Below are 144,179 nucleotides of genomic sequence, written 5' to 3'. Positions count from 1 at the left end.
AATCTATATAAAAAATTTACTTGGTATATTTGTTCTTGGTTCTTCCTTCTGTTCTTCATTTCTTCATCTTCATAGTCCTATAACTGAAAAGCTATTACATTGATAAAACTTAGACTAATTAAATCTATATAACAAATTTACTTGGTATATTTGTCCTTGGTTCTTCCTTCTGTTCTTCATTTCTTCATATGCATAGTCATATAACTGAAAAGCTAAAGTATTAATAAAACTAATCCTAATTAAATATATATAAAAAAAATTTACTTGGTATATTTGTCCCTGGTTCTTCCTTCTGTTCTTCATTTCTTCATCTTCATAGTCATATAACTGAAAAGCTAAAATATTAATAAAACTAATCCTAATTAAATCTATATAAAAATAATTACTTGGTATATTTGTCCTTGGTCTTATTTCCGTTCTTCATTTCTTCATCTTCATAGTCCTATAACTGAAAAGCTATAACATTAATCAAACTTAGCCTAATTAAATCTATATAAAAAAGTTACTTGGTATATTTGTTCTTGGTTCTTCCTTCTGTTCTTCATTTCTTCATATTCATAATCCTATAACTGAAAAGCTATAAAATTAATAAAACTTAGCCTAATTAAATCTATATAAAAAATTTACTTGGTATACTTGTCCTTGGTTCTTCCTTCTGTTCTTCATTTCTTCATCTTCATAGTCATATAACTGAAAAGCTAAAATATTAATAAAACTAATCCTAATTAAATCTATATAAAAAATTAACTTGGTATATTTGTTCTTGGTTCTTCCTTCTGTTCTTCATTTCTTCATCTTCATAGTCATATAACTGAAAAGCTAAAATATTAATAAAACTAATCCTAATTAAATATATATAAAAAAAATTACTTGGTATATTTGTCCTTGGTCTTACTTCCGTTCTTCATTTCTTCATCTTCATAGTCCTATAACTGAAAAGCTATAACATTAATAAAACTTAGACTAATTAAATCTATATAAAAAATTTACTTGGTATATTTGTTCTTGGTTCTTCCTTCTGTTCTTCATTTCTTCATATTCATAATCCTATAACTGAAAAGCTATAAAATTAATAAAACTTAGCCTAATTAAATCTATATAAAAAATTTACTTGGTATACAAGTCCTTGGTTCTTCTTTCTGTTCTTCATTTCTTCATCTTCATAGTCATATAACTGAAAAGCTAAAATATTAATAAAACTAATCCTAATTAAATATATATAAAAAAATTACTTGTTATATTTGTCCTTGGTTCTTCCTTCTGTTCTTCATCTTCATAGTCATATAACTGAAAAGCTAAAATATTAATAAAACTAATCCTAATTAAATATATATAAAAATAATTACTTGGTATATTTGTCCTTGGTCTTACTTCCGTTCTTCATTTCTTCATCTTCATAGTCCTATAACTGAAAAGCTATAACATTAATCAAACTTAGCCTAATTAAATCTATATAAAAAATTTACTTGGTATATTTGTTCTTGGTTCTTCCTTCTGTTCTTCATTTTTTCATATTCATAATCCTATAACTGAAAAGCTATAAAATTAATAAAACTTAGCCTAATTAAATCTATATAAAAAATTTACTTGGTATACTTGTCCTTGGTTCTTCCTTCTGTTCTTCATTTCTTCATCTTCATAGTCATATAACTGAAAAGCTAAAATATTAATAAAACTAATCCTAATTAAATCTATATAAAAAATTTACTTGGTATATTTGTTCTTGTTTCTTCCTTCTGTTCTTCATTTCTTCATCTTCATAGTCCTATAACTGAAAAGCTATTACATTGATGAAACTTAGCCTAATTAAATCTATATGAAAAATTTACTTGGTATATTTGTCCTTGGTTCTTCCTTCTGTTCTTCATTTCTTCATATGCATAGTCATATAACTGAAAAGCTAAAGTATTAATAAAACTAATCCTAATTAAATATATATAAAAAAAATTTACTTGGTATATTTGTCCCTGGTTCTTCCTTCTGTTCTTCATTTCTTCATCTTCATAGTCATATAACTGAAAAGCTAAAGTATTAATAAACTAATCCTAATTAAATATATATATAAAAAATTTACTTGGTATATTTGTCCTTGGTTCTTCCTTCTGTTCTTCATTTCTTCATCTTCATAGTCATATAACTGAAAAGCTAAAATATTAATAAAACTAATCCTAATTAAATATATATAAAAAAAATTTACTTGGTATATTTGTCCTTGGTTCTTCCTTCTGTTCTTCATTTCTTAATCTTCATAGTCATATAACTGAAAAGCTAAAATATTAATAAAACTAATCCTAATTAAATATATATAAAAAAAATTACTTGATATATTTGTCCTTGGTTCTTCCTTCTGTTCTTCATTTCTTCATCTTCATAGCCCTATAACTGAAAAGCTATAACATTAATAAAACTTAGCCTAATTAAATCTATATAAAAAATTTACTTGGTATATTTGTTCTTGGTTCTTCCTTCTGTTCTTCATTTCTTCATATTCATAATCCTATAACTGAAAAGCTATAACATTAATAAAACTAATCCTAGTTAAATATATATAAAAAAAATTTACTTGGTATATTTGTCCTTAGTTCTTCCTTCTGTTCTTCATTTCTTCATCTTCATAGTCTTATAACTGAAAAGCTAAAATATTAATAAAACTAATCCTAATTAAATATATATAAAAAAAATTACTTGGTATATTTGTACTCGGTCTTCCTTCCGTTCTTCATTTCTTCATCTTCATAGTCTTATAACTGAAAAGCTATAACATTAATAAAACTTAGCCTAATTAAATCTATATAAAAAATTTACTTGGTATATTTGTCCTTGGTTCTTCCTTCTGTTCTTCATTTCTTCATATTCATAATCCTATAACTGAAAAGCTATAACATTAATAAAACTAATCCTAGTTAAATATATATAAAAAAAATTTACTTGGTATATTTGTCCTTGGTTCTTCCTTCTGTTCTTCATTTCTTCATCTTCATAGCCCTATAACTGAAAAGCTATACCATTAATAAAACTTAGCCTAATTAAATCTATATAAAAAATTTACTTGGTATACATGTCCTTGGTTCTTCCTTCTGTTCTTCATTTCTTCATCTTCATAGTCATATAACTGAAAAGCTAAAATATTAATAAAACTAATCCTAATTAAATATATATAAAAAAATTACTTGGTATACTTGTCCTTGGTTCTTCCTTCTGTTCTTCATTTCTTCATCTTCATAGTCATATAACTGAAAAGCTAAAATATTAATAAAACTAATCCTTATTAAATATATATAAAAAAAATTACTTGGTATATTTGTCCTTGGTCTTACTTCCGTTCTTCATTTCTTCATCTTCATAGTCCCATAACTGAAAAGCTATAACATTAATCAAACTTAGCCTAATTAAATCTATATAAAAAATTTACTTGGTATATTTGTTCTTGGTTCTTCCTTCTGTTCTTCATTTCTTCATATTCATAATCCTATAACTGAAAAGCTATAAAATTAAAAAAACTTAGCCTAATTAAATCTATATAAAAAATTTACTTGGTATACATGTCCTTGGTTCTTCCTTCTGTTCTTCATTTCTTCATCTTCATAGTCCTATAACTGAAAAGCTATTACATTAATAAAACTAATCCTAATTAAATCTATATAAAAAAATTTACTCGGTATATTTGTCCTTGGTTCTTCCTTCTGTTCTTCATTTCTTCATCTTCATAGTCATATAACTGAAAAGCTAAAATATTAATAAAACTAATCCTAATTAAATCTATATAAAAAATTTACTTGGTATATTTGTTCTTGGTTCTTCCTTCTGTTCTTCATTTCTTCATCTTCATAGTCCTATAACTGAAAAGCTATTACATTGATAAAACTTAGACTAATTAAATCTATATAACAAATTTACTTGGTATATTTGTCCTTGGTTCTTCCTTCTGTTCTTCATTTCTTCATATGCATAGTCATATAACTGAAAAGCTAAAGTATTAATAAAACTAATCCTAATTAAATATATATAAAAAAAATTTACTTGGTATATTTGTCCCTGGTTCTTCCTTCTGTTCTTCATTTCTTCATCTTCATAGTCATATAACTGAAAAGCTAAAGTATTAATAAACTAATCCTAATTAAATATATATAAAAAAAATTTACTTGGTATATTTGTCCTTGGTTCTTCCTTCTGTTCTTCATTTCTTCATCTTCATAGTCATATAACTGAAAAGCTAAAATATTAATAAAACTAATCCTAATTAAATATATATAAAAAAATTACTTGGTATACTTGTCCTTGGTTCCTCCTTCTGTTCTTCATTTCTTCATCTTCATAGTCATATAACTGAAAAGCTAAAATACTAATAAAACTAATCCTAATTAAATATATATAAAAAAAATTACTTGGTATATTTGTCCTTGGTCTTACTTCCGTTCTTCATTTCTTCATCTTCATAGTCCTATAACTGAAAAGCTATAACATTAATCAAACTTAGCCTAATTAAATCTATATAAAATTTTAATTGGTATATTTGTTCTTGGTTCTTCCTTCTGTTCTTCATTTCTTCATATTCATAATCCTATTACTGAAAAGCTATAAAATTAAAAAAAACTTAGCCTAATTAAATCTATATAAAAAATTTACTTGGTATACATGTCCTTGGTTCTTCCTTCTGTTCTTCATTTCTTCATCTTCATAGTCCTATAACTGAAAAGCTATTACATTAATAAAACTAATCCTAATTAAATCTATATAAAAAAATTTACTTGGTATATTTGTCCTTGGTTCTTCCTTCTGTTCTTCATTTCTTCATCTTCATAGTCATATAACTGAAAAGCTAAAATATTAATAAAACTAATCCTAATTAAATCTATATAAAAAATTTACTTGGTATATTTGTTCTTGGTTCTTCCTTCTGTTCTTCATTTCTTCATCTTCATAGTCCTATAACTGAAAAGCTATTACATTAGTAAAACTTAGCCTAATTAAATCTATATAAAAAATTTACTTGGTATATTTGTCCTTGGTTCTTCTTCCTTCTGTTCTTCATTTCTTCATATGCATAGTCATATAACTGAAAAGCTAAAGTATTAATAAAACTAATCCTAATTAAATATATATAAAAAAAATTTACTTGGTATATTTGTCCCTGGTTCTTCCTTCTGTTCTTCATTTCTTCATCTTCATAGTCATATAACTGAAAAGCTAAAGTATTAATAAACTAATCCTAATTAAATATATATAAAAAAAATTTACTTGGTATATTTGTCCTTGGTTCTTCCTTCTGTTCTTCATTTCTTCATCTTCATAGTCATATAACTGAAAAGCTAAAATATTAATAAAACTAATCCTAATTAAATATATATAAAACAAATTTACTTGGTATATTTGTCCTTGGTTCTTCCTTCTGTTCTTCATTTCTTAATCTTCATAGTCATATAACTGAAAAGCTAAAATATTAATAAAACTAATCCTAATTAAATATATATAAAAAAAATTACTTGGTATATTTGTCCTTGGTTCTTCCTTCTGTTCTTCATTTCTTCATCTTCATAGCCCTATAACTGAAAAGCTATAACATTAATAAAACTTAGCCTAATTAAATCTATATAAAAAATTTACTTGGTATATTTGTTCTTGGTTCTTCCTTCTGTTCTTCATTTCTTCATATTCATAATCCTATAACTGAAAAGCTATAACATTAATAAAACTAATCCTAGTTAAATATATATAAAAAAAATTTACTTGGTATATTTGTCCTTGGTTCTTCCTTCTGTTCTTCATTTCTTCATCTTCATAGCCCTATAACTGAAAAGCTATAAAATTAATAAAACTTAGCCTAATTAAATCTATATAAAAAATTTACTTGGTATATTTGTCCTTGGTTCTTCCTTCTGTTCTTCATTTCTTCATATTCATAATCCTATAACTGAAAAGCTATAACATTAATAAAACTAATCCTAGTTAAATATATATAAAAAAAATTTACTTGGTATATTTGTCCTTAGTTCTTCCTTCTGTTCTTCATTTCTTCATCTTCATAGTCATATGACTGAAAAGCTAAAATATTAATAAAACTTAGACTAATAAAATCTATATAAAAAATTTACTTGGTATATTTGTCTTTGGTTCTACCTTCTGTTCTTCATTTCTTCATGTTCATAATCCTATAACTGAAAAGCTATAACATTAATAAAACTAATCCTAATTAAATATATATAAAAAAATTTACTTGGTATATTTGTCCTTGGTTCTTCCATCTGTTCTTCATAGTCATATAACTGAAAAGCTAAAATATTAATAAAACTAATCCTAATTAAATATATATAAAAAAAATTACTTGGTATATTTGTCCTTGGTCTTACTTCCGTTCTTCATTTCTTCATCTTCATAGTCCTATAACTGAAAAGCTATAACATTAATAAAACTTAGACTAATTAAATCTATATAAAAAATTTACTTGGTATATTTGTTCTTGGTTCTTCCTTCTGTTCTTCATTTCTTCATATTCATAATCCTATAACTGAAAAGCTATAAAATTAATAAAACTTAGCCTAATTAAATCTATATAAAAAATTTACTTAGTATACAAGTCCTTGGTTCTTCCTTCTGTTCTTCATTTCTTCATCTTCATAGTCATATAACTGAAAAGCTAAAATATTAATAAAACTAATCCTAATTAAATATATATAAAAAAATTACTTGTTATATTTGTCCTTGGTTCTTCCTTCTGTTCTTCATCTTCATAGTCATATAACTGAAAAGCTATAACATTAATAAAACTTAGCCTAATTAAATCTATATAAAAAATTTACTTGGTATATTTGTTCTTGGTTCTTCCTTCTGTTCTTCATTTCTTCATATTCATAATCCTATAACTGAAAAGCTATAACATTAATAAAACTAATCCTAGTTAAATATATATAAAAAAAATTTACTTGGTATATTTGTCCTTGGTTCTTCCTTCTGTTCTTCATTTCTTCATCTTCATAGCCCTATAACTGAAAAGCTATAAAATTAATAAAACTTAGCCTAATTAAATCTATATAAAAAATTTACTTGGTATATTTGTCCTTGGTTCTTCCTTCTGTTCTTCATTTCTTCATATTCATAATCCTATAACTGAAAAGCTATAACATTAATAAAACTAATCCTAGTTAAATATATATAAAAAAAATTTACTTGGTATATTTGTCCTTAGTTCTTCCTTCTGTTCTTCATTTCTTCATCTTCATAGTCATATGACTGAAAAGCTAAAATATTAATAAAACTTAGACTAATTAAATCTATATAAAAAATTTACTTGGTATATTTGTCTTTGGTTCTACCTTCTGTTCTTCATTTCTTCATGTTCATAATCCTATAACTGAAAAGCTATAACATTAATAAAACTAATCCTAATTAAATATATATAAAAAAATTTACTTGGTATATTTGTCCTTGGTTCTTCCATCTGTTCTTCATTTCTTCATCTTCATAGTCATATAACTGAAAAGCTAAAATATTAATAAAACTAATCCTAATTAAATATATATAAAAAAAATTACTTGGTATATTTGTCCTTGGTCTTACTTCCGTTCTTCATTTCTTCATCTTCATAGTCCTATAACTGAAAAGCTATAACATTAATAAAACTTAGACTAATTAAATCTATATAAAAAATTTACTTGATATATTTGTTCTTGGTTCTTCCTTCTGTTCTTCATTTCTTCATATTCATAATCCTATAACTGAAAAGCTATAAAATTAATAAAACTTAGCCTAATTAAATCTATATAAAAAATTTACTTGGTATACATGTCCTTGGTTCTTCCTTCTGTTCTTCATTTCTTCATCTTCATAGTCATATAACTGAAAAGCTAAAATATTAATAAAACTAATCCTAATTAAATATATATAAAAAAATTACTTGTTATATTTGTCCTTGGTTCTTCCTTCTGTTCTTCATCTTCATAGTCATATAACTGAAAAGCTAAAATATTAATAAAACTAATCCTAATTAAATATATATAAAAATAATTACTTGGTATATTTGTCCTTGGTCTTATTTCCGTTCTTCATTTCTTCATCTTCATAGTCCTATAACTGAAAAGCTATAACATTAATCAAACTTAGCCTAATTAAATCTATATAAAAAATTTACTTGGTATATTTGTTCTTGGTTCTTCCTTCTGTTCTTCATTTCTTCATATTCATAATCCTATAACTGAAAAGCTATAAAATTAATAAAACTTAGCCTAATTAAATCTATATAAAAAATTTACTTGGTATACTTGTCCTTGGTTCTTCCTTCTGTTCTTCATTTCTTCATCTTCATAGTCATATAACTGAAAAGCTAAAATATTAATAAAACTAATCCTAATTAAATCTATATAAAAAATTAACTTGGTATATTTGTTCTTGGTTCTTCCTTCTGTTCTTCATTTCTTCATCTTCATAGTCCTATAACTGAAAAGCTATTACATTGATAAAACTTAGCCTAATTAAATCTATATGAAAAATTTACTTGGTATATTTGTCCTTGGTTCTTCCTTCTGTTCTTCATTTCTTCATATGCATAGTCATATAACTGAAAAGCTAAAGTATTAATAAAACTAATCCTAATTAAATATATATAAAAAAAATTTACTTGGTATATTTGTCCCTGGTTCTTCCTTCTGTTCTTCATTTCTTCATCTTCATAGTCATATAACTGAAAAGCTAAAGTATTAATAAACTAATCCTAATTAAATATATATATAAAAAATTTACTTGGTATATTTGTCCTTGGTTCTTCCTTCTGTTCTTCATTTCTTCATCTTCATAGTCATATAACTGAAAAGCTAAAATATTAATAAAACTAATCCTAATTAAATATATATAAAAAAAATTTACTTGGTATATTTGTCCTTGGTTCTTCCTTCTGTTCTTCATTTCTTAATCTTCATAGTCATATAACTGAAAAGCTAAAATATTAATAAAACTAATCCTAATTAAATATATATAAAAAAAAATTACTTGATATATTTGTCCTTGGTTCTTCCTTCTGTTCTTCATTTCTTCATCTTCATAGCCCTATAACTGAAAAGCTATAACATTAATAAAACTTAGCCTAATTAAATCTATATAAAAAATTTACTTGGTATATTTGTTCTTGGTTCTTCCTTCTGTTCTTCATTTCTTCATATTCATAATCCTATAACTGAAAAGCTATAACATTAATAAAACTAATCCTAGTTAAATATATATAAAAAAAATTTACTTGGTATATTTGTCCTTAGTTCTTCCTTCTGTTCTTCATTTCTTCATCTTCATAGTCTTATAACTGAAAAGCTAAAATATTAATAAAACTAATCCTAATTAAATATATATAAAAAAAATTACTTGGTATATTTGTCCTCGGTCTTCCTTCCGTTCTTCATTTCTTCATCTTCATAGTCTTATAACTGAAAAGCTATAACATTAATAAAACTTAGCCTAATTAAATCTATATAAAAAATTTACTTGGTATATTTGTCCTTGGTTCTTCCTTCTGTTCTTCATTTCTTCATATTCATAATCCTATAACTGAAAAGCTATAACATTAATAAAACTAATCCTAGTTAAATATATATAAAAAAAATTTACTTGGTATATTTGTCCTTGGTTCTTCCTTCTGTTCTTCATTTCTTCATCTTCATAGCCCTATAACTGAAAATCTATACCATTAATAAAACTTAGCCTAATTAAATCTATATAAAAAATTTACTTGGTATATTTGTTCTTGGTTCTTCCTTCTGTTCTTCATTTCTTCATATTCATAATCCTATAACTGAAAAGCTATAACATTAATAAAACTAATCCTAGTTAAATATATATAAAAAAAATTTACTTGGTATATTTGTCCTTAGTTCTTCCTTCTGTTCTTCATTTCTTCATCTTCATAGTCTTATAACTGAAAAGCTAAAATATTAATAAAACTAATCCTAATTAAATATATATAAAAAAAATTACTTGGTATATTTGTCCTCGGTCTTCCTTCCGTTCTTCATTTCTTCATCTTCATAGTCTTATAACTGAAAAGCTATAACATTAATAAAACTTAGCCTAATTAAATCTATATAAAAAATTTACTTGGTATATTTGTCCTTGGTTCTTCCTTCTGTTCTTCATTTCTTCATATTCATAATCCTATAACTGAAAAGCTATAACATTAATAAAGCTAATCCTAGTTAAATATATATAAAAAAAATTTACTTGGTATATTTGTCCTTGGTTCTTCCTTCTGTTCTTCATTTCTTCATCTTCATAGCCCTATAACTGAAAAGCTATACCATTATTAAAACTTAGCCTAATTAAATCTATATAAAAAATTTACTTGGTATATTTGTTCTTGGTTCTTCCTTCTGTTCTTCATTTCTTCATATTCATAATCCTATAACTGAAAAGCTATAACATTAATAAAACTAATCCTAGTTAAATATATATAAAAAAAATTTACTTGGTATATTTGTCCTTAGTTCTTCCTTCTGTTCTTCATTTCTTCATCTTCATAGTCTTATAACTGAAAAGCTAAAATATTAATAAAACTAATTCTAATTAAATATATATAAAAAAAATTACTTGGTATATTTGTCCTCGGTCTTCCTTCCGTTCTTCATTTCTTCATCTTCATAGTCTTATAACTGAAAAGCTATAAAATTAATAAAACTTAGCCTAATTAAATCTATATAAAAAATTTACTTGGTATACTTGTCCTTGGTTCTTCCTTCTGTTTTTCATTTCTTCATCTTCATAGTCTTATAACTGAAAAGCTAAAATATTAATAAAACTAATCCTAATTAAATATATATAAAAAAAATTACTTGGTATATTTGTCCTCGGTCTTCCTTCCGTTCTTCATTTCTTCATCTTCATAGTCTTATAACTGAAAAGCTATAACATTAATAAAACTTAGCCTAATTAAATCTATATAAAAAATTTACTTGGTATATTTGTCCTTGGTTCTTCCTTCTGTTCTTCATTTCTTCATATTCATAATCCTATAACTGAAAAGCTATAACATTAATAAAACTAATCCTAGTTAAATATATATAAAAAAAATTTACTTGGTATATTTGTCCTTAGTTCTTCCTTCTGTTCTTCATTTCTTCATCTTCATAGTCATATAACTGAAAAGCTAAAATATTAATAAAACTTAGACTAATTAAATCTATATAAAAAATTTACTTGGTATATTTGTCTTTGGTTCTACCTTCTGTTCTTCATTTCTTCATGTTCATAATCCTATAATTGAAAAGCTATAACATTAATAAAACTAATCCTAATTAAATATATATAAAAAAATTTACTTGGTATATTTGTCCTTGGTTCTTCCATCTGTTCTTCATTTCTTCATCTTCATAGTCATATAACTGAAAAGCTAAAATATTAATAAAACTAATCCTAATTAAATATATATAAAAATAATTACTTGGTATATTTGTCCTTGGTCTTACTTCCGTTCTTCATTTCTTCATCTTCATAGTCCTATAACTGAAAAGCTATAACATTAATCAAACTTAGCCTAATTAAATCTATATAAAAAATTTACTTGGTATATTTGTTCTTGGTTCTTACTTCTGTTCTTCATTTCTTCATATTCATAGTCATATAACTGAAAAGCTAAAATATTAATAAAACTAATCCTAATTAAATATATATAAAAATAATTACTTGGTATATTTGTCCTTGGTCTTACTTCCGTTCTTCATTTCTTCATCTTCATAGTCCTATAACTGAAAAGCTATAACATTAATCAAACTTAGCCTAATTAAATCTATATAAAAAATTTACTTGGTATATTTGTCCTTGGTTCTTCCTTCTGTTCTTCATTTCTTCATCTTCATAGTCATATAACTGAAAAGCTAAAATATTAATAAAACTAATCCCAATTAAATCTATATAAAAAATTTACTTGGTATATTTGTTCTTGGTTCTTTCTTCTGTTCTTCATTTCTTCATCTTCATAGTCCTATAACTGAAAAGCTATTACATTGATAAAACTTAGCCTAATTAAATCTATATAAAAAATTTACTTGGTATATTTGTCCTTGGTTCTTCCTTCTGTTCTTCATTTCTTCATATGCATAGTCATATAACTGAAAAGCTAAAGTATTAATAAAACTAATCCTAATTAAATATATATAAAAAAAATTTACTTGGTATATTTGTCCCTGGTTCTTCCTTCTGTTCTTCATTTCTTCATCTTCATAGTCATATAACTGAAAAGCTAAAATATTAATAAAACTAATCCTAATTAAATATATATAAAAAAATTACTTGTTATATTTGTCCTTGGTTCTTCCTTCTGTTCTTCATCTTCATAGTCATATAACTGAAAAGCTAAAATATTAATAAAACTAATCCTAATTAAATATATATAAAAATAATTACTTGGTATATTTGTCCTTGGTCTTATTTCCGTTCTTCATTTCTTCATCTTCATAGTCCTATAACTGAAAAGCTATAACATTAATCAAACTTAGCCTAATTAAATCTATATAAAAAATTTACTTGGTATATTTGTTCTTGGTTCTTCCTTCTGTTCTTCATTTCTTCATATTCATAATCCTATAACTGAAAAGCTATAAAATTAATAAAACTTAGCCTAATTAAATCTATATAAAAAATTTACTTGGTATACTTGTCCTTGGTTCTTCCTTCTGTTCTTCATTTCTTCATCTTCATAGTCATATAACTGAAAAGCTAAAATATTAATAAAACTAATCCTAATTAAATCTATATAAAAAATTAACTTGGTATATTTGTTCTTGGTTCTTCCTTCTGTTCTTCATTTCTTCATCTTCATAGTCCTATAACTGAAAAGCTATTACATTGATAAAACTTAGCCTAATTAAATCTATATGAAAAATTTACTTGGTATATTTGTCCTTGGTTCTTCCTTCTGTTCTTCATTTCTTCATATGCATAGTCATATAACTGAAAAGCTAAAGTATTAATAAAACTAATCCTAATTAAATATATATAAAAAAAATTTACTTGGTATATTTGTCCCTGGTTCTTCCTTCTGTTCTTCATTTCTTCATCTTCATAGTCATATAACTGAAAAGCTAAAGTATTAATAAACTAATCCTAATTAAATATATATATAAAAAATTTACTTGGTATATTTGTCCTTGGTTCTTCCTTCTGTTCTTCATTTCTTCATCTTCATAGTCATATAACTGAAAAGCTAAAATATTAATAAAACTAATCCTAATTAAATATATATAAAAAAAATTTACTTGGTATATTTGTCCTTGGTTCTTCCTTCTGTTCTTCATTTCTTAATCTTCATAGTCATATAACTGAAAAGCTAAAATATTAATAAAACTAATCCTAATTAAATATATATAAAAAAAAATTACTTGATATATTTGTCCTTGGTTCTTCCTTCTGTTCTTCATTTCTTCATCTTCATAGCCCTATAACTGAAAAGCTATAACATTAATAAAACTTAGCCTAATTAAATCTATATAAAAAATTTACTTGGTATATTTGTTCTTGGTTCTTCCTTCTGTTCTTCATTTCTTCATATTCATAATCCTATAACTGAAAAGCTATAACATTAATAAAACTAATCCTAGTTAAATATATATAAAAAAAATTTACTTGGTATATTTGTCCTTAGTTCTTCCTTCTGTTCTTCATTTCTTCATCTTCATAGTCTTATAACTGAAAAGCTAAAATATTAATAAAACTAATCCTAATTAAATATATATAAAAAAAATTACTTGGTATATTTGTCCTCGGTCTTCCTTCCGTTCTTCATTTCTTCATCTTCATAGTCTTATAACTGAAAAGCTATAACATTAATAAAACTTAGCCTAATTAAATCTATATAAAAAATTTACTTGGTATATTTGTCCTTGGTTCTTCCTTCTGTTCTTCATTTCTTCATATTCATAATCCTATAACTGAAAAGCTATAACATTAATAAAACTAATCCTAGTTAAATATATATAAAAAAAATTTACTTGGTATATTTGTCCTTGGTTCTTCCTTCTGTTCTTCATTTCTTCATCTTCATAGCCCTATAACTGAAAATCTATACCATTAATAAAACTTAGCCTAATTAAATCTATATAAAAAATTTACTTGGTATATTTGTTCTTGGTTCTTCCTTCTGTTCTTCATTTCTTCATATTCATAATCCTATAACTGAAAAGCTATAACATTAATAAAACTAATCCTAGTTAAATATATATAAAAAAAATTTACTTGGTATATTTGTCCTTAGTTCTTCCTTCTGTTCTTCATTTCTTCATCTTCATAGTCTTATAACTGAAAAGCTAAAATATTAATAAAACTAATCCTAATTAAATATATATAAAAAAAATTACTTGGTATATTTGTCCTCGGTCTTCCTTCCGTTCTTCATTTCTTCATCTTCATAGTCTTATAACTGAAAAGCTATAACATTAATAAAACTTAGCCTAATTAAATCTATATAAAAAATTTACTTGGTATATTTGTCCTTGGTTCTTCCTTCTGTTCTTCATTTCTTCATATTCATAATCCTATAACTGAAAAGCTATAACATTAATAAAACTAATCCTAGTTAAATATATATAAAAAAAATTTACTTGGTATATTTGTCCTTGGTTCTTCCTTCTGTTCTTCATTTCTTCATCTTCATAGCCCTATAACTGAAAAGCTATACCATTATTAAAACTTAGCCTAATTAAATCTATATAAAAAATTTACTTGGTATATTTGTTCTTGGTTCTTCCTTCTGTTCTTCATTTCTTCATATTCATAATCCTATAACTGAAAAGCTATAACATTAATAAAACTAATCCTAGTTAAATATATATAAAAAAAATTTACTTGGTATATTTGTCCTTAGTTCTTCCTTCTGTTCTTCATTTCTTCATCTTCATAGTCTTATAACTGAAAAGCTAAAATATTAATAAAACTAATTCTAATTAAATATATATAAAAAAAATTACTTGGTATATTTGTCCTCGGTCTTCCTTCCGTTCTTCATTTCTTCATCTTCATAGTCTTATAACTGAAAAGCTATAAAATTAATAAAACTTAGCCTAATTAAATCTATATAAAAAATTTACTTGGTATACTTGTCCTTGGTTCTTCCTTCTGTTTTTCATTTCTTCATCTTCATAGTCTTATAACTGAAAAGCTAAAATATTAATAAAACTAATCCTAATTAAATATATATAAAAAAAATTACTTGGTATATTTGTCCTCGGTCTTCCTTCCGTTCTTCATTTCTTCATCTTCATAGTCTTATAACTGAAAAGCTATAACATTAATAAAACTTAGCCTAATTAAATCTATATAAAAAATTTACTTGGTATATTTGTCCTTGGTTCTTCCTTCTGTTCTTCATTTCTTCATATTCATAATCCTATAACTGAAAAGCTATAACATTAATAAAACTAATCCTAGTTAAATATATATAAAAAAAATTTACTTGGTATATTTGTCCTTAGTTCTTCCTTCTGTTCTTCATTTCTTCATCTTCATAGTCATATAACTGAAAAGCTAAAATATTAATAAAACTTAGACTAATTAAATCTATATAAAAAATTTACTTGGTATATTTGTCTTTGGTTCTACCTTCTGTTCTTCATTTCTTCATGTTCATAATCCTATAATTGAAAAGCTATAACATTAATAAAACTAATCCTAATTAAATATATATAAAAAAATTTACTTGGTATATTTGTCCTTGGTTCTTCCATCTGTTCTTCATTTCTTCATCTTCATAGTCATATAACTGAAAAGCTAAAATATTAATAAAACTAATCCTAATTAAATATATATAAAAATAATTACTTGGTATATTTGTCCTTGGTCTTACTTCCGTTCTTCATTTCTTCATCTTCATAGTCCTATAACTGAAAAGCTATAACATTAATCAAACTTAGCCTAATTAAATCTATATAAAAAATTTACTTGGTATATTTGTTCTTGGTTCTTACTTCTGTTCTTCATTTCTTCATATTCATAGTCATATAACTGAAAAGCTAAAATATTAATAAAACTAATCCTAATTAAATATATATAAAAATAATTACTTGGTATATTTGTCCTTGGTCTTACTTCCGTTCTTCATTTCTTCATCTTCATAGTCCTATAACTGAAAAGCTATAACATTAATCAAACTTAGCCTAATTAAATCTATATAAAAAATTTACTTGGTATATTTGTCCTTGGTTCTTCCTTCTGTTCTTCATTTCTTCATCTTCATAGTCATATAACTGAAAAGCTAAAATATTAATAAAACTAATCCTAATTAAATCTATATAAAAAATTTACTTGGTATATTTGTTCTTGGTTCTTTCTTCTGTTCTTCATTTCTTCATCTTCATAGTCCTATAACTGAAAAGCTATTACATTGATAAAACTTAGCCTAATTAAATCTATATAAAAAATTTACTTGGTATATTTGTCCTTGGTTCTTCCTTCTGTTCTTCATTTCTTCATATGCATAGTCATATAACTGAAAAGCTAAAGTATTAATAAAACTAATCCTAATTAAATATATATAAAAAAAATTTACTTGGTATATTTGTCCCTGGTTCTTCCTTCTGTTCTTCATTTCTTCATCTTCATAGTCATATAACTGAAAAGCTAAAGTATTAATAAAACTAATCCTAATTAAATATATATAAAAAAATTTACTTGGTATATTTGTCCTTGGTTCTTCCTTCTGTTCTTCATTTCTTCATCTTCATAGTCATATAACTGAAAAGCTAAAATATTAATAAAACTAATCCTAATTAAATATATATAAAAAAAATTTACTTGGTATATTTGTCCTTGGTTCTTCCTTCTGTTCTTCATTTCTTAATCTTCATAGTCATATAACTGAAAAGCTAAAATATTAATAAAACTAATCCTAATTAAATATATATAAAAAAAATTACTTGGTATATTTGTCCTTGGTTCTTCCTTCTGTTCTTCATTTCTTCATCTTCATAGCCCTATAACTGAAAAGCTATAACATTAATAAAACTTAGCCTAATTAAGTCTATATAAAAAATTTACTTGGTATATTTGTTCTTGGTTCTTCCTTCTGTTCTTCATTTCTTCATATTCATAATCCTATAACTGAAAAGCTATAACATTAATAAAACTAATCCTAGTTAATTATATATAAAAAAAATTTACTTGGTATATTTGTCCTTAGTTCTTCCTTCTGTTCTTCATTTCTTCATCTTCATAGTCTTATAACTGAAAAGCTAAAATATTAATAAAACTAATCCTAATTAAATATATATAAAAAAAATTACTTGGTATATTTGTCCTCGGTCTTCCTTCCGTTCTTCATTTCTTCATCTTCATAGTCTTATAACTGAAAAGCTATAAAATTAATAAAACTTAGCCTAATTAAATCTATATAAAAAATTTACTTAGTATACTTGTCCTTGGTTCTTCCTTCTGTTTTTCATTTCTTCATCTTCATAGTCTTATAACTGAAAAGCTAAAATATTAATAAAACTAATCCTAATTAAATATATATAAAAAAAATTACTTGGTATATTTGTCCTCGGTCTTCCTTCCGTTCTTCATTTCTTCATCTTCATAGTCTTATAACTGAAAAGCTATAACATTAATAAAACTTAGCCTAATTAAATCTATATAAAAAATTTACTTGGTATATTTGTCCTTGGTTCTTCCTTCTGTTCTTCATTTCTTCATATTCATAATCCTATAACTGAAAAGCTATAACATTAATAAAACTAATCCTAGTTAAATATATATAAAAAAAATTTACTTGGTATATTTGTCCTTAGTTCTTCCTTCTGTTCTTCATTTCTTCATCTTCATAGTCATATAACTGAAAAGCTAAAATATTAATAAAACTTAGACTAATTAAATCTATATAAAAAATTTACTTGGTATATTTGTCTTTGGTTCTACCTTCTGTTCTTCATTTCTTCATGTTCATAATCCTATAACTGAAAAGCTATAACATTAATAAAACTAATCCTAATTAAATATATATAAAAAAATTTACTTGGTATATTTGTCCTTGGTTCTTCCATCTGTTCTTCATTTCTTCATCTTCATAGTCATATAACTGAAAAGCTAAAATATTAATAAAACTAATCCTAATTAAATATATATAAAAAAAATTACTTGGTATATTTGTCCTTGTTCTTACTTCCGTTCTTCATTTCTTCATCTTCATAGTCCTATAACTGAAAAGCTATAACATTAATAAAACTTAAGACTAATTAAATCTATATAAAAAATTTACTTGGTATATTTGTTCTTGGTTCTTCCTTCTGTTCTTCATTTCTTCATATTCATAATCCTATAACTGAAAAGCTATAACATTAATAAAACTTAGACTAATTAAATCTATATAAAAAATTTACTTGGTATACATGTCCTTGGTTCTTCCTTCTGTTCTTCATTTCTTCATCTTCATAGTCATATAACTGAAAAGCTAAAATATTAATAAAACTAATCCTAATTAAATATATATAAAAAAATTACTTGTTATATTTGTCCTTGGTTCTTCCTTCTGTTCTTCATCTTCATAGTCATATAACTGAAAAGCTAAAATATTAATAAAACTAATCCTAATTAAATATATATAAAAATAATTACTTGGTATATTTGTCCTTGGTCTTACTTCCGTTCTTCATTTCTTCATCTTCATAGTCCTATAACTGAAAAGCTATAACATTAATCAAACTTAGCCTAATTAAATCTATATAAAAAATTTACTTGGTATATTTGTTCTTGGTTCTTCCTTCTGTTCTTCATTTCTTCATATTCATAATCCTATGACTGAAAAGCTATAAAATTAATAAAACTTAGCCTAATTAAATCTATATAAAAAATTTACTTGGTATACTTGTCCTTGGTTCTTCCTTCTGTTTTTCATTTCTTCATCTTCATAGTCTTATAACTGAAAAGCTCAAATATTAATAAAACTAATCCTAATTAAATATATATAAAAAAAATTTCCTTCCGTTCTTCATTTCTTCATCTTCATAGTCCTATAACTGAAAAGCTATAACATTAATCAAACTTAGCCTAATTAAATCTATATAAAAAATTTACTTGGTATATTTGTCCTTGGTTCTTCCTTCTGTTCTTCATTTCTTCATATTCATAATCCTATAACTGAAAAGCTATAACATTAATAAAACTAATCCTAGTTAGATATATATAAAAAAAATTTACTTGGTATATTTGTCCTTAGTTCTTCCTTCTGTTCTTCATTTCTTCATCTTCATAGTCATATAATTGAAAAGCTAAAATATTAATAAAACTAATCCTAAATAAATATATATAAAAAAATTACTTGGTATATTTGTCCTTGGTTCTTCCTTCTGTTCTTCATTTCTTCATCTTCATAGTCATATAACTGAAAAGCTAAAGTATTAATAAAACTAATCCTAATTAAATATATATAAAAAAAATTTACTTGGTATATTTGTCCTTGGTTCTTCCTTCTGTTCTTCATCTTCATAGTCATATAAATGAAAAGCTAAAATATTAATAAAACTAATCCTAATTAAATATATATAAAAAAAATTTACTTGGTATATTTGTCCTTGGTTCTTCCTTCTGTTCTTCATTTCTTAATCTTCATAATCCTATAACTGAAAAGCTATAACATTAATAAAACTAATCCTAGTTAATTATATATAAAAAAAATTTACTTGGTATATTTGTCCTTAGTTCTTCCTTCTGTTCTTCATTTCTTCATCTTCATAGTCTTATAACTGAAAAGCTAAAATATTAATAAAACTAATCCTAATTAAATATATATAAAAAAAATTACTTGGTATATTTGTCCTCGGTCTTCCTTCCGTTCTTCATTTCTTCATCTTCATAGTCTTATAACTGAAAAGCTATAAAATTAATAAAACTTAGCCTAATTAAATCTATATAAAAAATTCACTTGGTATACTTGTCCTCGGTTCTTCCTTCTGTTTTTCATTTCTTCATCTTCATAGTCTTATAACTGAAAAGCTAAAATATTAATAAAACTAATCCTAATTAAATATATATAAAAAAAATTACTTGGTATATTTGTCCTCGGTCTTCCTTCCGTTCTTCATTTCTTCATCTTCATAGTCTTATAACTGAAAAGCTATAACATTAATAAAACTTAGCCTAATTAAATCTATATAAAAAATTTACTTGGTATATTTGTCCTTGGTTCTTCCTTCTGTTCTTCATTTCTTCATATTCATAATCCTATAACTGAAAAGCTATAACATTAATAAAACTAATCCTAGTTAAATATATATAAAAAAAATTTACTTGGTATATTTGTCCTTAGTTCTTCCTTCTGTTCTTCATTTCTTCATCTTCATAGTCATATTACTGAAAAGCTAAAATATTAATAAAACTTAGACTAATTAAATCTATATAAAAAATTTACTTGGTATATTTGTCTTTGGTTCTACCTTCTGTTCTTCATTTCTTCATGTTCATAATCCTATAACTGAAAAGCTATAACATTAATAAAACTAATCCTAATTAAATATATATAAAAAAATTTACTTGGTATATTTGTCCTTGGTTCTTCCATCTGTTCTTCATTTCTTCATCTTCATAGTCATATAACTGAAAAGCTAAAATATTAATAAAACTAATCCTAATTAAATATATATAAAAAAAATTACTTGGTATATTTGTCCTTGGTCTTACTTCCGTTCTTCATTTCTTCATCTTCATAGTCCTATAACTGAAAAGCTATAACATTAATAAAACTTAAGACTAATTAAATCTATATAAAAAATTTACTTGGTATATTTGTTCTTGGTTCTTCCTTCTGTTCTTCATTTCTTCATATTCATAATCCTATAACTGAAAAGCTATAACATTAATAAAACTTAGACTAATTAAATCTATATAAAAAATTTACTTGGTATACATGTCCTTGGTTCTTCCTTCTGTTCTTCATTTCTTCATCTTCATAGTCATATAACTGAAAAGCTAAAATATTAATAAAACTAATCCTAATTAAATATATATAAAAAAATTACTTGTTATATTTGTCCTTGGTTCTTCCTTCTGTTCTTCATCTTCATAGTCATATAACTGAAAAGCTAAAATATTAATAAAACTAATCCTAATTAAATATATATAAAAATAATTACTTGGTATATTTGTCCTTGGTCTTACTTCCGTTCTTCATTTCTTCATCTTCATAGTCCTATAACTGAAAAGCTATAACATTAATCAAACTTAGCCTAATTAAATCTATATAAAAAATTTACTTGGTATATTTGTTCTTGGTTCTTCCTTCTGTTCTTCATTTCTTCATATTCATAATCCTATGACTGAAAAGCTATAAAATTAATAAAACTTAGCCTAATTAAATCTATATAAAAAATTTACTTGGTATACTTGTCCTTGGTTCTTCCTTCTGTTTTTCATTTCTTCATCTTCATAGTCTTATAAGTGAAAAGCTAAAATATTAATAAAACTAATCCTAATTAAATATATATAAAAAAAATTACTTGGTATATTTGTCCTCGGTCTTCCTTCCGTTCTTCATTTCTTCATCTTCATAGTCTTATAACTGAAAAGCTATAACATTAATAAAACTTAGCCTAATTAAATCTATATAAAAAATTTACTTGGTATATTTGTCCTTGGTTCTTCCTTCTGTTCTTCATTTCTTCATATTCATAATCCTATAACTGAAAAGCTATAACATTAATAAAACTAATCCTGGTTAAATATATATAAAAAAAATTTACTTGGTATATTTGTCCTTAGTTCTTCCTTCTGTTCTTCATTTCTTCATCTTCATAGTCATATAACTGAAAAGCTAAAATATTAATAAAACTTAGACTAATTAAATCTATATAAAAAATTTACTTGGTATATTTGTCTTTGGTTCTACCTTCTGTTCTTCATTTCTTCATGTTCATAATCCTATAACTGAAAAGCTATAACATTAATAAAACTAATCCTAATTAAATATATATAAAAAAATTTACTTGGTATATTTGTCCTTGGTTCTTCCATCTGTTCTTCATTTCTTCATCTTCATAGTCATATAACTGAAAAGCTAAAATATTAATAAAACTAATCCTAATTAAATATATATAAAAAAAATTACTTAGTATATTTGTCCTTGGTCTTACTTCCGTTCTTCATTTCTTCATCTTCATAGTCCTATAACTGAAAAGCTATAACATTAATAAAACTTAAGACTAATTAAATCTATATAAAAAATTTACTTGGTATATTTGTTCTTGGTTCTTCCTTCTGTTCTTCATTTCTTCATATTCATAATCCTATAACTGAAAAGCTATAACATTAATAAAACTTAGACTAATTAAATCTATATAAAAAATTTACTTGGTATACATGTCCTTGGTTCTTCCTTCTGTTCTTCATTTCTTCATCTTCATAGTCATATAACTGAAAAGCTAAAATATTAATAAAACTAATCCTAATTAAATATATATAAAAAAATTACTTGTTATATTTGTCCTTGGTTCTTCCTTCTGTTCTTCATCTTCATAGTCATATAACTGAAAAGCTAATATATTAATAAAACTAATCCTAATTAAATATATATAAAAATAATTACTTGGTATATTTGTCCTTGGTCTTACTTCCGTTCTTCATTTCTTCATCTTCATAGTCCTATAACTGAAAAGCTATAACATTAATCAAACTTAGCCTAATTAAATCTATATAAAAAATTTACTTGGTATATTTGTTCTTGGTTCTTCCTTCTGTTCTTCATTTCTTCATATTCATAATCCTATGACTGAAAAGCTATAAAATTAATAAAACTTAGCCTAATTAAATCTATATAAAAAATTTACTTGGTATACTTGTCCTTGGTTCTTCCTTCTGTTTCTCATTTCTTCATCTTCATAGTCTTATAACTGAAAAGCTCAAATAATAATAAAACTAATCCTAATTAAATATATATAAAAAAAATTACTTGGTATATTTGTCCTCTGTCTTCCTTCCGTTCTTCATTTCTTCATCTTCATAGTCCTATAACTGAAAAGCTATAACATTAATCAAACTTAGCCTAATTAAATCTATATAAAAAATTTACTTGGTATATTTGTCCTTGGTTCTTCCTTCTGTTCTTCATTTTTTCATATTCATAATCCTATAACTGAAAAGCTATAACATTAATAAAACTAATCCTAGTTAGATATATATAAAAAAAATTTACTTGGTATATTTGTCCTTAGTTCTTCCTTCTGTTCTTCATTTCTTCATCTTCATAGTCATATAATTGAAAAGCTAAAATATTAATAAAACTAATCCTAAATAAATATATATAAAAAAATTACTTGGTATATTTGTCCTTGGTTCTTCCTTCTGTTCTTCATTTCTTCATCTTCATAGTCATATAACTGAAAAGCTAAAGTATTAATAAAACTAATCCTAATTAAATATATATAAAAAAAATTTACTTGGTATATTTGTCCTTGGTTCTTCCTTCTGTTCTTCATCTTCATAGTCATATAAATGAAAAGCTAAAATATTAATAAAACTAATCCTAATTAAATATATATAAAAAAAAATTTACTTGGTATATTTGTCCTTGTTTCTTCCTTCTGTTCTTCATTTCTTCATCTTCATAGTCATATAACTGAAAAGCTATAACATTAATAAAACTTAGACTAATTAAATCTATATAAAAAATTTACTTGGTATATTTGTCTTTGGTTCTACCTTCTGTTCTTCATTTCTTCATGTTCATAATCCTATAACTGAAAAGCTATAACATTAATAAAACTAATCCTAATTAAATATATATAAAAAAATTTACTTGGTATATTTGTCCTTGGTTCTTCCATCTGTTCTTCATTTCTTCATCTTCAAAGTCATATAACTGAAAAGCTAAAATATTAATAAAACTAATCCTAATTAAATATATATAAAAAAAATTACTTGGTATATTTGTCCTTGGTCTTACTTCCGTTCTTCATTTCTTCATCTTCATAGTCCTATAACTGAAAAGCTATAACATTAATAAAACTTAGACTAATTAAATCTATATAAAAAATTTACTTGGTGTATTTGTTCTTGGTTCTTCCTTCTGTTCTTCATTTCTTCATATTCAAAATCCTATAACTGAAAAGCTATAAAATTAATAAAACTTAGCCTAATTAAATCTATATAAAAAATTTACTTGGTATACATGTCCTTGGTTCTTCCTTCTGTTCTTCATTTCTTCATCTTCATAGTCCTATAACTGAAAAGCTATTACATTAATAAAACTAATCCTAATTAAATCTATATAAAAAAAATTTACTTGGTATATTTGTTCTTGGTTCTTCCTTCTGTTCTTAATTTCTTCATCTTCATAGTCATATAACTGAAAAGCTAAAATATTAATAAAACTAATCCTAATTAAATCTATATAAAAAATTTACTTGGTATATTTGTCCTTGGTTCTTCCTTCTGTTCTTCATTTCTTCATCTTCATAATCCTATAACTGAAAAGCTAAGATAACATTAATAAAACTAAGCTACATAATATCTATATAAAAAATTTACTTGGTATATTTGTCCTTGGTTCTTCCTTCTGTTCTTCATTTCTTCATCTTCATAGTCCTATAACTGAAAAACTATAACATTAATAATACTAAGTCTAATTTAACTTGGTATTTTTGTCATTGGTCTTCCTTCTGTTTTTCATCTTCATAGTCGTATATCTGAAAAGCTAAGATAACATTAATAAAACTAAGCCTAATAAAATCTATATGAAAAATTTACTTTGTATATTTGTCCTTGGTTTTGTCTTCCTTCTGTTCTTTATTTTTTCATCTTCATAGTCCTATAACTGTAAAGCTATAACATTAATAAAACTAAGCCTAATCAAATCTATGGAAAAAATGTACTTGGTATATTTGTCCTTGGTTCTTCCTTCTGTTCTTCATTTCTTCATCTTCATAGTCATATAACTGAAAAGCTATAACATTAATAAAACTAATCCTAATTAAATCTATATAAAAAAATTTACTTGGTATATTTGTCTTTGGTTCTACCTTCTGTTCTTCATTTCTTCATGTTCATAATCCTATAACTGAAAAGCTATAACATTAATAAAACTAATCCTAATTAAATATATATAAAAAAATTTACTTGGTATATTTGTCCTTGGTTCTTCCATCTGTTCTTCATTTCTTCATATTCATAATCCTATAACTGAAAAGCTATAACATTAATAAAACTAATCCTAGTTAAATATATATAAAAAAAATTTACTTGGTATATTTGTCCTTAGTTCTTCCTTCTGTTCTTCATTTCTTCATCTTCATAGTCATATAACTGAAAAGCTAAAATATTAATAAAACTCAGACTAATTAAATCTATATAAAAAATTTACTTGGTATATTTGTCTTTGGTTCTACCTTCTGTTCTTCATTTCTTCATGTTCATAATCCTATAACTGAAAAGCTATAACATTAATAAAACTAATCCTAATTAAATATATATAAAAAAATTTACTTGGTATATTTGTCCTTGGTTCTTCCATCTGTTCTTCATTTCTTCATCTTCATAGTCATATAACTGAAAAGCTAAAATATTAATAAAACTAATCCTAATTAAATATATATAAAAAAAATTACTTGGTATATTTGTCCTTGGTCTTACTTCCGTTCTTCATTTCTTCATCTTCATAGTCCTATAACTGAAAAGCTATAACATTAATAAAACTTAAGACTAATTAAATCTATATAAAAAATTTACTTGGTATATTTGTTCTTGGTTCTTCCTTCTGTTCTTCATTTCTTCATATTCATAATCCTATAACTGAAAAGCTATAACATTAATAAAACTTAGACTAATTAAATCTATATAAAAAATTTACTTGGTATACATGTCCTTGGTTCTTCCTTCTGTTCTTCATTTCTTCATCTTCATAGTCATATAACTGAAAAGCTAAAATATTAATAAAACTAATCCTAATTAAATATATATAAAAAAATTACTTGTTATATTTGTCCTTGGTTCTTCCTTCTGTTCTTCATCTTCATAGTCATATAACTGAAAAGCTAAAATATTAATAAAACTAATCCTAATTAAATATATATAAAAATAATTACTTGGTATATTTGTCCTTGGTCTTACTTCCGTTCTTCATTTCTTCATCTTCATAGTCCTATAACTGAAAAGCTATAACATTAATCAAACTTAGCCTAATTAAATCTATATAAAAAATTTACTTGGTATATTTGTTCTTGGTTCTTCCTTCTGTTCTTCATTTCTTCATATTCATAATCCTATGACTGAAAAGCTATAAAATTAATAAAACTTAGCCTAATTAAATCTATATAAAAAATTTACTTGGTATACTTGTCCTTGGTTCTTCCTTCTGTTTTTCATTTCTTCATCTTCATAGTCTTATAACTGAAAAGCTCAAATATTAATAAAACTAATCCTAATTAAATATATATAAAAAAAATTACTTGGTATATTTGTCCTCTGTCTTCCTTCCGTTCTTCATTTCTTCATCTTCATAGTCCTATAACTGAAAAGCTATAACATTAATCAAACTTAGCCTAATTAAATCTATATAAAAAATTTACTTGGTATATTTGTCCTTGGTTCTTCCTTCTGTTCTTCATTTCTTCATATTCATAATCCTATAACTGAAAAGCTATAACATTAATAAAACTAATCCTAGTTAGATATATATAAAAAAAATTTACTTGGTATATTTGTCCTTAGTTCTTCCTTCTGTTCTTCATTTCTTCATCTTCATAGTCATATAATTGAAAAGCTAAAATATTAATAAAACTAATCCTAAATAAATATATATAAAAAAATTACTTGGTATATTTGTCCTTGGTTCTTCCTTCTGTTCTTCATTTCTTCATCTTCATAGTCATATAACTGAAAAGCTAAAGTATTAATAAAACTAATCCTAATTAAATATATATAAAAAAAATTTACTTGGTATATTTGTCCTTGGTTCTTCCTTCTGTTCTTCATCTTCATAGTCATATAAATGAAAAGTTAAATATTAATAAAACTAATCCTAATTAAATATATATAAAAAAAAATTTACTTGGTATATTTGTCCTTGTTTCTTCCTTCTGTTCTTCATTTCTTCATCTTCATAGTCATATAACTGAAAAGCTATAACATTAATAAAACTTAGACTAATTAAATCTATATAAAAAATTTACTTGGTATATTTGTCTTTGGTTCTACCTTCTGTTCTTCATTTCTTCATGTTCATAATCCTATAACTGAAAAGCTATAACATTAATAAAACTAATCCTAATTAAATATATATAAAAAAATTTACTTGGTATATTTGTCCTTGGTTCTTCCATCTGTTCTTCATTTCTTCATCTTCATAGTCATATAACTGAAAAGCTAAAATATTAATAAAACTAATCCTAATTAAATATATATAAAAAAAATTACTTGGTATATTTGTCCTTGGTCTTACTTCCGTTCTTCATTTCTTCATCTTCATAGTCCTATAACTGAAAAGCTATAACATTAATAAAACTTAGACTAATTAAATCTATATAAAAAATTTACTTGGTGTATTTGTTCTTGGTTCTTCCTTCTGTTCTTCATTTCTTCATATTCATAATCCTATAACTGAAAAGCTATAAAATTAATAAAACTTAGCCTAATTAAATCTATATAAAAAATTTACTTGGTATACATGTCCTTGGTTCTTCCTTCTGTTCTTCATTTCTTCATCTTCATAGTCCTATAACTGAAAAGCTATTACATTAATAAAACTAATCCTAATTAAATCTATATAAAAAAAATTTACTTGGTATATTTGTTCTTGGTTCTTCCTTCTGTTCTTAATTTCTTCATCTTCATAGTCATATAACTGAAAAGCTAAAATATTAATAAAACTAATCCTAATTAAATCTATATAAAAAATTTACTTGGTATATTTGTCCTTGGTTCTTCCTTCTGTTCTTCATTTCTTCATCTTCATAATCCTATAACTGAAAAGCTAAGATAACATTAATAAAACTAAGCTACATAATATCTATATAAAAAATTTACTTGGTATATTTGTCCTTGGTTCTTCCTTCTGTTCTTCATTTCTTCATCTTCATAGTCCTATAACTGAAAAACTATAACATTAATAATACTAAGTCTAATTTAACTTGGTATTTTTGTCATTGGTCTTCCTTCTGTTTTTCATCTTCATAGTCGTATATCTGAAAAGCTAAGATAACATTAATAAAACTAAGCCTAATAAAATCTATATGAAAAATTTACTTTGTATATTTGTCCTTGGTTTTGTCTTCCTTCTGTTCTTTATTTTTTCATCTTCATAGTCCTATAACTGTAAAGCTATAACATTAATAAAACTAAGCCTAATCAAATCTATGGAAAAAATGTACTTGGTATATTTGTCCTTGGTTCTTCCTTCTGTTCTTCATTTCTTCATCTTCATAGTCATATAACTGAAAAGCTATAACATTAATAAAACTAATCCTAATTAAATCTATATAAAAAAATTTACTTGGTATATTTGTCTTTGGTTCTACCTTCTGTTCTTCATTTCTTCATGTTCATAATCCTATAACTGAAAAGCTATAACATTAATAAAACTAATCCTAATTAAATATATATAAAAAAATTTACTTGGTATATTTGTCCTTGGTTCTTCCATCTGTTCTTCATTTCTTCATCTTCATAGTCATATAACTGAAAAGCTAAAATAATAATAAAACTAATCCTAATTAAATATATATAAAAAAAATTACTTGGTATATTTGTCCTTGGTCTTACTTCCGTTCTTCATTTCTTCATCTTCATAGTCCTATAACTGAAAAGCTATAACATTAATAAAACTTAGACTAATTAAATCTATATAAAAAATTTACTTGGTATATTTGTTCTTGGTTCTTCCTTCTGTTCTTCATTTCTTCATATTCATAATCCTATAACTGAAAAGCTATAAAATTAATAAAACTTAGCCTAATTAAATCTATATAAAAAATTTACTTGGTATACATGTCCTTGGTTCTTCCTTCTGTTCTTCATTTCTTCATCTTCATAGTCATATAACTGAAAAGCTAAAATATTAATAAAACTAATCCTAAATAAATATATATAAAAAAATTACTTGGTATACTTGTCCTTGGTTCTTCCTTCTGTTCTTCATCTTCATAGTCATATAACTGAAAAGCTAAAATATTAATAAAACTAATCCTAATTAAATATATATAAAAAAAATTACTTGGTATATTTGTCCTTGGTCTTACTTCCGTTCTTCATCTTCATAGTCCTATAACTGAAAAGCTATAACATTAATCAAACTTAGCCTAATTAAATCTATATAAAAAATTTACTTGGTATATTTGTTCTTGGTTCTTCCTTCTGTTCTTCATTTCTTCATATTCATAATCCTATAACTGAAAAGCTATAAAATTATTAAAACTTAGCCTAATTAAATCTATATAAAAAATTTACTTGGTATACATGTCCTTGGTTCTTCCTTCTGTTCTTCATTTCTTCATCTTCATAGTCCTATAACTGAAAAGCTATTACATTAATAAAACTAATCCTAATTAAATCTATATAAAAAAAATTTACTTGGTATATTTGTCCTTGGTTTTTCCTTCTGTTCTTCATTTCTTCATCTTCATAGTCATATAACTGAAAAGCTAAAATATTAATAAAACTAATCCTAATTAAATCTATATAAAAAATTTACTTGGTACATGTGTTCTTGGTTCTTCCTTCTGTTCTTCATTTCTTCATCTTCATAGTCCTATAACTGAAAAGCTAAGATAACATTAATAAAACTAAGCTACATAAAATCTATATAAAAAATTTACTTGGTATATTTGTCCTTGGTTCTTCTTTCTGTTCTTCATTTCTTCATCTTCATAGTCCTATAACTGAAAAACTATAACATTAATAATACTAAGTCTAATTTTACTTGGTATTTTTGTCATTGGTCTTCCTTCTGTTTTTCATCTTCATAGTCGTATATCGGTAAAGCTAAGATAACATTAATAAAACTAAGCCTAATAAAATCTATATGAAAAATTTACTTTGTATATTTGTCCTTGGTTTTGTCTTCCTTCTGTTCTTTATTTTTTCATCTTCATAGTCCTATAACTGTAAAGCTATAACATTAATAAAACTAAGCCTAATCAAATCTATGAAAAAATGTACTTGGTATATTTGTTCTCGGTTCCTTCTGTTTTTCATTTCGTAATCTTTATAATTGTGCACCTGAAAAACTGGGATACAATAATAATAACTAGGCCTGGTGAAATCATTCTCATCCCTAATGATGGAAATGTCCTAATGGGTAAATCTCTCAAAAATAAAAAATGAATGAAAAAAATGTTTAAAAACAAAGAAACAAAAATGCCATGGCATGCCCTGTAACTTTTTGTTCTTTTGTTGCTCTCTTGATACTTGTTTCCTGTTGAAAATATCTCAAGAAAAATAGAATAGAAAATAATAAATATGACAAATGATAGCAATATATAGAGGCTATTACAGAAAAGGGATTCACTTTCAAATACGCAATATCAAAAGTATACATAAAACAGTATTAGTATGATTGTACTTTAAAAATTAGCATATTCTACAAAAAATGAATAGAAAAAATAACTGTTTTTAAATTAAAATGTCCATAATGATAAAACTATTTACGGTCTTGGTTGTTATGAAGCCATTACAAAATTGCATGATTCTTTAGTGTTAATTGAATATAAATATCTCAGTCAAATTTTAGCTAACAGGTTGGTAACACACAAAAACTATTATCAGATATAAATAGCACTATTCTCAGAGAAATCCCAATATTCCTAACAAAATACCATAAGTGATAAACATTAATCAACAAAAATTAAAACATTGTTGATATATTTATTGAAAATCAAAATAAATATTGGATATGGGAAAAACAAAGAGTAATTTTGGTATATCTGAATTTGTCCTATTTTCTTGAACTATAAGAAATTATGGTTAGTAAGAATGACGCCACCAAAAAGAGGCTTGTCAAACACTCTACATACTCGGATTCGTGAAATGCTTTGATTGTCATTTAAGTTCTGATTTGAAAAGAAGGTACTGACATTCAACTGTATTGCCATGTTTACTGTCATAAATATTAAAATAAAAACAGATAATTTTGACCACCAATTGCCAGATTCTATGGTCATTTATATTTTAGTATTGGCCGAACAAATATTGCTACTATGATTGCCATGCTGTGTATTCCCTCCCTTCATGGGCCCACCAATCACCAGAACCCCATCCCCCCTCCCAACCCCTGTGTATGTGAGTGTAGTATATTTGTTTTTTGTTTTGTTTTGTTTTTTGATGGAGATTCATCGACAGAAGAGACAAACCATGCCGGCCTGGTTTGTTTTCCGAAGACGATTCCAAACAAAGAACAAACAGTGTTGATAAAGTACCGGTAATAGATTAGATTTGTGTGTTAGGTAGCATTGACAACCATGAATAGACTTTATTTAGTTCGTACTGATTACAAATGTTATCAAAATGAGTAAATAAGACAATAATGAGATATCATAGCATTATATTTTGAATGCTCATTTCTTATTAATAAGAAAAGTAATTGTATAATTAAGTTATATGACAAATATGTTGAATGACGCCGCCTCCTTCATGCCAAATTATTCAAGTAATCACAGGAATGTATGTTTAGAATGGAATGTAGTGATGAAATGGAAGATTTAAAATACAAATTTAAACGATGTTTTGGTATAATAAATATATCCACTATTTAATTTTACATAAGACATGAACTATAAATTTTTAATTTTTCATAAATATGGAATCGAATATAGAAATTGTATTGTAGCGTAATGAGGAATACAAAAATTGATGTGGTTTCTAAACAATGGTTCGATCAAGAATCTGCTTCCGTTTAATAAAATCACAAGATTTACATGATTGGTCAATTCATTTGTTCTTGCATATAAGATTAAAGTACGTATGCCATTGGGAATAGTCTAAACTAGTCTCATGTCATTGGGTATAGTATAAAATAGTCTTATGACATTGGGTTTGGTCTTAAATGGTCTCATGTCATTGGGTATAGTATAAAATAATCTTATGACATTGGGTATAGTATAAAATAGTCCTATGGCATTGGGTATAGTATAAAATAGTCTCATGCCATTGGATATAGTCTGAAATAGTCTCATGTCATTGGGTATAGTATAAAATAGTCTTATGACATTGGGTTTGGTCTTAAATGGTCTCATGTCATTGGGTATAGTATAAAATAGTCTTATGACATTGGGTATAGTATAAAATAGTCTTATGACATTGGATATAGTCTGAAATAGTCTTATGCCATTGGGTATAGTATAAAAAAAGTCTCATGCCATTGGATATAGTCTGAAATAGTCTTATGACATTGGGTATAGTATAAAATAGTCTTATGACATTGGGTATAGTCTAAAATAGTCTCATGGCATTGGATATAGTCTGAAATAGTCTTATGCCATTGGGTATAGTATAAAAAAAGTCTCATGCCATTGGATATAGTCTGAAATAGTCTTATGACATTGGGTATAGTATAAAATAGTCTTATGACATTGGGTATAGTCTAAAATAGTCTCATGCCATTGGATATAGTCTGAAATAGTCTTATGCCATTGGGTATAGTATAAAATAGTCTCATGCCATTGGATATAGTCTGAAATAGTCTTATGACATTGGGTATAGTATAAAATAGTCTTATGACATTGGGTATAGTATAAAATAGTCTTATGGCATTGGGTATAGTATAAAATAGTCTCATGCCGTTGGGTTTGGTCTTAAATGGCCTCATGCAATTGGGTATAGTTCAGAATAGTCTCATGGCATTGGATATAGGCTAAAATAGTCTCATGCCATTTGGTATAGTCTAAAATAGTCTCATGCCATTGGGTATAGTCTAAAATAGTCTCATGCCATTGGATATAGGCTAAAATAGTCTCATGCCATTTGGTATAGGCTAAAATAGTCTCAAGTGCAGCTCAATGCATTTGTTTGCAAGTAGTTCTCAGACATGTTTGATAAAACTCTCTTTCAGATTTGAATACTCAGTTTTACCATTTTTTTATGATTCCAGATTCCAAGTTCTTTAATTGAGAAAACCTGTAGAAAAAAATATACAATTAATCACAATGTCTATGATACGATTTTCTTTTTTGCATTCATATAATTAAGGAAATAAATCTTGTTGTATGAGAAGATCTTTTTAATTGTAGGCACGAGATAGGGTATTGATTGATCCCATGTGATATAATTCCAATTTTTTCCAAGGTTTGCAGTGAAAATGGTGTAACGTGCTCAGACAATGGACTTACAAGCAGGCAACCTTTTGTCGCTCGCAGACCAAAATTAGAGGTTGCAAGTCATTGGCGCGCCGCACATGGTTTTAGAAAGTTAAAAACTTTTTCACACAGATCAGAAGTTATATTTTAAGCAGTACTTAAATTTACATTTGACTTGTTTGAGTTTTATAAGAAGAAGATGCTTTTTATAATAAAAATCAAGCAGTGATACATCTCCCGAATAGAATATCGATTTATTTAATCATTGCATTGCATCTCAAAAAAAACCAAGAGAATATTTTCTGCGCCATTAAACTCTTTGCACTTAGCATTAACTTTTTGCGTTTTGTTGATATTTGTCTATTTATAATTAAATTATAGTCTCATTAAACAAGGAATTGTGAATTATGTACTTGCTGGGTTATATTATGATTTAGTTTACACGTGTCTTACAATAAATTTTGTAACGTAAAGAATATAAGCGTCGAAACAGTTTTTATGTTACTATAATTCAGTGACACGTCGCGGGTCGGATTATATTACTCTGCGGGTGGTATCTGGCCCGCGGGCCGTAGGTTGCCGACCCCCGACTTACAGCATAACATTCAATGCAATTTTATGAATTCGTATGGGTTAGTAAATATGACCCAATAATAATTTGCTTTTATTTCGCATTTGTTATGCTGATGAAAACGGTATAGATATCCATTTTAACAAATTCATTACAACAGTGATTTCAACATTTCTACCCCCGCAAACTGACAACACCAAATAAAATAAACTCGAGTACCGGCATCAGAATATTGAAATATTAATATTGATTTTTAAGCTAACGTAAGCATGTAAGTGAAACAGGTATAACCTATACATCGTCTCAACTTATTGTTTCTCACTTTTTTTTACTGCGTGAAATTATAAAATTTGACACTAAAACATGTTAATCAACTTTACGTTACTTGATTTGATCTCACAGATGAAATGTTAAATGACTTACGAATAAAAATATTAAATTCAAAAATTTAATTTTGATTGGTCTCATTATCGGGTCTTGCATGTTTCACAAATACATCGAACATTCTGAAACTAAATTTGTACAACCCTAGCGTCATCGAATATCGGCGTAATAAAAATCGAAACACATAAATAGCATTGTGACAAAAAGTCGTAAAAACTAATTGTTTTTGACTCGATTTTTCGAATAATGACACGTTTCCTAGAATTTTCCCACTAACCATATAAACTTTCTTATGTTTCATAGTCATGTCATCTTCATGTTTTTTTCTCGCAAACTCAAAGGGCATTTTTATTGGAGGTGGCTATGATGACTATCTTGCGACAGAGTTTGGAATTAAATATGAAAAAATTATACTTTAGTTATCAGATTTTTTACGCATTTGAATGATATAAATAAAAGATCGCATTTAATGGCTCTTGAACAAATCTGGGTCGGGCATTTAAAACTAATTTGATGCATTTGTAATCCAAATTTATAGGTGAATCAACAGACAACAAGTCAATATATACTTTCTTACTATTATTATATACTTTCTCGAGTCGAAAGTCGCAAAATGCTTCGAACCCCTGAATTGTCGACTGACCGGCAAACGGACTGCGAATTCTGAGAAGTCAGATTTACAGAAATGAAACCCAAAACAACGACTTTTAAAGAGCGAAGCAAGTTCAGTACTCAAAAGGCTCATTGAGAGTAGGGCAATTTGAACGTTTACGCAAGTTGCAACAAATTGTTATGGACAAATGCTTGTTCGGTAAGGGAAAATGTTTCCAGGCGATTTTTATCGAAAACATCTATAAACTAGATAACTCTTTCCACACTTGAAAAAAGTCATAGCTTCAAATACTTTTTGACTCAACATAGTTCTTCGGCGTCACGAAACCGCCAGAAGAAGACTTGGAAAATGGATATCGAATTGCTAACATTTCCATTAGAGATAATTTGTATAAAAGTAGCCGAGAAAAGAATCTAGCAGCAAATTTCTCACTGAATTTTTTTTTAATTTGGTGTGACAATAAATTTGAAAAACAGTTTCTAGAAATTTATGCGTTTTAAGTCATAACTTTTGCAAGGACCCCTAATAATGCCTCAAGATCAATAACAAGAAGACACTATTTTGTGCCTGCAAATAATAGAAAGCCTAAGTTAATTTAAAATGCGGCCCGCGGTTTTACCCAGGTAAATATATGTGGCCCGCCTGCGAAAAAGGTTGCACACCCCTGATTTTAAGAGATGATTCAAACAAATCTCACAATTCTCACAAGTTTCATGGAAATTTCCGTTTTTCTCCGATTTTTCTCAAAACGTGGTGTTTTTCTCAAATTTAACACTTTGTGCATTAGTCACAAAATTCCTTTGTACATATTCATAATACACATCATTTAAGATTAAAAAATAAATATATCACATGAAAAGAAATTGATGTTTGCGATCGGGACGCGTTAATTGGTTTGAGTGCATTGTAAACGGACGCTAATGATCTCGGCATTCGATTAGAAAACTCATAGCACAACGTCGTATTTTGTATTTTACATATTCCAAAATTAACTAATTTTTAAATTTCTTTCTAATTGCATGTAATATTAAAAATGTCAATATAAAATTTTGGCAGCGAAATATCCGAATTAACTAGTTTTGCTGAAATAGCTAAAAATAAGTCAGAATCCCGTTTATACTCGCGAGGGTGGGGATGTACATGGCTCATAGTTCAGATACACCTAATTTTAAAACATTTTTGACCATATAAAAGCTAAATATATCGGAAATATCGGTATACATTTAGCCGATACCGATACAATACTAATGTCAAAAAATCGACCGATACTGCCGATACCGATACATCGGTACATCTCCACATCAGACTATAGGACACAACAGAGAATATTGCTCTAGGTAACGGGTTGTTCCGAATGATTGTTGCTATCTTTTAACGCCAAATTCCGAATGATTGTTGCTATCTTTTAACGCCAAATTACGGTTTTGTTGGGCAGAATAGTTAAATCGATGGGGCAATTATACGAAATTTGAAATGGTCTGGTTCCTCCATACTTTGCCATTAAAAATTGATATGTGCGCATTGGTGCTTAAACAGGAGAAAACGAACGAAGGAAAGCAATCTTACTGCTACAAGATAAGTTCATACTCAATATACAAAAAGAATAATTTGTCACATATTTCGCACAAAAATTACAAACGATTTATCCATCCACGGCCACAAATTTTAAGAGATGAGTTACATGAGCGAGTACAAACCATAATTTGCAAAGAAAATAATTATTTTCAGAGAGATATACAGAAAACGTCTGTAAATTGTTACAATAAAATACGTGCGCCATATCACGAATTTCAAATTAAACATATCTGCAGGAGAATTTTCACATGTGTAAAAAGATGGGTAAATAAAAGATTTCGTAAAATTATTCCAGAGGGCCTTCTTCGAACCCCCGGATACAACTCCCACGAACGCTATGGGTACAATCGAACTCAAGGTAAAACAAACACCGCTATTGACAGTGCCGTACTCATTACACCATATTTACTGAATATTGGTCCAGTTAGTGAGTTGTTCAGAATGGTTGTTTTCATCTTTTACCGTTAAATTACGTTTTGTTGGGCAGAATAGTTAAATACACGGCGCGATTCTACGAAATAAAATGGTCTGGTTCTAATAGACTTTGCCGCAGTAAATTATGAGCGCATTGGTGCTTAAACTGGCGAAAGGGGTAACGAAGAAATGAAATCTCTCTGCTATGAGATAAGTTTATACTCAATATACAAAACAAATAATTTGTCCCAGATTTTGCCCAATAATAACATAAATTACCTATTTGGAATAACCTTTAATTACAGTGATGTTTAACCGAGTATACTATAATACTTAAGTGTATACTAAGTCAGATGCCAGGTATACAAATAACAATTGGTATACGCTGAACTACAGCCTGATTTAAATAAATTTCCCGGGCCGTTTTGTGTTTTTGAACGGGTACAGGTCTCGTCCGAAATCGGGACTCACTTTTCTTAAAGTGTTTATCGGCCACGGCCACAAATTTTGAGAGATGAATTACATGAGCGAGTAGAAACCATAAAATGCAAAAAAATAATTATTTACAGAGAGATATACGGAAAAAGTCTGCGGCTACGTTATTTCTGAGTACAATCGATAGCCATAAAGCAACATTAATTTTGACTAGTTTGGTAATTCAGCCATAAATTCAGCCATAAATTAGCCATTTAGCCATAATTTAGCTATAAATTAACTTTAATTTTGACGTAGTTTGGTTGTTTAGCACACATAATATTTTGTGACCAGAGTAAGGCTTATATCATGACTTCACTAAACAACTTTATACTTTATAATATTAAAAAACCTTCGTTATTTGCAAGGTACATACGAAGAAAATGAAAATATCACTATTTTAGTGTATTAGAAATGGATATTTCGTACAAAGCCCTCAAAACTAATGCAAAAATGTGAGATTTGATAAAAACCACATGCGCCAGGTTTTAAAAAACAAATAAGTGATTATCTAGTTTGGGATAGGAACAATTTGTAAATTTGTATTTCCAGCGCAATCTGCATTTCTAACTCAAACCCTGACAGGATAATTATTAATTTATTATCTGAACGTTAGCGGGGGTGTTTTGTTTTTACCGGAGAAAGGGGTGTAACAAAGATCCCTAAATTGATCCTAAATATGCAAAGGAAAATGAAGGAATCAAAAAACTTCGATTACATACTTGCTCTGCTGGCCAGACTCGATAAGCTCTCATCTTGATCAGTGATGAATATCAGACAAATGACCACGACGAAACTTTTTTGATGAAATTGATGTACTGTCTTTCTAACGTTCAAGCAGTCTCTTAGCAGGCTGAAAATTAATGTATTTTTAGTTCATTCTAAAATTATCAGAGGTGTATTTAGCTTAGGATTGCGACTCAAAAAGAGTGAAAAGTTCTAATCCTAAATTGTTACAATAAATAATTTCACATTGGAATTAATTGAAACTCGTATTGTGCCTAATCACTAATTCCAAATTAGACAGCTAAACGTGAAAGTTTGGATATCAATGGTGGAATATAGAAAATTTTACATAAGTAAAAAACTAGATAATGGAAAGACTTCATGGCATGAAAATATTTCAGAAGATCCTCATAGAACACCTGGAACAGATCGACCCCAGGGGTTCGGTTTAATCAAACCCAGTTTAAAAAACACCGTTATAGACAATGTCATGCTTATTACGCCATATTTACTGGTTATTGCTCAAGTTAAAGGGTTGTTTAGAATGGTTGTTGCTACATTTTAACGCTAAATTACGGGTATGTTGGGCAGAATAGTCATCTCTACGATGCGATTCTACGAAATGAAAATGGTCTGGTTCTAACAGACTTTGCTATAGAAAATTTATAGGCGCGCATTGTTGCTTGAACTAAACAAAAGCCGAACGAAGAAATGTAATTTTTCTTTTTCTGCTATAAGATAAGATTATACTCAATATATAAAAAAAAAATTACCGCAGAATTCCCAAAAAATTACAAATATTACTTATTTGGAATGATCTTTTAGTGCAGTGACATTTAACGGGTAACGGGTAAATTTCTCAGATATTGGGGAGACAAATTATTTTGAAAATAACACGGACACGATATAAAATTGAAAGCATATAAATGTCAACTATCAGCTAATATTCACTAATGCAGAATAAACTCTACCTACGAAATTAATTCGTTCCGGGAGCGCCATCGTACGTAGAAAATTCTATAAGTAGGGACGCGTTTTACATGTAAATACCCGAATCCGTTCCAAGCACACACAAAACTCGGACATGATATTGTACAAATTATAGTAATGGTTAAACCCCGCATAATAAATAGAAAGGTACATGTGGAAAGAAGGAAGAACAGAGAAATAACGAATGAAAATTACGAACGGTAAGTTTGTTTACCATCGTCATAATCGAATGAGTGAATTCGATTCCCAATTTTCATCCGCTAATGATGGAGAATTAAGACCGTAAAACGTGTTTTATTTTTCGACTCGGCGCTGATTTAAATATTTCATGTCGGCTGTTGTGATTTTACTTTTGCTTACAAATTAATACCGCCAACTTAAACTGAACGATATTGCCATCAACAACGTGGGGGATAACGATAAAATCTGCGAGATGGATACTAAATAATATATATCTAAGATATATTTTATACACTGTAAATTGCAAGAATAAAAAAATTTTTCGTTATGTGCGGTCACTATCGAAACTGAAGATGAAAACAATTAATTAGGGCACAATTTGCTTTTAGATTTATTGCCGAGAACGCACAGACTATCTGGACTAAATTGAAATTTACGATAATATTTTTAAAACATTTTCAATCAAAAAATCCTCGACGTCTTATAAATCACTTCAAGTCGGCGCTTATTGAAATCCTTTCATGCCGGCTGTACCTTAGTCGAAGCAATACTTTTATGGAAATAATTTTCGTAAGTTGGATTTTTCGTATCCAGAGCCTTTCGTAACTAGCGTTTCTACTGTATCGCATCCCCGGTCAGTAATGATAATATTGTTCGCTCAAAATTGGGACCGTAATTTACAAACTGTGATACAAATCCTACACAGAAGATAAAAATCGGAATAAAATTAATTTGTGTTGTTAGTGAGCTCCTTAATAGTTGTCTTTAACATCTTCACCGAATTCACAATTCTGTCAGAAATATAAAAACCAAACTACGATATCCGCCGTTGCGTGAGAATTAATATTTGCTAGTGAATAAAATAGTTTGACAACGTTAATTGGAGTGTCGGCCGCCGAAACGATCGCGGTGACAAAAAATTCACTGCAGCCTTCGATTATGACAAAATTATGAAATAAAAAACGCCGCATTGTTACGGAGTTTTCAGTCTTCTAGTGAAATCCGAAAAAAAAAAATTTATTGTCACGGCGATCGTTTCGGCGGCCGACATCCCAACTAATGTTGTTTGAAATGACAACACTCATTATTCGGTGTTCGTTTAAAATATGAGTTGAATAATAAATACGATTTTGCCTGCCACTAATCACGGCGCATGTAAATAATCATTGAATGGCAAAGAAAAATAAACTTCATTGACAATAAATTCCTGGTAATAGTTTCACTTTTCACGAATTTGATCGGCGCTACATGCGAGCGTGTTTTTGTACGTATAAACCGTTATGACGCTAGTTATAAGTTCTCTCCAAAATTAGTTTTCGCGATTTTCTAATGTTTTATTTCTAAATGCGGGTACCCGCTGACTACGGATTAATGGTGATGTTTGAAATAGGACTTGCGAAATATTTACCAAACACCGTCAGGCAAAGAGAGGCGGGCTACACGTGACTGTGGAATTTCGCTGTGAAGGACGCATATCTTTCAGTTTATTAAACGCCTTACGTCGTCGTGAATTGCACTTTTGCTTCACTGTTTCAATTTCATCGTAATCCCCCGTTGGGAAAATCCTGGCTGCGCCCTGGTTATACTATATACCCAGGTGTATACCAAATCAAACAAAAAGTATTATCGGTGGAGAGATATACAAAAAAGACAGTACTCCCAAATTAGGCCATAATTTCTGGTACAAATACTACGGAAATACACTCGGCTAGTACCCGAACTCGTAATATAACTAAAATAGTATTGAAACAAAATTATGGTCTAACCCTAATCTGGTACACATACTACGTTCCAGTGTCGCCATCTTGGTACACATACTTCGGGAGTACCGAAAAGTCTGTGGCTACGTTGTTCGCTAATTTCTAAGCAAAAGCTATAGTTATAAATCAACGTCAATTTTTACGTTTTTTGTTAGCAGTAATTTAGAACACATAATATTTGCGACCAGAGTAAGACTTCTGTCATAACTTCACTAAACAACCCTTTTCTACCTTATATTATTAAATAACTTTTGTTATTTGCATACGAAAAAAAAATTAAAAAATATGTAACACGTAGTAAAAGGTTTAAAAGCAATATTTTAGTATATTAGATTGGGATATTTTGTACAAAAACTTCGACACTAAGTTACAAATTAGTAACTATCTAGTCAGGGTTACGAACAAATTGAAAATTAATTATTTATCTATAGGGGTTGCGCAAAACATCCTTAGATTGGATCTAAAACTCTTTGAAAAAAAATCAAAATATTTCGATTACATACTTGCTTTGCATACTGGCCAGATTCGATAGGCTTTCATTTTGCTCAGTGATGAATACCAGACAAATGACGAGGCATTTCTTTTGATGAATTGATGTACTGTCTTGCTAACTTTCAAGCAGTGTCTTAGAAAACTGAAATTAAATGTGTTTTAGTTGATTCTCAAATTATCAGTGACGTATATCGAGGGTATGGCAGGTATAGCTCCTACCATTGGCAATTCTGGATTGCGGCGCAAAAAGAATGAAAAGTTCTAATCGTAAGTTGTTACAATAAAATATTTGTGCCATATCACGATTTTTCAAATTAAACAGATGAACGTGGAAGGTGTTTATCTATCCACGGCCACAAATTATGCGTGATGAATTACATGAACGAGTAGAAACCATAATATGCGAATAAAATAATTATTTGCGGAGAGATATACGGAAAAAGTCTGCGACTACGTTCTTTCTGAGCACAATCTATAGTCACAAATTAACGTTAATTTTGACGTGGTTTGTTAATTTAGCACACATAATATCTTGTTACCAGAGTAACACTTCTGTCGTGACTTTGCTTAACAACTTTTTTCTATTTTAGATTATTCGTTGTTTGCAAGGTACATACAAAGAAAATAAAAATTGAAAAATAGGTACCACGTAGTAAAAGGTTCAAGAGCACTGTTTCAGTGTATTAGATCGGGATGTTTTGTACAAAGCCCTTGACACCAATGCAAAAATGTGATATTTGATAAATACTTGCGCCAAGTTTTAAAAATAAGTAATTATCTAGTTAGTGTAAATTTATATTTTCAGCGGAATCTGCATTTCTAACCCAAACCCTGACAGAATAATTACAAATTTATTATTCTGAACGTTAGCGGGGGTGTTTTGTTTCTACCGGGAGAGGAGGTGTTGAAAGATCCTTAACTTGATCCTAAATATGCAAATGAAATTGAAAGACTAGATTTCGATTACGTACTTGCTCTGCTGGCCAGACTCGATAAGCTCTCATCTTGATCAGTGATGAATACCAGACAAATGACCACGACGAAATTCATTTGATGAAATCGATGTACTGTCTTTCTAACGTTCAAGCAGTCTCTTAAAGGCTGAAAATTAATGTATTTTTAATTCATTCTAAAATTATCAGAGGTGTATTTAGCTTAGGATTGCGACGCAAAAAGAGTGAAAACCTCAAATCGTAAATTAATAAAATAAATAATTTTAAATTAGATATAATTGAAACTCTTATTGTGACTAATCAATAATTCCAAATTAAACAGCTAAACGTGGAAGTTTGGATATCTGTGGTGGAATATAGAAAATTTTACATAAGTAAAAAACCAGGTAATGGAAAGACTTCATGGCATGAAATTATTTCAGAGGACCTTCATAGAACACCTGGAACAGATCGACCCCAGGGGTTCGATTTAATCGAACCCAGTTTATTAAACACCGTTGTAGACAGTGTCGTGCTCATTACGCCATATTCATTCGTTATTGCTCCAGTAAGGGTTGTTTAGAATGATTGTTGCTACATTTTAACGCTAAATTACGGGTATGTTGGGCAGAATAGTCTAAAGTGCGATTCTACAAAATGAAAATGATCTGGTTCTAACAGACTTTCCATAGAAAATTTATAGGCGCGCGCTGTTGCTTAAATTATAGAAAAGACGAACAAAGAAACGCAATTTTTCTGCTATAAGATAAGCATATACTTAATATATAAGAATCAAATTTGAAGCAGATTTCCCAAAAAATTACAAATACTACGGAAGTCACTCGGATAGTCCCCGAGCACGTAATAGAACTAAAATAAGGGTATAAAATAAGGGAACTATATTATGGCCTAACCCTAACCTGGTACACATACTACGTTCTGGTGTCCGCCATATTGCTACACATACTTCGGGAGTACCGAAAACTCTACAGCTACGTTATTCGCTAATTTCTAAGCAAAAGCTATAGTTATAAATCAACGTCAATTTTTACGTTTTTTGTTAGCAGTAATATAGCACACATAATATCTTGTGACAAGAGTTAGACTTCTGTCATGATTTCACAAAACAACTCCTTTTTCCAATTTATAATATTAAATACCCTTTGTTATTTACAAAAACTTCTACACTAAAGCAAAAATGTGACACTCAATAAAAACACAAAGGTGAAGTTTTGAATTAGTAACTATCTAGTTAGGGTTAAAAACAAATTGAAATTTTTTAATTTCCATCGCAATCTATAGGGGTTGTGCAAAAGATTCTTAGATTGAACCTAAATATGCAAATTATATTGAAAGAATTAAAAAGATTTCGATTACATACTTGCTTTTCTGACCAGACTCGATAGGCGTCTATCTCAATCAGTTATGAATACCAGGCAAATGACGAAGCAATTCTTTTGATGAAATGATGTACTGTCTTGCTAACTTTCAATCAGTGTTGGGGAAAGCTGAAAATAAATTTATTTTTAGTTTATTCTCAAATTATCAGTGGCGTATTTAGGGTGTGACAGCTATAGCTCCTACCATTGACGACTTAGGATTGCGGTGCAAAAAGAGTGAAAAGTTTTAATCCTAAATTGTTACAAAAAATAATTCCTGCCTTATCACGAATTCAAAATGAAGGTAAGCAGCTAAACGTGGAAGTTAGATATCTGTAGTGGAATATAGTAAATTTTACATAAGTAAAAAGCTGAGTAAAGGAAAGATTTCGTAAAATTATTTCAGAGGAGGACCTTCAGGTTCGGTTTAATCAAACCAAGTTTAAAAAAATACCGTTATAGACAGTGTCGGGCTCATTACGCCATATTCACGGGTTATTGCTTCAGTTAAAGGGTTGTTTAGAATGATTTTTGCTACCTTTTCAACGCTAAATTACGGGTATGTGGGACAAAATAGTCAACTCCAAAGTGCGATTCGACGAAATAAAATAGTCTGGTTCTAACAGATTTGGCCTTAAATAAATATAAGCGCGCAAACTGGCGAAAAGGGGAACGACGAAATGCAATTTATCTGCTATAATTTAAGCTTATACTAAATATACAAAAAAGATAATTTGTCGCAGATTTCCCCCAAAATTACCTGCTTGGAGTGATCTTTTAGTGCAGTTATATTCAACCGGATATACCATAAATAAACAGGTGTATACCAAGATAGATCCCGGCTATACAAATAGCAATTGGCATACGATGGTACACTAGAGCTATAGCCTGATTCAAACAAACAAATTTCCCGGCCGTTTTTTGTTTTTGAACGCGCACAGGTCCTGTTCAACTTCGGGCTCAAAAATTTATGAAGTATTTGTCTGTCCACGCCTCGAAATTTCCGAGTACAAGCTATAGTCACAAATAAAAGTCAGTTTTTCCCTTTTACACATAATATTTTGTGACCAGCCTAAGACTCCTATCATGACTTCACCAAACAACCTTTTCTGCGCTATTTTATTAAATAATCTTTGTTATTTGCGAGGTATATACGATGAAAATAAAAATTGAACAAGGTGTAACATGTAGTAAAAAGGCGAACAGCGCATTTTAGCATATTAGATTGGAATATTTTGTAAAAAGCACTCGACAATAATGCAAAAATGGGCGCTTGTGAAGTATGCGTACCAAGATGGCGGACACCATAATATGTGTACCAGGTTAGAGTTAGGCCATAATTTTAGGTACAAATACTACGGGAGTCACATGGCTAGTCCCAGAACTCCTAAAAGAACTAAAATAAGGAAAATTGCAATAAAATCATAGCCTAACCCTAACCTGGTACACATACTACGTTCCGGTGTCCGCCATGGTACGTGTACTTCAGGAGTACCCCAGAATATGAGACTTGATAAAAACACCTTCGCCAAGTTTTAAAATAGCAAATCAGTAACTAGTTAGAGTTAGGAACGATTTTAAAATTTGAATTTTCAACGCAATCTTCATTCTCGACCAGAACCTTAACCGAGTAGTTAATAATTTTCTTATTTTGAGGGTTTGTGGGAGTGTTTTGTTTTTGACCGGGGGAATTGTTCAACCAACCAACGATCCTTAGATTGAACCTAGTTATACCATTAAAATTGAAAGATTTCGATTACATACTTGCTTTGCTGGTCAGACTCGATAGGCTTCTACCTTACTGAGACGACTTTCTCTTATTGATGAAGTAGTTATACTGCCTTGTCAACCTTCAACAAGTGTTTAAGAAAGCTGAAAATAAATGTATGTGACATGATCGTCGTATTTTCACCAAAATAATAACGTACGAGTATCTCAATTCAACAACGGCCCTTCGAAATTGTGATCCGACTATCAAGGGGTCGCATTTTTAAACTTTTGCGTAGATACATCCCTGCAAATAGTTCAGAGATTTTCCCTAAATTTATGAAATATTACTTATTTGGAATGGTCTGTACGTACATTGTGTTGCACCTCATGTTGTAAATGACGAGTAAACTATTAACAATTATGTTAAAATTCACCTTCTTATGAGAATCCTCTACAGTCACAGATATCTGCAGCCATTTAATTTCATAAGATACTACTCGCAGTTTTCGAATTATATAACGGAGTACAGTTATTACGACAAGAAACTGTCCAATGACGCTTTTATAACTGTTTATGGAATATATGACTTATTATTTCTGTTAAGTATGTGGAATTACCATATTGATTACGGGAATCCATGGATGTCTAAAAGTCAAATAAAATGTATAAATATTACCTGTAGATTTTTCTTCGGTTTCGTTACATCGTGTCTTCGCATCTTCAATTTCAACATCAACAACAGTTCTGCATCTGAAAAGGTAAGATATTAATAATAAACTGTTGCGGAACTTTCTAATGCCGGAATGGGAATACGTCTATCCACAATAACTTGTATATAAAAGTAAAAAAGCCAAGTATATATAGGACTTCTATCGGGCGCGACTTAAAAAGTGTGAGAATCACTGAATTCTAGGATATATATAATATGCGAGGACTCCTGAGAAAATATCGAATATCTGATGAATGAAACCACAGAGCTATTGTATTACCTTTGTATCTTTCCCTAACTCGTCAATTTAGAATGAGTCTCAGGTATGTTAAGATTTTTAGTTCATATTGAAAATAATAGGAAATTGTAATTTCAACCAAAAGATTTAGAAATCAGTTTATGAAAAGCAATACGTACAAAAATTGAGATAGTAAGCAACAACATTAACCAAATCAATAAAAAATATAGAGTTTTACGGAAACCATATAACAGCTTTACAAACACTTGTTAATATTTAGCTCACCTGAATATTATTCCAAAGAGACAAACTGATAAAGAGTAATATTCCAGCACCAACCACACACAAAATCGACCGCACTCCATCATGTAGATTTGCTACTGAGGCGTTGTCGCTTGTGCTTTCCGCGCGAAGAGTGGACGAAAACGCTAATTAGTCCTTTGTAATTAAACGTTTTTAATTAGTCCGTTATTCCAGGATCCAACAACCCTGGATCGCTACGAGCGGATCACGCTTTCTGACACGTGATCACAAAACATAAACAATGCAAATGACATTTGGTATTTGCTTAATATTACTTGTGATTGTTTGAATGCCCAATTTACACTAATTTCTCCGTCCAAACCAAACCTTGGAGACATAACATACATAGCAATATAATCGAGTTACATGTAAAAGTCCTGTTTAATTTCCCAGACCGATGGTAACAATTGATAAAGACTCGATTTAGCGCAGAGCTATACCCAAAATGGAGTTGCGACACCGCAGGTGAGACGCAGCAACGAAGTTTTGGGGTTGCAACGAATACTCGAATTTCACACGTATAAATCCCACTATTTTAAAACATTGCATAGAATCAGAGAAGCGCTGGGCTTACATCAAACTGTAAAAGTTTTAGAAGCACAGATTTAGCAAACTCTCAAATCAGTGATTCGTAACCTTTTCGAGCCATCAGAGAACCCTTTTATTACTCAGGGAATTTCGTCAAATCCCAAAGTTTTGAACGGTAGAAACCAGGGGTGCAACCAGAACCTCATAGGGGGAGTGAATTTTGTGCAAGGTATAGAACAGGGGTGGGTACCTTTTTCGGCTTACGTGCCAAAATCGGCTAAATTTAATTACAAATTTTTTCGCGTGCCGACAAAAATGAAAAACAATGCTTTGTACTTCAAAGCAAAAATACACATGAATAAACCCTTTAAACATGCACAGACAGATTCACTATTCGGAAAAATATCAGTCCGACAAATATATGTGATTACTTTTTTTATTCTATATATACCGTGTTTCCCCGAAAATAAGGCTGAGTCTTATTTCAATTTTCTTCCAAAAATAACACTAGGGCTTATTTTCGGAGGATGTCTTATATTTTCAACTATCAAAAACAAAATTACAAAGTAGAGAATTGCGAGATTTTTCAATATATATAATAAGAAAACCGATATTCATTTACTTATAAATAACACATTTTTATTCGAAATAACTGCAAAACATAGATTATTAATCATTTAAAACGTGTAAGAGAGATTTCTTGCTATCGATTAAATAAACAAATTCGCGTTATTGAGTAGGTCTTATTTAAAGGGGAGGGCTTATATTGAAATCATTTTAAAAATTCAGTCCAGGTCTTATTTTCAGGGTAGGTCTTATTTTCGGGAAGACACGGTATCAGTGAGACCTCTACTGCTGCATTACCGCTGATAGAGATTGGACATTGGGTTTATATTTTGTAACGTTTAAAGAAATACACGACATACTGATTTCATGTTTTAGGCTACTTATGTTGCGAGACTAAATAAAGTTTATAGCTGAGAACAGAGATCCAAGTTTATGTAGGATAAAACACGGACAGAAATGCAGTTGCAAAATTTTTAGGCTACGAAATATTTTCGGGAATGGCATCCCAATCGCGCTATAGTTCGTTTTCTGCACTTCTCTCTTGTATTCCCTTTCCTAATCGATTATATTTCTTTCTAAATCAATTTATAACAGTGAGTTGGCAAGTAACTCTAATCAACATGAGCTGTACAACTCAAGCAGAAGCATCAAGCAAAAACAGAGGGAAAATGGTGGCATAGACGAACTATTTTATACAAAGCAATCGACTACATTTGTCGACAGCTCACTCAGTTGTTATGTCATAATATATTTCTTTGTAACCGTATGTCATGAAAGGACTAAAAGAGTTTGAATAAATAACGGATTGTTCACAAACGATAATAAATAAACGAAAACCTAGTTTCATCAGATAATTCAGAGTCTTGAAACATTTTATCTGAGGGAAGATGATCTCATTTCCGAGTCCTCATTCACGTGCCAAATAACCTCATTGACCCCGGCGCTATGAAAAAAAAATGCAAAATCAGAAACGTATATATTACAGACAAAATAAACAAAAAAAATCATAGTTAATAGTGTTTTTAACGAGATGAATGAGCTTGGTCGTCTTCAGCTAGTTTGTTTAATATTTGGTGACATTTTCGTCAGGCACAATCTCAAATCACCCCTGACGGAAAGGCGATTTCGTTGTTTTGATAGTAAGAATGTCTCAGATGAAAACCCCTTTTCCATCATATATTATGAAAATAACAGGTTGGAAATAAAAGAATCCCGGGTTGTGCCTAAACACAAATCGTCGGGTACATGCTTGATCCGTTTTGTCGCCATGATTCAGTGAAGCGTCGCAGGCCGGATTATTTTACTCCGTGGGCCGCAGGTTATCGACCCCTGGGCTACGCAAATTACCTTGTGCCTTAGAATCCTTTCACGTGTGATAACGCCCACAGCGTTCAAACCTGCATTGATTAGCGTTTTCATCATAATGTGGGGAAATGTGACGTATGGCCTAGGAATGAATAGAAAGGTAAATCCCATGCGCAATTTACTGCGTTTCATCTTTACTGGCTGCGGTAGCACCTTCACCTGTCACGGGGCTTTTAAGACAAAATTTACGGTGTTTTTCGTTTTATTTCTAATGTGCGGTGGCGGCGCGTCAATAGGGCCAACCGGGGCAATGCCCCGGTTGTTTTTTCGGTATAATAAAAAATATTCGAAAAATACTTCAATATCGGTTGCACAGACTGTTTACACTAGCCATATTCTCCCGACATGGTTCATTTTTCGCTCGCAAAGCCTTCGCCGAACGTCGACGGGGCGACGCCGATTTTGCCCCGGTTGCTCATTGTATATCGTATTCTCTCTTTTATCTTCCACTCGCCGCGTTTGTCTCGTTTGTTTTCTGTTTCTTTTACTAAATCATCGGGGCCGATCGGGGCTAGCCCCGAAATTATGCCGACACAATGCCGACGTTTCTTACAACAACGTGTTGACATATTCACGCATTCCTTCTCGTTCGTTGGTTGCTTGAAGAGTTGATAGTTTCCTCGCCTTCGTTTTTGTCGCTTGTTTCGCTTTTTGAATCAGTTAGAGACCTTTAGTCCATTTGCTTTCGATTTTCCACATTCCTTTTGAGCTCCTCACTTCTTTCCGGCTTCGCATTTCTTAGCCTTAGACCTCATAATGAATGAGGTTGATGCACTACTTCGCACTCCGTTTTTGCAGCTGCCGCTGGAACAAAAATTAGAGGTACAACGTCTTGGGCCTTATCAACCAAAAAATTGTTCACTGGAACAATCCCATGACGGAGGAAAGCGTCGGCGTACATTCTGCGAAGAAACTTGGTATAAAAAACACGAATGGTTGTGTTACAGCGAGGACAAAAATGCACTTTTTTGTTTTTATTGCCTACTTTTTGCTACCGCCCGTGACTCACGTTGGTGTAAATTTGGTTTTAGAGATCTTAAACATCTTTCCGAGCGTGTCAGGGATCATCAATATTCTAAGGAGCACCTGGACAATGCAGTAAAATACCGAACATTCGGAAATGTTAATATTGCAGCACAGTTGGATGAAGGACGCGCGGTTTCTATTCGTCGGCACAACCAAAACGTCGAAAAAACCGCCATGTTCTCGGTCGATTGATAGATGTTTTGAAGTTCATTGGTTGTCACGAGCTGTCCCTCCGTGGGCACGATAAACGGGCTGGCTCTTCTAATAGAGGGGTATTTTTGGATATGGTGGAATACACCGCATCCCTAGATACAGTATTGAGAGATCATCTTGATGCCGCAACTGTTTCGAAAGGGATATCTAAGGATATCCAAAATGATTTGCTCGACTCAATGTATAAACTTTAATTACAACATTTGGCTCTGGAAATTGAGAATTGCCAGTTCCTTTCGATTCAGTCTGACGAGACAACTGACATCACGTGCGTTTCCCAACTGGCTGTGATTTTTCGGTTTGTGAAAGATGATAAACCTACCGAGAAATTTCACAGCTTTGTACCAATCGTTGATCGCACGGCTTGCGGGATATCGGCTGTACTGAAAGAAGTGTTACAGCCTTACAACGCGAAGTCAAAATTGATAGCTCAAACTTATGACGGCGCGGCATTCATGAGTGGGTCGAAACATGGTGTTCAAGTTTATATAAAAGAATATTTTGTTCATGCGCATTTTTTACATTGTTATGCACACCAATTTAACCTCGTTATTAAGAATATGTGTCTTGATACCCCTCTCGTCCGTATATTTTTTGCAAATGTTTCGGGGTTTTCTTCATTTTTTCCGTTTCGCCGAAGCGCTCTGACCTCCTTCGCCAGATATGTAGCCGCCGTCTCCCAGCTTGTGCACCAACACGTTGGAACTTCCAATCACGCGTGGTGCAGGGCGTGTCCGAAATTAGGTCTGAGCTCATTGAGTGTTTCAATGGCATTCAGAGCTTTCCGGTTTGGGACGAACGCTCTGTGAGGGAGGCGGCAGGTCTAAAGCGTCTGCTAGAAGATGGTGAGTTTTCATTTTTTCTCCACAATATTCTATCACGTGGATGTATTATACCGCGCATTGCAGTCAAAGCTAATGGATGGAGCGTCTGTGCAGTCGTGTATTTCAGGCTTCTGCGATGCTGTATCTCGTATCCGGGAAACAATAAAATACGACGACACATGGAGTGCTTCTTTACGCCGCGGGCAAACAACGCAGTGTTTGATTTTGTCTACAAAGGAATGCTGTGGCATTCTGGTGAATCAAATAGGCGATCGTCTGCGCACTGAACACCTTGCCGCGTTCTCTTTGATGAACCCCAAAAATTTTTCAAATTTTGCACGTCAATTTCCCATCCATTTGTTGGCTACTGTCTCCAAATTTTACCCCATGATAAACGTCGGTAAATTGGAAAATGAATTGCGATTTATATACACCAATCAAACTTTTTTGAACATCTCATCAACTTGCGCGCTCTATGGGTTCCTCATAGATAACACTCTAGTAACTACCTTTGCGGCGTCTGCAAAATTTCTGGACATCATTTTGACGACGCCTATTTCTTCCACCGATGCAGAGCGAACATTCAGCATGCTGAAGCGTATTAAAACGTATCTCAGAAACACAATGAAATAGAATAGATTAAACTCCTTGGCTGTTTTATCCATTCACAGAGACGTTATTTCTGGGATGCATGACTTTAATCAGCGCGTTATTGAGCATTTTGCTTCCAAGAAACCGCGGCGTGTTGCATATATATTCAAGCAGTAGAAGTCTAGCAGCATATATATCTATGAGTGAGCGACGCATGTCCTTATCTTTGCATAACTTTCCTTTCTTCATAGTAACGTTTTAAATCTTATTTTAGGTTTTGTCTGCTTTCCCGAAGTTTCTGTTAATATGTCATTGTATTTATCTGGGTAAATATTGCCTTTCCTTTTGAAAGAGGTTTCAAAATAAACTATGTCTATATTTATTAATCCCTTGACTTGGAACGGTTTTAAAGACACTTTCTTATCGTTAAAAATTGTTGCTTTTGCCGATTGGTTGTTACCGATGGAATGGTTTTTATACTCATAAAATGATGGGAGAACTTACAGCGCTCATCCTGTCCCCGTAGATGGGGGTGACTTGGTCCCGCAGTAGCTTGCCCCGGTTGTCAAAATGACCACGCGCCGCCGAGTAATGCGTATAACAGGGGTCACCAAACTTTTTTGACCGCGGGCCGGGTATGACTCAAATTGTGTTGAAACGGGCCGGATGAATATTTTTGTCAATGCGTAACCACAGTTCACTTTTTAGCAGGACCAAAGAAGAACAGAAGAATGTGGCTGTATCTGAATGCAAGCCGACCGAAGAACAGGTGAATAGGACTAGTGCTAAACCTGTTTTTGTGCCAACAGAAAAAAGTCCGCCAAGTAAGAAGATGAGAAGAAAGAAGAAAAGAAGTCGGCAGTTGAACTGGTAATTAGGCCTAGTGGGAAAGTAACAAACTGTGGTGTATCTAGAGTTTCCAGCATTGCAGCGTCAGATAGAAGCGGATCATTGGATGTACACGAGAACATTGAAAAGAAGACTGAGGACAAAGAGGAGAAGGCAAGAAGAAAAGAGCAGGAATCTTACGAAGAAATGTCAAGTGTAAACGTAAAAGTCATATGTAATAGACAGAATTCACATGTTAGAATTTTAAATTCAGGGATTCGTCAACCAGTGGCGACGGAAGAACAGCGAGCGGCAATAGATGTTTTCACGAAGCTGGATATTCCGACACTACCGATTTCACTAAAGAAAAGAGGAAGGGTTAATCACTTAACGTGCAGGTAATATAAAGCAAATACTGTGAAGATCACGGAAATATTGTGTACTCAGCTATGGACAAAAGACAAATGTTGTAGTAGATGTAAATATTTAGTTAACATGAAATATATCTAAAGTTTATCATGTTTTATGTAACAGGAGAACAAACAGAATAGTAGGGGAAGTAAAGTCAAGCACTCCAGTCCGCTTGCTCGGAGGCGGTGGGACATACAAGAAAAATGTGTACACGGCAGAAAATTTTGCAGTATTGATGAATTCGATGGAAAAGTTTGATCCACATGATTACTATTGTTGGTATCGATTAGTTTCTACATTTTTCACCCCAAACACGTCCAAATATGAAACCAAGCGAAAAATATTGGAAGCAAAAAGATTTTGGCGAGAAAACAAAAACGAAATACTAAAAGTTTGCGACATGCGATCTTTTAATCGTGATACCAGCGCTAAATGCAATAATAATGCGGCCAAACAAAATATCAGAAAATCCAAGACCGGTCAATTCGCGTCTCTTGGCGAAAATTTAACTGGGCAATTCAAATGTAAATACGATTGTAAATATTCCAGATTGATTTGCCAAAAATATAAATACAGAAGTAAATATAAATACAAATATAGACCGCATAAACGCCCGGCGTCAAATCGTTCGCCGTCGGAAAAGGACTGCTCCCGCATTTCCGATAATTTTAATTACGATTCCGCCCGTCCCATTGGTGAATCCGAGAGTCCGCTGCTCGAAAAGCGCGTTCAAAAAGATAGCAAAACTTCTGATAACAACATTGAAAATGTCATCTCCATGGATCACAAGTTACACACCGTTCACGATGAATTTGAAAACCCAAATATTTCTCCCCAGCAAAATCATGAACAAGTTTCGCATGCAAGCTCCTGTCCAAATTATAAGCAATCGTCTCCTCAACGCGATGACGTTACATTCGATCTTGAAGAGACCAAATCAAATGCCAATGACGAACAAAAGCAAGAAAACGCACCCGAACATCCCGATTCTTCACAAGTCAAAGAACGGCATGTGGAATCTACAACTCAGGCATGGATACCCATTGAGGATTTGCCTAACAAGGCTGAGTTTATAGTTAAAGAAGATGACTGGAATGCCATTTCGTGCTCTGTCAAAAATAGAATAATTCTTTACAAAGACTGGGGGGATAAAATAAGAGATGGCATGAAATTAAGCAATCCTTATTGCTCATTTGCGTTTTGTCGCCATACTTTCAATAAACAACGACAGCGGTCGCGTGTGTTTTACACTACTGGATATTGTCGTTTTCCTAATTGAGATAGGAAGTTTACGATAACTTCTTATCGTGTCAATTCTCGTTTGATGCATGTGTCTTATACCGGCAATGTAAAACACTCAACAATTGTATCTGCTATTTTGAAAGGCGCTCGTCGTGAAATGGTTAAAAAAGAGCTCAAAAACAAGATGCCTCGTGAATGTTACCTGGACTTTATTAAAGAGGTTCCTAGCAATATCTTTTGTTCTGGTAATCGAGACGATGCCCCATCTGTCAGTGTTTTAAAGAAGGCTAGATACGAGGCCCGAGGTATAGCGAAGTTAGACTCGGATCAGTGGGAATCGCTTGAGCGTTTGCGTGATCAGCAAAGAAAAAATAACAATGACCCATCAAGGAAGGTGTTGGGAACATTGCAGCAAATATCGCGTGTGCCTGCTAGTATTATGCTGTGGTCTCGTGATACCATAGATATTTTACAGGACGTCGCAAGAGAGGACATAATATATATAGACGCCACTGGTAGTATATTGCGAAGCTTTAAAGATAAAAAGCCATTTTATATATATGAAATTGTCGTCCGACATCCCATGGTAGGCAAACCCCCATGTGCTGTTGCGTCATACGTCACGAACGAACATAATTCGACCTCCATTTCCAATTTTATTGCACGATTCCGGAGAGATCATGCGTTGTGCTACACCAGACCGTCAGGACGTTTGATAATATGCGACGGCAGTGTCGCTCTTATAAATTCCGTGTTGATTTCATTCATGGGAGAAGGCTCCGTTGAATATATATCTCGGAGCCGGAGTTGCTTCTATACCGCTTTGATTCAGAATCTACATTCCGTTAATTCCGGAGTCGGGGTCAAATCCGGTGTTATTTCTATAATATTTGGAGTCAGCTTCGGAGTCCACATTTTGTTAATTCCGGAGTCGGGGTCAAATACGGTGTTGTTTCTATAATATTTGGAGTCAGATTCAGAGTCTACATTTCGTTAATTCCGGAGTCGGGATTAAATCCGATGTTGTTTCTATATTATTTGGAGTCAGATTCAGAGTCCACATTTCGTTAATTCCGGAGTCGGAGTCAAAGCCGGAGTTATTTTTATAAAATTTGGAGTCAGATTCAGAGTCAAAAATTTCGTTAATTCCGCAGTCGGGATCAAATCCGGTGTTGTTTCTATATTATTTGGAGTCAGATTCAGAGTCCACATTTCGTTAATGTCGGAGTCAAAGCCGGAGGTATTTTTATAAAATTTGGAGTCAGATTCAGAGTCAAAATTTCGTCAATTCCGGAGTCGGGGTCAAATCCGATGTTGTTTCTATAATATTTTGGAGTCAGATTCGGAGTCCACATTTCGTTAAAGCCGGAGTTATTTCTATAATATTTGGAATCAGATTCAGAGTCTACATTTCGTTAATTCCGGAGTCGGGATCAAATCCGGTGTTGTTTCTATAATACTTGGAGTCAGATTCGGAGTCAACATTTCGTTAATTCCGGAGTCGGAGTCAAAGCCGGAGTTGTTTCTATAAAATTTAGAGTCAGATTCAGAGTCCACATTTCGTTAATTCCGGAGTCGCGGTCAAATCCGGTGTTGTTTCTATAATATTTGAAGTCGGGGTCAAATCCGGTGTTGTTTCTTTAATATTTCGAGTCAGATTCCAAGTTCACATTTTGTTAATTCCGAAATCATGGTTGAAGCCGTAATTGTTTCTATAATATTTGGATTCAGACTCCAAGCTCACATTTCGGGAATTTCAGAATCGTGGCCAAATCCGAAGTCTTTTCTATAAAGACTCGGTGTATTAGTTGGAGTATTGAATCAGATTCCAGGTATAAATTTTGTTCACCCCTAGTCCAGCCGTAAAGAAGGAGTCATTTTCATAATGACTCGGAGTTCGGATCCAGAGTCGATCGTAAAATTGTCCACAACCCTGACTATAATTCAAAACAATTTATTATATTTCGACGATTTTAAAAACGTAATTTGACATTTTCTAATCATGAAGAAGGCGCTAATTCAAATTTTAGTTTATTCGTTTCAAGTCTTGTTGAATTACTGAATTGGCATCCTAACATAATAGCATTGGGTTCCTACCCAAACTGTAAAAATAGAAACGATATTTTCGGAATTGGGATCTGGAATTTTTAGTGACTTGTCGTTTCTAGTTGGTTATGTTTAGATGCTTTATTTATTTACTTTTAACGCATTTGGTTTATTTTATTTATATGAGAAAATTATATTTATACAAATTTCCAATATGAATGATTTAGCAATCAATACACATAATATAATTTTGAATATTGATAAATTCACCTTTCTTTTCAAATTTCATTTTGAGACTATTTTTAAATTGAGAGTATATTGATATGGATGTGGCTATGTATATCTGAAACCGTAACTTCAAATAATTTTCTCGAACCAAAATCTGCATACCAAATTTCTGGAGATTGATACATAAAAATTGCAATAACGTTATAAATTTCTTTGCCCGGTGTGTTGGAGAGATTTGGTAAGAGTGAAGTTGGGTGATATCTTTGCTGTAATAACGCTATGATTGTTTAGTGATTTCTAATTTTCATTTCAAGACAGTAAAACATATGTTACTGTACGAAGCACAATTACATATGAAATTGTATAACTGAATTCACACCACCAATCTGGCGTTAATATGACTGTGGTTATGGAGTATAGCTTGATGTACATTTGACATGATCAATTATTTTTGTTTCCAACATCGCGGTGTAAATAACTTTTATAGAAAAGATTTTTGCTTATTATTCAAACTTGAACTCGGTCTGATGTGTCTTGATGAAAATAAAATTTGAATCAAAAAAATTTCTTACGCTTGGATAATCGACTTTGGGTATTTGACTTATTGCATAATCTTTAGATATATTGTAGCGTTATTGCATTGATATCTGCGCCAAATGAGGGCAATTAAATTTTGAGGGTATTTTTTATAAGTATGATATTGTCTTTTTCTTATCGTGTTGCAATAAATACACTTAGTAAATATTGTTGTATTTGATTTGAATTTCTTTAACGCGGATGTCACAATTGTTTTGAGAGACTTAAAAAGATCATAAGACCAATAGGACTCCTTAAAACTGCATTAGCAAGCGTAATGGGTGCTGGAATAGAACCCTTGATTTCGATTATATCAACATTATGTATAGCAGTTTCGTGTTGAACTATGAGAGGTCATTAAAATATTTCAGTCTGAACAGCATTTGCGGTAGGTTTTAATTGTATGCGCAATTTTATCTGTCTGAATCAGATCAAGTTTGAGCAAATCACTAGAAGATGATCATGATAAGGCCTCGCGAATCCTACAATGTCGCATTCGTATCAAGCGCTACATTTTCATTGTTCGGTGACAACAACAAAATTTTGCATTTGGAAGACTGTAAAGTACGAAATCGCTTGAATGATTTCGAAATATTTGATTTGTTATGAATTGTTAAAAATTACCATCGACGTTGGCTCCGCGATATTGCCTCCTAAAATGACTATTTAAAAGATAATGATAGCTACATAGCAGGGGTGGTCAACCTTATTTCGACTGAAATCTTCAAGACAGATCGCGATCGATAATAAGGTAATACACATAAACGAATGAGAACTGAATAGGCAGAGAAAACTGCACACGGGTATTTAAAAAATTCACCGCTGTCAATAAGCTCATCTCCGTAGGCGCATTCTCAATGCAATCATCCAAAAAATTTGTATTTTTTATTTTTCATTAAATTTCTTAATTATGTAATTGTACCCTAAGTACATGTTTCATCATTTATTTAAATCATATAAGTCAGATCCAATGCTTGTCAATTTTAGTTGTAAGCGTTGAAAATCCCTTTAAAAAGAAGATCAAGTATCTATCTATTACAGCGTTTTCCAACCTTTTTTGGTCGCGGACTATATTAATACCGGCCGGGTGTCCAAATTTTAACTTTAAAGTCTTTCCCGACGGTAAAATTGTATTATTCTTTTATATTTTTTAGATGAAATGGCATGTAATATGACTATTCAATTTTTTGAGGAACAAACCATAAGATCATTTTCAATTTACAATTAAAATTTGACGTGGAACACCATTACCGCAAAATATTGATAACGGTTGAGTGTGCTAATTTTGACTTTAATTTTAAAATCTTTCCCGACGGTAGAATTTTTTTATTTTCTGATATTTTTTAGATGAATTACTATGTAAAATGACTATTTAATTTTTTGAGGAACAAACCATAGGATCATTTTCAATTTACAATTGAAATTTGACGTGGAACACCTTTACCGCGAATATTGATAACGGTCGAGTGTGTTAGTTTTGACTTTAATTTTAAAGTCTTTCCCGACGGTAGAATTTTTTTATTTTTTGATATTTTTTAGATGAAATACTATGTAATATAACTATCTAATTTTTTGAGGAACAAACCATAGGATCATTTTCAATTTACAATTAAAATTTGACGTGGAACACCATTACCGCGAAATATTGATAACGGTTGAGTGTGCTAATTTTGACTTTAATTTTAAAATCTTTCCCGACGGTAGAATTTTTTTATTTTAGGATATTTTTTAGATGAATTACTATGTAATATGACTATCCAATTTTTTAAGGAACAAACCATAGGATCTGTTTCAATTTACAATTAAAATTTGACGTAAAACACCATTACCGTGAAATATTGATAACGGTCGAGTGCGCTAATTTTGACTTCAATTTGAAAGTCTTTCCCGACGGTAAAATTTTTTTTTTTCTGATATATTTTAAATGAATTACTGTGTAATATGACTCCTGAATTTTTTGAGGAACAAACCATAGGATCATTTTCAATTTACAATTAAAATTTGACGTGGAACACCATTACCGTTAAATCTTGATAACGGTCGAGTGTGCTAATTTTGACTTTAATTTTAAAGTCTTTCCCGACGGTAAAATTTTTTTATTTTTCAATATTTTTTAAATGAAATACTATGTAATATGACTTTTAAATTTTTTGAGGAACAAACCATAGGATCATTTTCAATTTACAATTAAAATTTGACGTGGAACATCATTACCGCGAAATATTGAAAACGGTTGAGTGTGCTCATTTTGACTTTAATTTTAAAGTCTTTCCCGACGGTAAAATTTTTTTATTTTCTGATATTTTTTAGATGAATTATTATGTAAAATGATTATTTAATTTTTTGAGGAACAAACCATAGGATCATTTTCAATGTAAAACACCATTACCGCGAAATATAGATAATGGTTGAGTGTGCTAATTTTGACTTTAATTTTGAAATCTTTCCTAACGGTAAATTTTTTTTATTTTCTGATATATTTTAGATGAAATACTATGTAATATGACTATTCAATTTTTTGAGGAACAAACCATAGGATCAATTTACAATTGAAATTTGACGTGGAACACTATTACCGCGAAATATTGATAATGGTTGGAGTGTGCTAATTTTGACTTTAATTTTAAAGGCTTTCCCAACGGTAGAATTTTTTTATTTTTCAATATTTTTTAAATGAAATACTATTTAATATGACTATTAAATTTTTTGAGGAACAAACCATAAGATCATTTTCAATTTACAATTAAAATTTGACGTGGAACACCATTACCGCGAAATATTGATAACGGTTGAGTGTGCTAATTTTGACTTTAATTTTAAAATCTTTCCCGACGGTAGAATTGTTTTATTTTATGATATTCTTTAGATGAATTACTATGTAATATGACTATCCAAATTTTTTAGGAACAAACCATAAGATCATTTTCAATTTACAATTGAAATTTGACGTAGAACACCATTACCGTGAAATATTGATTACGGTCGACTGTGCTAATTTTGACTTTGATTTAAAAGTCTTTCCCGACGGTAAAATTTTTTTATTTTCTGATATATTTTAAATAAAATACTGTGTAATATGACTCCTAAATTTTTTGAGGAACAAACCATAGGATCATTTTCAATTTACAATTAAAATTTGACGTGGAACACCATTACCGCGAAATATTGAAAACGGTCGATTGTGCTAATTTTGACTTTAATTTTAAAGTCTTTCCCGACGGTAAAATTTTTTTATTTTTTAATATTTTTTAGATGATATACTATGTAATATGACTATCCAATTTTTTGAGGAACAAACCATAGGATCATTTCCAATTTCCAATTAAAATTTGACGTGGAACACCATTACCGCGAAATATTGATAACGGTTGAGTGTGCTAATTTTGACTTTAATTTTAAAATCTTTCCCGACGGTAAATTTTTTTTATTTTCTGATATATTTTAAATGAATTACTGTGTAATATGACTCCTAAATTTTTTGAGGAACAAACCATAGGATCATTTTCAATTTACAATTAAAATTTGACGTGGAACACCATTACCGTGAAATATTGATAACGGTCGAGTGTGCTAATTTTGACTTTAATTTGAAAGTCTTTCCAGACGGTAAAATTTTTTTATTTTCTGATATATTTTAAATGAATTACTGTGTAATATGACTCCTAAATTTTTTGAGGAACAAACCATAGGATCATTTTCAATTTACAATTAAAATTTGACGTGGAACACCATTACCGTGAAATATTGATAACGGTCGAGTGTGCTAATTTTGACTTTAATTTGAAAGTCTTTCCAGACGGTAAAATTTTTTTATTTTCTGATATATTTTAAATGAATTACTGTGTAATATGACTCCTAAATTTTTTGAGGAACAAGCCATAGGATCATTTCCAATTTACAATTAAAATTTGACGTGGAACACCATTACCGTTAAATCTTGATAACGGTCGAGTGTGCTAATTTTGACTTTAATTTTAAAGTTTTTCCCGACGGTAAAATTTTTTTATTTTTCAATATATTTTAGATGAAATACTATGTAATATGACTCTTAAATTTTTTGAGGAACAAACCATAGGATCATTTTCAATTTACAATTAAAATTTGACGTAGAACACCATTACCGTGAAATATTGATAACGGTCGAGTGTGCTAATTTTGACTTTAATTTGAAAGTCTTTCCCGACGGTAAAATTTTTTTATTTTCTGATATATTTTAAATGAATTACTGTGTAATATGACTCCTAAATTTTTTGAGGAACAAACCATAGGATCATTTTCAATTTACAATTAAAATTTGACGTAGAACACCATTACCGTGAAATATTGATAACGGTCGAGTGTGCTAATTTTGACTTTAATTTGAAAGTCTTTCCCGACGGTAAATTTTTTTTATTTTTCAATATATTTTAGATGAAATACTATGTAATATGACTCTTAAATTTTTTGAGGAACAAACCATAGGATCATTTTCAATTTACAATTAAAATTTGACATGGAACACCATTACCGCGAAATATTGAAAACGGTCGAGTGTGCTCATTTTGACTTTAATTTTAAAGTCTTTCCCGACGGTAGAATTTTTTTATTTTTCAATATTTTCTATATTAATTAGTATGTAATATGATTATTTAATTTTTTGAGGAACAAACCATAGGATCATTTTCAATTTACAATTGAAATTTGACGTAAAACACCATTACCGCGAAATATAGATAATGGTTGAGTGTGCTAATTTTGACTTTAATATTAAAATCTTTCCCGACGGTAGAATTGTTTTATTTTATGATATTTTTTAGATGAATTACTATGTAATATGACTATCCAAATTTTTGAGGAACAAACCATAAGATCATTTTCAATTTACAATTGAAATTTGACGTAGAACACCATTACCGTGAAATATTGATAACGGTCGACTGTGCTAATTTTGACTTTGATTTGAAAGTCTTTCCCGACGGTAAAATTTTTTTATTTCCTGATATATTTTAAATAAAATACTGTGTAATATGACTCCTAAATTTTTTGAGGAACAAACCATAGGATCATTTTCAATTTACATTTAAAATTTGACGTGGAACACCATTACCGCGAAATATTGATAACGGTTGATTGTGCTAATTTTGACTTTAATTTTAAAGTCTTTCCCGACGGTAAAATTTTTTTATTTTTTAATATTTTCTAAATTAATTAGTATGTAATATGACTATTCAATTTTTTGAGGAACAAACCATAGGATCATTTCCAATTTACAATTGAAATTTGACGTAGAACACCATTACCGTGAAATATTGATAACGATTGAGTGTGCTAATTTTGACTTTAATTTTAAAATCTTTCCCGACGGTAGAATTTTTTTATTTTCTGATATTTTTTAGATGAATTATTATGTAATATAACTGTCCAATTTTTTGAGGAACAAACCATAGGATCATCTTCAATTTACAATTGAAATTTGACGTAGAACAACATTACCGTGAAATATTGATAACGGTTGAGTGTGCTAATTTTGACTTTAATTTTAAAGTCTTTCCCGACGGTAAAATTATTTTATTTTTCAATATATTTTAGATGAAATACTATGTGAAATGACTATCAAATTTTTTGAGGAACAAACCATAGCATCATTTTCAATTTACAAATGAAATTTGACGTGGAACACCATTACCGCGAAATATTGAAAACGGTCGAGTGTGCTAATTTTGACTTTAATTTTAAAGTCTTTCCCGACGGTAGAATTTTTTTATTTTTCAATATTTTTTAAATGAAATACTATGTAATATGACTATTCAAGTTTTTGAGGAACAAACCATAGGATCATTTTCAATTTACAATTGAAATTTGATGTGGAACACAATTACCGCGAAATATTGATAACGGTTGAGTGTGCTAATTTTGACTTTAATTTTAAAGTCTTTCCCGACGGTAGAATTTTTTTATTTTTCAATATTTTTTAGATGAAATACTATGTAATGAGACTATTCAATTTTTTGGGGAACAAACCATAGGATCATTTTCAATTTACAATTGAAATTTGACGTGGATCACCATTACCGCAAAATATTGATAACGGTCGAGTGTGCTAATTTTGATTTTAAATTTGAAGTCTTTCTCTACGATAAAATTTTTTGAAATTTGTAAGATCATATACTGTATATTATGATAATTTAATTCCGTGGTAAACATTTTGTTGATTTCTTTTCGATGAACTGTTGAATTTCGACATCTAAAGCCTTCGAGACAATGTGTATCTGCTGGTGAAATGTTTTCATCATGTTTATTTTTTATTGTACAAGATGTATTTGTGCAAATCAATTATGGTTTATTCATAACTACATTTTTCCTCATAAAAAGAACAGACACTTAGCTTAGATTTCAATTTTCTTATTTTTGAGTTTCGACGGTCAATTTCAGGCTTGTTTACCGTCATATCTGGTAACACTGGTTTGAGATATTATTGTTCAGTTGATTTGGAATCATTTTCCCGGCATTTGTGTCATTTTGTGCTATCAATTGCCGGACTCTGAGAGGTTCTGGTGCTGAGGTGAATGTGGATATATGTAGGTGAGACGCTAGCCCACACTCGTTTTTGACAGGCCATACTAGGGGTAACTGGTCCGTGCTTGGTATTGCATTTGCGCTGTGTATATCCAATATGGTCTCTATTTTGTCATAGCCACCAAGTTTTTATGTATTAACGTTTATAAAGTAGTAAAATAGTTGGTTAACCCCTTGACGTCAGACTGAGTGTGGGCTGAGCGAGTGTGGGCTGGGGTAACTTTGGTATATTGTGCCATATTTGGGATCCACTAGCATAAAGGCATAGAGAAAAGATAGGAAGTTAGTCTCGCGCAACCCAACTCAAATCAATGGAGTCTTATGGGAAATTTTCGTCGTGTTGTTGTACCGAATCAAATAAGTCCGCTGTTATAAGGGCTAGAATGAAACTGAAGGGTGGATTTTGAACTTTAAAATATATGCTATTTAAATATATAACGAATTAAGAATAAAAAACTATCTAATGCGTTAAATTTGACCCCAAACACAGCGTAGAACCATTTTTGGTCATTTTTTTTTAAAGATTTTATAGTGATACGCTAATTTGAGGCAGTAAAATGTCTCCACAACAATCCTACAATGTCATTTGTTCTTCTAGCGCAGCTTGGAGCCGAGCAGTAAGGCATTATGGAGCTTGACAGACGAAAAAATGTTAACCAGAAAATAGAAACGGCCATTGAAGCAAAGTTGGGTCGGCCGGTAATTTCGACGAATAAATACAACTTTTCATCTGTGACGTCATAAGGAACACCATTGTCAAATGGTTAATTATGACGATTAGAATGGCCAATTTACTTCGGAAACAACTCGGAGCCGGTATACTTGTCTTCAAAGACAATTTAATGTGCTATAAATGTAATTTGGCCAACATGAAAGGATATAAGCATGTTCGGCTAAGATTCTACTTTAAAACGCGACCTTCAAAAATTTTTTACCTAAAATATTAGTGAAAATAATAGGTATTTTTCAATAATTGTGTTGGAACTTCTCATAAGGCGCCGTGTTGAATTGCCGAGAACAATAGGCACAAGATGGCGTCCATTGTCTGAGCGTTGCCTCGCTTATATTATATATACGCTTTGACCGGTACTAGCTTCACAGTGAGTCGATTGCCTTTTCTGTACCAGCCAGCCCAAGTTTAGCACCAGAAAGTTCTACAACTTCTACAAATGCAATAAAACTCTATAACAGTGGTCGGGAACCCATGGCTCGCGAGCCATATATGGCTCTTTTAGTGACGGCATATGGCTCGCAGAAAAATCTGATATTCCAAGGCCATGCTTACTATTGTTACCGAATTTCAAACTATAGATTTACAGCCAAATTTGGCAGAACATTTGCCAATACATTTGAGAACACGCACTCAGCTCCTGTCTAAGTTACGTGAGGAAAGTGCCAGAGAGCCATTGTGACAAAACTAAGGGATTCGGGAACATATTTTGTGACAATCGAAAAAGTTGCGGAGCAATGAAGAAAAGCCTTCTGTCCATTTGTACAGTTTATTTGCAATATTTAGCACAATGGAGAAGCCTAAAAGTAAGAAACGCATTGAGTATCGTGGATCTCAACATGCAGACATGTGTTGCATGTGAGCAGTCGTTCACGGCCCTCAGGGACAACATGCAGCATCAGAAGTCACATTAAACTATATTGAGACATTGTATGTGTTGACTTTTGGGTAAAAATTTAAGACATAATTAAGGAAAAAAAACGCTGTATGGCTCGCACGGAAATGCAATTGAAAATAAGTACATTTTATGGCTCTCTTGACCAAAAAGGTTTCCGACCCCTGCTCTATACTAAGCTAGGTACGGTATCCGTTAATGGATATTGGGGTTTAAATAAATAGCAAACCATAATCGTTAAATAAAAAACAATAATAATAATTATAAGTTTATTTCGACTCCATAATCAGCACAACCGTAAATATATACTACTACGGCACAACAATAAAATGATTGGTAAAAACAAATAAATAAAAACTGATTATGAAATCAGGAGAGCAAACAAAACCTTAGATAGGGTTTAAAACGTACAGAATGTATGTAGAGGACTTGTACGGGTCACGTGACTTTGTTTACTGGACGGCAAAAAACAAAAACGTCCATTTGGCTCCTGTCAGTTGCAAGTCGGATTATACTTTTCCGTTTTGTTAGACTGTTGAAAATGGTTATTTCGTATTGTTCCGCTGGCTGTACGTATAGTATAGAATAGACAACGAAATGGATCTTCAGTTATATTCCACTGTTTTCAAAAAATCCGGAACGTCGCGCAATGTGTATATCATCCATTGGCAGGACTGCTTGGTGTCAAGTCCAGAAGTCATCTCTCTTGTGTTTCACTGTTTGCGGACAGCACTTCGTTGATGGTGAGTGATAATGTGCGGTTATCAATTTTTTTTAAATATTCATGAGCTCCCTCATTTTAGTGGAAAGCAGATGACAAACTACTGTTATTGGTAGGCCTACTTGCAGACTTGACTTGTGTAAGGAATTATTCATCAATTGCCATAGGGCAGCGTTTCCCAAACTGTGTTCCACGGAACACTAGTGTTCCGCAAGCATCTTCCATGTGTTCCGTGGAAATAGGATGATATAGGAATATAGGCAAACGTGCAGGCCTAAAGAATAAAGGCAAATGATCAACTACTGTATCTTCATCTCCGCCTGGTTTTATATTGGAATGCTGAAAAAAATTACTCACGTTCGCTAGACTCGATTCAGCAGATAAATAAACCTCAGCTTGCTAAATTGCAGCAACTACTTCTATCTCCATTGTTACGTAACATTAGAGGCAAACACTACGTAATAGAAAGTAAACGCCATAGAAAGGTAAAATGAATTTATTGAATCAAATACACAGCATTTAAAAATAGAAGCAATAAAACACCTATATTAAATGCTAGGCTATATGTAAATATTTAATCATATTTTAGTTATGTTTAACACAATTCTGTTAGTTTTCGCATCGCTGTTTGCAACTCGCCATGGCGCACTAGTAGCGTACGTTTTGGGAACTGCTGCATTACACCATTTTTTTACCAATCTTGCCCTTTCATTTTTTGTTGTTCCGCGAGGCGAGATAAAAAGTGTAAGTGTTCCATGGCGAAAAAAGTTTGGGAAACGCTGCCATAAGGTATTGTTTCCCTAGTTGAAAAGTTAAATAGATAACTAAAGTTTAACGCCAGTGCTCATGCAAAAAATAATCAGAATTCAATTGAATTCGCCATCTAGGAATACGCTCGCCACCGCATCTCTGTTCACCCTGGTAGTTTCACAGGTTCCAATCCCATGCGGATGGTTCACACAACCGCTGGTCGATTACGACATCCCCCACCATCAAGTCCATGCTTCTAAAAACAAATAACTGGCTAACTAATCCTGACATAGAATGGTAATCGTACGATGTTGCACCGCAAACAGTGAAACACAGGCGAGGTGACTTCTGTACTTGACACATTGCGCGACGTTCCGGATCTTTTGAAAACAGTGGAATATAACTGAAGATCCATTTTGTTGTCTATACTACACGTACAGCCAACGGAACAATACGAAATAGCCATTTTCAACAGCCAAACAAAACGGAAATGTATAATCCGACCTGCAACTGACAGGAGCCAAATGGACGTTTTTCTTTTTTTTTGCCGTCCAGTAAACAAAGTCACGTGGCCCGTGCAGATCTTCTATATGATGGAAGGTTTTGCCTAAAAGAAGCGGTACGTGTTCACTAACCTGAACTTATTAAATTATACAAGAGAGCTATGCTCAAATATATGGACACGTCACAAGGTGCCGTTATTTTTTATTCTGACACATAAAAAACGAATCTCCTAAAGTTCACAGGGATATTTGTAATAAATAAATATAATAGCCTCCTGGGGAAAAATCAATCTTTAACCATTAATAATTTTAAAGCAATTGGTCCAGTTATCAATGAGAAAAGCAGTTTTTTAATATCGTTAAAATTCTGTGTCAAGGAACAACATCAAGAAGAAGAGTGCCAGCATAAAATGCAAAGCGATCGTTATGTCCACTGACGTGTCCAATAAAGCTTCGTAAATCTCTCAAATCACGGCATCTTATCTTTCAAATACAGTTTAGAAGCAAAACTGGTTGCAAAACATATACTTTTTAACCAATAAGTGTATTATTTGCGACATCAGCGCGTCCCCCTTTTTTTTATCTCTGTTCCACGCGCAAACAATAAATTTGCTGTTATCTTCGCGTTGGTATGGGGATTCCCCTTTACCGAAACAGCTATTTCTGCAAGTCTCTGCAATTTGAGGAACTGAAAATGGGACCTTTACCTGTCAGGCTGAAGACATTCAGAACTCGTGAATTACGGTTGCATTAGCATCAAATTCAATATTAGTATTGAAAGGTCATTACATAAAGACACAATGTGTGTTATAGTGGATGCGTCAATATGAATCACCAAACGAAGGTTACGGATACTACAGCAAATAAGAGAATAATATTTTTCGATCGACTTTCATTTCAACCGTATTACTGTATTAAAGTAACCATCATCCAGTCATCAGAATATCCAGCTCCATTTTTATTTCAGATTTCTGTGGTACCGTAGTCTATTTAATATAAGTTTTATTTCATAAACATCATTGTACAGTTCTGCAGTTGTCTGGTTGTATGCAGTAAAAGCTGAAAAGAATAAACTGCAAAGTAGATCCCATTATTTTATTTCCCCCAAGCATTCTAGGGTCTCGTGTAGTTTTGTACCTAACGTACTTCTAGTAGGCGTAGCATAAAAAAAATTTGACACGCCAATCCTAACCCTCACCTGCAGACCTGACTACGCCATCCAAACATTATGTCACTACGACATCACAATCACGTCATAGAGCTTGCTAAATACTCGTACGATCGCCCGAAATGGCATCGGCTCTGACGATAAAGAACTGACTAACGACAGCGATCTCTCTCCTATCGCTGTATCGGGATCGTTGTGACGAGAAAACGAAAAGAAATGGCTGTTCGATTTCGGGTTCTCATCTGCGCGTCTTGGATGACAGTTCGCATAATTTGAAGGGCTCTATTATGTCACTGTGACGTCGTAGTGGCGTAATTTTTGAATGGTGTGGTCGGGTGGGGGTTAGGATTGACACGTAAAAAAATTGTTATGTTACGCTTACTAGAAGTACGTTAGGTACGAAACTACATGAGACCCGCATTCTAGTACAGTTCTCCGATTCCAAGATGTCCCGACATTTGGTTCAATGAAACAGACATTTTATTTGTCTGGCATGACGGCGGATGCGTTAGATAGTGCTATGCTTGTCTCGATCATAATTTGATTCAATACTAATGTGTGTCAGCCATTATGTGACCAAAATTGCCTTTTTCTTTGCTAAAAACTTTTGAATGCTACAGTTTAATTTTTTTTTGGTAATTTGTGCCAATATAAAGGCTTCTAAAGATTGTCTTGTAAATTAGGGGGTTCCACTCACTGTTAGAATTGATGTCTTTTAATATGGGGACTATTCTTAGAATCGGATAACTGTGCCCTATGTACTGCATTCTGCTGTCGCTTTGGCTCATGCACTTCGAAAGGGAGCATACATCATGAGACAAGTTACGTGTTGTAACAGCATTGTTGCTAATAGCTGTATATCACTATAATATAGTCTAGTAGTTCACATCTCTGTATCATGTTAGATTAAATACGAGCTGATGTAATTACCAATTTTTATGGTAAGTTTTTTTCAATAATTCATAACTTGGTTGGTCATTGAAAAACAAGGTGGAACATATGTTGGCTCCCTGACCCTGATCTAAAGTCTATGTGCGGTCTTACTACTTACTGAATACAGCGCGAAACACCGCAAAGAGCGCGAAACAGCGCAAAAGAGCGCGAAACAGCGCAAAACAGAGGGAAACAGCGCAAAACAGCGCGAAAGAGCGCAAAACAGAGGGAAACAGTGTGAAGCAGAAAAAAATTTTGCAATGAGTTCAGGCACCTTGTTTTGAGTTGGATTACCACGGCAGCAAATTAAAAACACAAACCAACATATGTAGCCAGTAATGCTGTAATGGCAGGTCTGCCCCTGCTGGTGACACATTTTGGGTACCATAATTTAGAACATTTTTCATGTGGATATGGTTGGCTTTAGGGTTAGGGTTAGGTAAAAAGGGACCTCCAGAAGTATGTGCACCAAGATGGCGCACAACCTGAAAATAGTATGTGTGTGTAGCGGATTCAGGTTGTGTGACATATTGCTGCACATACTTCTGGAGCACCAAAAAGGTAGATAAAATTTCGCATGATGACCTATAATCCGGTACATAACCTTGTAAATATACAGGAAATAGCGCCATAAAACCATGGCGAGAGGCGCCGTGGTTCTTTCGTGTTTTGCGCTGGTTTCCTTCTGTTTCGCGCTGTTTTCCTCTGTTTTGCGCTGTTTCGCACTATTTTGCGCTGTTTCGCCACCCGGCCACTACAAATATTGATATTCGGATATTGTTTTCTGGTTTGCTAAATGCATTTTCTATCTTTGCCTACACACTCAGACACTTACTTGTTAATAAGCTTTTTTCGGGATAGTTGAACCAAAGCAAGGATAAGCATTTCCATGAACCAATTCTTACATTGAAATTCAATTGGGTGCTGTATCCTTTTCAGCTGTAGGCTACTTTATTATAGCATACTGAAGTAATACAATTAGCAGGAAGATATTATTCATTTCCTGGCGTAGTTGTTTGTTCCAATAAGATTTTATCATCTCTACCAATCATGATGAGATTGTCGTTGTGTTTTTCTTGAGCATAGAAGAAATATTCCTTATGGCGGAAACGAATGAAAAACTATTCCAATGTGTCAAAACAATCATTTCTCATGCTGTTGACAACGATGGAGATCTTATAAAAAATTTTGCAGGTTGTTTGGCAACTAATGATGTAATATCAAAATGTAAGTTATTTTTTTTTATAGCATTGCTGGCTATAATTATGAAATACTAAATATTTTATAGAAGGAGAAACTAATAAGACTGTAAGTCGGCTTAATAGCCGATACTAAGATCTGGCTATGTGATTCATCTACGCCGACGAGGAGTCTAGCCAACTTCTTGTCATCCGTAAAAAAAAAACTTGACAACCAACCCCCCATTCCCAATCAGCGATGTTTGGTTGTAAATATTTTCTCATTTTTAAATTAAATCAGATCCATGAATTTTTAAATTTTCAGCACAAAAGAAAAAAATATATGATGATGTTGACGATGGATTTTTGAAAAATGCAGCTGGAAATTTGTCGGATTGTATGCTTCGCCACTCTTATCTATGGGATATCAATCTGGCTGCTGCTCTTCTTGATGAGAGTGAATGAATTTTACTTACTTATGTTAAAATATTGTTTATAACAGTGGTCGGCAACCACCGGGCCGCGGCCCATCGCCGGTTCGCGGGAAGGTTATTACCGGTGCGCAGAGGGGCCTTAATAAAACCTCTACAATTCAACCACATACCATACGACTAAAAACAGCACCCTGAAGCAAACCCGATTAACACAACGCATTTGAGCAGCATGTCTGACTTCACATACAACCAATTCCCATGTCATTATGTCGCAATGATGCTGGGTCAATTGCTTCCTCTATGTCCGTATAAGAACGTCTCACATTAGTCCGAATAAGATCTCTCGAACAAAATGATTCTCGCTAAGAACGTGACTACTCCCCACTACTGGCTCGTAGCTAACCGGTCAGGCATAGTCAGTGTTAATTCTATAATCCAGAATCAGGATAATCATAAAGTTAGCACATCAGGTAAAAAAATTAGTTATGGCAAAACAAACATCAATAAAGTCAAAACATCAATCAATACCCAGACTAGAGACAGAAGGTTTTCATGTATTGTTAGTTTTTGTTACCTTTTCCAACATCTTATTAATGTGAGGCCTGGTTTCAATATTGATAACTACAAAAACGAAATATCGAAGTAGGCTGGATGTGAGAAACACGTTACGTGTGTCGGTGTCGACCATATCTCCAATATGGAAACAGTTTAATTACCGTTCCTTTAATTACGTTCCGACCGCGGAACGTTGTAGAATACCTACCTAAACCTACCGGAATGGACCCGTAGATATTTTGCGAAGAGCACTTTTATATACCCGCAGGCTATTTTCTAGGTAAATCAACAAACTCGAGGGGAGGGAGGCTGTGCTACAAATAACACTCTCGCGTTGCGCCACCTGGCTGATGTATATTGTACACTCCCGTTCTCAATTCTCTTGTGTCAACCTAAAAATATTTGATACAATTATTGTCCAGTTTTCAGAATTAATGAAATGAATAATAATCGAGTTGTGACGTCAAAGTATTCGTATTTGGTACATCCAGCTCGAACAGATGGATGTTCCTCAGAAATGATGCATATGTACGACTTGAGTGCGGTTATCAAGGCTCTCATTCAATCCTATCTATTACCCACAAACTAGCGCCAACATTTTCCAGAGCCAGCCTTTCACAAGAAAGGTTTGTGGCCGTGACGTCAGAGCTACGCAACAGCCAAAAATGACAGTTAACAAATACAGATCTCGCATTAAATAGCATCACTTTCGTTTTTCAGTATGTTGTCAACATAAATTTCCTAACGCGTATAATTTATTGCATAAGCTTAGTACGTTTTTTTAAAGGTGGTCCGCCAAAAGTTTCGTCAGGCTTTACCGGTCCATCACTTAAAAAAGGTTGCCGATCACTGGTTTATACCATCTTTCTTATATCCTATTGCTCTTTTTGGCCTTCATTTTGCTGTTGTTCGTTGGGTCATTAACGATTTTATCTGAATGTTTTGTAATAATTAAGAATATCCCCCTTTGTTTGTTTTTATATCATATTTATATCATAAAAAACAACTTGAAAAAAACAAATTTTATTGCCTTTGAGTAATTTTTAAATAGTTCTATGGTCAGTAGTTTGATAATAGGCCTACTTACTACAGGATTTGGTATCTACAACATTGGTCTGCTTGCGTTTGTGGGTTCAAGCCTAATTGCGGATTTAACTTGTTTCAATGTGAATGATTTGTAGGCTATTCAGTGTGTGTCATCAATTTTTTCAGAGTGTCCTGATATTCCTGGCCATAGTTTGTTGCTACATTTGTTGAGTGATGATGACATTTTGGACAAGTTATATTTTCTCATTATCTCCTGGGACCATTTAATAAATTTAAAAACAGAATGCATGCAATTGATGAAACTGACATGGCCTTCAGAAGAGTGAGTTATATTAAAACTAGATCTGAGACTTACCGTATATCCTCAAATATGAGCCGAGTTTAAAACTCAAAAAAAAAATGGCCTCGAATTGTTATTCTTAATTTGAAGACATGACGTAAAGGGTATTTGAACAATACAATCAGAGTCTTAATGTATATACTTATATCAAGTTTATTCAATAATTCAGATATTTAATACAAATGTTTATGTACAATAAAAAGACTCATCTTGCTGGTTTTATTCCAAATTGTTTTTATTTTTGACATCACATTTTCAGTAGGCCTATATACAATTTTCTGTATAAATGATTTTCATTGGAGATTTTATTTATCTTGACAGATGGTCCTTATATGATATTAATAATAACCTATGAGGTGAATTAGAATCCAATATGAAAATTCTGTGTCAAATTTAGCTTTTCAATATGGGGGGTGAATAAGTGACAGTCTTGTTAAGGTTAGGTAAGTTTTTCCTTCATCGATAACCTCGATGCTGCTGCATTGTTCAAATGGACTGATTCCTAATGGAAAGTTTTTTTGAAATTTACAATTTATGTATTTTAGAACGTCAGTCTTTTGTGATGACTGGCCATTAAAATTCATCTCAAAATGCAGAGAAGATTTTGATAAAGAAAAAGTTGCAGAATTTGTTACTAATTTTAAATCACTGAAGCACGAAAAAGGAGTTTCAGAAGAAGTATCAGTGCTAATTTTTTTTTTATGAATCTTTTTGTTCGGAATATGACTGTTGATAGATATAATTGCATATGCCCAATTTTGGGTATATTTTGGCTGGTGACCGTACATTTGAACCCATGCGTATATCCACGGGTTCAATCTATATGCGGGTGCTAAAACCCATGGGTTAGGGTTAGTATGGGTTTAACTATCCGTGAAACAAAAAAAATTCCATAGGTGCAATAGCATACAGATGCAATTGTCATGGGTTCAAATGTAATGGAACCATTTTGGCTTAGTTCACCAAGTTTGTAAATAGTTTTTCATTATTAAGGTCATTTTGCACTCTGTTATAAAATGGTTTTATGTATTTTTGATATTCTCTTTTTACAGTATTTTATTCACTCAAAGCAACATCATTAGATGTGTAGATTTTGATATGTGTACATTTTATATAGACTGTCACTAAAAATAATTTCCAAGTATGCTTGCATCATATTATCTGTAATATTTTCCTTTTTGATTTTAAATTTGTAACTCGTTTATATTCTTGCAGGACAAAAGCAGGAAAGCTAGCTCAAGCAAACCAACCTCCAAACATACAGACAGAGGTGATGGTAAGCTTATCATACAGTCTAAAAATATTCCTAGTACCACTGAGCATTAAATTTTTTTAAAATTAAAATGTATTATATATATTTATTCAGTTTTCCTATCGTTAAAATGCATCCGAAAAAAATAACTGGCTAACTTATCCCATACCAGACATGGCATTGTGACCAAACAAGAGGCAGTGGTTCGCCATATGATTAAGTCGTCTTATCGACTTTCTTCGCTCTCCTTCAGGATAAATTTATTAATCCTATCCTATTCAAAGTTCTATTTTGGGGGAATTTTTATGATGATATTGTCAGAAAATTTGAGCAGTAGTACAATTAATTGCCATTCTTGCAAAATTCTTAATATTTTCATCTATATTTACATTCAGAATCAAGTCAAAATGATGGAATGCCTCCTAAAAGACAGAAATATGGTGAGTTTATTTGTTGGAGTATGATGCAGCTCCACTGCTATTTTCAAGCCTTTCGTTTGTCTTGTCCTTATTTGCTGTGACACTGCAAACATATCCTGACTCAGTGACTGGTTCAGCTGAAGCTAAAACTTTGTATTTTCTACAGTATACTATTTTTGAAAACTTTTTGAAGGTATTTACATAATGCACGAAGTTATGTCTATCTTCCCCAAAGAAATATTATAATTTAAAAATTGAATTTTGTAAAAAATTGGAAAGAATTGATGTCATTTTATATGGAAAACTGCGGGTATTTAGTAATAATATTGATGTGTATTTAAATTGAAAATAGATGCCGAATTTATGATTTTTTGATAGAAAGCATACACAAATCATTGCCTATTCATAGAGATTCATTTTCATAGTATGGAATAATGGAGATAAACTTTGTTTTCCTTGTTTTTTTTTATATTTACTGCAGTTTCTTGAAGCCAAAATCAGATTTTGGCCCTAATTGAGATCAAATGATAATTGCGCAGAATTAAATTGTTAGAATTAAAATACTCAAAATCATTCTTAAAATTGGGACTTTACCATATTGGATATTAGTATTACAGAACATATTTCAATATTATGTTTGTTTAGTCTCCTTTGTACAATATGACTACCAAGCTGGTGAGAGCATTTCTATTTGCTAGCTAGATTATACAACCATTGATATATTATGAATCTCTTATGAGTAATTTCAATTATTTTAACAGATGAAGACGATAAAACTTCTTCATACAGCAAAGAAAATGATACCTCTAGAGGTTAGAAGGGTTACTTACTCTCCACATTATTATAATTTACCTATTAATCTATACCATTTTCATAAATTCCAAATTATTTGTAGGTGACTCTCATGCTGGTACCAAGGAAAAACCAGTTACCGAGACAGCAGAGAAACTCAAAGACATGGGTCTATCAGGTAACAGCAGCCATTACTTCTTTAGTTAATTGTTGAATCATTATCATACAAGATTGAATTCATGCCAATTCATAAGTTACAATATATAGGCTATTACTTTTGATAAGAATTTTTTCAATGCAAAATTGCCTATGTTCAAAACAAGAGTAAGATCTTTAAAAACTCTGTTGACTTCCGTCAGCGCAAAGCAAGGTCGGTCGGATTTGCAGTAATTCAGGGACCAAGGGCTTTGGTTTGTATTGCTATTGTATATGATCATGAAGTGTTGTTATTCCTTTTCATATTATTATGAAAATCTAATTTTGACCTGAGAAATACTCAGGGTACATTTCACATACTTTACCACATTTTTAAATGGCAATCCTGGTTATTGTTTAACAGATGTGTCTCTTGCAGAATACAAATAAAAGCATACTCTGTTTGACTTTTCTCGTATCCTAATAGTTTGCATTGTACATAATCTACTCTCTGTAAATACAAATGTCTGAGAGCTTTATGTATCATTGTATCATACCTATCTGCAGTGCATTCACACTTTAGCCGAACCATTATCAACTATATATCGAAAGCAATGAACCTTTCCAGTTCCCCACCCGTAAAACTTTAAAATTGTTTTAAAGCTTTGTGAAATGGAATTCTTTTATGGATCATTATTTGAATGTTTATGAAGCTTTGAGTATAAATAAATAAATGAGATATCTGTTCATTTTTATCAGAGAAAGTAATACATTTAGCTGTTGGAATTCTTTTAGTAACAAGCTTAATAAATTGCGCTAATGGTATGGTTTTGCGTGACTAACTACTTATCCTTCTTCTATGCTTTTGTGCCGGCGGATCCGTATGCATATAATGCAAGGATGCTGTAGCAAGAGTAAAGATAACTATCCTAAGTGATTCAAGAGTCTTGCTGCACACTAACACAACTATATTTCTGTGACATTTCGTCTGACCAAGGTCAGACATACATAGTTCAACTATTATATGAACTATGTATGTCTGAAGAAGTCTCGCCTTGGTCAGACGATACGTTACAGAAATATATTTGTGTTAGTGTGCAGCAGGACTCTTGAATCACTTAAGCTTAATAAATATTTGAAAGTGTAAATATCAGCCAAGTTGTTTATTTTCATAACTCATATTTCTGTCATTAAATATACAGTGATAGTTCATATCTTTTGTGCCTTTTCGTATAGGAATATCGGTAAACAATGAATATCATAAAGTTGTTATAACTGTTGTGTATTTGTCAAGTTAAATTATATGTGTGATCATTTTATTTTTTAACTGAAGATTCCTCAAAAAAAGCACAGCCCAGGAAAGTTGTCGATGTAAGAAATGGAACTGACAAGATGGAAGTTGATGAAAATCAAAATGTTGGTAAACCCAAACAAGAAAGCAAAGATGATAAAAAAGGTTATATTGAAAAAAATACATTTTCAAAATATACTTCATTGTGAAGTCGTAGTTTTATTTTCTATTTCATGTAAAGCAAAAGTTTAAATATTTTTAATCTGATAATCCCAAATCACACAAAGTTGGATGCATTTGTATAGAATGACCTTGGTGGTTTTCAATTTTATTGGTGAACCTTGATACAACATTCCAAGGGCTCAAGTAACCTTTATGTAATATTTGTAAGGCTGTAACAAGAACTGTGTAAACTATAAATATACATAAAAGCGTAACTAATACTGACAAAACAAAATGATCTTTAAAGTGTTGCGAAATTATTAATAGGGGCAAACCTATTGTTATAGGTATTTGATCATATTTAAACAAAATAAATATAATAATACAGACTTCGAATTAGAAATTTGCCATTACTTACGTTACAATAATGGTCTGTTTTATGATTTATTTTTTCAATCAATATTTAACATCAAATTGCATTGAATTTACATTGTTCAGAACCTGGTACATCTAGTTATTCATCGAAAGAAGATGTTGGAAAAGAGAAAGAAGTTTTGAAACAGAAAGATGAAGAAGAACTCAAAAGTCTCTCGTCTAATGCTGATGCAGAAGGTTTTGCTTTATTCAGTTTCTAATCATTTTTATAATGTTTGCGTTTGTTCTATTTCTAACAAAGTTTGTGAACACTCAAGTTTTGCATAATTGTTGATGTGGTTGCATTACTTTGTGTTCCTTTCCTTTACGGTCTCAATATTTTAGTTAACTTTAATATACCGAACAAATTTCATGTTGCATTCAATGTAATATATATTGAAGATGAATTGTAAATTTCATCAATACTAATTTATTTCTGTTGAATAGTCTGTCTACTATTAGAATTATAGAGGTATGACTGACTGTTTCTGATGCGATAAAATGATAAAAATCTATGCTAGATAAAGTTTGCCACTGTAAATGAATGGTAATTATTCAAAGTTTAACACAGCTTCATTTTTGTTTCAGAAATTGAGTTTCGAGTTGTGCTGGGTGAAAATAATGTCATACCTGCTACTTATGATTTATGGATTTATACTAATTTATATGGTGAATGGACAAGAATTAAAATGGAATGGCATTCAAAGTAAGAAATGGCAATTTTTAGTTCAGTTTTTAATTCACTTATTCAGTCTATTACTAGTATTTCATTCGTGTATATATTTAACTTTAGGAGAAAATTTTTCTATCGGAATTTGCCATTCTTGAAGAAGAGAACGGTTGTTGAATATAAATATGCTCTGCGGTCTTTTGAGAAGCCAATTATTTGGGAACAATTTACCCATGTAGGCACATCGACTTCTAATCGATTACTTTATGGTGAGTTTTTGATTTTGTTTCCAATAATTGTTATGATCAGAATAGTGTTTTCAATTTTGTCAGTCATTTGGTGAATTATATTTTTTTTATTTACTTGTGCTTCTGTATGCATATGTGGCTAATGTCACAGAATACTTGTATGATATAAGTTAAAGCATAAAAATATCATATTACCAGATTTATAATTCAAATTTTCCCTAATCGCGATCAGGCAGAATTTCTTGGCATAATTCTATTATGCCAAACAAACTGTTCCTAAAGCGTTGTAGGTTCATTTTTTTGAATCTTCGCTCTAGGAGACCCGTTATCAGTCGTTCTGTCTGTGTGTCTAGCTGTAGTGTTTAAACAATTGGACTAATATGAATGAAATTTTCCATGTGGGTTATTCTGTCACTCTAGTAATGTGCGTTTCATCGAAAATCTGGAATGCTGTCTTGTTCCCATAGCAGCAGTGAAAAAATGTGCCAATCTTTTGGAAATTCCTAATTTTCTCACATTTTTTCATATTCGGAAATTAAAGTTCCGAGTATGCTAGCCTCTGTGGAAATAAATACTCTTTCGAACAAGTCATTTTTCATCTCGTTAATCCATATTCTAGGGAAGCCATAGGAATTTTAGCTAACATGATCAATAATTAGCCACATTGTAGCCTACCGCTCATGCAAGGGTGCCGATGAGACACGCAACGCTCACAATTGGAGCAGGACGTTTCGGTATCCTGTTTATTGCATTACGTTGTCGTTATAGTTGCAATTTTGCATGAATGGTAACGAATCACTGAAGCGTGAGCAGAGATCCTGGGTGCCTAACGGTTTCTATGTTACATTTTTTCCATTTTCAATTTTGCAGATATCAACTCTCGTTCAATTTGCCATGATGTTGTTTCATTTATCAAAGATTATAATTCCAAATCATGGTATCAGTTAAACCAAGAAGCTGTGATACAGCATTTACCTGGAGCTGAATTTTTAACATTGAGATGTGAATCGGATGAAGACAGGCCGTGTTCTTTTGGAAGAGAAGCTTTTTCCTGGATGCATACTATAAGAAAAGCTTGGAATATAACTCACAGTTATGTGTATTATAGACGGCCATCTATGGAGGTCTGTGAGATATTTTTAAGAATGTATATTTGACATTATGTTTTTTATGATGTTATAAGATATTTCAAATTTATCCTGGAGACAAAAGCAAAACTGATAAAACATCTTAATCATGCTGTGAATCCAGACATTTTTTGCTCGTCTGCTAGGATTTTTGTTATTTTTGATCACACTCCTTCTAATAGAAAAGTCTGTATTGAACTACTTTCGAAAATTCGCTTATGGTAATCATTTTGGTATTGGTTGCAATAATACAAATATTAAGTGAAATATTTTGTAGGAATAAGGAGTATTCTTCGCATTTGAGAGAGATTATGTGAATTCAATAACACTAACAGAATAATTTTATGTCTAATACGGCAACAACGCTTTACCAAAGTCCCCATAGTCTTTGTTGAGGAGCTCTCTGCATTTCCCCATGCAATCAGTAATTTTTCTCCAATCAGAAACTGTTTTGGAAGTACCTGACTCTTACCAATCGACAGAAAATTATTTTGGTCAATCAAAATAAAACATATTTCAAATTCATACAAATATTTGATTGATTGTACAAATTCTTTGCTATCTTTTCAGAATTTCATTATATTTACATCAGTTGAATCACTGGCCTAATGACAAATATTCTGGCCAATCAGAATAAATCATGTTGTTATTAGGGCCCGACCAATATATCAGCCATGTTTCTTTCACAAATTTTGTGTCGATATTGACTAATTTTACCGATAGGTATCAGCCAATCATGTGACTGCCAAATTGTCAAAATTACACCTGGGAAGCAGTTTTATCGCTTGTTTAATTGAGAGTGGTTCTGTCTAATACTCTTTCTCTTCGCTATTTCTATTTCTATCAAAAACCGACTTTTGACTATGTCTTTCTTATTCAAAGCAGATGTGTGGCACATGATTTCACACTTTGTAAGCGAATTTGTGAGGGTGGTGGCTTAAAAAAAACACCAGAGATTTGTAGAGCCATCTCAAAGCAATACACAAGAGCAAGTATGATTAGAGCCAATGCTGAGAAACTCTGCTTTCTCAACTATAACTTGAAACTGTTGAACTGGAGCTATTGAGATTCATAAGCTTTCTACCTTGCAAAAAGTATTCTTTCCTGCCATGCACACAATTTTCTTCAGCACTGTGGCTTTACACTGATAATTTCTATTATAAGGCGTTGAAAATCGCTATACTCAGTGATGCACAAAGAAAGGTGTAAATGTACTTCTTATGCAATTTTTTGTCATCATTGCATAAGTTATAGATTTATTTTCTCTTGCAAGAAAAACACAAAATTCTCAGAGTGTTGGAAAACTATCGGCATCGGTTTAAAAAAGCAGTATCGATCGGGCCCCAGTTGTTATTACCGTTATTTATGCATATTAATTCAAAACTTTCTTAAAACAGGCAATTGAACAAGGTATACTCGACTGGCTCTGGAAAAATTCTTTATTGCTTAAGAAGAAAAACAAACACGACACCATGAGAGTTGTTTTGTCAACTTTAGCACTCACGATGGCCTTGCACCATGAAGAGATAATGCTATATAATGAAAATCTACTCTCTGAAATTTTCAAACTGCTAAGTATTCACACACTGTCTGAAGATGACCAAAAATTACTTTACAAGGAGATTTTTGCAGAATGCCAATCTTATGATGAAAAGTATGTTTTTTTCAAAAGTACTCTTTTTCTATACCAAACTTGTCGAATGAACTTAATTTTACTTGAAAATTGTACTTTCGTGTGCTATGTTGTTATTTATTGCCTATTTCTTTTACATTTTTTGCACTCGGTTGTTCGTTATTTGTGGAAATTTTCTCTGAGCAAGGTCACACGCTCTCACTCAGGAACTGAGGAGATTGATCGCTAAACTAAGTTATGACTGACCACTAAATGACAAGAGCTGCTGAGACGACGAGGAATTATAATGTAGCATTGCGCATTAGGAAATTCCAGTTGACGCAGACCTCCAAGCGTTTCGTGTTGATACGATCATGAGAAGAGCAATGAGGCAATTCACATAACTGAAGGAAATGTAACAATATCTTTAAGCAGAAAAATTGGTACTCCATAAATAATTCAGAATTCTTCATGATAAAAATAGTTTGTCATTTGGCGCGGTGGTGTGGCTCATTGTGCTAAGCGTCAGGAATAAGCTCGCCACCACACCTCTAATTACTCTGCGTGGGTTCCAGGCTGGATGGTTATGTGCAGAGGATTGCTGGACTCCTCGCCGCCGTAGGGTGGTTCACGTAATTGCTGGTCGGTTACGGCTTACTCCACCATCAAGTCCATGCTTCCGAAGACAAATCACTAACTGATCCCATACCCGACATGGAATGGTAACCGGACGAGAGGTCGTGGTTCCCCATATGTTTGAGCAGTCTTATCAGCTTCCCTCTCCCCCGGGATGAATATGTAAATCCTTACCCTAATTCTTATTTTTATAATATACAAGGAATATTACCTCAAAGTTAAGGCCTCAGTCAAGTTAAATATTGATAACAATTTTTTTTTTAAGATCTCTTCCAATTGTGCAAGATTCTATTATTTCACTGTATCGAAGGTTGTTTGACTTACAAGGACCTGAGTTTATTCTATCTCTTCCACTATATTGGCTAATTGCGGATCAAGGTGAAATAGATAAAAGTGCTGTAAAATTAAAAAAAGATCAAGGCCAACTTCTACACAAAAGAAGTGGTTTACCACCTGCAAACAATCTTGCTTGGTCCACTGTACGACAAAGATGTTCACGGGAAACAATACAGAGGTGAATGGAATTTTCATTATAAATAGACTTTTGGGCTTTTTAGCGTAATATTTTTCTGCGTTTACATGGTTTTCAGCATGATTTTACACTTTTCTCACCCCAAGTAATTTCTTATACTAACTCTCAGTGATGGTCAAAATTGAATACGGTAACCTACTATACATTTCGAAAAAATATTTTCGAATATGACATAATAAATGATGCAGAAAAGTTGATATTTGCTTGTGTATTTTTTACTATTTTTTATACAGAATAACTCGAAAAAAATGGAACCCATACAATACGTTCCAAATTGACTGGGTTCCCGTTTTTTAGGTTCTCCTTAATGTTAAATGAACTTCTTTTGTTTAGACTGCAAGACAAAAATTCAAATTATATTTTTTCAAATTTTATTTTTGAAATCAAGAATTTAAAATACAGAATATTATTGTGTCCAGATAGATTCGAATGTTCAATTGGTCTTGCTATTATTTGAGAAGTTCATTTTTTGTACATTGTTTATATCAGTGGTTCCCAACCGCCGGTCCGCGGAGCTTTTTTGTCGGTCCGCGAAAAATTTGTTTTGTTGTTTTTCTGTCGTTTCAATCGCTTTACCGTAGCCTTTACCTACGTTTGTTTATTAAGCAATCTCTCTTCCGCTGTCATATTGCTGTTTGATAAGTGAGGTATTAATGGCCCGGCGACGTCTTGGCGCCGAGTAATCGCACTTTTCGACGTTTTCGTTACCGATTCATGACGAAAGCGCTCCGTCAATTCTCAGAAGATTCAGAAACCTGAAAATCAGCATGTATGCTGTTTCCGTTCTACATGCTTTTCTTGATTAATAAGACGAAGTTAAGCTGGTTTATTACGCATTTCTCATCCGCCGTCATATTGCTGTTTGATAAGTGGGGTATTAATGGTCCGGCGACGTCTTGATGCTGAGTAATCACACTTTTTGCTTTTTCGGTTCCGATTCATCGCGAAGGCGCTTCGTCAAATCTCGCAAGAATCGGAAACATGAAAATGAGCATGCGTACTTTTTTCGTTGTGCATTCTTTTCTTGATTAATATTACCATCCAAATGGAAAGGTTATAAATATTTCTTTGTTTAAACCAGACAATTGTCAAGAATAGTATAATATTCCAGTTCCAGAGCTTCACCTTGACACCCAGCGAGATATGAACTTGTTGCGACCCTGCAGGTGGTCACGAGACTTCGGGTGATTCACAGCACGCTTTTGGGTACTCCCGTAGTATGCGAACCAAGATGACGGACACTGGAACGTAGTATGTGTACCAGGTTAAGGTTAGGCCATAACTTCAGGTACTCGGTCCCTTGGCTAGTCACCGAACTCATAATAGACATAAAAAAGAAAAATTAATAATGGCCTCACCCTAACCTGGTACACATACTACGTTCTGGTGTCCGCCATCGTGTTGCAAAACTTTGCTGATGCCATGTCTGCAATCTTGTATTGGAAACGAAATAGTAGCAAAATTCTCACTGGAGTTCATTGTCCTTGTACATGATTTGGCATGTAGCCTACCTGTTTTTTATGTGAGATGTGTGGTTTTTTAAGCATAATGGGTGCCCAGAACTGCATTTTATTACGCAAACATATGTCATTATTTTTTGTTCCACCCATTTCAATTTTTGGCCGGCACATTATTTGATAGTTTTTCCTCATGTGAAATGTTTTTAAGTGTGCCTTTTTTTTAAAAGCATAGTGATTGCCCGATATTACGCAAATATATGTTATTATTTTCTGTTATTTTTTTTGCCAGTCCGCGAGTACATTTTATTCGATTTTACCGGTCCGCCAGGGTAGAAAGGTTTGGAACCACTGGTTTGAATTACTGTCCAAACAACAAAACATTTTTTCTTAGGTAAAACAATATGAGCTTTTTTTATCATTTTCCAGAGACTTGGTGAAGCTTTCTAAAGATATATATGAAATATATCAAGTTCATCCATGGATTGTTGGTGCTTTTCATTACATGCTGAGAGAAAGGACAATTGTTGAATTGATTTCTACTCGAGATATAAATATGATTGGGGATAAATTTGCGTTGGATTCTGTGTTTTTTCATCTACTTAATGCTTGCAAACCTTCTCGATATACAGGGGAATTGGTGAGATTTTCATTTATTTTGACACAAATTGAACCGATGATCTATTTGAAAAATTAGTGCTTTTGGTTGGCGATGTTTGGTTGGTTGTTGTTCTAGTTCATGCAGCTCTTGTGCCGGTTTCATGCAGCTCTTTACGTCTTGTTTATTCTAAGTAAAAATTTCTTGCTAACTACGATTCATCACGTTTCGATCCAAAATATTATGATTCGTTGCGCATTCTTCTTTTAGGTCGAAGTCAGACTTCATCCACTTTACCATTCATTATTATACCGTCCATTATTACGACACAACTGCATTTTTTGGTGTGATAAGCGTTTATTGCACTTCTATGGCTGTCGTTCGCGGCAATCGCACAGTTTACCATTTTAGAGAAGTAATTGAAGTGCAGATAAAACGTTTTGTTCTTTTAACATGTAAAGGTATATCTGGTGTTTGTTTGTGTTATTGTTCATAATGTGGCTTTTCGCTGTAATGAAGTAAGAAATGTGATATTTGGTCTCTGACTGGTTGGCCAAGGGCCCCCGTGTTCTAGTTGCCATAATAACATTCTTTTTAGGACTGTCTGTTTTAAATTTTGTAGAAAGTTGTTGATCTTATTTCTTATCTCTTTACCCAAATTGACCGTTTTTTTATTTTTATAAATACATCGACATACGTTGATATTAATATGGCATTTGGTTTAGTTTTTTTAATATTTCACTGGGGTTTTTCTGACATGATGTCCCTATCAGACATCCCATGGGGATAATTAGGGTAGTCCATGTAACTGCTTGTCAGTTACGGCTTCCTTCTCCATCAAGTCTATGCATTCAACTAATCCCATACCCCACATGGACTGGTAACTGGACGGGAGGCCATGGTTTGCCACATGATTGAGCTGACAGGTTTTTATGTGAAGCATTTATATTTTTTCTTTATAGGAACTTTCAGAAGTCGCAAATTTAAGCGATTTCTTTGTCTGCACATTTCAAAACTTACTGGAACAAGCAAAAGCACCAGTTGACGAAATATCTGATTCGTAAGATGAATTTTTAATCATTGTGTGAATTTAATTTATTCAAAATACACCTACTAATTTAAACCCATTCCAAGCATGAAGAAGTGAAAGTGACATGGACAAAATATTTTAACATTAGCTCATCGGCAATGTGGTCACCAAAGCATACATTTGCATTTTTTTTTAAATTTTTTTGTTTATCATTCATCTTAAGATAGGATATAATACTTATAATTTTTCAATATTATACATGGTTAAGTATTTCGATTATTGCATGTGATGTTTCCATGTAGGTCACTTATCCTAGACCAGAAATGGCGAACCTTTTCAAAATCATCATTTTCGAAATCATATTTTTATTATGGAAAAAAGCCTGTGGGCTTCGGTATTCACTATCAGTTTTTAATTTATCATTATTATGTTAGTATGTTCGTGACTTGCTGGGTCGTCGAAAAACCACGGCGGCTCACATTTTGCTTTTGCTGTGGTTTACCACCCTGTCCTATACCATAACATTCTGCCAACGAGCTATGGCCTGTAATCGGTGTATTGAATGCGCTACACTATGACAGTCTATAACCACATTTGTTTACTGGTTTTATGTATTTTCTATTAGTTCACGATGAACGGATAACCTGGAAGCCCTAAAAAGGAAATTTCAGCTTTGATAAGGGTTTTAAGGTGTATTGTTTTTAATGTTTTAATTTTTATGCTTTTTTCTACAGTGCACAGGACAGTGGTGTGAAAAGACTGAGAATGGGTCTTCCTGTGAATGTTTTGGCAAGTTTTCATGCCTTTTTCAAAGATGAAGCCTACAGCACCTTAGATTATAGACAAACAGAATCTAGAAACAATGATGTTTTGTGGTGTTTAAGCATGACTCGTTATGCAGCTGAGCTGATGCAAACACTGAAAGGAAAATCTTCAGACAAGGTAGGAATCATAATCATATTAAATTGATTTTGGTCGATTATGTGCAAGCCTGCTACTGACTGGATAACCAATTTTATGTTTTCTGTAAGTATTCGAGATTCGATTTCAAAAAAATATTCGATTCGATTCTGAAATTTTGAGGTATTTGAAAATGTCCAGCTCAAATAACAATTACATCTATTATATCTATTCTGGTTCCATTTTCTAAGAGCTCCTAATGGGTATTCAGACTCAGCATAGAGTGTGATAGGATTACAGATGAACTCTGATGTAAAAGAACATGCTTGATACCAAACTAAATACAGCCTTTCTCTTGCGTATTTGAGAGTCCACACATTGGGACACCATATCCAATATAAATTGGACAATTTGTTTTGGTAGCCTTCAGTAAGACTCACTCATCTATAATAAATCCACTAACGCAATAGGTTAGAAATAAGGACTCTACCATATTTAGCTCACAGCATGGTAATAATAAAAGAAGTTCAGAAATTTCTGAGATCAATTTCATTTCAAAAGCATGTTTCATATAAATTTGATATCTATTTTTGTGTACACTTAAACTTTTTCTATTGCATGACACAGTATTATGAATATGGAACTATCTGGATAATGACATACGCAATAATAGTACCAGTTCCTAATTGAAGATCTATACAGAAAAATTATTCAATTTAATAAAACTCCGTAAAAATCTGTTACCCAGACAGTTTGCTGAGTGTTCAGGCACAATAAGAAACATGTTTCATCATTAAATAACTAGGAAGAATAGAAATGTCTGTTCGCATTTTAAAAATATAACATCAACAAAAAAAAAATGACTGATTCACCTCAACCTTTGGCGGACGATAAAAAAGATGTCTTAACCGATTCATATAATTTACTATTCGATTTGATTCAAATATTCGATTCGAAATGCCCAATTCTAATTGTTATCATTTAATTCTACTCTTTTTCTAATCAATAGGTTGAGTTGGAAAGGTATGAAAAAGGTTGTTTATACTTGGATGATATCCTAACATCAATAACGACAAGAATACATAAAGGCAGAATCAATGAAGAACAAATCGGTGTAAGTATGATTTCTATTTCCTTGAGAAAGCATGAAGTAGAAATAAACAGTAATTGTACCAGGCTTCTCACCTTGAACAAGATTTATCGCACAACTTAGGTATCTTGTAGTAATTACAAACTATTTTTTCATTCTTTTATTTCGATTCAAAATAATCTAATTACTCAACTGGAGAGCAATGCTCAAATATATGGACATGAGGTAGTACAGGTATGCAATCTTCACGACTAATGTGAAAGCAGAATTTTTGATATTATATATTTCAGATGTCAAAATAAATTTTCTGCACAAAAATTATCGCTCTTTTTTTTAATCATTATGTTTTTCAGTACTGGAATGGACTAGTCATAATAAAATGGCACAATTCAGAATTTCAAGACAAATGGATGCAAACAATGAAACGTGAGATGCAACATAAAATAAGAAAGGTACATCAGTTGTATAAATGTTGGTGTTTTTGTTGTTGTAATGCTACTTGCCGTGTATTATTATCCAGTGTGGTTTTTCTGACATAGGACACGTTCATATTCACTTTTGATTTACGTCTGTTGAGCGATGATTAAAAACTTGGCTCTGAAAAAGGCTCTGAACAACCACTCTTTATGGCAAGCAGTAATGCTATAAATTTAGAAGTACAGGAATCTTTTGTTTTCCAAATCCAATACCAGGGTAGAGAAATCGAAAACAGGTTTGTCGTATTAATCTAGTCTTAATTTTTCTTCATCTGTAACTAGACTTCCAAGGAAAAAAGCTTGCATTTGGAGTATATATCTTTAACGCCCATATTGCCAAGAAATGTTTTCATTGTTAAAATTTTATCTCAGTGTCAGGAAGTGATATTGATGCCAGGATTTTTAGACTTAGAAACGTAGTCGGGTGTGTTGAATTGTTTGGGATTGGGATAAATTATAAACTACGCTAGGCTTCATTTAATTCAGTATTAGAAACTCAGTAAACAAATGAATATCAAAACTGTGGATGAGAGTTATTTAAACCAGTGGTTCCTAACCTGTTTTTTCAGATGAACCAAATTAAAAAAAAGAAATTGTAAAATCTCACGACCCAAGGATATATGCTCACATACTAAATGGCATGTAGTGCTTTTATGGCCCCAAATTTCAATGATTAATATAAAACAATCAATGTTATATGTCATTTATTTCCCAAATACTGTCGCAAAGTGAGAAAGCTGCGAGTTTTTGAAATCGTGGCGTGGGTTCACTCAAGCAAAACAGATTCTGTGATGCTTACCACATATATAATTACTATTGAGCAACAATACCAAATATAAAATAAACAATGAAATCTACTAGAAAATGATACCGTCTACTTTGAAAAAACAAGCGATCCAAAATGGTTTTCATGTGACCCAGTCTTGGGTTGCGACTCATAGCTTGGGAAACACTGATTTAACAACCTATAATTTTGACTAGTCTAATTTTTCATCTTCTGATAATTATTCCATTTTAGACTTGGAAAGACAAGGATGAGGATTTCTTAAATTTTTATGCCATAACGCTTGAAAATTTCAATCTGGAGGAAGCTGTAGAAGTTTGTTTCAGTGAAAAAGCTTTCCAATGCACTGAGTTATTGTTATCGAAATATGCACCTGCCAATAAAAAGGTATACTTTCATTTTCTTAGGGAAATTATGTATTATTGTTCACAAATTTCAATATTTGAATAAAAAATATAAGGAGTAGTTGCCAAATGAACTTTGCTTGGAATGTGTGTTACATGTTTGAGTCAATTTTTTTTCTAAGAATCTTTCACTCTGAAAGAGGCACTGTACAGGCAGCCACTAATATTTAACAATATGTGAGGTACTACTTACTATTCATTTGGATCGAGCGCAGTTTTTTTGGTTTGGCATTGCCTACCCAACTTTCTCCGATAAGTCATCATGCCATGTGCATTTAGTCATAAATTTTGCTTCAACTTGATCCTATTTAAATTCATGTATCTAAAATGCATAGCCCATGTGTCATTAGACCAATTTTACAACAAAGTAAAAATAAGTTTTTTTTACATAGGGAAAGGATAGAGGCTTTACTTCAATGGCAACTTCAACCATTCGAAATATATATTCTCGATTCAGCACACCAAGATTTATTCAAATCTTTGACAAACTTTTTAATAGAGAATTAAATAAAGCTCATTCCCCAAGGATATCTTTTGATATGCAAGTTCTTCAATTCATGTTTACATGGGCATTTGCATCTCAATTTTTTCGTCTTTTTCGTGAGTATATTTTTGTGTATTGCTTTTTTATTGTTTTGGCCCTCACAGATATATTAAGTCAAGTAAAATTATCTAAAACAATTGCTGATTAAAACACAACCAACCTGTTTAAGATATATTGACAACTGACTTCATAACAAAATTGAATTTGTAACACTTGACAGTTGACACCCTGACACTCTATGGACATCCTGTATTTTAAAATTGAATATGGTACATTGTTTACAAATAGCCATTCTGATTTTTGAAATTTAAATTGCAGTGTAATGCATTGGTGATGCAATGCAATGATGCGCACGCAGCTCAACAAAATTTGGAGTCTGAAATAGGTTTTAAGAAAGGGAACTAAAAAGTGCAATTTCATATAATGTAAAATTTCATGTATTGTTTTTACAGCATAAAAAATGATATCTTTTCTAATGATCACCTTTTTTATTCACCTTTTTTTGATGATAATATGCTGATAGATACATAGATAAACTATTCTAATATTAATTACTTTCAGATGGTAAAGAAACTTTGTCTAAATTTTCTCATGAAACAAAAGAAAAGATCATGCATGTTACTGAATCATTTAAGTCCATTATTGATTCATTGAAGTCTGGGGACATTCTCGTTAAACAACTGAAATTGATTCTTCAGAACAGAGAGAAATTTTTAGAATTGAATAATGCAATTCAATTTGTAAGTTATGTTTTATTTTTTATGTAATTTTCAATTACAGTATTCTTTTTTTCCAGAAGAAAATTATATATTCGTAATCGCAACCTCAAAGTTGATAATCTGTCAGTGTGCCGTCAGTCAGTGTGTTAGTGTGCCCCAAAGACGATGTAATTTTGGCACCAAAATGGTGTCTTGTACACCAACTGATTTTAAATCACAGACCAATCACAGATTGTCAGTGCTCTCATAGCGAAACATGCAGACAATAACTAGTATGACCAGCCAATCACAGACTGTTATTGCTGTCATAGCGTAAACACGCAAGCGATCGTGTGTATAACAACCAATCACAGACTTTTGATGCTGTCATAGCGCACCAAGTGGTGATTCACATTTGTGCGTGCACGCTCTTATCATGAGAACTTGGAATTAAGTTAACATAATGTCATTTTGTTTGAGTGCGATCTGGGTTATGCTTATATTAGACGACCCTTTAGTGCGGTCGGTCAGAGTTATGTGCGTATAAGCCAGCCTCATAGTTTGAAACCCTTTTTTTTAAGTTTTAAATCCGGCTTATATGCGAGGATATATGGCAATATCAACGGGCCGTTATTGTGGATACCCTGTATATTAGAATGAATAAGAAGCATTCTAACATCATTGGTGCACAATAGTAAAATGACTTTGTAGGCACACTGTATATCAGTATATATTCGGTTTTCCTGCTTTTTCCTAAAAACCTCCTTTTCTTTTCAGCATGAAGAGAGTTCTGTTGACAAAATGGATAATTATTTGACTCATCTGATTGATCAACAAGAAACTCAGTTAAAAGCGTTCGAAACTGCACAAGATCACGTCAGAGGATTCATTTCTGCTTGTTCAAAGCTAGATGAAGGTACATTCATGGATTTAAATCCTAGTTATTTCATTCACCCTATCTCAAGCTGCATCATGCATAGGATAGGATTTTTGATATTTATTCCGGGGGTAAAGAAAAAAATGATAAGACAGCTTTATCATATAGCGTATCATGTATGGGATTAGTTAGTTATTTGCTGCAGATATGTGGATTTGATGGTAGAGGAAGTCGTGAACATCCAGCGTTTACGTGAGCCACCCTACGGTGGTGAGAAGTCGTATCTCGCACATAATTATGCCCCACTGGATTCAAACTTGCAAATCGATACAGGATAATCAGAGATGCGATGTCAAGCGTTTTCCCATTGCTTAGCATGATGTGCCCACCACCGGGCCGCTATAAAAGATGATCAAATAGATCAAATCTCATCTTTTAAGGCTTATATTTATCCAAGTAATCAACTACTAACTCTAGTTTGAGTCTTGCAGAAAAAGAAAATATCGAGTCGAATTCGAGTTTGTCAATTTACTGTCCAAAAACCGTCCGAAGACATTTGTTACTTAGCCTTGCCATGTCATATTGCGAATCACATTTCTAACTGAATTTTCATTTGGCTACTGGATGTCTCAATTTATTGTTTGTCTGAATTTCACTATAGTATATGGTACTTTAAACTCCAGATTGTGTCGCTTCGAAATTAAATTGCTTCAATTGAGTAGTATTTAACCTTGACATTTATTAGCTGAGTGAAATTTTATGATTGCAGACTCACTCAAACAATGCTACTATTTATATTATTACTCTGCTATTTAACTATTTTTTATTGTCATCAAAAGGTGGGGAACTAAGAGCAAATGTGACTGAACTACGACAAAAACTGAGCAAAAATTTCGATGAAGAAACATTATCAAGTATATCATCTGATTCACTTAATCAAACTGGAAACAAACAAGCAACTTCTTTCTTCAATCTAACAACTTCTGTTTTGAAACAGTTTCAGATCATCGACTTTATCAAGGTACTGGTACTATATTATACTGGTAAAAAGATTCCCTCAATTTTATTTTGAGTTGATGTTCATTTTAGTTATGACAATACTAGGGCTGACATAATAGTAAATCATTCCAATCGGTTGAGACGAAGTTTATTTTGTCCGAAGAAGGTCGAAATTGGATTTTTTATTTTTTTTTTAAAAAAGGCATCTTTTTACTATGCAATTCACCATTTAGGATAGCAAAGTTTTCCATGAAATCTGGCATCAGAGTGCTGTCGAGGCTAAGAGTTATAGCACAGACTCAAATTTTGATCTGGGTGACTCTGGATTGTGGATTGTAAAATGGACGCAAGTATTAGATGAAATATGGAAACCGACCAGAAATGACTTATCAACATTGGTGCAGGATATGGATTCAGGTATGCTAAAGATATTTTATCGTGTTTTGTGAGGTGTACTTTGAATAACAATTAGCGCATTTGCAATATCTTTTCACTTCTATGTGACTGCAAGGAGTTCAACATTAATAACAGTATTATGTATTTGAAATTATGTCACACATACAATTAGGAGTATAACGTTGAGTATATTTCTAACGCTGAATAGGAAAGTTTTTATTAGGGATCGGTGATAGGTTATGGACTAAGTTGAATCTTTCAAGTAGATGATGTCATAATGGAAACACAAAAAGGTTTCCTAAGCAATATCTGGTTTCTTGACAAAGAGTGCTGTAGTTAGCTGTTAAACCTTTTAAAGTATATTTATCCTGTTATTTTTGACCACAATTCCTAAAACGAATGTAGAGTGTTGTTAACCCTGGTTACATAAGATCTAATTGTATAATTTTGATTGCCAATGAAAGTGGATCAACAGAGCCAATCTTATCATATTAGATAGCGCTGAAGTTGGAGCTGCCAGAAATTTCAATTACTCCAGCTCTTAACTATCTAATTATTTTTTCACATTTATAATTTTTCTAATACTTTATAAAAATAATAAACTAATTTTTTAAAATATATCCCTCTAAAAATTTGAGTTCTAGTATTAAAACTTCCAAAGTATATTTCCAAAGGTCAAATTCAAAATTTAAAACCCTTTCTTGGAAATAAAAAAGTGGTACAACTGCGGAAAAGAAGGTCAAGTGTGCCAAAAATGGGACGAGAGGGACACAGCATTTTTGAGACACTGAATGACACAAATAAAATTCTACACAATAAATTTTTTTCAGGCTCTTTGTCAATGGAAACAGCAAGCGAATGGTTTCGACGTTGTGATGGAGAACCTGATGAAATTAAGAATGAAATCAAGACTTTATATGATTATTATGAGTTAGTTTCCAAGAAAGAAGAAAAACCTGAAGGTAAGGACGCGTATATTGGAGTGATTGAAGGTTTTGAATTCCGCCATACAAATAATTTCTTTTTTGGTGAATGAATGAGATAATTCTGCAGTTTCATACCGATTTTACTGTATTTTCCTATTTTTGAGCTGACCCATCAAATAAGACAAGCCAATTTTTAGCACTAATTTTTTTTTTAATATTGCCCAATAAGTTGAGCAGAAAAATTGTGTAACTTTGTTCCTCTATTTGTCAGTTAAGCTTCAATCCAGTGCACACTCTAATTTTATCGATTCTTTTGTCATGTTTATAATACACATGCTAAAGCTAAACGCTTTGTTTACATATTTACTATACTGCACCTGATGGTATCTGTATTTGCTTTTTGCATGTGATGCACACGTGGATGCGGCTACATCATATGTGTTAAATCACAGCAAAATCTGGGCAAAGAAAATCGAACTAAGAGCCGGAATATACATTATATCACTGTAAAATAAAAAATTTTACAAAAATTTTTTTTCTATGCTTGAAAATTTTTACCACACAGTTTCCATCCTAGAATAGGACACTGGACAAGCAGTCTTTGATATGCACAAAGCTTACATGTTTTGTAACGAAATATACAACCTAATTGACTTGCATGTGCAATCGATAAATTTATCAAAAATTGTTTTCTGGAATATGTTAACCAAATTTTATGAACATCTCATTGAGTAATATATATTTATACTATTACATTCAATAATAAGATTCACTGTATTTGATGCGTAAAAGAGTGTGTAGTGCCGTATTTGAAGCAAATGACAGCAGATAAGTAAAAAGGCAATCACAAAACATTTTTTTTCATTTATTTCCGTCTCGTAATTTGATATTATTTGGAGTGCCTCTTAAACGCATTCGTCACTTTTAACGCCGCCGAAAACAACGATTAACAAATGTTCAATGTTATTTTTTCGGTCTCTTAATTTGGTGTTATTTGGAGTTTTTTCAACAAATTTTCAAACAATTTTATTGATGGTATTTTTTGTAATAGAGCCACCAAAAACGCAAGAAGAATCACCTATGCACGTTGAAGAAGAACCCAAAACAAGCGAGGAAGAAAAGATGTCTGATGATGGAGACGAAAACAAATCTGAAAGCGATTCCGATTCTGATAACGATTCATGGAAAAGTGAAAGCGAAAAAAGTTCAGAAGTAGAAAGTGAAATTGATTTATCAGATGTGGAAAGTGAACAGGTTAGTTTTGATACTAATAATTATTTTTAAAAATGACAGCACTGGGAACATACCTTCGACCATATACCAATACCGCGGAGAAAATCGTGTCTGAGTTATAATTAAATTTTGGAAACAACCAAACACTGACAAATAACACAAAAAATATGAAAACAAATCTATGTTTGCAATTATGCTTGAAAGCCTCAATTGAAATAGATTACCAATATTTTTGCTTATATAGCTTTCCAATCCCTAGTTGTTCTATGCCAACGTTCTGGCCTGTCCGCCTCTTTGTGCCAGTTGGGGGACAAATTCACAACCCAGAGGCGCCGAAGTATGACTGAGATTGCCATGGTGACCAATTTAGTCCAGTTTCAATCTTTATCTCGCGGAACACTCCGAAGAAGCTTGTGCTCCGCGGAACACAGTTTGAGAAACGCTGTTCTGTGCTAGCTTTCCAATTCCTAGTTGTTGTATGCCAACGTTCTGGCCTGTCCGCCTCTTTGTGCCAGTTGGGGGACAAATTCACAACCCAGAGGCGCCGAAGAATGACCGAGATCGCCATGGTGACGAATTTAGTTCTATTTCGACCCTGTCCCGCGGAACACAGTTTGAGAAACGCTGTTCTGTGCTAATTCACTCGAAAGAATTTAATCAAATTTAATAAAAATTTATATGCAATGATTGAAATGTTTTACATAGGATGACAGTGATGCTGCTTCAGAATCAGAAGAAGAAGTCCAATATTCTGATGTTGGATATATGGAACTTCGAACTCGTCAGATGTGTAATTATTTTCAACTTGAAAAAGCAAAAGAAACTATTGACGTTTTACTTCATTTGAAAACGGAATTGAAGCTCAACGGTGACTTTTCTGCTATTGAAAAGCAAAAGGTATGAGAAAAATTCATTTTGCAGCAAAAAGGAGGTATATTAACATTGATTACTTATAGTGTATTTCATGTTCGTTTCTGTCAAAATTTTCCTCTCTTAGACAAGTCTCGAAAACAAAACAGCAACATTGGAAGAACTGGCTGATGAACAAGAAATACCATTTGTTTGCCAAATTCCGAAATCAGATGTTGATGTCCTCAGAAATTTCATTAAAGAAAAGGAACTCATTACCTGGCTGAAAGAAAAGATGAATGGTGAGTGTTAACATTATGTACTAGTGCAGGGTTTCTCCAACTGAACCCTCAAACTTCCGAGGGAGTTACGGAGTGATTCGGTGGAACCACAAGCAAATGCCATCGCTAGGTATAATCTACATTGACATTGACAACGTAAAATTAATTGTGACCATAAGTAAAATAACGGTGATTAAGATAATTAAGATAGAAAAGAACAACAACAACAAAAACAACATAATAACAGAACGATTCATGATTCCACTTCCTGATTGATTAACTCTTTACATACTTCAGTTAAAGCATCACATTCCAAAGAAACAAATCTTACGTTTTTCGTTTGAAAGGTTTGTTTGTATCGGAAGGCTGCCCGCTCATGTTGAAAAGATTTCCTATTTTTGCCTTTTACATACATACCATCAACGAACAAATTTCCGAGAATACATTCGAATTCCTCTATAATGTATTTATAACTCGTGAAAGTTGGAGACTCATCTCTTGGTAAAAATGCGACCATTTAAGAGTTACTGAAACTATGCAGCAAGTCCTGATTGGTTGAAGATTTTTACCGTTATATTTTTCCCTTCTTTTTTTGTCGTGAGTTTAGTATAACACCTTATGTTATTTTCAGATATAAGCGAAGTAAAAGTAATGTGTGATCTTGCAATGATATCGGCTGGTGAAACTCCATATGAAGTTGACATTGTTTCCTGTTTATTGAGTGCTGTTATGGGCTTTGCTCCATTGATATTTGAACTTGATGAAGAAGCTGGATTGAACGTTTTATTGGATAAATGTAGAGCTGTTTGGAAGAATAGAAATGGGGATGCTAAACTGATGGACAAATGGGTAAGATAGCCTTCTTCTCTGTTTTTTTAATTTGTAAATCGATGACTTGAATATTTCTGATATGATACATGTTAATATTTTAACCCAATTGGAACGAATTGCGTCTGCATTTGTTTTTCGCTATCACTGTCACTTGAATCAATAGATTCATGATTTTTATGCCTCTCAAACTCAGTGACAAAACCGACAATTCAAGGTGTGCAACCTCTAATACAGAAGGGCCAAATGCAAAACACTGGGCTAGCTTCGAACAAGGTAGCTGTTGGGGCATTGTAACGCCATAGGCATAGATATTAATTGGGTTCAGGTATATGCTCTGGAATTGAAATTACTCACATGTACCAGATTAAACTAAATTTAAAATGTGTTTTGCGCCCCGCACACTACTAAAATTTGTCACTTCACCACAGGTCGTACAATTTTTTCCTGTGGGCAGCAAATACCTTCACCAGACACCATTCGTATTGTTTGATTTTTTGACGGTGATGCGTTTATTTTTTTACTTCCAGTTGTTGGCTTTTTATTAATAAATGTGGTGAATAAAATAATTGATGGAAACATGTTATTGAAAGTAAAACGAATTTTTGTTATTGAGAATCAGGGGTCCTTGATACATTAAAAATCTTTGAAAAGGGCCATGTATCTGTAAGTTGAGAACCACTGGTATAAGTGGGTGACGCTAAACCGTTAAAACCTCACCATGTGTTAAAATAGCGCAGATTATGTCACATAGAAAGTAAAATTGTCATTTTCTAATCAGTACTAACAACTACATGGCTTTTTATCCAGACTCAGATTTTCACTATTTTTGCTCAAAATTATTTTCCATTTTAGAAAGATACTGGGAGTCAGCTAGCTTGGTTTCAAGGAATTGAAAACTTCCACGGATCAGTTGAGAAACAATCTTTGACGTTTGCTCAAGATATTAACAAACGTGGAATATATACAATACGTAGATTGAATGCAAAAGAATCACCATCAGTGAAAAATTGTATCAATCTCATCTTACCTGATAAAACTGACAGAGGTAGGAAACTTTGTTAAAAATACAAGTAATCGAGATAGATGCTACCACTGGACTTTGGGTCACGAACCCAAAGTTGTGTCGTCTGAAAATTCTTTTGGGTCATTTGTTTTTTCAACAAAAACCTAAAAGTTGATTTTGTTTTCTGGTAAATTTTTTTTTTTGTTGTATTTGGTATTGAAGTGTTGCTCAATAGTAATTGTATATGTGGGAAGTATCAGAGCGTTAGAACTTGAATGCATCTATTATGCTTAAGTGAAGTCATGCAAGATTTCAAATTTTGAAATGATGAAATGAATAATAATGAAATAAATGTTATGTAAAAATGATTGTTTATGTTTTGTATTAATAATTTCATTATAATCACTACATGACGTTTAGTATTAGAGCATATCTCTGGGTTGCGAGATTTTACAAAATTTAATTATTACGAAATTTGCGTCGCCTAAAAAAAGGTTGGGAACCCCTGCCATAGTATATTGGTTGGTATTGGTGTGGTTATTGTCATCTTGGATTAAAAATTTCTGATTGCTATTTTTTTAGATAAAAAAGACGTTTTCCAGCTTGAAGCTCTTTGTGATTTACAATCCAAATTAATGTTGATTGCTGGAGAAGCTGAGATGGGACAAACTGACGTCACACAATTTGTTGAAGTATTAACTGCAGTACAGACACTTGCTGGTACTTACGTCAAGTTGGTTTCATCTGGCTGTATGCTGTTCAACAATTGGTCGGCAGTTATAACGTAAGTAAAATTAGCGGCTACTCTGATTAATATTATTGGTTGGTGCGTTATTTCTTGCTTACTTTTTATTTGACACAAAGTGGACCTATAGATCATTACTTATCGATTTTAATCGGTAAGGTATTTGGTATGTCTGTATGTATGTCTGTTTATCTGTTAGATGCACACGATATCTCACGAAAGCGAGATTGAATCTGCTCCAGATTTTGCGTGTGCATTCATCTTATCTCGGACCAGAAGCCTATTGAATTTGGGCGAATTATGTCGTATAATTAGCGAGTTATCAATCAATTATTGATATAGTGATCTAGATTTTTGTAAAGCGAGAGAATTTTGAGACCCGTCGAGTATGTGTGTGCGATGCGCAGTGCGCAAGTTACAAGAGCGGATGAATCGAAACTGCAGTTCTGTTTTGGGGGATCCCCTAACTATCGATCGATAAGTCTTCGGTTTCCAACCGATATTCTCGTTTTGTTGTTGTTGCTATTCTTCTTGTTATGAAAAATTGCCTCTCTCTTTAACTACTTCTTAGTACTTTGAATAGGAGGGAATGTGTATGTAGAAACTTGTGTTGAGTGGAGAACTGAAACTTCTCTTAGAAATTATTATTCAGTAACTTCAGCTATGTATTCTCCACTGTTTTTTGACTGTGTTACTGTTAAATATAACCAATTTATTTACTCACATTTTCACACTACTTAACTTTTATGTCTCTCTACTAAATATAAATGTGAAAAAAAGAAATATATACTAATTTAGGGCTACATCGGTGTCCATTTGTGATTCCACTCTAACCTTGACTGAATTTTTTTCAATTTTAATTTTGTTTAGTCGTCCCTGTTTTGGGTATATAATATCATAGCTAGCACACCTTCTATTTTCAAATATTTATTTCTATTATATTCTTAGGTTTTTTTGTCATACCATTATATCAATATCTACTTAATAACCACCTTATCAACTTTCCTTTCCTTCGACATAGATATGTACGCTTTTTTTATATTTTTTCTTCTAGATGTAATGATGTGACAAGCAATACAAACAACCTTCTAATTCAAGTTAAATTCGCTGATGATGCTCAACCACTCAGTGGTACAGGATCACTCATAGATTTGAGCAAGCTGTCAAATATTTTGAATGAATCACTTGAAAGGTATTGCTTTATATCGAGTTTCAAGTTTTTATTTTTATATCATTTCGGATTAAAGGGAATTGTAAGATTGAAAATATTTCTGAATTTTACCAAAGTTATATTTCAGCTATGGTTTCCTAATTGTGTGGCAAATTAATTTTGAGTACCGTAATTTACCGGTCATAAGGAGCACTGGGGTATACGGCGCTTTGTCAATAATTTGCTTAGTTTAGGGTTTTTTCTATACATAAGGGCTATAAGACGCGACCGGTACTGGTTTTGAGGGTAGGAAATAAAGCATAAAGCACTATCTGATCCATGCATAAGCGCACCAGCTTATATGGCACTCAATCGTTTTTTGAGAACAAAAAGTGTGTGTGCGCCTTATTGTTAGCTGTATTTCTGGCAACTAGCATTTTCCCAGATGGTTGAGCATGACCTTTGATGTCATCAGTTTCAGGTGACTGATCATGACCAACCACCTGTGAAGGTGATTTGGCCATGTGCACTGAGTAGTCTGGAGCACAGCTCAGTTGGTGGTGTTGATGTCTGTATGTGTTACTTTGGTTATTGCTTTAAACATTTATTCGCTGTATAATTAAGACATTTATTAAATATACTTTGGAGTCGCTTCAACACTTATGGTCTCTCAAATACGATATATGAACTATCAATTTCTGTTATCATACACTTATCCGCCCTCACATAATGCAATCAAATTTCTTTAAATTATCATCGAGAGTGACGGGCTATGTCAAACATTCATCCACGTTATTAATGTTCATGTCAGTGGTTGTTCTACTGGGCAGAATGAACACATTTCCAGTAGTGCAGGCCAATTTAATTTCCAACAATCGCCTATTAAACTTCAATTTATGGCACATACCAAACTAACGGTAGTAACATTCGACAAGTAAAAGACTGAACTGAGCTGAGATGTGCTTTCTTTTACGCTAATCACTACAAAACATGCCATACAACAGTCATTGTTACAACATACATCTGTAGACAGATAATATTATATTTTGAGCACTTTTTGTTTTTATGTATTACGAGTGAAGTCGCTCAAGGGTCATAAAAAACTTGTCGTCAGGCCGCATTTGGCCCACGGGCTGCATTTTTCTCACCACTGGTCCAGGTGGACAAAAATTCTCATGTATTTTGAGTAAATTTTTCGTCAATCATTGCAGGTGGAACCATCACATCAATGCAAAGAGAATGGAACATTATTTTCTAAACGAATTCAATATTCAACAAATTATCTACCTTTGCCATGAACTTGCTCTTTGCAGAATTAATCGCACTCTTCCCGATCAGGTGAAAAGGGATTAATAATATAAATAACGTTATTAAAAAAGTTATTACCAATTTTGCTATCAACTAGGGCTAGGCTATGTATTAGTTGCCTTTTTAATATAAAGTCTCTTGGACTCAGAAGGATAAATATCTTTCAACTTAAGCATATGTCCTACTAAATTTATTCTGCATTTCTTGATATGGGTGTCTCGAAAATTTTTCATCTCACACATGTCCCATTTGTTTACTAATTAAATACATCGGCTTTATATAGGGGTTGGGTGGGCTTGCCTAATGGCTGAATCAAGCCATGATGTTCCGAACCTGCTATGCCAGGATATTTTTTCATTTATTCAGAAAAATGCGATATTGTTATTTCTAAAATTGTTACTTACAAAAGTGGAAACAAAATCAAACTATAGTCATTCTTATCGATTTTAATCGGTAAGTATGTTGATAGGTATTTGTCTGTCTGTTTATTTGTCTGTCTGTTTGTCTGTTAGATGCACGCGATATCTCACGAAAGCGAGATTGAATCTGCTCCAGATTTTGCATGTGCATTCATCATATGTCATACCAGAAGCCTATTGATTTTGGATGAATTATGTCGTATAATTAGCGAGTTATTAATTAATTAGTGATGGGACACAAGGTGTCACTATGGAGTAAGAGCGCTGTTTTGGGGGGATCCCCTAACTTTCGATCGATAAGTCTTTGGTCTCTGACCGATATTCTCGTTTACAGAATTATCTAGTCCAATAATAATTTGGTAATTTGATTCATACTTTTTTCTCTCTCCAAGTGTTTCATATCAGTATCACAGTGTAGTGTTTGCATAAAACCACCCTAGTTGTATAGTTTGATAATCTTTAATGTCTATTTTTTCACATGGATATTTTAACATTTCCCCACATTTTTTTGGAACATATTCAGGTATCTACACTATTATCCAGTGTTGCGACTGGTTTGTCAATAAAAAAGGTTTGCGAATTGCTTGACGAAGCAACAAAAATTCGAGATGATGAAGTAACTAGTCAACAAGAAAATCAAGAAGAAAATATGGAAACGGAAGGTTAAAATGAATTGTGTAATATTAAATACAAATTTAGTTGAAAACAAATGTATTTCTGTACCGTTTCAACTGACTGAGTTTCGAATTCTTCAGACAGTCAAATGAAACGTTACAGAAATGCATTTGTGTTTGTGTACAGCAAGACTTGTAAATAAAATAGAATAGTCACCTTTATTCTTGCAACAGCATCCTTGCGTTATAAGTATACATGCGCAAAGACATAGAGCGAGGAAAGATAGTTTGTTTCGTGGGACGCCATCTCCCAATTGACAGTTATATTGAATTTGAAGTTACGAAACTTTGATTTTGACCAGCGGGTTCGTTCGTAATCACCCTACGGCGACAAGGAGTCCAGCAATCCTCTTGCACACAATAATCCTCGCAGGATTTGAACTTGCAAACACGCGCAGGATAATTTGTGGGGCAATGACACCATGTTCTTAACACTTCCCAATGTCAATTGACATTTGGTGGCACAATGCAAGACCATAAACCTAAGTTCAGGTGAAAAAAAAAGAAAAAGATATAGCAATTATCATTCATAATAATAAGTCAGCTTGACTGTCAACTTCAGAAATATTGAATTTAGAAAACGAAAACGTCAACCCTGAATCAGAAGCAAAAGATAAAGCGGTGAATTTATTGCTTCGAGATGAATCTATATCAGAAAATGTCGCAAAAGCAGCAGTAGAAGCAGTGGGATATGAAGATTTGAAAAAATGTAGTGACTGGGTGTTATTACATGAATTTGATGATAAACTGATCGAAGAATTATGTGAGGAATACGACAAGCAGAAATGTAAGGCTATTGGTATTACTTTTTTTTATTTCAAATTCAATTTGTGTGAATTCGATTGTTCTACTTATTTGGATATGTTCTGGGTTCCACTCCTACGCTGCTAACAATTTTCTCTTCCAACGTTTATTTTAGCATATTATATTAAATTTGGTATTCATTCATTCTGATATGTCTAATGGGCAGTATGGATGTTCAAATATTTCGTTAAAATATAATTTTCCATTTTTTATGTTTGAAATCTAAACCTAGACTAGTAAGCATTAGGCTTGCATGTAATAAACCAAGATCAGTTCTGTAATTATGGCAAAATCGCTTATGCAATGACGCCGTAATCTTAATAGTTTTCTTTGAATTACACATTTGATTTGTCTGGTCGTTGAAGGATAGAATTAGGGCAAAACCAGCAACATGCTAAATTGAAATTAATTTGAAAAAGTTTGAAAATATCACTCGTTAATATATATAAAACATGGATATTTCGAAGAAAAACAGAAACTGAAGCCGCCGAAACTAAGATTGAAACTTGTGCACTGATATCAGCTTACTTGAACATGAATCACCCAGAGACATGAAATTAAACTACAGTCAGGGATAGCCATTTCCGAATACTAAACTATTCCGAATACATTCTAAAATAATGTTTTCGAATCTGGAATTCCGAATACATTCTAAAATCGAAAATAACACATTTTTGTTTTAGATCATTAAAACCCAGTAAATTAGGAAATAAGCTTCAAAAGAAATATCAGAATGAAGCCACAAACCAACAGTATATGTACACAAAGTAATTGATAGTTTATAGCTATCAATAAAAAATAATAGCAACTTGTGACACAGTCAGTTTATTAAAATTATTCACTTTGTACAAATGACCATATGAAAAGATAGCCAAGGAGTTGTCTGACGCTTTCTATTATTGGTACCATGATATTACGATAATAGTCAAGTCTATTGACAAAAATACTACTTGTATTCAGATAATTGTGTATATTTTCTGTGAGTAATCAAATTTATTGGCAATACAGGCAACTGAAACAAGCCACAACAATCAAAAATCCATTATGCCTTTAAAAATTCTAATATTTAAGCTTAGAGTATTCTACTACCTACCAGTATATTTGTATATTAATTTATGTTAACCATGTTGTTAATATGTGTAACATATTGTTGTGTTTGAAATTAGAAATAAATTAATAGAGAATAGATGACCACCACTGCCAGCCGCGCAGCCAGGATTTTCAAAATCGGAAATTCCCATTGCCGCCTGTAACACCCACCGCGATTCCGCGCTCGTTAAAAGAGCCGTATTTTCAGCGTATAATGATCATCCTGTCACGTACATTATTCAATCCATGACAACTACGATATTCTAAAATAGCTTTATATATTAATTTAATGTGTCCAACGTAACTCGCGGTTGCTTCTTCTTACGTCAAAAAAAACATTATTATTCGGTCCACAGCGATCTGTGACCTAAAAGTACGAGATAAACCGCCTGATGTATTTAATTTTAATTCGTATTTTTGCAAACTTGCCAACTCGGTATCGCCGTTAGAAAAATCTCAAATAATGATATAAAATCCTGTTGAGTGTAGTGTATAATTCATGTATAATCATGAATTATACACTACAGTAAAAAGTGTAAGAGTAAAGTAGTAAAATTTATTTCATCACAATAAAATTGATTGAATATACTTTAGATTAATTATATTATATACATCCTCACAACCCGGAAAAAAGTCGCGTTTCAAATATTCGACGGCAATTCAAAGTAATGAATAATCAGGCAAATCCCGCCCTTAATTCGTGACGATATGTTTCTAAACGCCCGACCAAACAATGTGTATGGTGGGCCCACGAAATTTTGCGATTTTCACTGCCTAGAAAAGCGTTTTATAAATTTTCGCGGGCCTCAATAAAACTTATATTGTTTGCGGTTTTATTTTCAGTATTTTAAATTGGTGCTTTTCAATCAAAAAGTTGCGTTGTCTTTAGAAACTCGCCGCCGATGATTGTATTTACCAGATTCACAATTCCGTGCGCGTACGTTATTGTGGAACCAATTTGTAGAAAATTTTCGTTTTAGAGAAAATAACACAAACGTAAAAGCGTTTACGGCCCAAATAACACGTTACGCTGATGAGTGATGAAAACAATCACACGCAAGTTTCTATCGAGAATGTTTTCATTCAACGGAAACGTCTTAGAAGCGGCGTCGAAAATGTGTGACGTCACACAAATATTCGATATTCTTATGAACGCTAATTCCGATATTCGAATGAAGAGATATTCGAATACATTCGGATACTTTATTCGAATTGGCCATCCCTGACTACAGTATTACCTAGAAGTAGCTGCTTGTGCAGAGTCTTGTTTAGAGCGAATGGAATATAAATGATTGTATAAAAAAAAATATATCGTATTTCCTGGCGAATAAGTCGTTTTTCTAGACCCAAAATTTTGGCCTGGGGCGTCTTATTAGGCGAGTATGATAAATTTCATTTTTTTGTGTCGCCCGATTATTCAATTAGGACCATAAAATACCTTCAGCGATAGCATCCCCCGCATCCTCATCAGGTTAGTTTTAATAAATCGGCATTCTCATATTTGAAGTTGCGGCATTTGTGTATGCATCACCAGTGAAGGGCTATTACCGATACAGGTGGGATTGCAATTGTTGTTGTCAGCATGATGTCTTATTTGAGCCGTAAACATCTTTCATTTCAGCATTTATTCTTCCTAAGTAAAAACTAAATAATCAGGTAGTTTATCTCACAATATTATTTCCGCAGATTGATTGTTTTAGATCGGTAATGTTCTTATATGGTGGACGCAATGGCGAGTTACGTTGAACACGATTAGATTGAAATTGAAGGACAGTTTGAAGTTATTTTAATGAATGCGGTGAATGCGCAAACGCTCAAAAGCCTTTGCATGGTAATTTGAGATTCCAATGTTGATGAGATTTTACTACCCCGACTTATTGGCAGGTTATATGCAAAAACCCATTTTTCAGGCCTGAAAATGGGCCTCCTCTTATTTACCGGGTAGACTTATTTGCCGAGAAATACGGTAATTAATATTCAATCTTTTGTAATTTTTTTTTCAGCATCTGATGCCGGAGCATCAGCTCCAAAAATAGATGTGATTGAAGAAAAAAATCGTGCTGTTCGAAAACTAGTTGATGAAGACCAGTTGGAGGAGATTATTGCAAAGGCAGCTGTGGAAGCTGAAGGTTATGAAGACACAACTAATTGCTTGACCTGGGCTTTGTTTAACACATTTGAAGACGAAATGATAAAAGAACTTTCTGATAAATTTGATCAAAGTGCAGGTAATGGTGTTTTTTGTTTTCCACATAACTAACATAATCGAAGATTAAACAGATTACCTGAAAGCTGAAATATTGCTGTGATCGCTAATGTTCTATGACGGTGGCTGGCAAACTGCCTTTTGTGGCCCTCAGAGGACCTCACTTTTGATGCATAAAAACTTGATGATAAATTAAATAAAAGTTTACCTGAAAGAGAAACTTATTCACTTTTTATTTGTAATTTTTGTGTTTTAAACATTTACGAAGAAAAAAAGATTTGCCGAAAATTTCGATAATAATCTTATTTGCCTTTACCATGTTTAAGCCTTTTCTGTTCCAAACATGTATTTTCTCTTTTTTTCCGAGTTCATATATATACTCACTTTTCTACTTATAGGATTCACTCATCAGGAGAAACAGACTCGAGTGATAACTTCAGTTCTTTATAATCGATCTGAGAATACTCTGAAAGATGTTATTGATAGATTGCAAGAACAAATACATGACGACGTTGGTCGATCGTCAAATGCATTGATTGACTCTATCAACACTATTTGTACGGGATATCATGACGAGACAAGAGTACGTAGATATTGTTTTCATCTATAGTCAGGAATGACCAAAGCGGAATATTTCACAATTCCGAACACATTCTGACAAAATAGTTTCGAATATGGAATTTTGAATACATTCTAAAATTGAGGGGTTAAGTTCATGTATGGAAAATATATAAATCATTATATTTTCATGTTGATCACATCTAAAATGACACGAACGTAAAGGTCATTGGTTTCTCCGTGTTGTTTGTTATCAGTTGAGATATTGTATGTTTTGATCTGCTTGTCTGACGGCTTACAATTTCTACTTTTGAAATAAAAATTAAAAATTGTATAAATATTTCTAAATTAAAAAATTTACTATATCGAATAAAATTGTTTTGCTGAACCTAGTATATGTATTTTATATGAAAACCCTAATTTGTGGAATGGCAAATTAATTCTTGTAAATCTCTTAGTACCACTGAAATGTCTTTAATACTTGCTGATGTTACGTCTATGTTTTTGCATGTGTAATAGTACTTTACATTCATTTTTCCGAATATTTTGACACAGTTTTTTTTTTTTTGATTATTTAAATTTCTAATTTTTTTTTGTTTTAGGTCATTACTCTACAAGACTCCCTCAGCATCGAACATTTTGGAAGATTTCTGCGATATTTACACGATGGAGCAAGTCAATTTTTGGTTCACAGAGAATTAATGCAACCCTTGCACAAAGGAAGACCAAATCTTATTGTCTGTCCGGAACATGAAATTCTTCCTACAACATTGTCATTGTATATGTATAATAAAGAACAGCCGTTACCAACAAGATCTGAAGTACTTCTGTGTTCAGAAGACACCACGGCAGACGATGTCGAACGCTTTATGAGAAGAGCAATGTGCCATTGCGAAAATATTGGTGAATTCTGATAGTTTGTTATATTACAAAAATAAATTTATTTAAAACTAAAGATGCACATAAGGTATTGAATATTTGAATAATATTTTCATTTTTTTTTGTAAAATTTAAGTTCTGATAGTAATGAATTCAACTCTTTCTGCATGAATATATGCAAATTTTTTTTTTTGAATATGACCAAATTTTCCAATATATTTGGTATGCATCTGTAGTGGAAAATTATCAAAGTTTCTCCTTATTCTAACTTGCAAATCCAATGGGAATAAAAAAATTTTATGCAACATTCTGAATTTTAAATTAAAGCCATTTGAAATTTCTGATGATTGAAATTACGGCTTTATATTTTAACAGTTTAATTTTACCATTGGAATATTTCCACGTAGAATATATTTATTCATATTCGAAATGTATTACAGGCACAATTCTATAATAAAAAGACATTCTTAGCTAATTGTAACCATAGCTATTAGTGATTAGAGTGTTCTGATTAATTATTATAGTTGCTTGAACAAAGAATTTTCATTTTTCTGTAACTGTCAAACCAAACGCATTTCAATTTTCTATTGCCAGTGAAGGGTGTGATTGGTTCGGTGAACAATGCTAAATGTACAATACATAACTGTATTCTTTGAATAATGACATGGTCAAACTACGGCTTGCGGGCCAAATCCGGCTTGCTATGTAATTCAATCTGGCCTGGTTGATACTGCCACAACCAAACTGAAACCAAATTTTGATGTTTTAGCTAAAAAATAGCTTGAGGAATTAGTTGAGATTGTAATTAAATTTAGTTTCTTTTTTTCACTTTTACTTTTGTAACACTGGTAATATTGTTCACACAATCTAACTTTTTATATCACACTTACATGGCCCTCAAGTCTAGGTGGACGGAATTTGTGGCCCCTGGTCCAAAGACCTTGCCGACCACTGTTCTGGTAACAACTTTGTGTCCATATATTTGAGCATTGTTCTCTTTTTATTTCAAATATTGTTGTATATATATATATATGTGTGAATATTTGAATTCAGGACAACTACTTTTCATTCTTGCATTTGCTGACAAGTTGAGTTTCAATGTATCGGCATCAACAGAGAAAATCTTTAATCATCTTTCGCAGGACGTGAGAACAAATCAAAATTACCAACTTGTCATATTATTGACTAAACAGCAGCATTATTTGACAACTTGCTTCGATAAGGTATACTCTGAAATCGTTATAAATATTTAAAAAATTATAGAGTAATATCTCGTCAGTCGAACGACTCGATACCAACACCAATCCTGAACAAATTATATTAGACTACCAACATATCACTGCTAATAACTCGAAGCGGTAAGGAATTTCAAAATTGTGGAAAATTTATAGGTCAAGAAACAAGATGCTAGAATATAGTGATCTCTCGGATGATAGGAGATACGTGAAGTTTGCCACAAGATATGTTTTAATTACCATATATCCTCGCATATGAGCAGAGTTTGAAACTCGAAAAAAAAAGTTGCCAAACTAAGGTGTCGGTTCATGCTCGCGTAACTCTGATCACACTAAAAACTACTCTGATTGTACTCAAACAAAATCACACTATGCTGACTCAATTGCACAGCTACAACCTGGACCACGATAAGAGCGTACAATTTGTAGGGTCGGCTTACATGTGAATTTTTATAAATTCACCATTTTCATGGGGAATATGCTGCGAGAATATGCTGTATCTTATTCCATGAAGTTAGCATTTTCTAATTTTGCTGCTTAATTTATTGTGTTATTACGTATTGAATCACGAATATTTTAATTCTAGTACTTGGTGGAAGGGAAATGGATCAGTGCAAGTGCTGATATTTCTTTGTATCTTGAACATCATTTGAAAGTTAATGATGATAATTTGATGAACAGCGCATCTTGTGTTGATAAAAAACATTCCATGGTTAAAGTTGTTTCGTCAACACGATCTGGCGTTGGTAAGTCTACAACATTGCCCAATACTTTTGCGATATGACAGAGGGGGTTGATATGTGTTAGAATGAATGGATAGAAAACAGTTTAGGCTTAAGAGAGAGCAGGCAGTTTTACTATTTGGGTGTGGCCCGCAGCCTCATTGTCTGTGGCCCACGTCGCATTCGGAGAGTAATCAAAAAATCGCATTTGGTGTTGTTTCATCAGAAAATTAACCAGAAAAATCTTTTAACATATTGTTACATCACAAATGAATGATGAATGAATGAAACTGAATTGACTAGTGTTATAGCTAACTGAGGCAACTAGCAAAGTTGAATGATGTGCTTGGCAGTCGAAATTGTTATCTGGCTTTCTATCTTTTTGGTCGGGAATATTATGCTAACAATTCTTGTATGTTAGTTCCTTATCTGATTTGATAAATAACATTCTATTTAGGTAAGAGTCTTCATGTGAAGCGTTTATCAGAGGCACTTGATGAACATCTTTCGCCACTACTAATGACATTTCATCATGTGACGATTCGTTTGTTGGAGAAAAATCTCAGCACAGATTATGTTATTGAAAGATTAAATCGTCGGAATAAAAATGAATCTTGCAACAACGATACAATGCTCATACATCTTGATCTAACTCCCGCTGTAAGGATTTTTTTGTTTTAGTTCAATCGTTTTGAAAAATTTGTTTATTAAATAAGACCTGACAATAGTGGAATATATCTTACAGATTAATGTAGATATTGGAGAAGTGTGTGTACCAGGTTAGCGTTAGACCATAGTTTTATTCCTATTTTCCTTATTTTAGTTCTATTTACACAACTTGAATTAGTTACCTCCATATTGGTGCACATACTACTGGAGCACCGATATTGGTTTACACATCAGACAACAATAATTGCTGTAATTCAATTGGTTGTTGCTGCGTTCGATTCAACTCATTTTAACGTTGGTAGTTGCGGTCTTTCATCATCCTGTCACAAATTTTTATTAGTTATTTTATTATTTATATAGTTATTATGATGTAACAAAGAATCGTGACGCCAGAATCATAAGGAGGGGTGGAAGTACTTAGATAATTTATACGAAAGTGGCCAACTTGTTATTTGAATTAGTGATTTGAACATTTTGATCAATTTATCTAAAATTAACTTGTGATTGTATTTTAGCACCGACCGCTTATATTTTTGTATGCATGAGTATTTTTTGCTCACCTCATCATCACAGGCCGTACGTTGTGCAGGCATAGGTAGAGAGAAAGGAGTAGATATTACGCACATGTCACTTCAATCAATCAAAATAGTCAAAACTATTTTATTTTAAATAAAAATTTCATATTCCAGGTACAACAAGGAATCGAGACCTTTGCTTTCAACCTATTTGTTCTGGGAAGTATTCAAGATAGTCATGGTAAAGTTTGGAAACGTCATTATAATCATCTATACATGTTGGAAATGACTGATTGTGGACATCAACGAGGGGTAAGATAATATCAAGTCTACAATTTTGTTAATTACTTATCGATCTTTAGTTCGGTAAGTATGTTGATAGGTATTTGTCTGTTTGTCTGCCTGTTTGTCTGTTAGATGCACGCAATATCTCACGAAGCCGTGATTGAATCTGCTCCAAATTTGCATGTGCATGTGCATGTGCATTCATCATACCTCGGACCAGAAGCCTATTGATTTTGGATGAATTATGTCGTATAATTAGCGAGTTATTAATTAATTAGTGATGGGACACGTGGTGTCACTATAGAGTCATGAATCGAAACCGCAGTTTCGATCGATAAGTCTTCGCTCTCTGACCGATATTCTCGTTTTTTGCATTTAAAGTTGTGCATCTTTTTTATACAATCTCAATATTGATATGCAATATTACAAATGCATGTATTGGTGTATTTCTTGAATTTGTTTTCAGATTTCTCGATGTTCCTTCAAGAAGTCTATTTTAATTGATAGCTTTTTTATATTCAGGCTCGCTACTCCCCAAGACATATTTTGAATTTACTTCCGAGCATCAAATGTTTTTCTCCGAGAGAAGTTTTTGAAGAAACTCAGAAAAATAAAAATGAGGAATATCTTGGTATGGATGAGAAGGAATTTCATTCTGATACTTTTCAACGTCCGTACCAGTATCTAATGCATTATGATGATGGAAAAGACTTGGATGCTTTTGTTTATCAACGTTCAACAGGTAATTTTGCTTTTAGCCTCAGAAAAATGCTATCTTTGGATAGAAAAACATAAAGTACAACAATTAGGCTGTAGTAATTTTGGTTAGAAATTTGCCTGTGAAATATTTACCGACATGCTTTATTTTGGCCCATAATCGCAGATAGGATGGGATTTACATATCTTATGCCAGCGGAGAGGAAAGCGATGCGACGGCATAATCATCTGGCGAATCACGGCCTCTCATCCGGTTACCTGTCCATGTCAAGTATGGGATTAGTTAGCATTTTTTTTTATCTCAGATGCATGGACTTGTGGGTGTAAGAAGCCGTAACCAACCAGTGGTTCGGTAATCCTTTCGCACATAATTATCATCTACAAGATTTGAAACTGCGAACCCACGTAGGGTAATCAGGGGTGCGATGTCGAGCGTAATTCTAACGCTGATTTGAGCTGTATTAATTCATGTTCATTTTAGGAACACCAAAGGAATTAACCGGTGTCCTGCTCAAGCACTGCTGCATGTATAATCCATCATGGGCACAGCTGAGACATTTTGCAAGCTTCCTCAATGTACAACTTCAAAATTGTGAAAATTCCATTTTCTGTGACAAGTCTATCGTTGGTCAAGAACTTCAAGGTTTGAAAGCGTTCGCTGTTCGTTTCATGATAAGAATGTCGCAGGATTTTGCTACCCCCTCTCTCAATATCTCCGATGAAAGTTCTGCGGATTTCGATAAAAGCGATAAAGACGTAGCTGATGGTTTACAGATTTACCAATTCCGACGAAAATGGGAAGAATCTACTCATCCGTATCTTTTTTTCAACGAAGATCGTACAACCATGACGTTTATTAATGTTAATATCAGCGACGAAGGAGATTTACTCGACAGAAATGGGGAAATTGTAGAACCTGCTATTATCTCTAAGCAACTTGTCAATGGCTTAAAATTACAAAGAGTATCATTGGATCTGAATTTTGATACGTTTACTCGTGAGCTGAAACTTAGAGTTTTATGCCAAGTTATGGGAATTGAAGATCTTTTTGATCCAGACCCGACATACGAGTTAACGACAGATAACGTGTTGAAGATTTTGGCGATCTACATGAGATTCCGTTGTCGCATACCTGTCATTATCATGGGAGAAACTGGATGTGGAAAAACAAGAATGGTCGAATTTATGAGTCGTTTAAAAGCCGGTCCATTTCACAATCAAATCAGGAATATGATCACTTTGAAGATTCATGGCGGTATATCCGTTGCTGATATTTATAGCAGTGTCCGCAAAGCAAGCCACATTGCAGATGACAATAAAGCAAATCATAAATTAAGTACGATTCTTTTTTATGATGAAGCAAACACGACAGAAGCTATTTACGCAATAAAAGAAGTCATGTGCGACCTGACAATAGATGGAAATTCGTTTCAGAAATTACAATTGCAACTTGTTGCAGCTTGTAATCCGTATAAACAATTGTCGAAAGAAGCAATTCGAAAGCTTGAAGATTCAGGTCTGGGATACAGAATCAGAACCAGCGAGACTACACATCTGTTCGGTGATATACCTATGAGAACCCTTGTATATAGAGTAGTAGCTTTACCACCAAGTATGCAACCATTTGTCTGGGACTTTGGACAACTGAGTGATGAAGCAGAAAGAATATATATTCAACAAATGACAAGGAAATTGGCGGAAAAACTCGAAATTGATCGTGAAACTATACGATTGGTGAACGCTGTATTCTGTGAAGCTCAAAATTACATGAGAAGCAGACAAGATGAGTGCAGGTTCGTGTAATACATATTTTTTTCTATCTTTGCTCAGACTCTAGTGCATTAAAAACTCGTTTCGCGGGTCGCACATTATTCAAAATTAGCACTTCACTGTGGGCCGCACAAATTTCCCTTGTGGGTCGCATTTGGCCTGAGGTTGGCACACCCCTAGCGTATTCATGATCTAGCATATTCTGAATCTTCATTCTTTAGCTGTAACCTTGACTGCCAACAATATCATTGTTCATATTTTATGTCTGATTCAATATTATGATACAGTTTTTTATGGAAACAGAAATGGCTGAAACAAACTGAAATAGCAGGCAAATTGCAGTCAAAAAAATTATTACTTTTTTTTTGAAATAAATGTCAAATGTATTGGATGGGAAGAATGAAATCAATCTGTTTTGAATAATTCGAAAGTCGAAAAATTTCATTGTTTTTTAATTCAAATCAAATTTTTTTTTTATTCCAATTTATTATTTGTATTATGCTATGATGGTATAGTAATTTTAATTTTTAATTAAAAATGAGAAGCAATTTCCTTATTTTTACTTCCTTTAACATTGACATTTTTCGATATTATTCATTTAGATATGTGAGCCTAAGAGATGTTGAACGATGTGTTATCACATACGAATGGTTTCATAAACATCGCGAAGTTCTTTATCCATTGATCGAGACGGAAATCAAGAAACGCTACGCTCGGATGACAAGAGATCCGCCCGATATCAACAGCGATCTGAGAACTTTGCTACAGACCATCGGTGTCTGCTATCATGCATCTCTTGACGACAGAATTAAGTTCCGAGAAGCAATCACATATGCTTTCGGTCTTGAAGGAATGCTTGTTTCCGAGTTGACCATTCGTGAAGAAATTTCCGCAGCCCAAGCTGTTTTCTTACGAAATATGAAAATGGATGACAATATCGCAGCTAATGAAGCATTACAAGAAAATGTTTTCATGATGACGGTGTGTGCTGACATGCGTATTCCGCTTTTCCTGATTGGTAAACCCGGAAGCTCAAAGTCTCTCGCCAAAACTATTGTTGGTGATAACATGCAAGGTGGAACATCTCGGTCACCTCTTTACAAAAAATTAAAACAGGTAAAGCTATTTTATATCATTCTTCAAGAAAGAATACAGTCTGAATTTTCTGAAATGACAAGACTATGGATATAGAACCTAGTTGAGTTTCATTATGCCAAGTTTGACGGGACATAAATGGGAAATTTTCTGACAGATCTTCACAAATGGTTAATTCTCGTTTATTTTCCATCAGGTCCACATACTGTCTTACCAATGCAGTGCATTAACTGATGCTGCAGGTATTGAAAGTGTTTTCAAACAATGCGCCCAACTGCAAGTTCAACAAGATTTAGAATCTTACACGGCTGTTGTTGTTCTTGATGAAATAGGCTTAGCTGAAGATTCACCAAACATGCCGTTAAAGGTAAGTCAAACACGACAATGCCAGGGCATGCATGTACATCTCTACTCATTATTCTATTAGATCAGGAGGGTGCAACAGGCGGGCCACAGCCCGCCAAGCCATTTATTGTGGCCCTTGTCAACACTCAGATTTTCCAAATCAATCATGAAATCCTAATTCAGCAGTTTATCTTTAAAAAGGTGCTCATATGGCTAATTTGATAATGTTTTTTGCCATCTTACTCGTTGCCTTTATTACTGTAAGGCTTCGTTGTCTACGTGGAAAAACTAAATTTTTAGTGTGGCCCGGCTAGATGTCTGAAGTTGGTTATATGGCCCACCCACAAATAATGTTGCATATCCCTGTATTAGATTCAGTATAAATGTGTCATAACCTTGTATAGCTGAATCTCTTTCCATAAAATACCAAATACGAGTATAAACTTTGATCAGGTATAACTGTAAAGAAAAAGGCAATTTTTAATATTTCCTAATTGAATTATAATAATGCAATTAACAATGCAAACGCAAGGGCAAGTTTACTCTATTACAATATTCGTTCATTTGTAAAAACCCATTGACTCTTGTCATTTGGTCCAATAATAGTGAATCGATGCTGTTTTTTGATTCACTCTTATAGTTGTAATTTTAATTCCAATGATGTTGAGGTCGAAATATTAACTCATCGGTGTTGTATTTGGAATTTCAGTTTTCTGAGTCAAAGTTTTCAATTTGAACTAAAAAATTGGTTACGAAGGTTTCATAGTCAAAATTGTGTTATTTAGACTTTGGGGATTTTTTATCCAATTTCAAGAAGTTATTTCTAAAATGGCTTAGAAGATTTTTTAACTTCACAGCTGTGATTTATATATCTTTAATATTTTTTTTTCTGAATAGTTGGGCATTGATTTACGTCATTCAGAAAATCTCGTTGCAAAGTTGCACACTAGCTTTATTTTTAACCAAAATTGTTTTTCCATCGGTTTTCTGCTGTCTATGAAAATTTTCATTTTTAACGATGCGAAAGTCAAAATTGTAAAGTAGCAACTTGGAACGTCGTGTTCGTTTTAAACGTCATTTTTGGAATTCTATTGTGATAATACCTATTTCATTTAAGGTTTTGCATCCTCTTCTTGAATGTGGAAGTACAGCAAACAATAGTTTAACTGAATATGACATCACAAAAAAAGTAGGATTTGTCGGAATATCAAATTGGGCTCTTGATCCAGCAAAAATGAATCGAGGAATTTTTGTGACAAGAAACAAACCTAATAAAGATGATCTGAAAAAAACAGCGAAAGGAATTTTTGAAAATCACAAAAGCAAGATTAATGAGAATCTTGATCTTCTTGAGAGGTTAACGCATTCATATTTAACAATATATGAAGCACAAGAAGTCGAATATTTTGGCCTACGTGACTATTATAGTTTGATTAAAATGATACATGCGATTTGTACTTCGTCAAAAGATGCTAAACTAACGCCTGACGATGTTGCCAACGCGATTCATCGCAATTTCAGTGGGGGAAAGAAGTCGCATTTCGAAACATTCAGAGAAAATATTGAATATCTTTTCCGTGGAGGTTTACAATCATCAGTACCCATCCGGAAAATGATATCTGATAATCTTCAAGAGAAAGAAAGTCGATTTTTGTTATTGTTGACGAATCAATTTTCCGCGGCTAATTTGTTGCATATGTGTATGGATGATTTTGAACAACGCGCTCAAGTTGTTTTCGGATCCAGTTTCCCTGGTGATCACAATTATACTGACATTTGCCGAAATATTAATAGGATAAAAGTGTGTATGGAAACGGGCAGAACAGTTGTTCTCTTAAATATGACGGAAATTCATGAATCTCTTTACGACGCTCTCAATCAACATTATGTCACATTTGGAGGTCAAAGATACGTGGATTTGGGCCTTGGAGGTCATCGAGTGAAATGTAGAATTGCAGACAACTTCAGGTTAATCGTTGTTGAACAGAATAAAGTCGTTTATAGTAAATATCCAATTCCGCTTATCAACAGACTTGAAAAACATCATCTTGATTCCAAGAGTCTTTTATCACCAAACCAAACTGAAGACGCTAATTCTTTGACAGTATGGGCTGATAATTTTGCAAATATTAGAGGAAAAGAATTCCTGAGCAAAGACGCTTTTGTTGGTTTCCATGACGATACTGTCTGTTCTGTTGTGTTGACGACACAAAGCAATGATGAAAATGTATACAAAGAAATATTATTGCAATCGGCAGGCATGGATGCCATATTCAGATTGCCAGAATCTCAAATCGGAGGAGAAATTGAAACTATACAAAAGCAATATCTACAAGGACAATGTCACGACAGCCTTTTACTTCTACTTAAAGAAGTTTTGAAGATGGAACAACGTTGTCCATTGTTTGAAATCACATCTTACTCAAATATACTTTCTGAGAGCGACCGACAAGAACTCGAAACCGGACTCAATTTGAAAAATAGCGTGATGCTTCTTTCGCTTGAACAGTTTGAAACGGAGCAAGAATATGCAAGTAAACTCGATGATTTTTTTTCATATCAAAAGAAAGCAACTTCTGATACAAAAGCAGGTGTACTTTTAATTCAGTGTTCCCAGTCACAATCCCAAGGACAACTTATAGCATGTGCAAAATACTGCTTGACTAATAAAATCAAAGAATTGAACACTTTGAATGCAAGTAATTTGAATAACAAGAAAATTGTCGTCGCTTTTCTGTTATCGACAGAAAGAGAAGGCGCCAATGATGTTTCAGGTGACTCTCTTTTGCTACAGCACGTTCGAGATAATCAGATAGTGTACGTTGATGAACTGAGACCAACAAATAACGATATTGCACCTGCGAGTCAATTTTACAAGAAGTCTCTTTGTGAGGTCCTAAGAATGGGTCTCGAAGAACTGGAAAGTGAAAGACAGGAGGGTTCTTTGGTAAATATCATATCTTTGCTTCAAGATTGCGTTTGTGAAGCGGTTGCAAAAGTTAAAAGTCGCTTGAGTAAAAGCGAGCGCTATTTCGATCGAGTTCGAATTCTGACAGAACTTTGCTCTGAGACAACGCCTATAAGTATACATTTTCGCAAAATTCTTCTGCAAAAAATGATTGATTTATACTCCCAAAGAGAGGAACAAATTTTGCTGATGGGTGGAGATTGGATCACAAACGAAGCCTGTAACCGGGAAAGCCTTCAAGAGGGTGGCACGTTTCGTAAAACTTTGTGGCTATGTTTAAAGCGCCACGTCTCTCGCATGATGGCTTATATAATCAGTATATCTGATCGTCATGATAATCTAAATCTGTTGTTAAAAACTGGAGAAACTGCATGGAAAGCTGAAATGTGGCTCAAAATATTTCAAGCTCTGCCGCTTTCTTGGTCTTCTATCGGTGGCGCTCGAGAATTTCTCATCACAGCACCTCAACACCACAAGTCTACTATTGCCTGTACTGTGCCTTTTAGTTATGAGCTACACGAATTTTTCACCAATCAATGGGATACTTTGTATCAACAGCAATCTCCAAACATGCATGAGATCTTTTACTCGCTTTTTCGGGAATCACCATTATTTGAAATTGCAGGAAATGCATTAAGAGTTGCAAAAGTGATTAATATGATAAAACTATATGCTTTGGATCTTCTTCACAATGTCTATGTACCGGGGTCTGATAATCCGAAAGAGTTTGAGGCAGTGAGAAATGTCATCCACGCGTTTTCTATGAAGAAATACCAAGATCTACGAAAGATTTCTGGATTTACAAACGGTGATGAATTTGCTATGGTTTTCTTAACATATCAAGAACATCAAAAATATCTAAAATTATTGGCTGAAATTTTCAGAGCTTGTCCGGAAATGGTCGGAAAAGCAGATGATTGGGTGAAAAAACAGCAAGCGTTCAATGACTTTCGTATCCATATTTTTGCATTCAAAAGTGTAATGGAATTATTGCAAGAAAAAGCAGAATCTTTAAATGATGCCAACTCTTGTCTTGCATGGAAAAATCTTATGACTACCATCAAAAGAATTTTCAAAAAAACTGTCGATTATATCTATGACGAAGAAGCGAAAAAAGAAATACAGGAGAAATGGACTCCTTTGATTGTTGTTGATCTGCTAATCGGACATGTTCTTCCTAGTTCTAATGTGGAAGAAGTTTTTAAAAGATACCTGTCTGTAATTGCTCCACAGGTTAAACTACTGTGGAGAGGAATAGCAAAAACTGATATCAGAAGTTATCAAGTGTTGCGCATCGTGTCAAACGTTTTGCGCAGGTTGCACGACGATATTAGACTAAAGATTCTCCTAAATTGGCACAAAGATTTTAATTGTAGATTGTGCAGGAAACGAGTTGAGAACCCAACCTTTTTACAGTGTGGTCATTTCACATGCGAAATGTGTATTTTGCGTCTAATGGCCGCTGCACAAACTGGAAGAAGGTGTCCTACATGTGCTGGAGAGATCTCGGAAGAAGATAGCCACCCAAAACCTGCTGTTTTGAACCCCGAACAGATAAAAGAATTGGAAAATTTCCAGTCAAATTGTACAAGTTTCTTTATGGAATATCTGCGTCAATTTTGCTTCGCACCATTGGAGGGATCTCAAGCGAAATCCATGGAAATGCAGATCAAAACATTAATACGAGAACTGGTTGTGCAAGCACCTGGCAATGAAAGAAAAGAAATCGTGAATCCTTCTTTGGACTTGAACATCAACGCAAGGAGTAGCATATTACGAATTTTAATGGATTTTGATCCTGAAATTGTGAAAAATGAACTCAATGAATGGATGGCTAAATCGAAAAGATCACAGTTGAGGGATATAACACTCGTAATTACGAAATGTTTTGAAGATAAACTCATTCTCGATTCAATACCGTATCAACCGAATCGAATTTCATATCTCGATCGTTGGGAAAAACTTCTAGGTGCTGCATGGAGAAAAATTTTATTGAATGATGAATCCTTGACTAAAGTTTCTATTCTGCAAGCGGTCGCTGAAATACGACAGTCTATATCCATATCGACAAGCTGTATTCAAGATATTTTTCAAAGAGTGGATATTGATTATGAAATAACAGCAAAGTCAGATAACTTTGTCAGTTTTGCTGTAAAAATTATCATTGATGATACCAGTGAAAGTGTTCTTAAAGAATTCATCATCAAAATTGCATGTCGAATATACGGAAGTGACTGGTTTCACCAATTAAGAGACAATGCTGTCTTAGAGGTGAGCATTTTTATTAAATTTTGAAACAAAATTACTGTACATGTTTTGTCTAAAAATACATATTTATGCTTATGCCTCCAAATATAACAGCATATGCTTAATAAATAAACAATATAACAGAGATGGCATAAGTGTAAAAACGATTTAGGCCCCAGGTACCGCGTTGTGCGACTTTAGGATAGGATTTGGTACTCCCGCAGTATGTGTACCTGGTTTGGCCATAATTTTATTCCGATTTTCCTTAGTTCTATTACGAGTTTGGGGACTGTCTTTGTTAGCCAAGTGAATAGTGTTAGCCCTGTCCATAGGTGTCACTCTCTTTACACTACATGATGTAAAGTAGGCGAAAAAATATAGTTACCTTCATATTGGTACACATACTTCTGCAGCGCTCATAGGATTATATATATATATATACCGTTGTTATATATGGGATATAAAGTGATGCAAATACTTTTCCATTGATTCAGGACCTCATTCCGATCTCGCTTCTTGAAGCCAGCGAAGACAAAAATAAAACTGATCGTTGGCCATTGTTGGGAAAATCCTACACCAAAGCAAAATCTATGATTTATAAATCACCTGCTACAGATGTTGAAAAGTTAGTCAACAGTTTACTTCCACCTGACGCTCCTTTGAATCGACTCGGAAAAATTCTGTCATTGTTTACATGGTCGCTCAATAAACCTGACGATATCAAAACCACGGTTTCGGAATGTTTGAAAAACAATCCAGATGCCGGTACTCATTTTTTTTCTTTCCTAATCCATCTACAAAGTAATTTTATACCTATGTTGAAAGCAATACCACATATTACTGAACAGCAAGTCCACACTTTATATCAGTTAGTGACCTTAATTGTCGCCATGGTAACAGCGAGAAGTCACATGATGGATGGATTTCTTCATCTTCTGACACGGCCGAGTATCATAAGAAATATGTTTTTACCTGCAATGCCAGAGAATCCATATTTTTCTACACCTGTTGAATATCGTCGTCAAGGATATAATACTTTGTACACTTGTCCTAATGGTCACATCTATACAATCGGAGAATGTACGCAACCAATGCAAACAGCTAAATGTGCAGATTGTGGTGCTACTATTGGTGGAGCAGCCCACAGACCAGCAGCTGGTAATCAACGCCATGCATTATTGAATGAACAAAGTCAAGCTGGTTATAATTTGAATCAAATGCAAGGAAATGTCGGCGATCCTGCCGATAGAGTTTCGAAACAAGGGGCAGCCGTTATTCAGTTTATTCTTCACTCTTGTATGCTTATTGGACTCAACCACGAAGAAGCTACCATAGTTGGGTTAGTGGTATTAATGCTTTTACCTTTTATCAAATATAATGGTTTTTTTTCTATTTATCCAATGGAGATGAAAATGATAAGACGGCTTAAACATATGGCAAACAATGTCGTTCCATTCAGTTCCCAGTCCATGTTGGATATGGGATTAGTTGGCCAGTTATTTGTTTCATATGCTTGGACTTGTTTGTGGAGGAAGCTGTATCTGATCAACTGTTATGGGTATGGCACTGCTCGCACACGGTAGTCAATGGTGCAATGACAAGTGTGTTCCAAGCATGATGCATCAACTGTCTATTTACTCTGTGCTATCAATTTTTGAAAACAGAATCTGTGAGTCCATATTGGACATTTATGGGAGCAATTAAGTCCATGCACCTGAAACAAATAACTGGCTAAACCACTATAAAAACACTTTTATTGCTATTTATTTTTTGTAAGGAATATGAAAAATCCTTTTTTTTTTAAATAAATGTCTTACTTTTTTATTTCAGAATGCTGAATATTGGCTCTAAATCCGAATCACAAAAATATTTAGTCAAACAACTTTTGACTAATCTCCAAAACATGTCTAATGCACTGGCAAGAAATATGGATGACACTATTTTGGTTTTGTACAAAATTATTCTCAGAGTGTTAAATCAGGTTAGTTTGGGTTTTATATGGTCAAACTAACTCGTAATATATAAAAATCATATTGACATATCTAGCAAAAAATGGCTAATTTTCATGTCTTTGCTCTGAACAAGGCTCTGCACGGCCAACCACTATCACAGAATACATGTCTTTAAGTGATAAATGCTTTCTGGTTTAATATTGTCCACACTAAGCCTACTCAACTACTTTTACGAAAGATCCGTATACAAATCTGCAAAATTACTCGGATTAGATAATTCCAGAAATTATATTTTATAGTGAGCCCAAATATATTTCAACGTCTTTAACTTTGAGGTTACGTATTGTAGTTCCCGGCCAGCGATTATTTGCTAATCAATACAAATTATTTGTGTGACCGCTATGTTATATATTTTCATTAATTTCTAATTTGATATGCAGAGAGAAGGCCCTCAACCTCCAGATTGGTCGACATTGGACAAACGTAGAGAATGGGAAACCATGTTCAGACAACAATATTTGCTTCCAGTATTTCAAAATCTCGATGATGTCATCACAGAAGCACAAAATACAATTAATGAAGCAGAAGACCAATGTAGTGTGGCTCTACACAGGTTCGTAATGTTTCAGGGAAAATCCACTAAAAAAATAAAAATAACGAAATTGTACGGACAATAGGGTGCACCTAAAATCCTCTTCTGCAAAAATCCATTGTGTGCACGATTATATATGAGTTACAGTGGTAAAATGACCCATATTGGGACTTGGTTGGTATAAAAAATTTTTTATAGGATTCGGATAATCAAAATCTTTTTTATTCCTTCTCCAAAATATGATATTTTCTTTATAGATAGATTAAGATTTAATTAAAATAATATAAATTTATAGTTAGATATAATTTCAGAATGCCAAACTATTAACCGGGAATGCCCAAAATGAGTCGAATATTCGAATTCATTTAAAATGTCTTTTGAAGCATTTATTATCTTATGACTGACAAAAAATTAGTTAACTTTTGACAGAATGAAATAGAGAATATTAATAGAACAATGTTTTCTCAATTATTTTGCATAACCAAATTTGATTTCTAGGAATTTACAATTGTCCTGAAGAATTCTTTTTGTGAAACAGACCCATTTCAGAATATATTCAATATCCAATATTGGAAAACATCATTTTGAATGTATTTGGAATACTGAATTTTTTCTGTTGGCCATCCCTGCTATTAATATAATATGAATATCTTTAGTTTGAATGAATTCCCGGTATTCCCGTAATATGTGTACCAGGTTAGGGTTAGGCCATAATTTTATTCCGAGTGAATACACGAACAAAATTAGTTACCTCCATATTGTTACACATACTTCTGGAGCACCAAATTTTCAACTTGACGATTCGAGTTCTGAGTCAAGATTTGAGCATTTTGCATAATTCTTTCTTTATTCTCTTTTTTCCTTCGTTTATTCGACAATTGCTATTCAGGCTTGTTCATGAAGTCCACGACAATCCACATCTTAATGCAACCGATTTTAAATGGAATGATCCAATGTTGTGGAAAACCATTGAGCATTCGACTTCTGCTCGGTTAATCCAGTACCTTGGTGATGCAACTGATGTTGAAGAAGGTGACATTTTAGTCGAAAAATATTTATTTTTATTTTTAGACATGCATGCATAAGCCATAAATATCACTGTGCAACACTAATTTTTTTTCTAGCAATTAATAAATTTTTTCCAATTGGTCATGCCTAAAAACTGAAAAAGATTTTCTTTCTTAGATCGAGTTTTTGTGAGAAATCATAATAAGATTTCTTCAATGTTTTGATATTCCTTCCAGAGATGTATTCCTTGTAATTTATCTAATATGTCTTATAAAAATTTATGCAGACTATAATTGAATGTCTCTTTAACAACCAACTTTAAAAGTAACCAGAAAACCATTTTTTTCGCACTGTTACTTTTTATTTGAAGTTGATAAAATTGCTATATTTATCTCAGGTGTACTGACAACAATTCTACATTCTCCTGATCTTGAATTAGTTAAATATTTGAGACCTGTGCTCCAACTTCAAAATGCACTTATACAAAAGTAAGTATGCATCACAGTATTCATGACTAGGGCTAGGCATTTTGGAATACCTGATGTTTTAGAAGACGACAGAATATTTTTTTCGAATCGAGTCTTGAGTACTTGTAATTATTTATGATTTTTTTTCATCCCAATGGGTCCCCCAGACATTAAAATTGATAAAAATATAAAATCTCTCACTGAGTTTGCTGAGTTGCCACGCACAATAAGAGACATGTTACATGAATCCGATGAAACTTGATCTGAGTTCAGTGGCAGTGTTTCCAGCTGCATCAAATATTCACTCACTTGGAGTTGATGTTACACATCTGCGTAGTACCAACGAGAGATTAAAAGAGAGGCAAGCTTTTGTTTGTTGATCTCAAAGCTGAGAGCAGAGAGAGATTTGAGACTGGGTATGTTGCGGGTTTGCCGGACTGAATCCCCAGAGTAATAATGATCTGTGAGAGGACTGACTTCGCCGTCGTAGGTAGGTTCATGTAACTGCTTCGCTGTTAAGGCTTCTCCCACCATAAAGTCCATACATTCGAAACAAATAAATGATTTAATTATTCTCACACCAGACATGGACTAATAATCGGACAGGATGACATGGTTTGCCTCATGATCACACCATCTTGTTGCGTTTCCTCTTCTCCGGAATAAATAGGAAAATACTTCTTTACTCTGTCCAAGTCAGCTCTTGTTTCGATAAATTTCATCATATTTTTACTTTATAATTTTATATACATCTTTAAACAGATATCAAAATGAAACAGACATGAATGACACAGAACAAATTAAATTGAAAGACTTCTTGAGAGAGGGAGGACATTCATATCAAGAGCATGTCGAAAAATACATTGAAGTTTGGAACAAGGTACTGTGGATATTAAGATAAGATCAGATTTTCATATTTATCTTGGGGGATAGGTCTTATATGACACTGTTTTGAACTTCAAATTTTACATGCGAGAAATAACAGATTACTTGTTGACTTGGTATAGGTAGGGATATAAGTCCAATTTGTGATGTAGATGTTACTTTCATTTCCTGGCTAGTTTTCATCATTCTTGGGCAAGTTCCTGTTTTGTTGGGAAGTACTGGTACATTTAAACCTGCCAAACATGGTAGAAGAAGTTATTGCTCATTTAGTTATCCATAGTGACAAATATATTATATTTATTCAATTATGCCAAATTTGACATAGATGATGAACTAGCTGCACACAGTACTGGATCCTATTCCAAAGAACCCGCAAAGATATTGGACAGGGAGTGGACCTATGGATCTTTTGTCATTTTTTTCTTCTTGTTGTTGTGAAAAAATCGCTTTTGGTGTTAACTACTGAACCAATTGCTTTGAAGTTTTCAGTGGTTAAAGATTGTGGTCACTAGAAGGCGATTACTTTTATTTATTTCAAAGTTTCCTGGGCTTCACAATTGAAAATTACTTGTAGCGTTTCCACAACCACATATTAGCGGATCTCGTGCTTAGCCAAAGTCTGAAGTTTTTTGGGTACTCCCGAAGTGTGTGAACCAAGATGGCGGACACTGGAACGTAGTATGTGTACCAGGTTATGGTTAGGCCATAATTTCAGGTACAAATACTATGTGAGTCACTTGGCTAGTCCCCGAACTCGTAATAGAACTAAAATAAGGAAAATTGAAATAAAATTATTGCCTAACCCTAACCTGGTACACATACTACGCTCCAGTGTCTGCCATCTTGGTTCACATGCTTTGGGAGTACTGTTTTTTGGGATTACGGTACACTACAGTAGTAGTCTGGTACTGTCAAATATTTGATACTACAATGACTCGGATCACAGGTACTGGTACCCTGATACAGCATCTATACCTGTTCTACAGTTCCAGCCTCGTTTTAGGGTATGGTTTTGGGGGGGATTTGTGGATAAAAAGATCTGTTTCGGCCTTCTTGTCCATAGATTTTCGTATTGCTTTCTTGTAATTTTTTACTAAATTATAGTACATACTGGCTCTGCATGATGCCTATTCACATATTACATACTTCTATTTAGGTTCATATCAAGTTGAAAGCTCGACTTTCTCATGAAAAAAGACTGACTGAATATTTTCGTCGAATCACAAGAACGAGCCCAATATCAATGGGTTTACCCAGTACAAGAGGAAGAGGACAGTGTGCAAAAATTTTGGCAGAATATCTCATCGACCTACAAAATGCATTTCTCACTAAATGTAAACAAGTTATGCCTGGTGATGAAAGGTAAATTTTGGAAACATTATCCATAGTTAGTATTTACACAATGCTCTGTCGCTCTTGACAGAGCTATTTTTTTCTTCAAATCATGGGCGTGCAACTGTTTATCACAATGAGCCAAAATGAAAAAATTATGGTGACGCTGAGAGCCGGACCAATCAATCCTTTCTTCATGGAACAATCCTTTAGTTTTTAGCAACTCTAGATTGAGCTAGCACCTGCTCAATTGTAAGCCTGAATTCCTGAAATTTGTCCTAAACTGTCAGTTTTGAAATGAACTGCTCACAGCAGTACCTTTGTGTTGCCAGAAGAGAGATTTATTTTTATAGTTGTCGTGTAACACAAACTCAAAAACACTGGTGGTGCCGTTATAGATAAGAAAAAGCATTCAAAATTAATCGGATACCAACTCTCTTACGGGCCACGTAAATAGGTTCCGTATGTTGCACCCCTCTGATTTAAATCATATAACTTCATATTTTTGTGTTTTCTTCATTTTGTTGAATAAGGTTGGAAATAGCTAATCGGTTTACCATTTTTGATGGTTAATGGTTGCAGAAATTTTGACCGTTAAATGCCATAAAAAATAACGGGATAACACCAGGGTGTTTTATGCCTAAATTCTTTAGAATCATAATGAAACAAGCCAGCTGTAATTTTTTGTTGTCATCATTAACTGCGGCAAAGTTGGTTCATCATGTGCTTGTGACATGAACAGAGATTTACCAGATAATTACGCTTTACCAAGCACACATTATCATGTAGATCTTTTATATGTTCGGAATGGATGGCTTATTTTCGATTGACATGATTTTTCTATTAACTGAATATAGAGCCCGGCTCAGGCCAGAGATGCCCAAAACGAATTGAATATTCAAAATTCACTAATTCGATATAAAAAAGTTGTGAATTTAAGAATAATTTATAACATTTTTATTCAAAAATCAAAGATTTTGAGCCGCCAGACAAAGAGATCAAAAATATGATATCTCAACTGATAACAATCAACACAGAAAAAACAATGACCTTTATATTTATGTTGTTTTAGATGTGATCAACATGAGAAGATATAATAATTCATGTAATTTTTCACAACTTCATCCCAATTCAGAATGTATTCGAAATATTAAATTCGATGGTTTCAGCCGTCCCTGGCTTGGGCTAACTACTAGATATCCTAGGATTCGATCCCAAGATTTTTAACAAAATATGAATCTTTTCATTTATTTTAACAGCATCGAAGAAGCCGAAGTATCTCAGTTACTTCATACCCATTACGTACAGATTGATAAACAAGAAGACTTACTCCCACTTATCCATATGCATACTAAATATAACATCATCAAAAATAACCAGGGAAGACATCACAGATTTTCATATAACATCAATGCATTGGAAAAGCAGGTACATAAATGCATTATTGAATGGTTTAAAAGTTTTGAAAATTTCATTCGATCCAATAAAAATTTTCTCATACAAGTGGAAAAGTGTAGAAGTTATGTATGCGGCACTTTTTAAGTTAACTACAATGCAAATTTTATTTTATATTTTTATATTGTTTTCGAGACTGGTATTTCTAAAAAATTGTATTGTAAAGCTATATAGGGTTTTAACTTACACATGGAGTGTACACATCGACTGTTTTGTTATTATGTTGTTGTTGTTAGACGTTAGTCATTCTTTTCTTCTTCTTGCTGTGAAAAATCACTTTTGTCGTCAACTACTGGACCAATTGCTTTGAAATGATCAATGGTTAAATATTGTATTTGTCACTAGAAGGATATTACTCCTATTTATTCCAAAAATTTCTGTGGGTTCTATGGGATTCGTTTTTTGTGTGCGATTGCGTCATCAAAAATGAAAATTGCATACATTATGGCGGTCTCGCGTTCGAGTTAGTTGCAATTTGATGGTCAGGCAAAGTCAAAGACTGGAGTACCGGTATTCTGCTGTGACAGATTGCATACCGTACTACTTCGTTTTGATCTTCGTGTCCATTTATTCGAGCACCGCTCCCTTGTTATCATTTTGGCACATCACAAAGTATTAAACGATACATTGTTCTATATGAGATTATGTTGTAGCCTACATGCCCTAATTAAGTTGTTTTGGCAATAAAATCACAGCAAAATACTTTGTTTCAAATGCCAAAACCAGGACTAATAATATTTGTGAACTATATTCTTCTGTTTCAGACCAGAGAAAATTTTGTCATGTACAAGAAACTTATCGCGAAACAGGTAAATTTGAGTCTTCCAGTCTGTGCGTCTGAACAAATAGCCATATATAAATCCCATACGGTAATGGGACGATAGGCTGTTGTATTCCGTATGATTAATCCGCCTTATCGCCTCAAGAATAAATATGAAAATCCTATTCTAAATTGTTGAATATTGGTCAATATTTCATCTAAAATGTTTCTAGTTTCATCAAATGTGTGAATCACTTTTTAAATATATTCTTCGTTTTAGCGTTTCAATATTCAAGTTTTTATAAATTCACAACCTACGTTTTCAAGAAATTGTTTAGAAAACTGGTCAACTGTTAGTTAACCTTGCAGTTTCGTCCACTCGCTGACAAATATATTTTATAGTCATTGTTATTTACTGCAGTTGTGTTGTATTCCAGCAAATGAGAGAGCTCACTTACAGTTGTCCATTTTATTGCATTTGAATTCATTTTATTTCTGAAATGATTTTTATCACTTTTGCAGTCTCTACCATGCATTCAATACCCGCAAGATATCGGAATTGGTTCTGATTGGGATAAAGTACTGAGCAATACTTCTCAGGTATCTAAATTGATTGGTTGGTTTTGTCCATCTTATAACTTTGTGTAACATGGATTTACATCCTTATGCAAAATGTTTAACTCATTTCTCGTCAGTTTAGCAGTGTTGGGAATACAAATTTTACACTAATACTGAATAGCATATGGACAATAAAATTATAAACTTTGTCTAATTTAGATTTTTTCCACCAGGATATCTCCTCTAATAACAAGGCTCAAAATTTGATTTTTGTTAAAGAAACGATCAGCATAAAGGCTGGTAAAAGATAGAATGAGACTGATAATGCTACGACGTTGTTTTTATTTCAAAGATACTATAATGAACTGTGTTTTTCTGAACTTTTGGAACTTTACCTTCCAAAAAATTTTCATGCTCAGTCTGCTTAGTTCTTTGGGAAAACTGTAGTCGCCAGAAATACAATGAACATAAGTTTTTGGTTTCAGTTGCCACTATCTGCAAAACTTGCTCAGGATGTTGACAGAATTATATTAAGAGTTACATCGGCTGATGTTTGTGAAGGTGTCAGAACGTTAACTCAGGCCATCAGCTTTCTTGCTAAGGTGATGATTACATTTCATATTCATAGCTGTTTCAAGTGTCTTCACTTTGCTTTCGAATATTCTGGAATTCTCAATTTTTTTTGAGTGTTTAACATCAAATCATTCTTCAAGACAGATGATGATACTATGTGTGGTTATCTGGGGAGTGTTCATGAACCCTTCCACTGACAATTGTCGGCGATTTTATTTCTCTAGATTTTAAGCAAAACTCAACAGTTGGTAACGGTAACAATTATTCAGGTGTTATGTACGTGTTTGTGTGCAGCAAGAATTTTTAATCCGGAACGTCCATTTTGTTATAGGTGAAAAGCAACGGAAAAAGATATCTGTACGAATTCTTGGAAAAAGATTTACTACTTTCTGCTTCCCGTACTTCAGTTATACCAAGAACTGTACAGATAGAACATACTTTGTCTTTATATAATCGTCTGTCGTGGCATAAATCAGTTCATTTCTCTAAGCGGGGTTTGAACCCATACAAAGATGCCTTGTCTACTGGTGAGTTGTACTGTATCTCTTGTTTGGAAAGACTGTATAGTTATTTCATGCAGGCAGTTTGTATCTGAGCATGGGCCATGGATGGTCTGTGTCTAACTCACTCACTCCACAATAGCCCATACTCAAATGTAGATACAAATAAAAAAAATTCTGATCAACGTTCAATACTTTAATATTGTTCTTGAAAATAACTATGACCCCCATTGAGCACTTTTCGCGGCCCATCGAGGGTGGATGGCCCCCAGTTTGATGAGCCCTGATGTATCGAACCACCGTCTCTCACCCAATTAGTCTACTGACCCCATAAGGAGTTTTATCGAGCCCAAGAAATCGCTGTTTATTTTACATAAAAACTCTCAATTTGCAGTTGAGCAGAGTCAAATCACCAACAGAGAAGTTTTGGCTAAATTGAAGGAAATTTTTGAGCATTCTGACGTGATTCTATTGCAACAACGATTGAATGAAATGTTAATCAAAATACCCGACTTTAATGCTGATTGGAGGTAAGAATTATTAGAATATGAATTTTTATATACAGATTTGCTCAAATATAGTTTGCAGACGAATATGGGCAAATAAAAGTGCAAATAATTTTTTTTATTGTGCAATTTATTTCACATAAAAACAGGATGGTTAAAAAAAAATATTTCATATCTCGAGAAAATATTTTTAAATTTGAAATATTGAATACATTCTGAATTTGGGGGATGTGGAAAATTACATAAATTATAATATACTCATGTTGATCATCACTAAAAACAACATAACATATGAGGTCATTGTTTTCCCAGTATTGTTTGTTACCAGTTGTACGTTTTGATCTGCTTGTCAGACGACTCAAAATCTTTAATTTTTGAATATGAATATGAATATGTTCTAAGTTATTCTTAAATTTCAAAATTTACTATATCGAATATTATGAATTTTGAATGTATTCGAATCCTTTTGGACATCCCTGCATAAAAATTGCTTTTGTGTTTTTCATGAATTTCAAAATTCATGAATTGTACAATTGAGTATTATTGCCTCTTATACGCTGGCCTGTTTTTTTGCATTTTTTTTATTCATTTATATTTACGTTTACTTTCTTAGTTTGACGGATATATTTCCCTACTTTGATTTCATTGGAGACAATGGAGAAGACGACACATGGTATTCCAGACTTCCTGATGAAATTTGTTTCAAGCATGTCGCTCACTTGTTTTCGCTTGCAGTTCAGTTTACAAATCACCAAGCAGCCTAATATTCACTATATAGTGTGATAATGATAACTATTCTTCTTAATATTATTTTGAAATTAGCTTTTACCTAAAATAACTTCCTGTATATGTATTTAATCGTGTTTTTAATTGAAGCTTTTTCTAAACATGGGTCGGTAACGACTCCATGGCATGCTTCATCTTTGTCCATGCTTGGTTTGATAATAAGTATGTTTATTCTAATACCATTTTTTTTATCTTTTCCATCATGCAAAATAAAAACATGTGTGTGCTACTTTGGTATGCGATCTCAACAGGTTGGAACTGGATTCTATGAGAATTTCTTTAAACGCGATCGAGATCGCATACGAAATGGTATCAACATATGTTTATCTATAATTGACAAAAATAGGCATCTTGCCTAACTCTTCACAATATTTTGATTTCTAGCTTGTTTATGTAACACCTGATCCTGTGTGTATTGTACTATAATAGACTATTAGTGAATGTTCCTTTGAAAAAAATGTCGAGTCCACTGCAAATTAGGCATACTTTGTTTGACAAACTGACCATCTCACTCATGTCCTGTGAATTGATGTATGCAAGAAAAGCTCTAAGCAAGTGAGATTTTATAGATAGATTTATTGATTTGTCAACCAAAAACATATAAATGAAAAGCATACATACAAATAAATATCCATCCATCTTAGCATGAAACGTTGATGCAGTTAATGTTATTTATACCTTTATTAAGTTCCATTAATCAAAAATGATATTATTGAATGAATGAACCCATTATCACCCAAAGGTTCTGTCTATAGCCGTTCATTGTGACAATGACATTTTATAATTTACTGTTTTACATCTATGCAGTGAGCTGATCTCACAATGGCATATTCAGAAACTGCGTGTTGGATCTTTTTGCCTTACTTTTTCCGCATTCCTAGTTGGTTTGTTTGTAAATTGACATCCCCCTGTATTTGTGTGTCTTTTTAAGCTGTAATTTCAAGTTTATATTTTCAGCAATGATGCTATCATTCCATAGTATACTATGCTCCTATAATTTCTTCAGAGAGTTAGCTCAATAAAATGCTCCTAATTAGAGTAGTTCTGTTGAAGTGTTACCTTGTGAGCGGGACGTTTTCTTCATGATATTCAATTTGAACATAGTTTTGCCAGAGCAAATTCGTAATCTAATGTGCAGCAATAGAAATGACTTTTGTCTGGTGTTAGCGATAGATACCGCCATGAAATAGCGCTTCAGGTATGATTTCTTATATATCAGGTGTGGCCACACACATCAATATAATTCAATAGAGAAAATAATTAAAAGGCGCATTTACTATGAAGCGGGAGTGTGCGACTGTGCGTTCATAGGTTGGGAATGAATTAGGAAAAATGTGTAGTGTCTCGACCATTCGAGAACGGAGAGTATGGAATATGCCAGGGTAAGTGATTGAGATTAGTACTGTATTGTCGATTGAAATGCTGTTGTACATATATGGAACATGTCTTGTTCGTTGAATTTTTTTTTAAAATTATATGGTTCCTTGCGTACCTAACTGAAAAAAAGAACACCGTTTCGTGGCATTGGAATGAATGGGCATTGGAATGAATGTCCATTCTCAAAAAAATTCAAAGTGTTTGCAATCGCTTTATTAGAAGAGTTTTTCATAGAGGTAATCGCGAAAAAATTGATGACTTATTTAAAGAGCATAGGCTACTACGAGTTGTGGATTTAGCTAAATTCGAACTATGTACTATGATGTTCTCTTGTCACATTGGAGAGCTTCCGTCCAGCCTGAACAGCCTGTTCCAAGCAAACCCAAATTCAAACAGCAGAAATAAAGATAATTTTTTTATTCCATTTGTCAGTAAAAGTGTTTCACAAGAATCAATCGCAGTATGTGGACCAAAAGCTTGGAATTCCCTACCCGATGACATCAAAAATTCAAAATCGAACTCAGAATTTCGTTCCAAACTTAAACAATATATATTATCATCATATTAGCAATTTTCTCTGCTTTGAACATGTTACTGTTTGGAGATTATTTTTTAAGGTCAGTTCAACACTGAAAGGGAGAGCTGTTGATTATTTGGATTGAATGAACTATCAGGAAACTGTCCTCCTCGTCAGTCACCATAGACCAGCTGACAATTTCAATAACTCCACAGGATACTTCACCCGGATTCAATATAGAACAATGGACTGAATTAATAACTAGCACACCATTCTAATTTCATTATCATGCGTAATTAGACAACAACAAAAGCACAGCAATTTAAGTTATAGATAGAATGCTCAAATAGTAGGGACAATGGTTTTTGTTTGAGTAGCATGCTGTTCAATTTATTTCCATTGTTGCTACCTATCTCCGAATCACACTTTTTCTTCTGCTCATCCCAGGATACCATATAATTTTATTATTTTAATTTACATTGGAAAATCCATGACATGGTAAAATGGCTTCTCTTTATAACTTATCATTCCCTATCCCACTGTACCTTTATACCTTTCTAATCTTCTGGCTGAAATGCAACCATAATAGGTTTTGTGGAAATGCTTTTTATTAATTTTTTTTATTTTTTTTTTTTGAAACTTCATTGTTTTTGGCTGAATCCAGAATTTCAAAAAAAAACCTTATAATAGTGAGTCATTTGATACATACCTTTTTTATCATATTTTGCCAAAACCTGTAGGGTCACATTTTGGCCAGAACAGCCATAGACCACTTTTAACACTGTCGCCCTTGAGTGGTGCATACCATATATGTACACACCCTTTAAACTTGACCATTCCCGCGTTTTATAGTATGTGGTATCATCACTCAATGGTATTGTACATTCATCCAAATTCTTAATTTTTTTTTTTTTTTTTAAAAATTTTTTTATTACTATATTCATATGCATTGCGTTTCATGTTGTGTTGTGTCTCTATTTATAGATGTTGTTTTGTCTAACAAACTCCTTTGTACAAACAGTTTTGTACACTCCACCCATATCCCTGTTACCGCATCCACCCACCCTCCTCGCACAACTGCCTGTATAAAGGACCATATTGTACATATTTGATTTACCCTATTATAATTTATATAAATCAAAGGGGTGTATGCCACACATCTGTGTTTTAGGCCAATATGGTCTTGTGCATACATCCCGTCTTCAGTATTTATAAGTACTTACTCTTTTATATTGCTTTTACGAGACGAATAAACATACATACATACATACCCATATTGGGGTGATCGGACATAAATTGATGGCTACACACGCTTGAGACGCCATCATGGCAATCCGTAAATGAGGTCCGGAAAATCTTAGAACCTCAAAATGATCAGCTTTTGAAATTAAACAAGCGATGATCTTTTACGAAGAATAATTTCAATTATAGATTACTCTATAAATATTTATGTGTAGGATTAATTTCATTTGATGTTGGTACATTGTTTTTATATGCTAAATTTCACATGTGTTTTTTTGAGTGAGCATATTCGGGGCTCACAGTTGGTGACAAAACAGCTAGCGATCACATTTGGGCTTTTAATTCAAGAAATTATCCCAAACTTTTGGAATATTATACAACTTGAGGCACATTTAGAACCCTAAATCAATCAAATTAGGTTATTGAAAACGGGGTGAACCTATGGATCGTTTGGTATTATGTTGTTGTTGTTGTTCTTGTTACTTTGTGTGTCAATATGGCGTACCTCATCGGTTTTTACACTTTTTGTTCGTGTGACGCCAAATTACCAAGGAAAAAACGTGTATCTTTTCTTTTTTTTTAAAGTTTGTGAACATGTAGGCAATGTCAACAAAAGAATATAACATTTACACCTATTTATTTATTTATTTTCACTTCTTCTTTTCTTTTGTTCGGTGGATCCGTATGCATATAATGGTAAAGATAACTATCCTAAGTGATTCAAAAGTCTTTCTTCACACTAACACAAATATATATATTTGAGTAGCGTTTCGTCTGACCAAGGTCAGAATTTTTCAGACATACGTCGAGTCGAAAATTTCTTAAATATGGAGTTTGAATTAATCCGGGGCCGAAGTTGTTTATTACATTTTCAAGATTCGGAGTATAGCATAAATTTCGCGGACTTTCCGCAACCATATGCAAAACAGTCTGCGATGATAGTCGGAACAAACTGAATGGCAAACGCGACTTCTTATAGCCGCAGGCAAATACTATATGTTCAAATCTAGGCAGATTGTGACTTTAACAAATTATACCGGTTTAGAAAGATATCCACTATTTAGCATGAAGCTCTTATCGTTTGCGAGTGAAAGAGCATACAGCTCAATAACTTAACCAAATTCGAGTTTTGATTTCATCAGGCAGTTGATGTCTTGCTTAGTGTTGGTTTGGCTGCGGTTATGCCTCATATATATATATATATATATACTAGTTAGTCGGAAATCAGTGTGTTGGATGTCATTCATATATCTTTTTGATTTGTTCAGGCTAGTTTATATAGATAAAGGTAGTGGTTATGACGAGTTTTTTTCAATCAATAATAAAAAGTGTTCACGTCAATTCGAAGTTTGACATTGCTTAGTCTCGATAGTGATTTACATAAACAGGTAACCAGCATTGGATTTTTCAGTTAACATTCGTTTTTTGAAACCCGAAAACCACTTCTAAAAGGCCTGACCGCGGTTCTACTGATTTGCTTGTCGACCGTTTTGCTAAATTGTTCTTGTTAGGGTTGTGAAGAAAATCGCATTTCACTAATAGACCATTCGATTTCAATTTTTCAGATAGAAAGTAGTCATAGGTGTTATGCTGGCGCTTACAAACCGGTTAAACTATTCATATCCATCATTTTGATTCAATATTTAACCACTTATCATTCAAAATCACTGATAGTTAATTTTAGCCTAGTGGCCTAGTCTATCCTAGCTTTCTCTGGACTAACTTTTGAACACTGAACTATGTCCGTTGGAATACAAAATTATTATTGAGGTATCCAATTTATACCTAAAACTGACGAATATCACGCCAGACATTCTGTCTGAGCGGCTGCTGAAATTTCATTTGTTATGTCACCGTTAACATCTGATCAGCCGATGTTAAACGAGGGTAAATCAGGACGATGCTCGAGGAAACATTCATCACCACCCGAAAATAATTCCTGCAGTTCAGCCTTTGAAAGGCCACTTAACTTGAATATTGTTTTTGTTATTAAATATTATCTAGAAATCATGAAGCCAGTTGTTAGATACAGCGCCATTTTGGTCATTTCTGTTTCCTTATTTTTAGTTAGTTTCGTATACTGGACCGCACACAATTCAATCCTTTCAACTGACTATCGACATAGTAAAAATCTAACGACCTTGGACCAATATTTCTCTTCCACTCAAAATACTACCAATGAAGCAATTACCGCTACAGCTGTCAGCACTGTAACACCCACAACAACTAGAACGAGTATAACCGGTAACGACGCCACACCAGAATTTCCGGTAGACAAAATAAAAAACGTATTCTATAATCGAGTGGGTAAGTGTGGAAGTAGATCATTGATTAACTTGGTTCGAGTTTTGAAGATTTTGAATAAATTCAATGAATCCCACTCAAATGATTATGCCAATGATCATCCGAATAGAACGGAGGTGGAAACTGAAATGAAGAAAATTGCTCATCTTAAACCGCCGTCATTTTATAACCGACATATTCATTTTATTGACTTTGAAAAACATGGTATTGAGCAACCAATTTATATTAATATGATACGCGACCCAATACAACGTTTCTCATCTCAGTACAATTACATGAAATACGGTGATGCTATTGGCAAAGTTTCGCATCCGGAACATGACTTACCAGATATAAACGATTGTGTCATGCAGAACATTTCGCTATGTAATAATACGATGTTCATGTTTTACACTGGTCTATATTTTTGTGGATTCGAGGATATCTGCTTACATGAATCACGTGGTAGAGTTGAATTAGCCAAAAAGCACATTGATGAAAAATACTTAGCAATTGGATTAACAGAAGAATTTGAGGATACTTTGAAGCTATTTGAAACAATGCTTCCCAGCTATTTCAGAAGCGCATTCAAAATATGGGAACAAAAAAGCAAATTATGGCAGAAGAGAACAACAACCAAAAGAAGGGAGATTTTGACTGAAGCTTCAATTGACAAGTTAAAGAATTCTCTCTTGTTAGATGAATATGAAGTTTACAATCACGGTCGGAAAAAATTTGAACGACTCAAGAAGAAGTATGGAATTCAATGATTAAAAACAGTCTTGAACGAGTCGTGTTGCTAAACATAGTCCAAGTACTATCTATGTAGCGATTCGTGATGTGTAAATTATCTATAATTGGCATGGAATTGGTGTTCAATAACTTGAATGTCATCCGCTGGATTGGCCCATTGTGCTGCTTGATTTTACTAGATCAAGGCCAATGAAAAGGCCGCATCAACACTGTGCTGTTTAATTTCCAACTAATAACTTCTTTTTGACTGATATATAGACTGATAGTTTATGCTCCGACCGATAAAATAAAGAATTTGCACCCTAGGTCTGTCAGTTTTGTTTTCAGCCAACACGAAAGTTGGTTAGATTAAATATATATATATATATATATTCACATGTTTGAATACGACTGAAAGTGTTGAATTATATATATTTGTTGAATTTGTTTTTGTGTGGTTTTGTGTTAGTTAATTTGTTGAAAACACTCCTTGTGAGATTGAACTCAAACAAACGATACAAACATAATTTACTTATTGATGCAATTCTAGCATTTCCATCAATGCTACATGACCAGGTTTTAACTGTAACCGTAGTTTTAAACTGGGTTAGAAAATTCCAAGACGCAACCTTCAGTTCTCGTTAATAGCAATGAGTTACTTCTAGTCAAAGGCCCCAGTTTTGTGTCAAAAAACTCATCGTTCCAAAAGTTTCCGTCTTTCGTATTTTTCCGATAGTCTTCTTTCAAATCTTTCCAAGTGTAGTTCGAACCCATATTGTAATCAGTGTATTTGTATCCAAATAATTGTTCTCCGTAATAACTGTTACGTAGAGTCCAAGCTCCTTCGTTCAGGGTCACTGATTCAGGGTTCAAGCTCTCGTTGCAAAATGGCGACAATGGAAAGTCGAAGGAATTTTCAAAATTATTGTGTCTTGTTTCACGCTGCAAGAGGAAATCAAAATATTTTACTCGTATATAATGAAGCTTTCTAGCAATCTTTTTCAAGTTTGAGAAATAGTAGATCGGGCATAGAAAATAGATTAGTAATCAGGACAACTTTCGACTTTGCACGTGGAATGTTAGAAAATTCTTTTCCGCTCTTTAACTGGCTTATCAATATTGCGTTATTTACTGTATTAAAGTTGTTGAAGCATAACATATGGGACTTGTGAATATATATTAAAATTTTCAAGGCTAAGCTTATATTATTCGTAGATAAAGTTTAATAGAATATTTATTACAGTGATAAAGTTCGTTATAATCATTTGTGGATGTTTTCTTTCAGAAGCCCAAGTATTAAAAACAAGAACAATGTTTCAATTCTTCATATAAAAATTATCTTAGTCCTCGTTCATAGTAGAGCTTACTTCAGACTCTTTTATTAAGATATCTTTCAATCCACCAACCTCTAAATATTGTCCAATTACTCTGCTTTTTGTCCAATCAGACATTCCTTCTTCCTCTTCAATCTTACGTCTCATTACGAACATTCTGTCGATCGCACTATGATGTAACATGAATGCCGGATCCCATGCAGCGTAGTCAACGGTGGGCATTCCAAACCTGCACCGTTGCTCGCCTTCTATAGTGCCACCTTCGATGCAAAAACAGTCATGAATCTGAAACGATCAAAGTGGAAAATTGTGGATAAGAAAGTTGAGTTAACGTCTCTTTTTAAGTTGCCACACTTTTGAAACAATAGTGAAGTGCTCAAATGGGCACGAAAACAAATGAAGTGGTACAGATGTCTAAACTTTCACTTTGCCGGTGTGGAAGCGTAGTCCTCGCGACTTCGACTGACCACCAAATCGTAATGAAACCGAACAGAATTTCAAATAAATAAAAAAAGGTAGCCTTTTAGCGGTAAAAGCAATCTTCAACCGTTGAAAAGCTTTTGGTTCATTATTTAAAGAGAAAAGGAATTTTACACAACAACAAAGCAACGAGAAAAAGAATATCACCACCACTGCCAACAATAACAACATAGATAAATTTCATGTCTAATACCAGGGGCCCCAACGACGGTTCATCTATCACTTAGCCTCGACATGAAATCCAAAAATGTTTCAGGCCATGCAAATCACAAGCAAACATGTTTTTCAGATATACATTCAGTTCTTAGTTAGGCAAACTCAGTTATGAAAAATCTTTCACTTCACAACAGTTTTTAACATATTTACTTGGTCATGAGGTATTGTTGCTTCTTGACGATCGAAATGTTCATAATTATGACAGAGCAGTGCCCGAACCATTCCTTTAATGATATATTTGTTCATCAATAATCCGGGGTACCATGGATTTCTTTGACTGTATCTGAAAAACGTTAATTTTTCACATCATTATTTTTGCCATAATGTGCCTACCACCGACCCGTATGCGTTCTAAGATACTCACAGTCTTATTCCGCGAAAATTCCTAATATATGTTCTGTAGAAGGGATTGTGAACTTTCTTTTTTAATATTGGATCGTAAATAGTCTCATTCTGGAGAAGAAAGGGAATATTTTCAGCATGCTCAGTCCAGTCCCAGAATGGAATCCCCAAAGTTTTGTTTTTCAAATGACGAGAGAGACCTTGATATTAAAAGAAAAATTAATTGCGGAAAAAATTGAATATGTTTGGCTGTCAAACAGAAAGGAGTCCCAGTCTCACCTAACTCAAGCTGAACAGTTATCAATCGGTGCCAAGGTAAGAACAGCGGGTGATGATGCCAACTACAATGACCGTCACTGTGTTGGTGTACACGACGATACCATGGACATTCACCTGGCCAACCATGCCACGAAACGATGCTCTACATAAAAATGGTTTTATATTAGATTAACATCAAATATAAACTAAAGCTAAGAATTGAGAAAGTTTTCCTTCATTTTGCACAATAGTCATTACTCTTCTCGGTCGCCCTGAATATTTGAATTGTGAAGGATATAGTCTTAAATGAATAACTAATATCTTAACTGATTCGAAATATATGCTTTTGTTGATACACTAGTAATATGTAAACCAAGATGGCGGACACCGAAACGTAGTATTTGTACCAGGTTAGAGTTAGGCCATAATTTTAGGTACAAATACTACGGGGAGCCACTTGCCTAGTCCCCGTACTCGTAATAGAAAAATTGGAACAAAATTATGGCCTAGCCTCAACCTGGTACACATACTACGTTCCGGTGTTCCTATCTTGGTTCACATACTACGGAAGTACCCTTTTGTTTGCACAAAACATATCTACTTAAATGGTGGATGAGTTAATAAAAATCTCAATTGCAATAAATGGAATAATGGTTGCAGCACGTGCAAATTGAATTCACGATATATATATATATAATATACAACTTATTTAAGGATCTGTTATAAATCACGAATTATATTTGTTTTAAAGTGGTTCATACGTTTTTCATCACTGGCAATAAATTACACAGATTCAGATTATCCGAGACCTAATTTTTATTCCTTTTCTATCATTCTCGTCAATAAGTAAGTACTCACTCTAAATCCTCTTCTTGAACTATCCTCTTTGAAGCTTGTCATACCCTGAATTAAATCATGAATTTCCTCATCTGTCAAATCCCGAACATTTTTCCGAATACGGAAATCTAAGAAAAGAACAGTTTGGGTTGAATACAAAAAATGTAATACCTTACAGGTGTAATTTACTAAAATACTTTTACTCAAAATTTGTGTGTCTGTATTATTACCTCCAGTTACCGGCGAACATGTCCTAGAATTACTTCCAATGCCTACGCATGAACCTGGCGCTTCTTGTGAACTTGATCTGCAAATACGTTCCCTTGTTTGGAGGCCTCCCCATTGGCTAGTTAAGCATTTACTCCAGGAACTCCAACCTGACCACGAAACTGTGGAATTTGTTAGAATTTTCAGAGTTTAGCGAGAACATGAACGTAATATCATTCGGAATTTACACATTATTAAGCAACACAGGACTAATTCTGATTCTACGACGATACGCTTTGAATTGACATCATTCAGTTTCACTTTATTTGGTTAACATTGGTGATTTCTGCATACCAAGGTACAATACATGATTGCTGAAATGCACTTAGCATATATATCACATGTTCGATACATTTAATTAACATCATTGGTAAACTTATCGTAGCGTTGATTTCACAAAGCTAAAGACAATAAACTCATTGGAGGGATAACATTTTTCCACTGAAAAAAGTTTTTATAAAGCGCAATAAAAGGGTGTGTGGGTTGCCTACTCAATGAAAATGATAAATTCCCAACCTGTTTCACAAAATCTTTCGTTTACTTTCACAAAGTTTTTTCTACAAACGCAAGTACAACAACCTTCCCTGTCCACGAATTTGCCTTGTTGGCAATTTTCTGAGCAGGCTTGTCTCCCTGAAAGCAATAATTAAATTCCACAAACTATGTCGGTCTAATATACAGTTTTTTTCCACGTTTACTACGAAAATATTTCCTCAGCCACCACAATGCGCAATTATTTTGAAACTTTACGTTTATATAGAAAAAAACATAGAATATTTCAATACTTTTTGTCTTTTTTCGAAATTATTCAGTATGTTTCAACATAAAACGCTTACCTTCGATTAGCACACATGCAAAGTCCCTTAAAAGGTCTGGTATTGTTGTTGGAATGAAAGAAGCTGGACTTGTGTCTAGATTGTTCTCTACGTCTTTAATACGCAGTATATACTCAGAGTCCTCGACAAGTATAGTGCTAGCTGTTTTAAAAAGTGGAAATGGTAACAGAGTGCATAAATGAGAAGGAGCAGCATGGAAACATAACTCAATGAAATACTCACCTAGGCTTTCACAAGGAAACTGAGCAACCACGATGAGTATTATCCAAACTTTATTGAAGAGTTGGAACTTCATAATAATACTTATTTAAAACCTTGAAATATATATAGGGATTTAAAGGGCTCATAATTCATGTTGTATGCTATATTGTATTGGATTCACTCACATAACTAAAATCATAAATTTAAGGCCAGGTGAAAAATGCCACCTCAAAACTATAGGAGGTCCCGTAGGTACATCTATGAGGTACCGGGGTTCACCAGAGAGGTCCCATAGATCCACCATACAGGCAGGGTTGGTTTACCCGGTATGCAAAATAAGCACGTGCTTAGGGCACCAAGAGAAAGGGGGCCCACACAAATTAACGTAGTCAAAATTTTCAATGGCGCCTCAGCGTTTGATTAAATAAATCGAGTTGGTTTGATGACCTCAATATTTGCCGGGTTGAAATATCTTTTTGTTTATTTTTCGTTCTCAAGTACTAAAGCACAATCTTGAATCTGTTTGAAGGCATGAAAACTAAAAAATATCATGCAAATTTATCATAATTTGGCCTTCAATCAGTAATGAATACTGAAACTGCTTATTTAATTTCAATATAGTATATTGATATTATTTCTTCTTATACATAGAGCACCCTTAGAAAAACTACTTAAAACATGTACGATTGACGCTGCTTAACAGTACCTCGTTACTGTTAAAAGCGTCGGTAATTAAACATTTAAGTAGCATTCCACAGTAACTTCGATGCTGTTGAAAATCGTTAGTCGTTAATTGTTCAAATTGCATTTGTCCGTAACTTTAATGCTGTTAAAAAGCGTCAGTCGTTAAAAATTTGAATAGCATTTCATCGTAAATTCAATACTGCTGAAAGGGTCCCTCATTAAACGTTTGAATGACATTTGTCCGTAACTTCAATACTGTACAGTTAAAAAAAATCAGTCGGTAAACGTTTAATTAGCATTTGTCCGTAACTTCAATACTGTTGAAAGCGCCAGTCGTTGAACGTCTAGATAGCATTTCCCAGTGACTCCAATACTGTTAAAAGCGTCATTCGCTGAATGTTTAAATAGCATTTAGCCGTAACTTCAATACTGTTAGTGTTCGATTTCACCGAAGGTAATAATTTGGGTTAGGCTACAACGCGAGACTAACCCTATTAGTCTCGCCCTTGAATCTTGCTCTATTATGCTGATGGATTTATAGGCGTATAATAATCCCAAGACGTTGTAGCCAAGGCTGTAACATAGGGCCCAAGAGTTCAGCTAACAACCCCCTGTGAGATGGGTAATGAAATTGTTGGATGTGAACCCTATGAAATGCTATGGAGTTTTCGTATTGGTGTTTTATCAATTTTCCATTTGAGTCACAAATTTGTTCAGTACATTAGGCGTCGGATGTAGACACAAATCGAGATTGTTCGCGTGGCAATTTTAAATTTTTACAAACAAATTGGAGTTGATAACGTTGTCGATGTGACGGTCAGTTGTGACACATGACATAGGTTACATACAACACACACGACAAATTTCATTCACTTGTAATCTATGTTTTCTGTCATTATATTGCGCCTATTTGTAGGGATGGGACGAGTCCGGCATTACAGAGATTCGACGAATCCGAGTAATGGGTCAAGGACTCGAATCGAATCTGCCGAGTCTGTGACGTCATAATGGAAAAGCAGAAAACGTGTTTTTGACCATGCTACAGCATCGTGCGCTCACAAACATACGTCGTAGCTCATATTTTTTTGCCCAATGGTTCCGCAGATAGCTGTTGAATCATTCCAAATATATATTTTTTCTCTTTTTTGGCGGCCATAATACAAACGTAAACGTGGGTCAATGTGGCTGTGAACTGGATTTCCAGC

At 32.5% G+C, this 144,179-nt stretch overlaps 3 protein-coding genes across 4 annotated transcripts; 2 read left to right on the top strand and 1 right to left on the bottom strand.

Annotated features, from left to right (window-relative positions):
• Positions 1–70,299: 70,299 nt before the first annotated feature.
• On the top strand, positions 70,300–132,406 carry LOC120341320 (E3 ubiquitin-protein ligase rnf213-alpha-like). Of its 2 annotated transcripts, none has more exons than XM_078120153.1 (63): positions 70,300–70,601; positions 70,878–71,009; positions 72,754–72,910; positions 73,474–73,606; positions 74,144–74,198; positions 74,576–74,620; positions 75,361–75,411; positions 75,495–75,569; positions 76,860–76,982; positions 77,478–77,591; positions 77,982–78,099; positions 78,187–78,332; positions 79,182–79,435; positions 80,836–81,092; positions 81,952–82,200; positions 84,105–84,315; positions 85,236–85,333; positions 86,038–86,245; positions 87,213–87,317; positions 87,647–87,745; positions 88,788–88,940; positions 89,350–89,557; positions 90,063–90,241; positions 90,977–91,115; positions 91,916–92,097; positions 92,309–92,492; positions 93,302–93,433; positions 94,449–94,651; positions 95,336–95,527; positions 95,628–95,781; positions 96,392–96,609; positions 97,444–97,636; positions 98,177–98,378; positions 99,394–99,531; positions 100,701–100,827; positions 101,740–101,878; positions 102,468–102,677; positions 105,787–106,011; positions 106,388–106,572; positions 107,150–107,450; positions 108,480–108,649; positions 109,248–109,407; positions 109,841–110,043; positions 110,742–110,879; positions 111,375–111,594; positions 112,051–113,362; positions 113,942–114,455; positions 114,631–114,801; positions 115,897–120,018; positions 120,489–121,333; positions 121,825–121,975; positions 122,387–122,559; positions 123,428–123,570; positions 123,944–124,034; positions 124,776–124,893; positions 126,055–126,260; positions 127,490–127,658; positions 128,450–128,494; positions 128,968–129,045; positions 129,489–129,605; positions 129,908–130,103; positions 130,471–130,606; positions 131,196–132,406. In XM_078120153.1, exons 1-63 carry the CDS (start codon positions 70,475–70,477, stop codon positions 131,344–131,346), a joined length of 16,050 nt encoding a protein of 5,349 aa, XP_077976279.1. In that variant the 5' UTR covers positions 70,300–70,474; the 3' UTR covers positions 131,347–132,406. The 2 variants fall into 2 exon arrangements, with proteins under 2 accessions (XP_077976279.1, XP_077976278.1); XM_078120152.1 differs by having other exon boundaries at positions 74,144–74,204.
• A 3,683-nt stretch (positions 132,407–136,089) lies between these two features.
• On the top strand, positions 136,090–137,557 carry LOC120341322 (uronyl 2-sulfotransferase-like). Its single transcript, XM_039409810.2, has one exon. It carries the CDS (start codon positions 136,352–136,354, stop codon positions 137,555–137,557), a length of 1,206 nt encoding a protein of 401 aa, XP_039265744.2. The 5' UTR covers positions 136,090–136,351.
• Positions 137,558–137,879: 322 nt separating this feature from the next.
• Positions 137,880–142,406, bottom strand: LOC120340325 (hemocyanin 2-c chain-like). The gene is made up of 10 exons (XM_039408563.2): positions 142,312–142,406; positions 142,090–142,230; positions 141,770–141,886; positions 141,217–141,375; positions 141,008–141,114; positions 140,171–140,312; positions 139,914–140,091; positions 139,700–139,832; positions 138,926–139,138; positions 137,880–138,461 (listed from the first exon to the last, which is right to left on the bottom strand). Exons 1-10 carry the CDS (start codon positions 142,382–142,384, stop codon positions 138,117–138,119), a joined length of 1,608 nt encoding a protein of 535 aa, XP_039264497.2. The 5' UTR covers positions 142,385–142,406; the 3' UTR covers positions 137,880–138,116.
• Positions 142,407–144,179: the final 1,773 nt, after the last annotated feature.

The sequence above is a fragment of the Styela clava genome, chromosome 14, assembly GCF_964204865.1.
Source record: "Styela clava chromosome 14, kaStyClav1.hap1.2, whole genome shotgun sequence".
Classification (NCBI taxonomy): Eukaryota; Metazoa; Chordata; class Ascidiacea; order Stolidobranchia; family Styelidae; genus Styela; species Styela clava.
Note: the sequence above shows the minus strand (reverse complement) of the source record. Positions and strands in the feature narration are given on the sequence as shown.

Bases quoted from the DNA above. Each gene is read 5' to 3' on its own strand.
- LOC120340325 (XM_039408563.2), bottom strand. From the start codon at position 142,384: ATGAAGTTCCAACTCTTCAATAAAGTTTGGATAATACTCATCGTGGTT. The intron at 142,231-142,311 runs GTGAGTATTTCA...TTTTTAAAACAG, and splicing joins GTTTCCTTGTGAAAGCCTAG to CTAGCACTATACTTGTCGAG. The intron at 140,092-140,170 runs GTGAGACTGGGA...TTTAATATCAAG, and splicing joins AACTGTTCAGCTTGAGTTAG to GTCTCTCTCGTCATTTGAAA.
- LOC120341320 (XM_078120152.1), top strand. From the start codon at position 70,475: ATGGCGGAAACGAATGAAAAACTATTCCAATGTGTCAAAACAATCATT. The intron at 74,621-75,360 runs GTGAGTTTATTT...TTATTTTAACAG, and splicing joins TCCTAAAAGACAGAAATATG to ATGAAGACGATAAAACTTCT. The intron at 129,046-129,488 runs GTATCTAAATTG...TTTTGGTTTCAG, and splicing joins TACTGAGCAATACTTCTCAG to TTGCCACTATCTGCAAAACT.
- LOC120341322 (XM_039409810.2), top strand. From the start codon at position 136,352: ATGTCACCGTTAACATCTGATCAGCCGATGTTAAACGAGGGTAAATCA.